The sequence below is a fragment of the Dasypus novemcinctus genome, chromosome 20 (assembly GCF_030445035.2).
Source record: "Dasypus novemcinctus isolate mDasNov1 chromosome 20, mDasNov1.1.hap2, whole genome shotgun sequence".
Taxonomy (NCBI): domain Eukaryota; kingdom Metazoa; phylum Chordata; class Mammalia; order Cingulata; family Dasypodidae; genus Dasypus; species Dasypus novemcinctus.
Genome location: NC_080692.1, coordinates 31,469,767 through 31,613,945, shown reverse-complemented (window position 1 = coordinate 31,613,945; position 144,179 = coordinate 31,469,767). Strand labels below are relative to the sequence as shown.

The window sequence follows — 144,179 nt, the reverse complement described above, 5'->3', positions numbered from 1 at the left end:
TAGGTTAATAATTTTTTTAAAGTGTTTTAATACCTTCTTTTCCTATCAGATCTCTCCTGATTTTACCTGGTACTACCTGATCTTACCTGATCTCATCTCATCTGTCTTCTGAAAAACAGTATTTTTAATGCACGCACAAGTGAAATATTGCAAAAAAAAATTTTATCCAATCCTTTTTAGTTACTATTTAACTCTCACATCTTTATTTACTTTGTATGTATACCTGCATTCAGCAAATTTAGGCTTATGGGATAAATACAGTCCACATGTGCAAGTCTGGTTTGTAAATACAGTTTTTATTAGAACAGTCACACCCATTCATACAATTGTCTGTATTTGCTTTCACACAACAAAGGTAGAACTGAAAATTGCAACAGAGCCCCTGTGGCCTCCTTGGCAAGTCTAAAAATAATATTTATCATCTGGTCCTTTCTAGTATACCTTTATGGATTCCTCTTCTACATTATTGTTGCTGAGAGTTTTGTGATGGTTTCTCTACAATCATTGAGGATTCAGGTATTATATATCTAATTGCATAAAGCAAAATAGCAAAATAAATACCAATAACACCATCTTTCAAATTAAAATTGCAAGTATTACCAATTAAGAAGCATTTACCTATGTGTTTCTACTATTTTTAACCCCATTGACTCCCTTGCCTCCCACACAGAGGTAACCATCATCCTGAATATCGGACATATACCTCTCCCCCCCCACCGCTTTTATTCTAGGTAGTTTTATCACATATGAATGCATGCCAAGTAATATAAAGCCATAGCCCACAGAACAAGTCTCTGATAAAGTGGTCCTTTAGGAAGCTTCTTGACTTTAATGTCCAAACTTCATAGAATGTATGTAACTCTTACTACAGCATTGTATTCTCAAACTTAAAAACCCATTTTGTAATATATCAAAAATCTCCCAACGAAGAAAAGCCCAGGACCAGATAGCTTCACAAGTGAATTCTACCAGTCATTCCAAGAATAATACCAATGCTCAAATGCTTCAAAAAAAAATTGAACATGAAAGAACACCACCTAACTCTTACTATGAGGCCAGTATCATCCTAATACCAAAGCCAGGTAAAGATACTACAAGAAAAGAAAATAACAGACCAATTTCTTTTAATCTAGAATGTTAAAGTCCTTACAGATTGATTCCAACAGCATATTAAAATAATTATACCCCATGATTGACTGGGTTTTATCCCAAGTATGCAAGGTTGTAACTTAACATATTAACCAAAAAAAAAAAAAAAGGAAATAAGCCACACGATCACCTCTTTTGATGCAGAAAAGGCATTTGAAAAAATCCAGCATCCTTTCTTGATAAAAACACTTAAAAAAATAAAAATAGAAGGAAGCTTCCTCAACATGATATAGGGCTAATATGAAAATCCCACAGCTGACATCTTACTCAATGTGAAAGGCTGAAATCTTTCCCCTAAGTTCTGGAACAAGACAAGGATGCCCACTGTCACCATCGTTATTCAACATTGTACTGGAAGTTCTAGCCAGAGCAGTTAGTTAGGCAAGAAAAAGAAAGAAAAGGCATCTAAGTTAGAAAGGAAAGAATAAAACTTTTACTATTTGCAGATAACATGATTCTTTATATAGAAAGTCCAGAAAAATCAACAACAGAGCTACTACAGTTAAATGAATTCAGTAAAGTGGTGGGGTACAAGATCAACATGGAAAAATTAATAGTGTTTCTATACACTAGTAATGAGCACAACCTATTCATATAAGAGAAAATATTGGGAAGGCCATTAATGGGTTAATATCTAGAATATATAAAGAAATCCTACAATTCAACAATAAAAAGACAACCCAATTAAAAAATGGGCAAGCAACTTGAATATACAAGTCTGCAAAGGAGATTTACAAATGGCTAAATCTAGCAATCTTGCTACTAAATATATAGCAGAAGAACTGAAAGCAGGGACTTGAGCAGATATTTGTACACAATGTTCATAGCAGCATTATTCACCATTGGCAAAAGATGGAAGCAACCTAAGTATCCATCAACTGAAGAATGGATAAACAAAATGTAGGATATACATACAACAGAATATTGTTCAGACGTAATAAGGAGTGAAAACTTGATGCATGCGACAACATGGATGAACCTTGAGGACATCATGTTGAGTGAAATAAACCATACACAAAAGGACAAATATTGTATGATCTCACCAATATGGAATAATTATAATAAGCAAACTTACTGAGTTAGAATGTAAAATATAGGTTACCAGGGGATATATTAGCGCTACAGAATGGGGAATTGATATTTAATTTGTACAGAATTTCTATTTAGATTGATATAAAAGTTTGATGGAAATGGATGGAGGTGATGGTAGCACATTATTGTGAATATAATTAATAACACTGAATTATACAGGTGAATGTGGTTAAAAGTGAAACTTTAGGTTGTATATGTTACTAGAAAAAAATTAAAAGATAAAACAGAGGGCAGTATACCACAGTGAACCCTATTTTGTAGCTGATGAACTATAGTTACCAGAACAAGTATAAGAATGTTCTTTCAAGAATTATAACAAATGTATGATGCCAATACAAGGACTTATTAATCGGTGGCATATAGAAAATACATCTAATGTAAACTATGGATGATAATTGATAGTATTATTTTAATAACTTTCCATCATTAACAAAGGTAAGTATTGTTAAAAAACTAGTGAAATTACAAAAAAGTGCTATCAATGGTAACAAATGTTCCACACCAAAGCAAGGTGTCAACGGCAGGGTGGTGTATGTGAATTCTTTATTTATTTTATGTTTGATTGGTCTATACCCACAACTTCTCTAATAAAAATTTTTAAAAATATATTGATTATTGGACTGAGGGATGATGGATAGATGTGATAACACAAGCATAATAAAATGTTAATGGTAAAATATAAGTGGTATAACTACTGTGTTTGCTGTAACATTATTTCAACCTTTCTAGCATTTTGTAGTTTTTACACTGTAATGATAGCAGTAGGGAGTGTGGGGTGTAGGTGTGGGGAAAGCAGGTCCTGATTAGCCACATTTTGAAGAGTCCACACGGGCCAGAGGCACAGACAGTGCCTTGCAGTCTGTGGGGAGCTTTGCAGCCAAGGACCCATGACTCCAGAACCAGCCACACATATTCGCACATGTACAGTCCTAGCCCTGGTGCCGCAAATGCTGAAGCACGTACTGCCTGGAAAAAAGGAGGATATTGCTGTCAGCATCTCAGGAAGAAAAACAACTATCTATTACAAAAACAGAATGTCTATCTATTTTTCTTTAGAGTCTATAGAAAATAATGATTCTGAGCTTTAGAGAAATTGAAATATTCAGAATGACCTTCTCTACACCCACAAGTGTAAACCTGCCATCCAAACTACCCTTTATTGTCAAATTTACATACTGCAATTGTGAGATACTTTTTTTAAAACATCCTTGTGAAGATACATACTAGGACGAAATGCTAAACTACCGGAAATTGCTACTGGTTTGCTTACATATGTAGAAGGACCATCTGGAAAGAAATATTTAGAGAAGAAAAATGCAGTAAACAGTATAGTGGAGAGAAAAGAATTAATGTTTGGTAAATAGAGTAATTCTGTCATAATCAAGCAGTTTCTGAGGGAGTAAAATGAATACACTGGTAAAGCATGATTTATCACTCTGTTTCATTTTATATTAAGCCTTATGCAATGAAGAAAGAAGAATATTCACTTTATCAGTATGTGTAGAAGCCACAGGAATCTACTTAGAAGAGGAGAAAGAGAAGGAGAAAAACTCAGTTTGTCCTCACTGATGTTTTAATTATTCTAAAACAATGATTAATTGTTCATTTCTATATCATTGTAACAGAACAATTTAAAGAAATGCAACTTTGACCGTTGAGATCTTAAAGCTAACTTATTTTATACCACACTCTGACTTGCTCCTGTATCTTTAATTAGTTGACTCAGAATTCTGATGATGTTGTAGAGTAAGTTCAACTTCTAGATTGTAATGGAGCAGAAAATCACTTTCCAAAACTTATAGAAGAGTTTTATTTCTTATCTGATCATGGTAATCTTTTCTTCTGTTCATAATAGCTCAGTGTTTAATTGCTTAACAATATTCTTTGGTGATTTTGTAGACTAAAAAAGCAATCTCTATATTAAAAAATAAAAAATAAAAGAAGCAGTGACAATAGTGTAGTCAGCCCCTTTAATATCAAACACCATCTGGCCTTATCTCATTATCTAATTCAGAAACCATTTATTATAATGTCTCCTAATAGTCATAGGCATAAATATATCCTCCTAGATATTGTCACAATGCTATTTTATCAAAACTCATCTAAATCAAACTGTATTTTTCTCAACTGAAGTACAGCATATTAAAAAGCATGACATTGCAATACATTTTAGAGGATTCTGTTTTTATTAAGCCAAAGATGTAAATTTACTGCCTTTTCCATAGAACAGGAAAAAGATGGTTGGCATTGCTTTCAAGGTATAAGGTGAGACAGGAAGAATTTTCATCTCTTTTATGATTTTGTAAGAAAAATAAGGTGTTTCTTACAGATATAAGTTTCTTTACTTTTACAGTCATCACACCTATATAGGCTTCTCTTGATTTGTAAGATAAACAGATTTGCTGTGTTTGATTTCTAGGAAGAGAAAAGCTACAAGAGAAAAAATGTCATAGTCATTGTCATGAAATTCTATTATGTGCAAATCCCAAAGAGAGGAAATATATCATTCATGTTATATATTTTTAAAAATATAATCTGTATGTATTATAATAATTATAAGATGATAAATATAATACAGTGTAATATAAAATATAATTTCTATCACAATATAAAATGTTTATTTTAAAAGTTATTGATATATTTTTAAAAGTTATTGACAGATTAGAGAAACTTAAATGTTAACTAAAATTAGAACTAAGGATAAAAGTACCTAAAAGGGAAGAAAGCATGCCAATTATCATTGGTTTTAGAGGTAGACAGAAAAATTAAAAATAAAATAGTTTTTAAAAACCCTATGAGCCACAGACTGAAGTAAATTCTTCTGGTAGGAAAATGTATTTTCAGGCTCCATAGGTTTTAGACTCACAGTGGCTCAAAAGCATGAAGAATTTAAGGATATATTAATGAATTGGAAGTCAAACTGGTATAGGACCATGTGGTTCACGGCAAAGTAAGTGGGCTTCCAGTTATGGTTTGGAAAAGAAATTCTCAGGAGAGGGACAATGAAGTAATTGAACTGTGTTTTCTGCTTCTGGAATCTATAATGCTGAATGTGGAATTGGATTTATGTTACTGTCTCTTGTTTCAAGTTCCCAAATGTCCTTGAAATTATTCCCAGCAATATTTTTGTTCCTTTGGGTAAATGCAATAATTATATTAAGGGCAGAGAAAGGTGCATTGTGGAGGACAATACTTACATATCAGAGAACATAGTCAAATCATTTTCCCATAGCCATTGCTTATTGATTCTGTTATGATAGATTTCAATTCAAATGAAAGATTTTAAAGAGAAGAAATGCTGATGGAAAACAAACACATACAAATATAACTTGCCCATATTACCTTTCCTTCTACTGAATGAAAGTGTTACTGGATTTTATTTAGGTTCTAGGCTATGCTGCACGCCAGGTGACATAGGCCAGTAATTTATTCAGGTAGGGAGGGATGAGAAATGGGAGAAAATAACAGATCAGGTGTCCCAGGTAGAGAGGAAGGGGGTGAAAAGTGATAAGGAGGGATTATTTACAGGCTACAGTTCCCATTATAGATTATAAATGCCCAAGTTTAGTGAGTGGCTATGTGGCAAAGGAAAAATGGTGAGAGCAGTGTGCAGAGGGCAGGAACGGGTCCAGAGGCAAGAGAGCGAGAGCAAGTGAAAAAGCGTTCATTCAGGCCACGCACAGCTTTTTGAAGTGTTAATTATTCTTCCCCTTTGCTAATGGCAGAGGAGGGGTTCTAGGTGTTTACTGTTTTGATTGATTACCCCACCCATCAACCCGTTATGAGAGCCCAATGATAAAGTTCTTGGGGAATATCCAGAAATTCTCCTGGCTTCCAGAGGAAGTCTTTGTTCTGGATGGCAGGATCTTGGGGGTGGATGTCTTTTAGCAGCCATCTTGGGGATTATTGATGTCCAAGTGGACTCTCTATCAGGTTCCAGATGCATCTATTGATTCCCTATCTTACTAGCTGGCTTCATTCCCCCCTCAGAGAGTTTATACCTTTAAGGGAGATGATCATTCTTCTGTAGCTATTTCTTGTTGGTTAGGGGGAGTAGACCGTACTTGACAAGGTATAAACCCTCCTTCTATTTTATCTCAGTTGCAGGAAGGTAGATCTGGCATCCTAGGTGCTGTTGGATGAAGTTCCCATATGGCTTACAAGATGCAGATTCTGAAAGAGAAAAATTTATTTAGAATTTTGAGACTATATAGTCCCACTAAGAGGACACTACACTACTGAAAATGAAAAGGTCAGGAGCTTGCAAAGGCTGCATTTTCCCAAAGTTGATGGGAAAGAATATTCTTCCTTCAGCAGAATAGGAAGAGGCATTGCCCTTTTTAGTTAAGCTACAGGAGATGAAAACAGACACAGTTTCTTTAAGGGAAGTCTTGTTTGCCTTACCTCTAGTAATAGGCATTTGGACTAGAGTTAGAAGGAAAGCTGACTTTGACATAGATACTACTTAGCTTTTCTTTTGAAATGGTATTTTGAGCAGTCTAATGACTGGCATCCATACATTCTGTCAGGTGCTTCTGGTGAACTGGCACTTTTTTGGGCAGCTGGCTTCAGCTGGGATGAGAGCACCAAGTTGGAAATTCCTTTAATGACTGTAGGAGTAATCAGAACTACAGAGTAAAGTTTCTTACATTTTGGCTCTAATTGAGAATGACACTTGTTTTCTTGCCTCATTTCTTTGTAGGTCCTAGGTAAGGAAATGTTGTATGGACCATCTCAAAGGGGCTAAGCTGAAGAGGTCCAGACACCCCATTTGCACTTTCCCTCTGGTGGGAAAATGCTTAGCCCCCGCAGGTTGGCATGTGGATTTGCCAGTCCTCCCCAGGGTATGAGTAGGACAGCTTCTGGAATAAGGGCTAGGAAGGATACCTGCGTTAAGCACATTTATTAACTATTTAGAAAAATACATTTACCAAGACTTTTAACATGTTTAATATCTTTCTGCATATGATCTAATAGAAATATCACTATAATCAGACATATATCTAGAATAGGATATAGGTACAGTACTTAATAATGGTTAATATACTACCCAATGCATAAGTTTTTCTTTGAGTTGCAATTAATAGATTTAAGTTTGAGGCTTGCAATACCTTATGTGTTATCTCTCCATGGGAGCAAGCTATAGTACCAATTGTGTTCAAGTTCTACTCACAGTACTCTGGTGATCATTGCTCTACTTGGTATGTTTTTCACAGAAGCTGCAGCACCACTGACCCTAGAGAGAAGCTAGGAAAGTAGGTTCCAGTATTCCACCAACTTGGTGCATAGCACCCTTCAGCACTATGAAACAGTGCCAGTCTGGAGGCAATAGCCACTGTACATTTGGCTATATTGAGCCATAATTGACTGCTTCAGGAATTTGAAACTCCAACATAGTTTCCATTGACTTCAGCAGCACAGCCAGAGGTATAGTAGATACTTTCATTGTTTTAGGGTTTAGTGACCAACCTAGCCAATAACTGATATGGAGAGGCAACCTGCAGTGTATTGAAGGCTTGGTTTGACTGTACAAGACAGTTTGACAATGCTGAAGTTTATCTCTTAATGTTTATACATTTTTAAAAACACTTTAAATGCAATGTGTAATGTATCAAATGAACTTAACTTCTAGTACTTTGCTTTTTACTTTTACACTTTTACCATGAAGACATTAATTACACAGGTATTTTACTTTAGCAGTAGAGGAAAAACTACTTCCATTTTTAAAAAAATCAAAACTGAAGATTTCCAATGAAATCAAGGTAACATTTCATTATTACCACTTGAATATGCACATTGAGGTGACTTCCAGACAGGTTTCACTGCTATGAAGTTACTTTTTGCCATTAATATCAATTTAGGTTTTTCATTAATAATGAATTCTTAGAATTAGCCATTTAAACGCCTCAGTTTAAAAGATGCTTTTACATACTCTTTATAATTGACTACAACTATATAGAATGGTTAATTTAACTTAGATTACAAAAATGAACCAATGGAATTTATGCATTTAAAAGAAGGTAGATTTACAGTTTTTAAACTTAATTTCATTAGATATGAACTGTTGGAAACTGAGGCACAGTGGCCTCACAAGGAGAGATGTGCTGTCTCCATGACTACGCTTGCAACCTAAGGAATGTGGTAATTAAGAGTTCCCAGCAAATGGGATGAAGCTGTTAAAGGCTGAAAGAAAAGATGAGCACATACATTTTGTAGTGAATAGAACACTTAGACTTTGTACCCTGAGATAAGATTTTTTTAAAATTTCTTACACTATGGGTAATGCTGATAGTTAATACATGTTGCTGCTTGATAACACATAGGCTATGTGTCAATGCTTATTGGCACATAGGCTATGTATGCCTGCTGCTTGTCATGTACACTGGGGTATATAGAGAGCCCCTTGTAAACAATTAAGTTGTCTGAGGAGTCATTACTCGCAGACCCCCTTATCCCAGCTCTCTCATTCTTTCTTTTTCTTTCCTTCACTTTCTTTCATTCCTGATGCCCTTCAGGTCCAAATATCCAACAATGAACTTAGAATTTTCATTTGTTAATTTCATATTATCATCCTGATGTATAAAGGTACACACTGAGTGAATAGGCAGACATGAATAGTGTGACACAGAAACACAACTTAGTTACTTAAAACTTTCATTCTTTTACAAAACAAGCTTAATTGTAAAACAACATTTGAAAATCTCCCTGAAGGCTTTTCTTTTTTTTTTAGTTTGCACTATGACCCCACAGTTTTGCATGATAATTTCATTCCTTAATTATTGACTTACAACCAAAATGTCCCCAATACTTCCATACAATTTTCCTTTGCTTCTGAACTTTATTTTCATTTTGACTTTAGCAGACCTTGGGTGAGAAAGACTAATTCTATGTATATTTACTGAGGCTATTGAGGCCTCAGGGAAACTTGTTTCTCTTATGAATTGCCACTTTTAGGAACCTCAACAGTCAAGGCAGAAAGTTTCCTTCATTTCCCAGTCCTCAGAGATAACAGAACTCCAGTGGCTGCTGGACTGGAAGAGTGGACGTTCAACCCCAAGGGTCAAGAATTCCACCAGGGAGCAATTTAGTCCACACTTGGAAACATGGGAGAAAGCAGGGTCACTAGTACCAGTAGGACAGGACACAGGAATGTTTCAAGTTTGTTTTCCCCTGAGCCATAGGGACAGAAGTTGTCATGAAATAACCATAAGCAAAAGCAAGAGGTGAGGCTAGGCTTGAAGTGATCATAAATGAAGGTAAGGTCAGTTTAGAATTTATGTTTACAATAGTAGGTTTAGGCTAAATCTACCAAAATATATTTTCAGTATATATTATCTTCCTGCTGTTTTAAAATATAAAGGTGTCTATAAATAATCTTAACTCTTAGCTACAATTTTTACTATGTTTTTACCTTAAGGTGAATTGGGTGCCATTATTAAGCAAGCCACAAGAATTTTATCAGTAACAACTTTGCAAAGTTTCTCTGCTTTTCCAGCAATTAAGTAAACTCCACTTGTGATTTATACATTAAATCCACTAGCAAGACAGTATTGACCTTTAAAGACTCATTTTTAAGTTACCTTTCACTGTTATCCAATTTATAACAGTTGAACTCCAAATCTGATTTCCTAGGCACAAGCAAACTGACAAAGTTTCCATTTTCCAAAAATGGGGAAGGAGGAGACAATTGGCCACCAATTTCAGCTACTGATTTGTGGATTTGGCTGGCTAGAGTATAACCCTAAGACCAGCTAAAATTTTAACTTGTCCAGGTCAAAAAGAGGCTGATAGCTGCCATTTTTTTTAAAGATTTATTTTTATTTATATCTCTTGCCTTCCCCCCCTCCCATTGTTTGCTCTCTTGTGTCCATTCGTTGTGTGTTTTTCCGTGTCTGCTTGTATTCTCAATGGCACTAGGAATCTATACCTCTTTTTGTTGTGCCATCTTGCAGCATGAGTGCTCCGTGTGTGCAGCACCACTCATGGGTGGGCTGCGATTTTCACAAAGGGTGGCTCTCCTTAAGGGGCTCACTGCTTGCATGTGGGGCTGCCCTATGTGGGGGATACCCCTGTGGCATGGCATTCCTTGTGTTCAGCAGCACTGCATGTGGGCCAGCTTACCACACAGACCAGGAGGTCCTGGGTTTGAACCCTGGACTTCCTATATGGTAGGCAGACACTCTACCAGTTGAGCCACATCTGGGTAGCTGCCATTTTGACTCTACCCCCAGCATAAGGAGATACCTGACTGATCGAAAATCACAGTGACGGTAGGGACTGATTTCTTTCATCCAGATTAGCCTGCAGCCCCAGCCTAGGTGTTAGTCCCACCTCTGGCAGGGAGGAAGCTGGCATGTCCTGCACCAGCCTATCCAGGTAACTGCAGGTACATTTGGCAGGCACAGACTGAATAATCAGAAGTCTATCAGGGCAACTCTGGTCATCTTGGACCTGCACTGCAGAGATTGCTGCCCATACCTGCAGCTCCATCCCTGCCCCAGGCAGAGGAGAAAGGGGCCTGAAGCTTCATCAGTCTCTCTGGGCAACTATAGTCTCTGTCTGCACAACTTGGATTATTTTACACAGCTGTGACTCTGTCCAACACCTGGCAAAGGAGAAACTTGGGAGAAGCTTCATTGGTCTTTGGGGTAATGACAGCAGCTTGAGCCTCCACAACTTATACCACCAACTACATCCTTGGTTCCTACTGTGCAACCAGCAAGGGAGAAATAGCAGGAAGCCCTAAACTAAAGAGAAAAACTGTACCCAGAATAAATACTCTAGTAAGCCAGATGCCAAGACACCAACAAAAAATTACAACTCACACCAAGAAACAGGAAGATATGGTCCACTTAAAGGAACAAGATAAGCCTCCAGATGACATAAAGGAGTTGAAACAACTAATTATAGATGTTCAAAAAACCTCCTTAATAAATTCAATGAGATGGCTAAAGAGATTAAAGATATTAAGAAGACATTGGATGAGCACAAAGAAAAATGTGAAAGCATACATAGAAAAATAGCACATCTTATGGGAATGAAAGGCATAATAAATGAAATTTAATAAAACATTGGAATCATATAATAGCAGATTTGAAGAGGCAGGAGAAAGAATTGGTGAACTTGAAGAAATGGCCTCTGAAAGTGAACATACAAAAGAATAGATGAAGAAAAGAATGGAAAAAAATTGAACAAGGTTTCAGGAATCTAAATGATAGCAAAAGACATGCAAACATATGTGTCATGGGTGTCCCAGAAGGAAAAGAGAACAGAAAAGGGGCAGAAGGAATATCTGAAAAAATAATGGTAGAAAATTTCCCAACCCTATTGAAGGACATAGATATCCATGTCCAAGAAAAACAACATACTCTTATCTGAAAAAATCTGAATAGACCAACTCCTAGACACATACTAATCAGAATGTCAAATACCAAAGACAAAGAGAGAATTATTAGAGCAGCAAGAGAAAAGCAATGCATAACATACAAAGGATACCCAATAAGATTAAGTGCTGTTTTCTTACCAGAAATCATGAATGCAAGAGAGTGGTATGATATATTTCAGATACTACAAGAGAAAAACTTCCAGCCAAGAATATTATATCCAACAAGACTGTCTTTCAAAAATGATGGCAAGTTTAATATATTCACAGATAAACAGAAACTAAAAGCAAGAGACCAGATTTTCAGGAAATATTAAAGGGTGTTCTAGAGCCTGAAAAGAAAAGACAGATGAGAGAGGCCTGGAAGAGAGTTTAGAAATGAAGATATCAACAAAAGTAACTGAAAGTGTCAAAAGAGTGGTGAAAATAAAATATGACAGATAAAACCCACATACTAAGGAATAAACTTAATCAACAATGTGAAACACTTGTATTCAGAAAACTGCAACTCAGTGTTAAAAGAAATCAAAAAAGGCCTAAATAACTGGAAGAACATTCCATGCTCATGGATTGGAATACTAAATATCATTAAGATGTCAATTCTACTCAAATTAATATATAGATTCAATGCAATCCCAATAAAAATTCACCAGCATTTTTTCAAATTGAAAACATGATTGTCAAATTTATTTGGCAGGGTAAGTGAATAGCCAGAAATATCTTAAAAAGGAAAAGTGAACTCTCCTCTCTAGACTTTAAATTATATTATCTAGCGATAGTGGTAAAAACAGCATGGTACTGGCATAAAGACAGAGACATAGACCAGTGGAACCAAACTGATGGTTCAGAAACAGACCCTCACATACATGGTCAAGTGAATTTTGACTAACCTGTCAAACACATACAGCTCAGGCAGAACAGTCCATTCAACAAATGGTCCTGAAAGAACTGGGTATCCATAGCCAAAAGAAGGAAAGGAACCCCCTATCTCACACCTTCTCCAAAAACTAACTCAAAATGGATAAAAAAACTAAAAATAAAAGCAATAACCATAAAGCTTTTAGAAGAAATTGTAGGAAAATAGCTTCAAGACCAGGTGGTAGGTGGTGGATTCTTAAAGGAGATAAGAGGAGTACCGAGATAGACTACTGATGTTTAATGTATGTAGCAGTTTTAATTAGCTTTACAGTAAAAGCATGGAAATGTGTAGAGTGGATGGTAACACATAGTAATAGCTAGATTATAAATGGGGATGTGGCTGAAAATGATAGTCTAAGTATGTAAATGCCACTTGACAGAATGCTAGAGAATAATCTAGAAACTGAAGCATAATAAACCAAGAGGTGGATGAGAATTGTGGTTGATGGTAAGATGCAAGAGTGTCCTTTGTTAGCTAGAGCAAATTTACATCTCTACTGCAGGGTGGTGGGAATGTGGGGAAGCATGGGAAAGGTACAACTGGAGTGACTTATGGACTGTGGTTAGCAGTAATAATCTAATATTCTTTCATCTATGCCAAAGATGTACTGTGTTGATAATGGGCAATATGAAAAATGTGTGCCAAATGTACATTATGGACATGGTAACAATCAGATGATATTATATTATTTGTAACAAATGTTTCACCACAGTATGATGTGTTGATAGACGAATATTGTTTGGGAATTTTGCACATGTGCATGATTTTTTTATAAATTTACAAGATGTCATAAAAATATATTTAAAAAATAATAATAGGGTGGGTTGGGGGGAAATACACCAAATAGAATATAAGGGCTATAATTAGTAGTAAGATTTTGATAATATTCTTTCATAATTTGTAACAAACATCTCACGACAATGCAAGGTGTTGGTAGAAGGTTGATGAGTGGGACCACTGTATGATGTTATGCATGTTTGCTTTCTAAGTTCACAATTTTACTATACATTTATTGTTTATGTATGTTCATACATAAATAATACAAAGATAATAATAATAACGGGGGGTTGGTGGAAAATACTTTGGTTAATAGTAATATTTTGACCATGCTCTTTAATCATTAGTTAAAAAGGTTTAACAACAATGCATGGTATTAGTGGTAGGGTGAGGTGCGAGAGTCCTGTATGATGTTAATATTTGTTTGCTCTGTAAGTTCACAACTATTACTGCATACTTATTGTTTATATATGTTTATGTATGAGTGATATACTTCAATAAATTAAAAAATACATATATATATATAAAGTTAATTAGGTGATTGTTCATGAAATAGGAATGAGAGGAGACTGAAATGGAGGGTCAAGATACTAGGACAGGATGACTAGATCTGTGGTGCCATCATTGAAAAAAACATATTGAGGGAAACCCTTTGCAGATTAAAGTGATTGATGTGTTTTCAAAAATGTTTGTTTTGCGATTACTTTGAAAGATTCATGCAAGCAATTCAATATACAAATCTGAAGCCCAATCAACCTTTAGAGAAAATTGCAGTCATAAATATGGATAAGATCATGTAGAAAGAGACTGAAACATTACAAATGGAGAAAGTCAAGGGCAGAGCCATGAGGAACCTCATACTTTATAAACAGGAGACAATGATAGGCAAAAATACTAAGAACAAAGAGCTGACTCAACAAGAGGAAAACTAAGAGTGTGCTGTGAGGACGCTAAGGGATCAGAGTGCTTCAAAGAGAAGTTTCAAAAACATTGAATGTTGCCACGTGGTAGACAGACCATCAAATTTATTGATCAACTCAGAATACTATTGAGAAGGAAAGAGGGAATTACAATTACACTTGAAAACAGTTGTAAATCTGGCTGTCTTGAGAAAATTAGGACCATCCTGGGAAAATGGGCACATAGTTCACCACCTGACTGAATTTCTTTTCAAAATTCTCACTAAATCTAGCATTATATGATTCTCTGGTTGTTTCAATTAAAGTTTTTTCAATGGATTATAATGACAAAAGACATTTTGGAGGGGGTTTGGGTATAATTGGCAGGTGAGAAAAATACATAGAAGGTGCCTTAGTTTGCTAGGGCTGCTATAAACAAAGTACCACAGACTAGCTGACTTAAGCATCAGAAATTTTTTGTCTCATGGAACTAGAGGATACAAGTCCAAAATCAAGGTGTTGGCAGGACCATGCTTCTTCCATGCCTCTCCCTGGCTTCTAATGGATACCAGCAATCCATGATGTTTTCCAGCTTGAGGCATAACTCAATCTCTGCCTCCGTCTCTCCCCAACCCCATCTCACTGTATCCAAATTTTCTCAATTTATAAGGATACCAGCTATACTGGATTAAGGGCCCACTCTAATCTAGTTTGGTCTCATACTAGTTAACAACATCCTGAATGATCCTTTTTACAAAATCCTCACATTAAAAGAGCTGGAGCAGTTAATGTCTGCTGCTAAGGTTTTCACTACAGATGCAAGAATAAAAGGTCCCTGTACTTTCCATCTGGTTGTGGCAGCCAAGGTTTAATGGGGGAGAACAGGAAATTCTAAAAACATGGGGAAAGGAAACAATTTTTGCAACTCAGAAATAAATTTGTAAACAGCAAATAGCCTTTTTACTCCATGCAAAAAAAAAAAAAAAAATTAGCCTGTTTTTGTCTATTGTGACACCATCTAAACCCCCTATTAGGATAAGAGTAAAAAAAATTCTCCTTTGGCAAAGTTATTTTTAAGAAATAAGTTATTTTATCTAAAATATATATTTAAAAGGTACCTACCCTTTTTGTGGGAATATTCTCACAGACAAATCTTTGTAACCTAGTAGCTATACTAATTCAATGTAGTCACCAACATACTATGTTGGTGTAAATATGACACATAAGAACATTATTGAGAAATTTCTATGATTTTGATAGAAAATAGGATAGCCTGTTCTGAAATATTCCAGGGCCAAATCCTCCCCACCATGGTCTCTAGTGTATATATAATCAAGTGTACCAACTTGATCATTCAGCCATATATTAAAGACCTATCTAAAGTTCTTGAGAAAGCATCCCTACCTTACATGCAAAGGAACCTTGATGTGAGATCAGATTGTTCAGCCAATAAGTCAAGAACCCTGGTTTGGGGTGTCCATCTCCACCAAAGGCAATGTGTTTTCATTTTGTTTACTTCATCTCTTTGTGTGCATACATCTAAAGAGTTGATTTCACTCATTCACCAAAATCACTAAACTGTATGTCTTTCTCAGAGAATTAACATAAGGAAATTCTTCCACAGTCCAAGAAGAGAGAAGTGATAGTCCTAGATAATTCTTGGTGAGAAATCTATCCATTTTTTAGCTTATTCTTGGGCCAAACTAAACCATCAGAAAGCTCTCTAGCTGTGCCCATAATTTCTCTCTCATACACCACAGCCTTATTTGAACAGGAGATTAGTGTTAGTCTTGCAGGCCTTTGTTTCTGGGATGGAACAAGTTTATAAAACATGTACTAGAATATGCTGCAAAGAGTTTCCTGGACTTCTAACTTGCAACAATCCCTTCCAGGAGGTATTCTGGATTTTGAAAAACCATGGTCGGTGAGAGTTAAATCCTTCATGGTAGGTGGGTTTTCTTCCCAGCAAAGCCATGTCCAGGCAGGCACACTAGGCCTGCGGCACAGAGCACACTGCAGAGTTTTCCATCGGCTCCTTCCCCTGTGCACAGGCAACTGAACTAGCTTTGCTTCATGTACCACTCTCACCACCCATCCACAGGGACACGTCCTGATCCACTTAAATCTGCCTGCCATGAAAGGTATCTGTCTTTCCCAAAGATGAAGAATTTTCAAGTTCATTCACTTTGCCAGGAACTCTCCTCTCCAGGTTCCACTTTCTTTTCTTCCCAAATGTTTCCAATAACTTAAGTTGGATTTTAAATTTGGATGCAGGTGGAGGGCAAGTGCACACAATGGGAAACCAGGCCATAATGCATGGGAAAAGACAGTTTGTGACTCACAGGTCCCAGAGAAGGGGGCGCTAGTGGGGGCGGATGGGAAGCTCAGCTGGCTCAGGGGGCAAAACCAGCAGGTGGGAAGCAGCAAGCAGATGCAGAGTGACCCAGAACCAGCGGCTGGGGGGTTAGTAGATTGCCCACAGGAGTCCAGGATTGGTTAGTTGAAAGCAAACGCTTGTGAAAAATGAAGGGACTGGGGTTCGAGGGTGGTGGGGATGGTGAGCTTATCTTTTGGGACCAGTGTGGGTTTGGGGTGAGGTGTGGGGTAGTGGCCGCAGGTACGGGTTAGGGCTCTGAGGGAGTTTATGTCCCAGGTCTGGAGAGCAGTTTGTTAATTAGGCCCGAGGTCGGTGTTGAGGCAAGTGTCTTGGAGTGAGATGGGTGAAGAGGAGCACTCTAAAGATTTTGAAAGTTGTAACACCTAGAATGGTTGTTCATCTCTTTCCCTTGTTCAAGGCAACTGATGATTCTACACAGTTGCGAATCATCGTTCAGATCTTAGTCAGGAACACGGAGATAGTGAAACTAACTTCTTACGAGAAATATGACATCTTTGCAATGACAGCAATGACAGTAAGATTATCCACTGCAGTAAGCTACAGTGCAGTCATTTGATGTGATTATTAGGAAACTTTTTGCTTCTTCTGAGAAACTAATATGTTTTCTCTACAAAATTAAGGAAAACCCTGAAATTGGCCAGGTTTTTCCTTTCTCCATTTGCTAAAGAAAGATGCTAAGCAGGTGTATGTGGCTCAGCCATAGCGCACAAAGCTAATGACCTCTGCTCTTTATTTCTCACTGATCCATACCTTATGTTCTAATTTATATTTTCCCCAGTCAAGATGGATTTTTTAAAAAATCACATTTGTCTATTATATTGTATACTTTTTCCTCCAGATTTATGGGACCTTAAAGATCTCTAATTTAACATTATCATCCCCTTAAATAAGGCTCTGGTAAGGATAGTCAACAAATGAAACCTGACCACCAACCATATGAGAATCTCTCAATGACTCTTTGCCTATGATCAGAAAACATACTCATTATGACCTAAGACTTTCTGGTGTGGATCTTCTCTAGTTTCACAGACCCAAGATATCTTATACTCCCCTAATAAACTATTCATTCTAAAAGTATTTAGTGATCTGACTTGGAAACCCCTTTGTACCATTTAGCCTCAACTCATGATTGAAGAATAATCAAAGGAGTGTTGTATATGCAAATTAGAAGTGCTGAGTATTTAAAAAATGTGTTATATAGGTCAAGTAGGAAAGTTTGGGATAATGTGATAAGGGATCAGATGCTCCCAATTTGCTCTTTGTCCAGGTGTAAGTTCCCAATGGAAGAGTAGGATTTTCCACAGAAACAGTATATTTACTGAAAGGGTTCCAGATGATTTTGGTATGTGAAAATATTTACAGTAAAAACAGCCCAGGGGAGCTTTGTCTTTTGCTCACCTTCTCTTAAACTCCAAAGGGATCCCAACATTTGTCCTCAGAGAAAACATGCAGATGCTTCAGCAGAGTTGAGAACCATAGAGCTGGAGTCGTGGCAGCTCCTGTGTGCTCAGGTGAAACCACACAGGAGCTCATTGGGTCAAGGAACTATTTCCATCCACTTGACTCCCTCTACAAGGCAGCATTCAGAATAAATTACCTTTCCTGTATGACCAGAACTGCCACAACCCTCAGATGCCTTCTCACGTACGTGTGATGTAAGTGCAAAGAATATACCTTATTATTTATTTTTTGTAGAAAATCAAGTAGATTGGAACAATTAAACAATTCCCACCCCCAAGTTTGTATAAGGTTGTTTCTCAATGCATAAAAGCAACTTGATTTTCTCAGAACTTTCTGCACTGGCTTCAAGCCCTATCTTTAACTTTCTAGTAAGAGTTTTGAAGTAATGACTAAGATCGCAAGTTTTGCATCTAAGAAGCCAGGAAATTAATTCTATTTTGTTATGTATTACCTTTGTAAACTTGATGCAGCTCAACTCTATCTCACAATAGCTTGTTACAGATACCTCAACTATACGATGTATTACATGGCATTACTATTGATCTTTTTTTATTAGACTTGCCACTGGACTAAGTTCCTAAATGAGAGATACCATATATTGTCATTCTTTTACCTCTTCCCAGGAAGGAATGGAAAAATTTCATATAACTTCCACCGTCAGACTACAGTGATGATTTTGCACAGATATCTCTTTAGAGATTTCTCCTTATACACTGATACTCATGCAGAAAATTACAAAAGGAGGAGTAGTACATGATCAATTAGGGTCAAGGGCAAATTAATGTACATCCTTAGGAAATTACAAAAGCAGTCCCCTTACTGGTAATATGGCAAATAAGGCAAAATGTATTATGTCCAAAAATATCCCCAAATTCTCAACTAGACACAAAAGAGAGAGATGATTACTTTTTAAAAGTAAATATATGGTCCTTAAGAGTCAGAAAATATGGAAAGAGAGAAAATAGGAAATAAGGCACATAATGAGAACATGCTCAGACTCCCCTTTCACTTTGGTTTTAGAGGAAGTTGTGAGGATTAACCATCTGTCGAAATTGATATTTTGACTCAGTGAGGACAGGCAGATAGGCAGGTATGTACATGTACAACAATGTTAAGAGTAAATGACCAACAGTAATACATGCAAGCTTGTTTACATAGTAAATTCAGACAGAGAGCTACTAGATTACTGGGATAGTTGAGGTAAAAAGAAATCTGATTTTCAAATAACTATGCTTATTTTCTTTCTCCATGCTTATCTATCTGGAATGAGAATAACTTTCATGGGATGACTAATTCTTCCAATTGCTAGCTGGGTGAAATTGAGCACATTAATTAGAAGCCTCAGTGTCCTTGTCTATAAAATGTAGACCATAGTTTGATCTATCTCACTGCATTAGGGCAAAGATTATGTGAACTAATGAATGCAAATGTCTAACACAAAGCCCAGCCTATAATAAACACCAATGAATATTAACTTTTGGTAGACTTTATATTTAAGTTAAATCAATAATAGATTGTCACACCATTGAAGGAGCATGGGTTCCTTCAATGAAACTTTAACAATAATCGAGATCCTTTTTCATGAGTATTTTTCTTCCTCATATTTATTTCTGGCTTCTAGAGCATGAAACTTCATCAACTGACTGAGAGGGAGTAGATGAGTGTATTGGTTGCAAATGGTGGTTTGTGAGTTCTTGAACCTGACAGGTTGTTACTGATCTCCAGTTTCCTGTCCTGAAATTCCTCTCTATTCTCTCTTCAGGCATTTGCTTGTCCCCTTTACCTTTTTTTTTTTTTAATGCTCAAGTTTCAGGAGCAGAAACATAGAACATGGAGTTTGGGATGGAAAAATTTCCTCCTAAACCCCCTTGCTAGAGAGTTCAGAATCACTTCACTGATCCTTAATAAAATATCCTGAGCCTTTGACCAACCAGAAATAACTAATTTGTCACTCTCATTTGGCTAATTTCCAAATGAGAAACCTGCAGCCCACCAACAGCTCACCACAGAAAAACTGTTTCCAACCACACAGAGGCAGACAGCTGCAGCAGCAGGTCAGCTCTTTAAAGCTCTTGCAGGAAAAATTAACACCTTACTTGAGTCCCACATGCATGCAGTAATTTATTAATTAGTTGTGTGTTTATTAATTGTTGAAATCACTGTATTTTGAAATCCAGTTCTATTTGTTCTTTTCTACTCTGGTTCATAAAACTTCTTCCAATGAGAACCCCTAAGAAAGTTCACAATCTACAATGTTACACCTTTATTTGCACACTTCTTCTTCTAGATAGCTGTCCCATTTTGCAAAATAGTTACTAGACAGTGTCACACGGTGACAAGAAAACAACAATATCAAGATCTTTCATATTGCTCCATATTTTCATTTGTGTGTGAGTTAACTGTTCATTATAAGCCAGATGCTGAAGTCAATAACTGCTTCGGATTTTTCTGTGTAGGAAACCAGAGCCTGTATTCTTGTTACTGTCCAAACCCTAAGTTGGTACAAGTAGAAAGCAGCTTTTTGTAACACGAGTTGGTTAATATTTCTGAATGATTGTTAGTCACTATAAAATAAAAATATAAAAAAAATTATTCTATTCTTGAAAAAGAAAATCAGCGTGGCACTGACAATCCATTACAAATATTACAAATCACCTTAGAGGACAAGTCAAAATGGAGAGTTGGACAAGAAATTGAAATCTCCACGTATCTCCCATTTTCTCATTGCTCCCACTTAACTAGAAGCTGCAAGATGGCCACCCTTCTTCTTGGTGAAAAATTGAGCGAAAGCAGTAATAGGCCAGGTCAACTCTTGGGTAGTATCTCCTACTCTACCAAAAAATGACAATAACTCAGCTACTTAGATTGTGATGGCAGGCTTTCAAGAACCAGATGAACAACTTCCAGTTATGAGTAGGTTTTTAGGAAATACACAATGAAATATTTAAGGGTGAAGAGAACATCATGACCGCAATGGGCTTTAAATAGTACAGGAAGAAAACAACTGTGTGTGTGTGTGTGTGTATTTAGGAGGTGGGGAGAGACAGAGAAAGTAAAGCAAATATTATATTTGAGGAATAAGAGTTAAGAGTGTCCACTAATTCTTTGTACTATTCTTGCAACTTTTCCTGTAACTTTGTAAGTCAGAAATTGTTTTTGTTTTATTTTGTAAGTAAAAACTTCCTCCGGTACTGATCTTACTTATTAAATAACTGGTCAAGTATTTCTCCTGTAATATATTCAAAATGACGAAGCTGTCATTTTACATGGCTCCCTGCTATACTCAGAACAAAAGCCTTTCTCCCTCTATTAGCCACTGGACACCTCACAATTGATGTTTCACACACCGAGTAGCCATGAAATAGGATGTTGAGCAATAAAGAAGCAGAAGAAGGAGACTTGATGTATGTAGAAATGTTCATCATCCCAGAACACCTCGATGGCCCACCTCTGGTAATTTTGTTCTAAGGATTACTGCAGTGAAGCCAAGCAAGGGAATTTAGCATTGGGCAAATTGTTTTGAGAAAGACAAGAATGTAGCAAAGGGATTCAATGGATAGTGGAGTAAGTAGAACGAGGTACTATTTATTGTGCATTTGCTAAGTGCCCAGTGCCATTCCAAGCACGTTTGTTTCACTATCACTGCCTCCATAACCACTACCAGGCAGGCACTCTGATTATCCCTATTCGTCAGATGAAACATCTAAGCCACAGAGAGCATACTCACACATCTTGCCCCAAGTTTTACTGCTAGAAATGGAGGAGCTGGGATCTGAATGTAGGCAGCCTGGCTTTGGAACCTATGTGCATACATTCTTTCTAATCCAACTAAAGGCTGGGACCTTTGGTTCTTAAACATTCCTCTCAGACTCTGCAATTACTACATTAGAGATTTGAATCGGGTGTCTAATTGCACACACATATTTTATTTAACATGACAGAGCCCCAGGGATGGATAGATGATTCATAAGAAACACATAGAGTGAGCTGCATACAAAACTATGTAGTTGGAAAATCCTAGCAATTTTAACCTCAAATGGGCAGGTTTGTTTCATTTTTACCAGCTGTATTTCAACTCAGCACTCTGTCTATTGAACTGATGTTGCATACCAGATTATTTTGGACAGGATATTTTTTATTCTGTGATTTATGTTCCATATATACACATCATTAGGTCAGTAAATATATTTTTCTTAATATATTTTCTTACCTCTTAGTAATCATATCTGTCAAATTTCTTTCTTATGGACATTCAAATGAAATTATCCACTTAGGATAAATTCTAAGAGTGTGAACTCTTTCGAATTGTTTCAAAATTTATTTATAGATTAAAGGGTTCCTTTTTAAGAGGTCCTGCTATTTATTTAAAAATATTTATGTGCCAACCAGCATAGTGTCCGACACCTGGAAGCACATAATCAATATCTGCGAAGTGATAAAGTGATGAAATGAATGTAAAGTAGACATGGTCTCTGGCCTCATGGAGACTGCATTCCTTCTAATAAAAGGAATGGCAACATCTCAGTAAGAAGGCAAATAACAATCCAAGTTCCAATTAGTGCTATAATTGAAGCAGATACGAGTTTGAGATTCAAAGCATTCATAGAGGAGATGTACAATCCCTACTTGGGTGATCAGATTGTAATATTTCAGAGACCCCTGAGAGAATGAGCTGGCTATACCGAGCTAAGGTAGACGCATTTCAATAGAATATATCAACATATACACAGACCTGAGACAGGGAAGAGGTTAATATAGTTCAAGAAATAAGGCCAGTGTGGCTCAAGAGTAATTAGGAAGAGGATGATGTCTTGATGGATTAAGTCAGAGAGATAAAGAGATTATTGTTTGTGTGTAAATAAATATATATATACATGTATATATAAAATATATATACATAATCTCTTAAGGTTTGAACATTGTAAACAATATTACTTAGTATATTTTTGTGGCTGTAGAGGTTTCTTTGTTTGGGGTTGTTGTTTCATTTTGTTTTCCTTTTTTTTCCATTATGAGGCAACACCAGAATGCATTTCTAGTCCTTTTTTTTTAATACCCATATCTGTAAACTCGATCTTCTAAATAAACAAGGACTCTAGTGCATTTGAGAAAAAATGCTCAGAAAAGTGTGCTTTCTCTGCCTCATCTCTTCTACCCACCTTAGTGTAAGTAAATTCTTTATTAATTTGTCAGAGTTTATAGATGGGCAACAGGGGCATCGTGAGCTAAATCAGTTCTGAGGATGGAGACATTTAAAGAAATTAAAAATTGATACCTACGGTTTGGATTTCAGTGACAGTCTATAAACAAATCTTCAAGTATGATGTTGTGCCAATTCTCCATTTATAGAGGCAAAGACTGAAATAAAATATTCCTGGGAATGATTGGGGCGATGAATGCACAAATATGTGATTACACCGAATACCATTCATTGTACTCTTTAGATGGATTTATGCTTTATTAATATGTAACAATAAAATTGATTCATTAAAAAGTAATAAATAAAGCACTTTGTGAAACCCCCTCCCCCTTTAAAAATCTATTTGGTCTACTCCCTACTCCCTCTACCCCTCCACATTTTCCTACCTCTTCACTAGCTCAAGCCAAACAAATGAGGGGACAAATTATTTCCTTTTAAATTTATCTATTTCCATCAATAATTGCTTTCTTGGGTCTGCATCTTTCAGTTACTTTATTAAACAGAAGAATTTTCATGTGTCTGAAAGAAGAGTATTTTATTATCTAGATGCAGAAAAAGATTGAAGAGTGTTCGGAAAACGTTTCAAAATGTGTCATTCATTCCCCAGCTGGGCAAAGAGTTTTTAAAAAAATTGTCAACAGTAAATGAACTAGACGAGCTCTTATATTTCTGTCCAGCACTGGAACTCTGTGTCTTTGTTTACAGAAAGCGACTGCCTCTTTTATTAGTGGCAACTTGGGTGTAAAGAGAAAATAGAAGACAGATATTTGCGGCGACAATTAAGGCTGCAGGTTGTTAAATGGCTCTTGCCCGCCACCTGGTGGCCATAAGTGTGATGAACATAATTGTTCCGGAAACCTGGACTCCCTAAGTGGCAGAATGGAGTAAATTCTGGAGATTACCCTTAGCGCAGGTTTCAGCCAGTTAGTGCAAACTGCACAGCGGGCAAAGGCCCAAGCAACAGTGTTCCTGAAAAACCCTAAGGAATATTCCAGGCTCCATCTAAAGAGAAGCTATAAAAATTATTTCCCCAATGTAACATAGTTATATTCCATTTTACTTAAACCTATAATTATCAATGTACTTATTAAGTATATTTTTCAGGAACTTAAGCCTACAGATTGTTCCTATGCCAAAGATAAGCCCTGAAACCCAAAAGTACCAAGTTCTTCAAGAATGACAGCCAGTTTCATTGCTCTACCCCAATCATAAGGAGGCCCTTTTCAGCATGAACCATTCTTTGTCCAAAAATATCCCGCAAATTGAAGAAAATGTGCAAAACAAAAAGGAAGGATCTGTAACCAAGGGTTAAGAATTATCAAATTATTTTGATTACTGGCTCATTATATCGATGCCTTGTTACTTTCTCGTATATTGTAAAACAGCAAAAAGCAAATACCTGACATGACTGAAACTTGCTGAACTAGAACCCTGGTGCCTTGATTTCTGATAATGATTGTAAAACTATGTGACCTTGTGACCCACGCCTGTTTTGTAACCACCCTACCCCCCCAATCCCACCCCACCCCGGGTGCTGTTTTACAGCTTAAAAGTCTTAAGCCCCTTAATGTTTATTAACTAAGGAAATTGAGCCAGACCTACCCCAATTACTCTTTAGCACAAACCAGCTAAACCTGGATACTACAAGACTATCGGAATTATGCAGATTTTAGCCCATGAGATCGTCTGTTGTCCTTGCTATGTACTAGCAATAAAACTCTCTTTCTCAATGTCTTTCCCAATGTCTCAGGAATTGGTCATTATGACATGTACTAGGAAAAGAACCTGCTTTTGTTTATTACCCCCAGCCCCACACAGTGTGATGCTGGAGTGGGGCCCTGGCACCAGCATTTTTGCTTTTTTCAGCTCACCACTGATACCAATGTACAGCCAGAATCAGAAACCTCAACACAGTTTAACCCAGTTCAGTACGATGGGTGATGATTTTAATAGAATATAGCTATAAAGACTCATCTTACTTTGTTCAAGAATAAACAAAATCCCCATCATTACAGCAGGCTAATGCAGATCATAACAAACCAATATTATCCAAGTTTAAAAAATACATATTAGATGATTTAAAGAAACCCAAAGGATTATTTTTTAAAATTTTCTGGGGACAGGCCCTGATAAATCTGTTCTACAAAAGCTATATCCCAATTGAGAGGCACATGGACCTCACTCCTGTTTAAGCCTTGCTATGTTCTATTGTAGAACTTATTTTTATACTAGTATTTCCATGATTCTTTCGCAAGTAAAGCAGCTTCCCTACTGGTTCTCAAGATTCCATCTGTTTCCATAAAACCTTGTTTAAAATGCAGTTTTCTCTATCCCCAGAAATTCATATTTAGTCAGTCTGAGGTGGAAAGCCAAAACCTCCCTTTTTAAACAAACAATCCAGGTGAATCTGATGCAGGTGGTTTAATACATCTCACTTTGGGAAACACTGCTTAGTCATATGCTGCTTGAAAATTCACTGCGGGTTGTAGCGATGTAGTGGGTAAGGGATGTTCTATTAATAATATTTATTTTCTGCTCTAGTGGCTTTTGAAGCAGCAGCAGCACATGGGAACCTGTTAGAAATGCAAATTCTCAGCCCTCACACCACACCAAAGAATCTGGGATTCTGGGTATGCAGTAAGTATTTTAACCAATCCCCCCAGGTGATTCTGGTACACTGTTTAAATTTGAGAACTACTAGTCCCTTTGATGGTTTTTCTCGGGTTTTGATGTAGTTTCTCTTGATTTTTAGAATTTTGCCTACACACTCCTAACCCATGGATTAAGAAGGAACCACTTCTCACTCCTAGAGGCTCAGGGAAGGAAAAGAGCAGGGAATTTGAAAGTACAGCATCTGGGTAGAATTCCCAGCTCTGCCACTCACTAGGAATTAGGAATAAAATCATGTGGGACTATTTTTACCCTCTGCCTCTTTGCTCGTTTAAAATGAGACATCATCCAGCACCTGGAGCCTAGAACTCTGCTTAAAGTTTTGCTATTATCTCCCCTGATCACTACCATACACCTGCAGTTGGCATGACTTCTGGTTTACAGTTGAGAAGACAGAAGACTCAGAAAGCTGAAGATGCTTGCCTAACCCTGGTCTATTGTTGGACGCAAACCCTTTGACTGTTTCCTTATCTGCGAAATGTGGACAATAGCTCTGCCAGTTTGCTGTGCAGACTCAATAAGGCCAAGGAATTTAAAAGGTAAATATTACATTTGTGTTTATTATCTTAGTGGTGTGGTGGATTGGGTAGAATCAACACACACAAACCTGCAGCTAAGGGAAAGCGGCCAGTCAGAGAAAAGGAGGCTCCTTTCCATAGATTTGATAACTCAAGTGTTCCTGCTGCCTGACTTAGAAGACTTCCTGGTGAGCTGCGGTGGGACGCGAGCCACTTTGCTGGTCCAAGGAAAAAGGTGGAGGCTCTGCCAGAGAAGCACGAAAAGACACTCTATTGCCTGGGATGGGCTTGAACAGCCAGGATTTTAAAAGGCTGCTGGGAATCCTGACCTCTTTTCAAGAGCTTTGGAAAAAAAAAAAAAGAGGCTCTGCGCTCAGCTGAATTCCCTGCTGTCATCCAGAGCAGCCCACACAGAGGTTTCACATCCTTTGGAGCAGTTCCCCTCTGTGTGATATCTGTGCTCATCAGGATAGTGATCTTATCACTGGGGGTGTGGGGGGGTGGGGGGGGTGTGGGGGTGAGGGAAGCTGGCAGCTGTGGCTCATCTGATAAAGCCAGACAGCGCCTTCTGCCTTCTAGAAGGAGCTGCAGGTCAACGCAAATTTCTGCCTGTACTATTGTAAATCCTGCTCTTTTGTCTTGTCTTTTTCCTCCTCTTGTATATTCCCCGATTTAATTCAATTCTCCTGCCAAATAAATGATTACATTTCTATTTTTATCAAGATGGGTTAAAAATTGTTGTGTATGTTTCAAGTAAAAGGCATGTGAGTAAACCCTGAAGATAGAGCTATACACTGTTAGTATTTGGACCGTTCCTGTTTGTCTATTTCAGAGACAAGTTCTGAAGAATAATAAACAGGGCAGGCATTTATATCTTAAAAAGAAATTCAGGATGTGAGTAAATGTCATGTGTGGGTGATACTCTTTTTATATAAACTAGTTAAATGGATGAATTTTCACACTACATTTACATATTATTTACTATATTAAGATATAAGTACAGGGCATACTCAATACATTAAATATTAATATATTTTTCTGAAATGTTGGAGCTAAACATTACTGTCCACAAAAATAAGGGAGTGATTCTGTTGAAAAAAATAAAAAGAAAACTTGCATCTGGACTATGAGATTACTTATGGCTCTAAAATTCTTTGTCCATGAAACAATTACTAGACCAAATTTATATTAATGGTTGATTGAGAGATTAAAAATTAAAAATTAAAAAATTAAAAAGCCAAATGAAGAGAAATAGGACCATATTAGAAATTGAACGTAGTTTCTGAGAATTCTTCCTAAAGACAAGTCTTGAGTGAATAATGTTGAAACAGTCTCCTAACAAATGACCCAAATGCCTGCAACTCAGAAAAATAACTGCAGCTTCTCTTCACTTGGCTTAAGTCAAATTTAAATGTATTGAGCCTGTGACATATGCTGAACATTGTGCTGGGCTACAAATAAGGGCCACATAGTAAATGAATCCAATGCAGAACCTCACTTCATAAATTAGACTCCAGCAGGGGAGATCCTAAAGAAGTGGCAGTGTGTGTGTTTTAATTCTGTATTCTGTGAAGGAAGAAACAAACCTACTAATGTCCATGACATAGAGAATGAAGACCAAGAGTTTCAGAGGATTCTGCAAGGAAGGGACATTAAAACTGAACCCCGAAGAATGAATTAAGAAAGAAGTAGCCATATATAGAGAGAAACACATATTGTAGGTAAATATTTGGAAGGTCCTGAGGTTATAAAAACTCGGTGAGTTAGAGGAACTGAGCACCACTGTGGCTAAAGCCTAGAATGAAGGACACAGTGACACTACATGAAACTGGATGGGAAAGCAACGAAGAAGTCATTTGCCAATTTATACCCTGTTCTAGTTGACTTCGGTAGAGTGGATGTAGCTCAGTGGTTGAGTGGTTGATTTGCATGTACGAGGTTCTGGGTTCAATGCCCAGGACCTCCTAAAACAAACAAATAGAAAAACCACATCCACTTGCAGAGTGTTGGTGGCAGCTACAAGAAACAATGGCTGGGAGCCCTGTAGGGACTAAGAAGATCCAAGGAATCCTTAGACCTAATTGACTTAGAAGGCTTTTTTTTTTTTTTAGAGAATTTTGAGATTTGTATTTCATATGCCCAATTCATTTTAGTTTTTATGCTGCACTGTAGTTCTAGATTCAACAAAAATGTAGTAAGCACCAGGCACAGGGTAATAAAGATGATTTCATAATTCAGAACTTAATGAATGCAAGACGATGGAGGAGAAAGACATTAAAGGACAAGGCACAGAATATTAGTGAAACCATGGGCAGGCCAGAACCAGTTTGTTGGGATGTCCTCCGTTCCAGGAACATTTTCTTCTAAGCTTGTTTAACCGCAGGGCCTATAACCTGAGCGTGCCCAGAAAACACTGACCTTTAGATGGTCTTTGAAACATCTGGAACAGGTCACCTCCCCTGGAATCAAGATTACAAGGACAGGGGCACATTGGAAGCAGATCAAACCTGAGAGATCCTTCAATAAGGAAGACCCAGCGTGCAACCCACTCTGCTACAAAGGGACAACTCTGTGATAACCAATTGGAGTATGCCAAGACAAATCTCCCCACTTCCGTCCCCACCTCTTATAATACTAGAAAAACCCAGTGAAGCTTAAATAGCGAGGCATTGTACTGAACCTTTGTAACTGAGGATTGAGAATTATATGGATGCCTTTATGGTATCAAAACCAAAAAATGTTACTATCTAAAATTGCTGAAACTGGCTGGATTTAGCCTAGACCAGCTATTACAATAGCCATTTTAAACCAGTCTCATCCCTGTTTATGGTTACACAAAACTTAGCTTCTTCTTTGAGTGTAACTCCTCCACCCTCCTGTCTGATGTCCATGGGAACACCTTGTGACTGACCTGTCCTCTGTGCTCTATCACAGAATCTTGGTCTACCTTGTGACTGACTGGCCTCTACTCTGCACTTTCCTATCTCAGAATCTCGATCCCAGATGATGATTATAACCTTGTAACTCACCCTGGTTTGGTACCCCCCACACTATGTTCAACCCCTTAATGTTTATTAATGAAGGAACCTGCGTCCAGCTCCATCCTAATTATCCATTAGCACCCTGATGGTATAAAATATTATTTCTGCAGTTCAGGGAGGCTGATTTGAGATTGTACATCTCTGGTCTCCCACCAGTGAATAAACCCTCTTTTCCCTCCTGGCCATGTTCAGTGTGTCAGTCTATTCTGGCGTGCTGAGTGAATGAACCCAACCGAGGACCACCCTGCCCCCTCTTTACTCCCATTCCCATAAAATCTCCCTCACCATTCAGATTGGAGAGACAGATTTGAGCCTTGTCTCCTGTCTCCATGCTGGTCGGCCTTGCACTAAAGCTCTTTCTTTACTCATAATCCCAATGTCATAGCATTGGCCTCTGTGTGTGTCAGGCAGGGAGCCCTTGCTTGGTAACCTTAGTATTAAAGGTAACATTAGGATTAAAATAAATAGGACTAATACACACTAATGGAATTAGTTACAAAATGAAGGGGCACATCACCCTATGTAATCCTGAGAAGCAGATAGCAGACATTATTCCCTCTAATTTACAAATGAGGGAAATTGCAATTCATAGAGCTTAAGCCACCAACATACTTATACACAGCTGCAAGTAGAGTAGGAAAAGCTGGTTTTTATTTTGGAGGCCAAGTGCCTAGCTAAAAACAAACTATCACTGTGTGAGAAGAGAATATGATACTGAAGAATGACCACCCTTCTTTGCTTCACCTCTCAGGACAAAACTCTTAAGATAATACACACTTTTGAAATTCTTTCAAACTATTAAGATTCTTTGTGCCATCTTACATATTTCATTACTTTTGCAGGTCCGTGTAGATGAATGGGAATATGTATATACACACATTTTTTTTTTCCTTCCTGGTGCAATAAGGGAGAAATCAACACTCATGCCCTTCCATTTTCCTACAGCATTCTTTAGAGAACTTGTCATTGTAAATATTTTCTCTGCCCCACTGAGATGTCTTTTTAAAAGTTAAATAAGACTTTATCAAACTTTAAAACCCAGGAATGTCCTTCTGATGAGCTTGGGAACCATCTTTTTGAAATACACACATCAAGGAAGTGCACACCTATTTCTCCCCATTTCCTTGGGAGTTAAAATTAGGTGCCCAGTTCCAAGTTGTAACTATCCTCCTGTCATAAAGAGATAAATTGTATTATTCCATTAGATAGAGGCAATTAGCGAACAAAACAAAGACCACGCCAACTTCCAGGAGAATTTAAGATGCACTGTGGGTGACAAATGGTGCAGTCTAGTCCTCTTCCTTGAAGACTACTTATCTTGCGAACATGTATGTAATGATTTGTATCTGCTTGGCTATATGAAAGGGTGAGAGTTTTCTTTCTTTGCAATCTCTTGAGCAAACTTCTTGTGATGCAAAACATTCTGCTTTAATGCTTATTCAATAATAAAAATGTTTTCTTGCTTGTTTACCCTTGTGGAGAAGTCGCCCAGACTGGGAAAAGAGTTTGGTTTTCATTATATTTCTCCAACATAGGACTTTTTAAAAAGTATATATCCAGTTGTCATTTGACAAAGGACTTCTACAAATGTAGAGAATAAATATACCAATAATCATCTCTCCAAAACAGGTTGAAAATTATTAAAACTGGAAGCATTCTACAAGTCATTTGACCAGTCTTGAATTCCTTATAAGCAAAGAAAGGATCATAATAGAGATTTAAAGCATCAATTTTACCTCTAGTTATCTTACATTGATTATGACTTTTTATACCAATGTAGGGGGAAAAGAGCAGTGCAATTAGCCTTATAACTCATGAAAATAACTTAGTTTCTTTTATTATGCTAATAACAAATGACCATGGAGATTTAAGAACAGTAATGCTGTTTTATTTCCATGAAACTACATATAGCATACATTTATTTATAATTGCATTATGATTCCACATTTTAAACCCATTTTATTGTGTTTTCCCATATACTTTAATAATATGAATCATTTTATTTATGAGATAGTGCCAGAAGAGTCTATATTAAGTTGAAGAGCTCAGGAGAAATGCCATCAGTTAGAAGTAAATTTCATTTCTCAGAATAGGCACTCATATACTTAATTACTCATCCTTACATTTAACAATCATTAGCTCCTCGGCACTTGCTGGCTACTAAAACAAATGAGGTATGTTCCCAGCCCTCAAAGAACCTAAAATACAATTTGGGATGAAAGGTACATTAAAAACAAAATACAAAAAGTAAAACAAGAAAGAGCATATTAAAATATGAATGTTTCAACAGAAATACAGTGATATAGGATACAATGGGTATACAAATTATGTTGCTAAATTCTTATGCATGTGGAAGTAGATGGATCATATAGGAGATCCATTATCCTCTGCATCCTTAGTAACAAAAATTTTAATCAGGCCCGTGGCCACCCAGAATAAAGGCTAGGTTTTCAAACTTCACTTGCAGCTGGATGTGGCCACATTACTAAATTCTGGCCCAGAAAAACTGGTTACTTCATGGAATCTTCCTTAAGAGAGGGCTGATCCGCACCCTTTGCCCTCTTCTCCTTGACCTCTTCATCTGCTTCAGGGAGCAGAGACGTTGCCTTTTGCAGAGGATGAGGACGGCACCCAGCTGTGGGGAGCGAGGGCAGGAGCAACCCGCCCTGATCAGGAGGCAGAGCCGTCACACCAAGGCTGGACTTTTACCTGAGAATGTCAGGAACTGCCCTGTGGAAGCCACTGCTCTTTTGTGGTATTTTTTGTTTGTTAGTTTGTTTTGTCCTCACTTGCAGGCTAAGCCAGTCTTCACACAGGAAGTGCTCCTGGAGAGAGCTCACTAGGCGGTTGGCTGGTGAAGGGAATTCCAGGCCAGAGAGCACTGTGAGCAGGGACTCTGGGTTAAAATAACCTGGCGGATTTGGTCAACATCAAAGAGCAGCAACCCTAAACCACAAACAGTGACAGGACAGGGAACCATCACAAACCCAAACCGAAATACTGTGCAGCTTCCGTCTTTTCTCCCATTCAAACTATATAGGCCTTCCTTTGCTTTGACATGGTGAGATTTGCAATTAGACCTGGACTTGAATCTATTTATCTACATTATTAGCTATCCAATCTTGGAAAAAATTTTCTCCCTTTTACAGCAGTTAAACTGCATTGCCATATTCACCATACAGTGTATTTTTTAAAGAGTCAGTGAGAACGTTTAAATATCTAGCACAGGGATTTATACATGATAATTGACCAATAGAGTCTTGTTCTCTTTCCCCTTTACTTTTCATTCTTGCTCCCTAGGGGGTAATGAAGAAGTATGGGTCTCTGAGGGATTTGCCATTTAGGGATTATAAAGTTGATTAGAAGAAGGCAAAAAGAAAGGACTCATAAATTGTCATCCCCTAACTAGCTCATGCCCGAGCACAGAGCAGAACCCTGAGGAGCAGCTCCCGGCTGCAGGACACTGGAACCACAGGTGCCTGTTTGGAAGTTGGCCATTTACATATCAAGCTGCTCTGGGAGGCACACAAACAAAGGAATGAGAGTTGGTTCTATCTGTTAATGCTGCACAGTATGATGAATATTTATCTAGACATTAGATCATTAGCCAAAAAATGTCAAGGTTGATTCCAGCCCGATAGGCCGGTTTTACCTGCTGTTGTGCAAAAGGACATCTACAGTATCATCTTTGTGGAAACAGTAGCTACGGCCATCAAGAGTTTAACAGGAGACAGGTCTCACTGCTGAGTGTCAGGTCCATGCCTGAGCTCTGCTTTGAGGCATCACTTCAGCACCTTCCACTCCATTTTCCCTGACTCATACCATACACAGCATTTGCTATTACCAATGAATAAAAAAATGAAAACAGCTGAGAACAGGATTCCTGACAGATAGCCTAAGTTACTTAATATTTTAGTTTTAAATGAAAGTTATTTTTCGTATGTGATATTGCTGTTTAATGGTTTGCAAAGGATTTTCATATTCACAACAACCTGTGATGTAATGATTATTTTTTAATAGGAAGGGAACTCAGGATTTGTACAGAAAGTGCTTCCCTTTACACAGGATGTGTTCTACTATAGAACTATTGTGACTCTAGCAATGGAGGAAATTATATCATTGATGTGGAGACAGGAGTTGCTGAAGGCAGGGAGAGGGAAGAAGAGGTGTGATGTGGGGGCATTTTCAGGACTTGGAGTTGTCCTGAATGATATTGCAGGAACAGATGCAGGACATTATATATCTTGCCATAACCGACTGAATGCACTGGGGGACAGTGTAAACTACGATGTAAACTATAATCCATGTGGTGCAGCAGGGCTCCAAAATGTATTCACCAAATACAATGAATGTGCCACAATGATGAAAGAGGTTGCTGATGTGGGAGGAGTGGGGTGGGGGTGGGGTGTGGGGTATATGGGAACCTCTTATTTTTTAATGTAACATTTTTTGTGATCTATGTATCTTTAAAAAAAAGACAATTAAAAAGAAAAATTTGCTATAAAATAAATAAAATGGAAAAAAAAAAGTGTGGCCCAGGTCACAGAGCTGGTTAAGTGGCACTATGGGATTTGAGCTTGATTTCCTGCTGTTTTAATTTGCTAGGCTAGGACGAAAGCCATATACCAGAAGTGGGTTGGTTTTAAAAGCGGGAATTTATTAACTTACAAGCTTCCATTTCTGAGGCCGTGAAAATGTCCGAATCAAGACATCAACAAGGTGATACCTTCTTCCTGAAGACTGGCTGCCGGCACCCCAGGACTCCTGTCATGTGGCGAGACCCATGGCAGTGTGCTGGTCTCTCCCTTCTCTTCCGGGTTTCCTTGCTTCCAGCTTCTTGCTTCAGTGGCTTTTTTTCTTTGTCTGAATTTCATTCTTATAAAGGACTACACTAAGAGGATTGAGATCCACACTGAATGAGGTGGGTCATACCCTAAGATCCGACTCACCGAAAGATCCTACTTACAATGAATCCACACTCACAGGGATAGACTAACTTCAAGAACATACTTTTCCGGGGTACGAAGAGCTTCAAACCATCACACCTGCCTTCAGATTTTCTCTTTCTAAGTTCCTTGGTGTTCCTAAAGTTCCTCTATGACTTCCTTTATTTTTGTGCTTATCTGGATAACTTAGTATTCAGCCTAAAATATCTCGTCCTTGAGCTGAAAGCTTTAGTCCTCAGCAGAAGCTATTATTCTTTCAATTTTGTTTGAGCACCAACTATGTGTCAAGCACAGTTCTGGCCGGTTTGCATAAATCAAAACAAAGTTTCTGCCTTTCTGGCACTTACAATTTAGTGAGAGATGACAGACAATAAATGTAATAAGAAAATCAATCAGGCGGTTAACACTAAGCAAAAAGGGCAGAGTAGAGCAGGGCAAGGATGGCTGAGAAGACTGGGAGGGGTGGAAGTTGAATTAAAGAGGGTACCCAGAGCAGACTTCCTGGAGATGACACGTCAGAGAAGACTTGAAGGAAGTGAGGAGTTAGCCAGTGTTAGCACACAGGCTGTGGCTGAGCATTCCTTTGTCTTTGAATACCACGTGCATCTTGTTTACCTCAAGCAATAAGCAAGCTACACGCTTTGAGTGAATGATGTGAAGTATCTCGGGTCTCCTAGTAGTCTAAAAGTTGAAAATGTTTCAACCCCCACCTAAGGGCTTAGGATCACTTTACACAAGTTTTATGTGCTCAGCGACTCTAATCAGAAGTCTGAAGACTAGGGACTGAAACACACTGCTATGCTGAAAACACAGCTGCCAAAATAGCCGGTCCACACTGCTGAGCGCACACCAGAAGGGCTTAAGCCTTTTGCTAGTCACTGTTGAAATACACACACAACTGCACAATGGCATGTTGAAATGTGGCGTTTGACTTTTTCCAAGGGTGGCCATTTCCTGTTATTTCAAATTTTGAAAATAATCTAGCCCGTATAAATTTATAAGGTGTCAGGCAATGTGCCCCTAGCTTTTAAGAATGAAAGAAAAAAAAAGGGGGGGGGAATAGGGCATGGCTCTATGACACAACAGGGTGGTTAAGCCGCCACCATGGCGGCGGACTTGGCCCAGCGGTTAGGGCGTCCGTCTACCACATGGGAGGTCCGCGGTTCAAACCCCGGGCCTCCTTGACCCGTGTGGAGCTGGCCCATGCGCAGTGCTGATGCGCGCAAGGAGTGCCGTGCCACACAGGGGTGTCCCCGAGTGCACTCCATAAGGAGAGCGCACATAAGGAGAGCGCGAAATAAAGTGCAGCCTGCCCAGGATTGACACTGCACACACAGAAAGCTGACACAACAAGATGACTCAACAAAAAGAAACACAGATTCCCGTGCTGTTGACAACAACAGAAGTGGACAAAGAAACAAGATGCAGCAAATAGAGAACAGACAACCGGGGTGGGGGGCTGGGGGGCTGGGGGGCTGGGGGGCTGGGGGACTGGGGGGAGGGGAGAGACATAAATAAATCTTTTTAAAAAAAAGCTGACACCATCACAGTTCTCACAGCTTGTGGCACAGGGACTCCAACATTTTTACCCTTTATTGTTTTGAAGAATGCGTCCAAATGGATTAACAAAACAAGCCTTGAAGGCCTGTTACCCACAGGATAGGAGGCCACAGACTGCCACCCACTGGCTGAATTGTGAACTGCAATATCCAGATAAACCCAGGGGTGGTGGGGTGGGGAGGCGGGCAGGCAGGGCCTAGAAGGAAATACTGGAGCACTCAGGGCTGCGCTGAGGTGGCAGCCCTGGCCCAGGGCCACTCAGGAACAAAATGACCAGTTACTGGAAATGCTTAAAGGTTTCATGAAAATTAAAACAAAAAACAACAAACAAAAAAAACCACGAGTTTGTTCAACTTTGTCAGTATTAATAAAAATAAGAAAAAAAGGAAAAGAAAGCAAACAGAAGTAGTTGGTTACTAGTTTTGTGGAGAGTGAAAACTGGATGAAATGAATTTGTCAACTGGTTGGTTTTCCAGGAAGGACAGACTTCTCGGGCTTACACTGGATTTGGCACTGGATGCCTGGGCAAGCAGACACGCAGGGCCCCCAAGCCCGCACAGCCCCTTGCCACGCCCTGCCTACTGTACTGGATGGTTAATAACACAGCGTGTCAAATTTCTACGTTTAGTGAGTTTAACATTTCCCAGGGGAGTGGCAATAACCAATAACCTGGTGACGAAAGGGCACCAGCCCCCTCCTGGGACACGACTGATATCAGGCTCTATCTGAACAGTGACCGCTGGGGGTGAGCAAGGCAGTGGCTCTATGGTAGTAACTACCATATACTAGTTAACTGTCATTTCTGATTTGTTCTTTTGCAATCTTAAAACTGATTTCGCAATACAACATTTTTCTTTTTAGAAGTGTACATGCTTTGAAGGAAGAAATGCTATTCAGCACTGGGGAAGGGAATAAAGCAGAAGAGCCTTCTGTTCCACTGGGATTCTTTTTCTCATTTCTGTTCAGAGTAAGAAACATAATGGGGCATGCAGATCTGGATGGCTCAGCCACTGCCTATCTCTCGATGAGGCAACCTTCAAATTTTAGGCTAAATATATGGAGAGTGATCATTTTTTGCCCAAGTCTAGGTCTATGTTCACCCCATGCATAGACAGAAATATTTAAAATCTCTCTAGGACTCACTCAGGTCTGATGTTGATGCCATACTCGCCTCCAAGGGAAAGAATGAGCTGATGTGACACACTCCAGCTCATGCCCCAGAAAGAAGCATCGATGACACACTCCAGCTCATGCCCCAGAAAGAAGCATCGATGTCAGTCTTTCATGGGAAATGGGACCTTGAACACTTGAACATTCCCTACACTCTTTTTAGTTCAAGACATTCCTCAAATGGCCTGAGGGTGCTAAGTCTAAAAGCTTGAGTTCAGGAAAGAGCACTGTATCCGAATCAAAGCACTGGAATGTCTACCTGGACTTTCTTCTGAATTTAGCTGTCACCGAAACTTTGTGGATCTGTAAAACCAGAGGGCTGAGCTATAACTATGTAACGTCCCATCCACAGCTAACACTTTTCCCACCAGGAAAGCCCAAAAATAAAGGACTAAGATAAGCAAAGGCCTCATGGAGGAGTGCCAGTGCCTGTAAATACGTCCCTTTGGGTTTAGCAATGCTGTCTCTTGCCCTGCACGGATGGTTTCAGATGTGTATATTGGGCTGGGATCTGCCATGGTTTGTTTTCTTTTAAATACTCTCATTCCTAAATCCTTGAAACCTAAGACCATTGGTTTCAAGTTCTTAACATTTCACTATTAGCTTCCATTTGACTTTCTTATCAGGGACCAGCACCCTGACATCTGTCAGTAGACAGGTGTCTGTTTTTTTAATGCTTTGATGTCAGCATCAGACTTCCTTGGAGTTGTCCATAGTTTTCTGCATCTGGTGCTTGTGGGGTGTTTTTTCTTTGCCCTTAATTCTGACTTAGCTTTTCCAATCGGTACACGAGGCATGGTGGTTGGCAGAATCCTGCTAAGGTGCATGATCACCTACTTCCCCTTTGGTGACTCTAATATATTCCATAAAACTCGACAGAGGTCGATACCACTTGGGGATATAGCTGCAAGGGATCTAAGAGTTAGAGATGGGTTTTAAGGTTCTCTAAGAAAGGCGTTTCAGCCAATCTATTATTTCATGTAAATAGCACCCCCACCGTCCACCCACGTACTAGTTCTTGACTGAATGACTTTCGTATGGTCAGAAGGCACCAAGCTTGTTCTGACCCCAGGAGCCTTCCCAGGAGCCATCTGTTGCTTTGGGAGACACTGGCCTCATACTGACCAAGACGTCGAAGAGAGGACAGGTATATGTGAGACAGCAAAACCAGGTAGGTGCAACTTCCATACGAAGCAGAATCACACAAGGAGCTTGTTAAAAATACAGATGCCTACGCCGCAGCTGTGAGTCAGCTCCATCTGGGACGAGGCCTGGGTGCCTGCATTCTCAATAAGCAGCCCCTTCCCCTTTCTCCACCCCAGCTATTCTGATGCAGACATTCTTCCAACTTCAGCTTTGAGAAGCACATGAAGCAGTGACAAGAGCATTTACCTGTGGAGGAAAAAAATCACACATACATACACACACATAGGTCTGACCATATGGGAGTGTTCTTTGCTCACAGCCACCCCCACTCAAAGTCCTCTCGCCTCAGAGAGTCCACACGCCATCTATTTTTAACACACACTAAATAAAGGCAACATTTCTGAACCCGTGGTGGATTTTTCCGTTATGCAATTATTTTATTTCATTGGCCTGACAGCATACACTTCATTAGACAAGAACCTGCAGCTGACAGAACTGACACGCCAATTTCCCCCACAGGAAAGACTCTTCCATTAGCCGAGATGAATTGAAATGTCATGTCGGAGTGCAATTCCTGCTCCCCCTTCCCACCCACATGATAACCCTTAAAGTGAAAATAATTAGAATCAGTAGAACCCCATGAATTACTAAAGCCATCCCCCTAAACTTTTCAAACTAGCAGCTTCAGTAAATGAAACCCCAAGGTGGGAGGCAGCTGGCCACCACTTGGCATACATGTGCATGTGACACTGGAGGGACAGTGGATAGTGAGCAGTGAGGGGGCAAGCATTCGGGATGACTAGGAGGTGTAGTCAATTTATCTTACCTCATACCTGCCCCATAACATATCTCTGTCCCTACACATGGAGAGGAGTTTGGGAAATGTTAGACGAGTGGTTTCAGACTGCGATTGGAAATGGCTCAGGCTCGTTAAAGTCCAAGGTGGATGTGGGATAAGAGGAACCAGAGAGAGAGCAGGTTAGACAGAGATGCTCCATCAATTCCAGTTTTATGCTAACAAAACTGTCTTTGTACACATAACCACCTCATGTCTGCTTTCTGTTTTCCAAAGGTTAAGAGAGCTCCATTTAAATTTCTGTGCCTGGTGTCTACTGCAGTCATCGGGAGATCCTGTGATTCGTGTCTGAGATTATGACTGAGATGAGAGTGAGGTGTGGAGATTTGAGAACAACCAGCAGTCACTGTGCTTTAATTAGTGGATTTCTCATTTGGTCCCCAAGCATGGTCCCCAAGCAGTAGTCCTACAACATTCCGCTTTCTCTATCTATCATGTGCAAAGGTCAAAATAGACTCTCTGCTCAAAGAGAAGTAAGATCAGAAAGTTGCTGCAGGACCTCAGTTGTCTCTGGCCCCAACATGCCTACCTCTAGAGGCTTCTATGAAATTGCACACAAATTAACACCCAGTGATGCTGAGAAATTATGTCATTCCAATCACTCTATCAAAGCCAAACCAGGGGAGCAGGTATAGCTCAGTGGTTTGAACACCTGCTTCCCATGTAAGAGGTCCCGGGTTCAATCTCCTAAAAAAAGAAAAATCCAAACTAACAGCTCTGTCCCAACATGCTTTCTCCCTGGGCCAAGGAAGCAGCAAAAAATAACAATTGAGCATGTGAAAATGTGATGAAGATGTGTGCAGTGGTTGCAGTGCTGTGTTTCCAGATGTCTTCCCCTTCTTTCTCCTCCGTGGTGGGAGCCCCCTTCCTCTCCCACGAACCCCTCCCCCTAGCCCCCGAGTCCAGGTCCTCCCATCTGCTGGGCTGCCACCACTCACTTCCCATAGACACTCTCATCACTGTAGGCCACATACAGAAAATAGTCTTCCTCATGGTTGTCCTAGGGGAAGAGATAAGGTAACAGTTTAGAGAACACATTCCCATTTATTATCTCTAGGATTCTGGGTCTCACACAACCTTGTGAATAGGTCTAAACGGTATCTCTAGCCCCAATTAAAAAGAGGAACAAGAAGCATTTGGAGCTAAAGCTTGAGCTGACTTTACAAACAAAAAACCTTCAGAGAGCTTAATACACATAGGTACCAGGGATGTGAAGGTGACTGGGACACAGTTCTTTTCACTAAGAGGCTCATTGTAGCAAGGAGAACAAAGACACAACAAAACATATAATGGATCATACACTATAAGCAAAGAGATGCTACCGGGGAACATACCCTATGGAATAAAAGCGAGCTCAGAGGTTATTAGAAGTTGATATAATTCACTAACGGGGCACAACGAGAAGGCAACAGCTTGTGTGAAACCCCGTAAGTAACTGCTAATTTCAGGCTAAACTTACAGCATGATAAAGTTCTTTGCTATAGCTTTATATTAGATTCTAACAGTTTACCAATTAAACCAAATAAAATCACGTAAATTCTTCTCCCCAACTAAGTTTATCTGTTAAAACAGACTTTGCCTTAAATTTAAATTTCATTTCATCTGATCCACTAGTGCCCAGATAATGGGGAATCTGCTTCTGAGCCTCAGTTCCGTCCTTAGAAGAAAAGGTTCGCTTGTTTGAGTTTGTAGTTGTTTTAAGCCAAAACTTCAGAGTGTATGAAGGGGACTAAATTTTGAGCTGACTCTTTAGAGGTTGAAGAGGTAGCTTCAGAAATAGAAGGAGCTAACTTTAATATATAGTTTTTCCTCAGTCTAAAGGGAATTACAGTAATGAATTGGGATATCAATGCATATGATATGCATATAATGTATAAGTGACTACATTATATGTTACCAACAAGAATGACTGGAACTGTAATGGGACGAGGCTTTGGGTTTTTTTTTAATCAGGAACCATTTCCTGCTGTCTTAAAGACAATCCAACCTTAAAACACTGCAGTAAGGCAGGACTGAGAAGAAAATTCAGAAGGGCTGAACCTAGCAGGGTGCTCAATTCCCTAGAGGACAACTGGTATCTAATCTCCCAGAGCCTTACACTGCCATGTGTAAGAGGATCCTGATAAATAACACCTCCTGCCCCACTTCCCAGGTGTGTTATCAGCACACACCCAAACAAAAGCTAGAGGACAGCCAAGCAGGCAGTTCTGTGGTGCCTGAGCCCCTTACCTCATACAGCTGGCCCATGGTAGCACTAGTGGGAGGGATAGTGTTGTTGACAAAGAAGAATAAGGCATCCTCGGGTCGCAGGTGGATCCTCTTCCGGATTAAGAAGTAGAACTGGCCAACTGGATGAAGGAAGGAAACAGGTTTTAGGAAAGTAATGTAAGAGGAGAAGACAAGGGATTAGTAGAAGGGTCAGTCCCAGAAAAAATATTCTACCTTACCTATTCCCTTTGGGAATAAAAGTACCAGCCTATATATCATCTAAGCAGAGTCAAAAACTGTCCCAGAATTTTAGAAATAAAATTGAAACTGGCCTGCACATCCCCCGACTTGCCTTCGTGGCGTTTACTCCATTCTTTCTATCACTCCATTTCAGACTAACGTTAGCAATAAACACTCAAGACCTAACGACTACACTTTGAGGGGAAACCATGAGGTCCAGGCCAAAACATCCCCACTGCTGCTGAAATCTGACTCAAAATTATCACCTCCATTCCCTATTACAAAGTGTAGTGATGGAAAGAGGTCCACTGGGCACCAGTCATCTTAATGTGGGACAGTTACCCCAGTGTCAGAGAAATGAGCAGGGTTCATGCTTTACCGTTTCCTAAGAATACTGAAAAACGTGCAGAAATCTGATAGATAGTCAAGACTATTAACTCTGTAGCAAGTTATCTACAAAGTCTCCTGGAAGCTGTGGGCATTCCAGAAAGGAACATGCTCTTTATAATTCCAAAGAACTCCAACCTGAAATTGTGTGCAATTTCATAGAAGCCTCTAGAGGTAGGCATGTTGGGGCCAGAGACAACTGAGGTCCTGTAGCAACTTTCTGATCTTACTTCTCTTTGTCAGACAAGGAATTCATCTAAGACTCTCTAAAATGTGATCATCCCAAGGATCTAGTCTGGTTTTCCTTTAGGAAAAATCGGACTTCAGAGTAACAAAGCTGAATTTTAAATGTGGTTTAAAAAATGGAAGCCTGGTATTAAGTGTTCAAGGAGCATGGTGGTTACAACTTACACTCCAGTGTTCAGAAAATGGATTGAAAGGTAGATGGACAGAGAAATCAATAAGACTGATGGCTAGATAGATGGAATGATACAGCAAATACGGCACAATGTTAAAATAAATTAAAAAAGAAAATAAAAAGGGTGTTAGATTTTCCTTTTGACTTTGCCGTAGCTAAAACAGGACACTGCATGGGAAAAGCTTTAGGGAAGTGGTGATGGAAGAAGAACTGCCATTCATTTTTGCATCGGCTCTCTGGAACATCCCACTCACTTTCTTCACCTCTGTACTTTCCTCTCAATCTCACAATCTCAGGCAGGGAATAACGACTGGGAATGCTGCACCCCGGGAGCAAGGGTCGGGGAAGGGGGAGAGCATTACCGGTGAGGTCAGAGGGCACTAGGTACTTCCTCTTGTCCAGATCAGGCACCCTGGCTTTGGGAGCCTTCTCCACGATCACCTGCGAGGAGACGAGAGGGGGAGTGAGAACGGCCGAACCCAGCCCCGTGGTTCTCCTCGCGCCTCCCATGGTTGCCCCAGCTGAGGTGAATCTGCCACAGAAGTCAAGGCCTGACACGACCTTCGCATTTCCCATCCCCCTACTCCTTATTAAACGTGCCAGAAAATGGGCTTCCCTTCGTGAGGTCGTAGTTTCCTTTCTGGAGTAAGAAGAGGATGGAGAAGGCTGTGATGAAAAGTAAAGCGACCCTTGATATTAAGTAATTACAAGTTACCAGTAAGGTATACTCGAGGACAGATACCTTCAGGTATTCGTTAGACTGTCAGGAAGACTGGGTGTTCTCAGCTGGTCCTGATAACCCACTAGTTTTTTTTTGTTTTTGTTTTTTTCCTTCTTCTTAGAAATGCTGTTTATTAAAGGTATGGAAAATGTGGTTTAAATGTTTGTCAAAATTTTTGAGAATGAGTTCTGAAGAGGTATTTTCAAGATACTACTCTCTTAAGTGAGAAAAAATAAGAATTAAAAGTTCATTATAGGGAAATGGATTTGGCCCAGTGGTTAGGGCATCTACCACATGGGAGGTCCGCGGTTCAAACCCCGGGCCTCCTTGACCCGTGTGGAGCTGGCCCATGCGCAGTGCTGATGCGCGCAAGGAGTGCCGCGCCACACAGGGGTGTCCCCTGCGTAGGGGAGCCCCACGCTCAAGGAGTGCGCCCTGTAAGGAGAGCCACCCAGCGCGACAGGAAGTGCAGCCTGTCCAGGAATGGCGCCGCCCACACTTCCAGTGCTGCTGACGACAACAGAAGCGGACAAAGAAACAAGACACAACAAATAGACACAGAGAACAGACAACGGGGGGGGGGGGGAATTTAATAAATAAATAAATTTTTTAAAAAAAGTTCATTATAGTATAATGACATTATATTTTAGAATGCCAGTGCAACAATTAGTATATCAATGTTGAGTCCCTGTTAGGCTTTTAACGGATTTTCTGTGTGTACATTAAATATTCCTGTAGCATCTCAGGTTTTATAAGGATCATGTATTTCTGTAATAAAAAGAGGAAAAAATGAAGGCATATAAAAATTTAAAAGACTTCTACACAAATTCATAAAATAGGAAAATATCTATTGTAACATCATAATTTTAGAATTCTAGCTTAGAAAATATGACCATTCTCAATAAAAGATATGGGGAGTATAGAAAAGTTCAAGTGAAAAAGCAGAAAAAAACACACTAGTACTCTATTAGCTCTGTGATCTTTCACAGGCCACAACCTCTCTGGGCTTTGGTATGCTAATGAGCAAAAGGAAGATGATGACTGCCCAACACATCTTTTACAAAAAAGTCATGGGACTGATACCATGTGAACTTCAGTAATCCTTGAAACTTTATGACAACATGCTTTGGAAATTATTTTTTAAATTATATAAACACAAGGATTAACCTGGAGAGAGAAGTTTGAAACTTTTAAATTAAAAGGGACAGATTAAAACAATGAAAATTTTATTTTATGTTCACAGAGGAAAATAATTCTACCCGGGAATATCAGAGGGACCCAATCACATTTTATTTAAAAATAAAAACTGGGGTAGAGAGATGTGAGGGCAAAATTAAAAAGAAAAAGAGCAGAGTAAATCAAATCAAAGGGGAGCTGAAGTTGCCTAGTGATGTCTCCCCAAAACTATAGCGGCTTGGCAGCTCCCATCAACAAGAAAAGATGGAAACTACAAAGGAAGGGAGTGGGAAAAGAGAGGAGCCTGCCAAGAAAGGGCAGGAGACCAGTGAGGCCCCAATTTAGAGGAGAGAGGGTAGGTTCCCAGGAATCACAACCCTATTTTTCACTTTCAGTGGACCCTTGGACAAGGCGCTTTGCCTCACTGGCCTCAGTTTCCTCATCTGTGAAATGTGGCTAATACTCCAGAAAGCTGTTTACAGAGATCAAAGAAAACAGACATTCTGCTCACTCTTAGCAGTTTCCTGCTGTCACAGGTTGGCAATACATTGTAGCTACTAATAGAATTTCAAGATCCCATGAGCTCCTTCCTCCCCAAGGCACAAACATACCTGTTCTAGACGGTAGCTGTAAAGACAGTGAGGGGGGCTGAACCCAGAATATGTGAGCAGCTAGACTATTCTGTTACCACCATTGGCCCAGCTGGAAGGGGCTTTAGAAATCCTTTACTGAAGCCCTATTTTCCATAAATGTGGACACTTTAGCACAGTGAGATTAAGGGTACTGCCCAAGGGCAGAGAGCATTCTGGTAGTCAGAACTAGTATCCAAATCTCAGAACTGAGAGAGCATGTCCTTAGCTGCTCCCTGCGGCACAGCTGCAGGAATGAGGGTCAACGAGGGTCGTCAGCTGAGCACCTAGCAAGCAGTTTGGAGGGTTGGCTCTGGTTAAAACATAACTGCAAGAGCCATGGGATCTGAGAGAGGGCCAAAGTGGCTTCTGAATTATCAAGTGAAAGATTTTACACTAAACTACAAACAGGACGAGAATGGGGGGGCTGGGGAGGTCAGTTGAAATATGCTGGGTGAAAGCAGGTAAATGATTCAAATGGGCAAGGCTTGGTTTTGAGGAAATACATGGGAATTTTAACCAGCTTTAGGAAAAGGGACATTTCAGTGTATGTGATTTACGTAAAAGTATTGGTACAGAGCCTCGTCTTTAGAGAGTCCTGAATAAATGGCACTGTACTGGCTTACTGTTCTGACACCATACCATGCTGTGGGTTCGATGGGGGCACCGATAGTTTATTTTTCCTATTTCCAGTATTCTAACAGTGTGAGGCACACAGTGTGCCCTCAAGTCTGGCAAAGATAACTGCCTTAGAAAATGAGAAACAATACGGAAGAGCGATTAGGGGCTTCCAGAGCTCCGGAGTCTGAGAGCAGGGGTTGGAATCCAGATTCTGAGGCCAACCAGCAAAGTGCAACCTTCAGGAGGCTACTGAACTCTCTGTGCTTCAGATTCTTCATCTGGAGAACGGGAATTAAAACAGCGAGGATTAACTGACTAATAGAGCACTTAGACTAGTGCCCGGGGAAGAAGCAGGCTACTAATAAAGATTAGCTGTCATTTGAAGAAATTCCTATTAAAGAATGAGACTAGAATTACGGGAAAGCTTTCAAACTTTTTTCCAAGGTCTGGACACCGGGAAAGCCATTTGAGAAGGATCTTTTACTAAGGAGTAAGACTCGCGCCCAATTCCTGGGAATGGAAAGCCTTAAAGTCTCTTCCTTTGCGCAAAGGATTAGAGAGGGCTTCTACTGTCGGGCTAGCTCAGGCCAAGATTACCCGTGGTAGGTGGAAGACGAAGGTGGGTGAGGGCTGTAGGAGGCCCAAGGAGCACCTGCAGGTCAAGAATGGCCATCGGATGACGCAAGTCCTTTCCTTATGCATTACATGTCCTACTTGTCCTAATGTCCCTGCCTGAAGGCACAAAGTGCAACCGTAAGGTCGCTGGGCCTCGTCTCCAAAACCCAAAGGCTGTCGCGGTTCGCTCTCTCACTGGCCTCCCTCCTCCGTGCTAGCTGCGCAGCCTACATGGCAGAAAAACCGGGCATGTGCGCGGGGGAGGGAGAGCGCCCGGATGCTGAGGGGCGTTTTAATTTCTCTTCCGCTCCTCAGTGCTTCCTGCTCTCACTGCCTGTAACTCCACAGGCCAGCTTCAGAACAGGGAGAAGGAGGCCTCCGTTCTGCCTGGCTGCGTCCAGGTACAATTTGATCAGAACAGGCTGGTGGGGTAAAGGCTGGCCCTCCCCACACGTGCCCCTGCAGCCAAGAATGATGAGGCAAGCGGGCTGTTGCGCAGAGGAGGTGACCTTGTGCAGCCCGCCGGGCCTGGCAGGCGCTGCGCCCTCCCCCCCTCCGCCCCCTTTCCTAATATTGACAGAACCCGAGAAAGCACCCACTGGCTTCCCATCCTTCCTTCCCAAGCCCAATAACACCAGGGCCAACGCCACGTTGATTAAAAAACCACCTAGGGCAAAGGGGGGTGGGCGCAAACCCCTAACTATGTCTGCGCTCACAAAGGCAGTGCACCCAGGGCCCAGCCTAGGCACTCTCGCCGGAAGGGCCAGATTTCGTGCCCATCTCACCCCCACGCCGGAATACTGCTGAGTCACTCGAGACGTAGGCTCCGCTCTAAAGATGCCATCAGCCTTACAGATGGGGTCGGGTCCTGGGGACAGGCTTATGCAAGGCCCGCAGTCGCAACGCGCCCTGCTCCCCTCGAAGGGCGCTCGGGATCAAGTCACTAACGGGGACCTCCCCTCTCCCTTCCGTCGGTCACGGCGGCCACCGCGCCCCCGGCGTGCCCCCTCCCCGTCCCTTTCCACTCACAGGGACCCTGTCCGGATATTTCTTTCGGATCTTTTCGCCTTCTTTTTTCCGATACTCAAAGGGATGGTCCTCCTTGTACTGGAACTTCATGGTGGCCCGCAGGGTTTCCGAGACGCCCGGCCGGGGCCTGCCTCCCTCGCTGGTGATAGGGGCTCGCGCCGACCGCTTCCCTCCGCCGACTTTGAGGATGAATCAGGGTCGCCTCCGGAGCGCCTGCTCCTGCCCCAACGCTACTCGGCGGAGCGATCGGGAAGGACCTAAGGCCTTCTCGCCCGGAGCTAGGGGACCACCTGGCAACGAGATCCCCGCGGCTTTCCCCGGGAGCTCTGGACACAAAAACATCGCGGCGGCGCGGGGGCACTGTGAAGTCACCAGGCCCCGCCCCGGCCCCGCCCCCGGCGCGCTCGACTGCGCGGTGCGGGGGTGCGCGCTGTGTCACCTGTTTCAGTGCGTTTTCTTTCTATCCAAACTTTTCCGTAACTGGATTCCATTGCATGCTTCATTACCGTTTCCTTATTATTTTATTGGGAGTATCACATTACCGGTGGTTTTAGAACGAAAAGTGTGTTCTAAAGATGTCCTCTTCCCTCTCCCTCGCTGTTTCTTGGTAGGGGCTCAAAACAAATACAAAGGGCTAAAATGCAACCTTTTCAAGCTGGCTGGGATCTGGGTTTTGGAGAAAAAGAGGTGGAGGACCTGGGATCCCGTGGACCTGTGCGGACATGTCCCGGGCCTGCCTTTTGCCTTTAGCACCTGTCCACAGCCCCAGGCACAGGGCTGGCTTCCTCCCACCAGGACCTCTCCTCCCGCGTACGCGCGTCACTTTTGCTTGGATCCATGCCACTGTTTGCTCCTAGAGCAGCAACGTAAACAGAGAGTGACTCAGGCATCTGAGGAGATGCGTAAGATGAAGGGTATGGAGTGTAATCTGGATCTAGAGAAGAGCTGATGCCAGCCTATTAGGGCTGAATGCAAGTTCGGATTCAGAAATGACGCGCTTTCTCCACGACCAGAAGTTGGGCCTGTCTTCCAGAGGAGACAATTTCAGGCAAATTAAGTGATTTACTCAGTGGCTCTCGAACCTTTTTTATTTATTTATTTTTGCCTCTGCAAAAATTCATTTGAAGGTAAATAGTAGGTCAGTTGTGCTTCGCGAGGAAAGGATGCAACAGGAGGAAGGACAGTGGGAGATTCTGGGTGGTGAGGCAGACGCGAGTGGCGCACCCCTCTGGCGCGCCTCCCTCCACTAAGAATCAAAGGACTAATGTTTTCCAGCTTCCAAAAAGGCAGTAATTCCTGGGACGCCTTGGGGGAGGGCGGCGGAAGTTCTATAAGATTAAAAAGTAGGAAAGTCTGCTTTTTCCTAAGAGTCCAGTCAATGCTTAAAGTGTTGTTGTTTTTAACAACACCAGACCTTACAGTCTATTTTCTTTTGTCAGAGTCTCAATGTCTGATTTTTTAAAAAAATCAAACCTACAAAATAAATGAAACTAAGTTTCATTATTGAAACAAAGAAAATTAATTGCAGAATCCCACCTCTTTACTTTTCTCCATGGTCTCTTTCAGTCCCTTTTACAAAGAAAAATCCATAAATGTTTTACCACATTCAATGCTGATAATTTTCAGTTCTTGTCTTCAAATTGAAAATAGTTTAATCAATTTCTGGTCACTCATCTTAATTTTGACCCAAATATAGCTAGATTTTTCAAAGAAAAACGACATCTAAGTAGTGGAGAAAGCTAATTATGGTGGAGATAGAACTTAAAGTGTTTTTTAAAAAAATTAAATCCATGGAAACAAATCTAGTCAAAATGCTGTTTTTAACCTTTATTTTAACAATAATTATAGTGGCAATTTACATATGAAAAAAATGAATAAATTTCCACTAATCGTATCTCTAAATGCTAAATCTTTGTCTTAGAAGACCTGTGTTGACAATTTCCAAAATTTGATCTCTACTTTTACTCTCAGTATGACATTTAAAAATATTGTACAGGAGGTAATTTTAAATCTATAACACATTAAGTCAAATAAAAATATTTCAACATTCCTTTTTTATCAGACAAAAATAATTTATTAAAAATCTCACATTCTCCCAAATATGCTCTTCAATTTTTTCTTATCTCCTAATTTTTTATGCTTTCCAGAGTTAGAATTTTCTAAACGTTTATTTTATGTTTTCAAATACGTAAAAAATTCAAATATTATGGTGAATACTCATATGCCCACCCACCACCTTGATTTTTTCTTTTTTCCTTTTTTTGGTCAGAAGCATTTGAAAGTAAACTAAAAAGAGCATGGCACTATCATCAAAATGCTTAGTGTATTCCTCTTAAGAATGAGAACGTGCTTTTCCATAATCATGATATTGCTATCACACCAGTATTATTTTCTTAGGGTTGCCTTAACAAAATACTACAAACTGGGTGGCTTAAACAATAGAAATGTATCCTGTCACAGTTCTGGAGGCTGGAAGTGCTAAATCGTCAGGTTCTGTGGAGTGCTCCTCTGAAAATTCAAGGGGAGGATCCTTCCTTGCTACTTCTTCCTGTCTTCCCAGCAATCCTTGGTTTGGAGACAAATCACACCAAAGTCTACTTTGTTCATCATGTGTATTCCCTCATATGTCTGTCTGTGTCTCTGTGCCCAAATTAAACTTTCTTGCTAATTTTATCTGTGAAGATCCTATTTCCAAAGAGATAGAAATGGAGGGAAGTGGGGAGTAGTAAATTAGATGTCCGACCTTCAAGTACTAGGAGTCTCAGAGAGAACAGAGAAAACAGGGAAAAGGAAGGCAGGCTTTATTTAAAGCTCTCTATGCCTTCAAAATTCTAAGGGAAATTAATTCCAGCTTAGAATTCCATACAAAGACAAACCATTATTTAAGTGTGAGAGTAGCATAATACATTCTTAAACATGAAAACTCTCCTAAAATTTACTTCTCATGTATATGGTTTCAGGAAGCACCCCCAAAATGATAGAGTAAACCAAAAAGGAGAAAGACAGAAGATAAAAATGGGATTTAACATAAAAGAGAGGGGTGGGTATAATCTGCAAGATAATAAAAATGGTTACCACTGTGGAGACCCAGGCCCCCCCAAAGTCCTCAGCATATAGCTGCCTGCGTGACCTATAATAAGTTAAAGGTTAACAACTGTAGCAGTTTGATATAGTTATGAATTCCAAAAATAGATACTGGATTATGTTTGTAAACCATACCTGGGTGTGATTAAATTATGATTAAGGCCTTGATTGGGCCTTGTCAGTAGGGTTTTGAGTCCCCGCCTCTTGGTGGGTGGGGACTCACAGATAAAAGACATGGCAAAGGACAGAGTAGGAGATTTTGATGTTGGAGTTTTAATTTGGAGTTTGATGCTAGAGTCTTGAGCTGGAGCCCCAGGAAGTAAGCAAACAGAAGAACGAGAAGCAAGCCCTGGGAAGAGAAGACCTGAGCCAGGAGAAGAACACAGAGGAATAGAGACAGCGCCTTAGACATGGCAGAAACCCCAGGGAGAGAGACAGAGCCATTTACCTGATAGTCTACAGGTGACCTTGTGGAGAAAACAGAGGACCTGAGCCCAGAGAGAAATGAACCCTTGAAGAGAGGAACCCAGGAAGCCTGACCCCTGGCAGATGTCAGCAGCCATCTTGCTCCAAAACATGGAAATAGACTTTGGTGAGGGAAGTAACTTACGCTTTATGGCCTGGTATCTGTAACCTCCTATCCCAAATAAATACCCTTTATAAAAGCCAACAAACTTCTAGTATTTTGCATCAGCACCCCTTTAGCTGACTAATACAACAAGTAACCCCAGTGGGAAGAGAATGTGTAGATGATATCATAAACTCCACAAAGCAGTAAACATCTTTGGTAAATGTCCTTCCTAGGAGCATAATGAAAGCATCACCAGACCCCATGTGCACCATCACAGGACCCTAGCAGGAACTCTGTTCTCATGCCCTATGGAAAGTCTTTGTTCTGAATCCCCTTATATCACCCCTCCTTTCCCTGTCTCTTTGCAGAGGACTATCTTCATTCTCTGAACCACAGCAATCAGAGAACCTCTCCTGTCTGTAAGTCCCAACAAAGCTTATGCCTGACTAAATACCAGGTGTGTTGTTCAGTCTCATGGCCCCACCAACTCATGCCCTTCAGGAGTTGGGTTGTAACAATTGGCAAACCAGCCAGGAGACCAGAGGACCACTGGCAGTAGTGGGCATGAGCTCCAGGAAGGGAGAATCCACAGGGAGAATCCCAAGTTGGCCTATAATATTCATGTGGGGCAGGGTGGCTGCCCTCCTGGATGAGTGGGGACCACTGAGAGAATCTGGGGTCACTTAAAACTCAGTCAGGTATGTTGGCTACACTACAGCAGGTAGCAGAGCAGCTGCACTTAAATAAGGACAAGGGAGACTATCAGATGGCAGTGGCTATAGCATGGTGCCGTTAGGGGCTTTGCAGGTGGCCACCGAGGCAGAACAAGTGGCAAGAGCCTCTGTGTGTTACTTAGAAGCAAAATTAAAGTTAGAAAGGAATATATGCCTAGCATGGGCAGAGATGAAAGATTCATTAACCAATTGCCGGTGCAGAGTTGATGATTAGTTATATTGCAAAACTGTGTAAACTGGAAAAGTTTAATGGGATGTTATTTTGACAGTGTTTTAAGTTTTGTTCACATTTTATTTTGATCAGAATTTTTATCAAGGTGTTAAAAAGAATTTTAATTTTGAATCAATAGCTTACTCCTGAAACTCAAGTCTAAGTGTACTTCCGAAGAGAAATTCATAATATATAAGTGTTAAATGTCTGTCTGTCTAAACTCAGTGCTTAACTGCATTTATACTACTCAAGTATTCCTAATTGGTTGCTAGTTACTAGTGAAAGTGTTTCCAAGAATGAGTTTGCATATTACAGACAACACTGATTCCAGAGGAGATCTTAAAAGCAATAAAAATCAGAGATGTGATATGATGGAGAGGCTGGACACAGCCATAATAAAAGAGTAAGAATTATGAATCAAATTAGTGGCTTTTATGTTTCTGTTGGTGAGTCTTAAGTCTTTTTGTGTTTGACTGTTTGTTCATTGTATATTTTCATACCTCCAGATGGAAATATAAATTAACAAATGAAAATTCTTGGAAAAGCTCTTTCAAATTGCTAAATATTAAATGGATGCTTTTATAGGTAAAAGAGTTCTCTGAAAGCCAAAATTGAAGGAGTCAAACAGATAAAAAGTCACATAAAATCTGAACGAAGAAAAGTTGTATAAACTATAATCCATGTTGTGTAACAATGCTCCAAATGTACTCATGAAATGCAATGAATGTTCCACACTAATGAAAGATGTTGTCTATGTGGGAGGAGTGAGGGGTGTAGGGAGTGGGGTATATGGGAACCTCTTCTATTTTTAATGTAACATTTTTTGTGATCCATGTATCTTTTAAAAAAAGATAATAAATTTTTAAAAAATTTTAAAAAAGAAAAGATCCTGAGTTCTCCCATATGTTTCTACAGCTTATCATTTCCCCTAGGGTTTTTTCCTAACCTGAGCTGAATTCCAGTAACTCATTAAAACCAGTTGGGGAAACTAAGGGAATGGGCCAAGTGTGGAAAGTTAGGGGAGTTGTGAGTTTAGGCTAGAATTCTGTCTACTAGGCCTGGAAATTAAAATGATAGGGACAGGGGTGATATTACAGAATAAAACTTGTTTAGTATAGTCTGTCCTGTAATTCCCCAATTAAATCTTAAGAGCTTTTGTGATGATACTAATAAACTAAAGGCCAAATTTTAGTATGTAAAGAAAAAGTCCTTGATAGCTATGAAAAGATATTTTCTGAATTATGATTAAAACAAATTAAGCAATTAATATACATATGCCAGAACTTGGAAGTCAGTATGCTTTTAAGATTATTCACAGTTTTAAATTTTATTTAAAAAATAGAGGTTTTAGCCACTTGTGGTAGAAGGAAAAAAAAGAACATTTCTTGCATAAATTATAATAGTTCCAATTTTATTTAGCTTGCATATAATCTCCCTAGGTTTAAAGGATATGAATAAAATAAATTAGCATTATATATATTAAATCTTTAAGATGATGAAAATTGTAAATTTTTGGCTAATGAAATTATTACAAACCGCTTTTTAAAAAATTGTTTTTGCTAAATTGAAATGATTAGTTTTTTTCTTCTTCCAGGACAGAATGAGAGATATGAGACTTAGATGTATATAGAAAGTTTTGTGGAAGTGAATTCATAGTCAGTGCTGACTAAAATTTGAAAAGTTTGTTTTAGGGAATGTGTTTTGTCCCAAGATAAGATGTCTGATATTCATAAAATCAGGGTGGAAATATATAAGACAAGGCTTGAATGAATATCGATAATTGTAGAAGGTATTGTAGAAGATAGCATTAAGTAGAGAGTGTGTTTTGAAAAGGTGAAATTTGTCTTGAGATGAAGTAACTGTAGTCTTTGTAAATATGGATAGTTATGGGAAGGTTGTAAAAGCATTTTCTAAACTGGAATATTTAAATGGCTAATTCAAGGAAACCATTATTAAATAGAAACCTGAATTGATGTTGATAATGAAAAGTAACTTCATAACAAGGAAACCTGTCAAAGCCACTTCAATCTGCATATTAAAGTGGTGGTAGGGGGAAGATAATCTGATTCCATTGGGAATCTTAGGTTTTCATAAAATAATGGATAAAGCAGTTTTTTCCCCTGTACTTCTAAAGTAAAATACCTGTTAATTAATGTAATCATGGTAAAGGTGTAGAAGTGAAAAGTAAAGTACTAAAATAGTTAAGTCCATTTATTATGTTATAACTGCCTTAGAAGTATTTTGAAATTTTATAAAAATTAAAAGATAGACTTCAGTATTATCAAACTCTCTTGTGCATTCAAACCTGGTCTCCAGTACCCTGCGTGGTGCCTCTCCATTTCAGTTACTGGCTAGATTGGTCACTAAGGCCCCTAAAAGAATAAAGGATATACCATATCTCTTGACATGACTCCTGAAGTGGATGGAAAGTGCATTGCTGTTTCAGACCCCTGTGGCAGCCAGTGGTAGCTTGATATGGGCAAATTTACAATGCACAGTTCCTCCAAACTGACTCTGTTTCATAGTGCTAAAGGTGCTGAGCACCAGGCTGGTGAAACACTAAAGCTTCCCTCCAGAGGCCAATGGTGCTGCAGTATGCTGGCTGTGTGAAGAATATACCAAGTGGAGCAATAATTACCAGAGCAATGTGAGCAGAACCTAAACAGACACAACTGATATTATGGTCTGCTCCCATGGAGAGAAGATATATATGGGATTGCAAACCTGGAGCTTAGAATAACTTGTGCATTATAATAATATCTCCTCTATTCTAGATCATATGCAGAAATATATTGAACATGTTAAAAGTCTTTGTAAACTTAACTAATTTTCTAAATAATTAATGAATGTACCTATAAGAGAAAAGAATGTTTTTCTTAAGTATTGTCTTTATTTTGCTTGCCATATGGTTATCTTATTGTTGCCTATATTGTCTTTGTGAGTTTATGTCCAGGGCAGTTCTTCTCTTCATACATCACCTAGCTATCCTAGGCATAACCACTGCTGTGGGAATTGGGGTGGCAGTTTATACCAAACCCAACAGGTCTACCACAATCTTTTCTTAGAATTAACTGTATCTTCAAAATTCTAAGTAAGTTTATTTCTTCCAGAATCAATGCCTTCCAGAACAAGGTATTAGTCATATGGGGATTTCATCCAGTTCCAGCCACGGTGCCACACTCACCTTTCATCAACCTCAATAGCATAGCAAGAGAGTTTCACACCCTGTCAGGCAGGGACCTCTGTCCCTAACAAGCAGGAATCAGCTACAGAAGAATGACCATCTCCCTTCAGCTCCCCCTTAAGAATAAGGGTGTAAACTCTCTGATGGGGCATTGAGGCAGGTTCGTATCAGAAACAAGGAAGGTGGCTGGTCAGAATAACTCCCATAATCCTCACATAATAATATGAGGTAGATATACTCATTTTATCATCACTTTTCAGATGAAGAAATTGAGACACATAGTGATTAAATGACTATATCAATGTTGAAAAGGGAATAAAGGGCAGAACCATTATTTTAACCAATAAATCCCAGCTTCAGACTCTTCATCATTAGTACTCTCTTTCCTGCTTCCCATAATACTGATGTAATCAAAATTATGATATACCCATATTTAGAAGTTGGAGGAGGGGTATAAGAAATGTGCAGATGTGTGATGTTACCAAAAGCAAGGTAATGGCAATAAAAAAGCCTGAATTTTCATCTTTTGTAATGGAAAGATCAATCAATTATGCCCCAAACAAGTGAAAATTAAAATTGAAAACAGAAACATATGCATGGTATTTGGAGAAATATAGGTTAAAAAAAATCAGCTTAAAAGTAGGAAATAAGAAATGTATGTATGGTGAGGAAGTGCTTTTTAAAATTCACAAGCTTTATAGGGCTACTTGATTTTTAATCCATGTGAAAGTATGCATTTGATTTAAAAGAATAAGAATGTAATTGAGAAGTAAAATTTTCAGTTTTTCAGTTTGGTGTTTGAAGTGAGGAAGTTGATTTATAATCCACCCTAGTCACTCAGCTCTGGACAAGTTATATTGCTTCCCTGCAAATCAGTCACCCAAGCTGGAAAGAAAAAAAAAAAAAAAAAAAAGGAAACACAGTTCAGAGAATTAAATTAAGTAATGTAGCAGACACATAATAGCCATCAAATGGTTGTGATTACTTGCCAGTTATTTGATTCTTGGTGCCCTTTTGTCTTCTTTGAGTTGCATTTGAATTGTTCTACTTTGATATTTACCGAGTTTGAATTTACAGTCCTTTGGAAGAGGGGAAGAATGGTTCTCAACTTTACTACCCATAGTAATTAGTACTCATATCTTAGGGGAGAATAGGTTCTAAAGTCTAGTCTAAGAGGGTAGTATGAGAATGTGTATAGGCAAATTTGATATACCAATTGGTACTCAAGAAAGAACTTGATACTTAGAGCATTGATATCATTTGTCAAACAGGGACAGCAAGAACCGAAAGGGCAACATAATCAATTGAAAGGTGTACCAGGAAGCTGGAATATAGAGAAGAGGCTTTAAATTTATTCTGCCTTATTTCGTAACACTGACTATAACTAAGCTTTTATCATAAAATTTAGAGAACTTTTGTCAAAGGGGATGGTTCAGTAACCATAATGGTTTCCCAGTCTTCTGTCTCTTGCTCCTTTTATTCATCTTCTAGTGATATCCAAGAAATCTTACAAGATAAATCATTTCTTCTTTTCTCCCTTGACAAACTTGCAATGCCTTTCATTGAATGTAGGAAAAAGTCCAAACTGCTTAAGCTCATATATAATGTCTTTCATAAAAATATGCCAACCTATATTTCTGTGTTCATTCCTAGTATAGCTCTCTTGGAATTTTTACCATTCTCCATGATGCATTCTCATTTCTTCCATCTTTTTTTATAACTAGAATGTCCTTTCATTGTATCTTTGGCTTATAAAAATCTATCATTCTTCAGGATTCCATTCAAACATTACCACTTTCATGACACCCTTTCCAAAACATTAAATTTATGAGGAATTTTGAGGTGGGAAATAATGCAGTTCTGGGTTAACCAAGGTGAAGGTGCTAACAGAAGAACTGTGGCCAACATTACTCAGAAAGTGCTGGTCAAATATTTTCCGCAGCTGAAACCTCAGTGTATCTTGGACAATCCATAAATCACAAATTGTTTTCCAGTCAACCTGCTCAAGGGCAGATTGCCCATCCTGGCCTTTCATTACCTTTCAGCCAATCTGCTTACCTAAGGAAAAGAAAGCTAGCCAACTTGTTCCCAGGTTTTGCAATATTTCTCCTTCTGCCTCTTAATTTCCTAAAAATAAATTCCACTTTTGCTTTATTTCCAAACTCTCATGTACAAGTAAACCCTTAGCATGTTAACTAATCTGACAGTCTAATAAGGATCTTACAGCCACACCTAGAGAGCCATGTCAATAAAATCTTATGCTGCAGTTCCTGACCTAGACCTGGGCCAGAAACAGACACTCTTTGCTGTTCTATTTGCCTTGGAAACACAGATGGAACTATTCATTCCAGGTCATTCAGTATTCTCTGAGATTCCAAAAGAGATTCTGCATTGTCCTTGTCCCAACTAACATATGCTCATCTTTCAGGTCTCCACCACAGGTTAGGAGCTTCATGTTGGCAAGTGTCATTGCCTTCTGCCATTGCACATAGCACAGAACACTGGTCCATCCTCCCTTTAGATACTGACACCTTCAGATATTGGCATACACTAGACACAGCCCTGATTATTTCCAGGAGTTTCAGTTTTGGCAAATATGATCAATGGAGAATGTGTAAAAACACAATAAAATGACCCCAGGAAAGCCAGGAATCTGTTAAGAATGGGGAATGCACCTCCACTGCCAGGCTGCAGGGGAGCTGTCATATTTGTGTCCTCTAGGGCTAAGACAGGTGCCAGGGAATAATTTTCTCCACTGTTTAAAATTAGTAGAAAGACCTAGAGAACACTTGGGTAAAAATCATATTACCTAACCACTTCCATTTGCACACAGTTTAGATTTCTGCGGAAAGAAGAAAGAATTTATGTTCATTTCATCATCACCCCAATTTCCAGGCTCTTAGAGTTTTTAACTAGGAGTTTTGCAATATGCCTCTCACTAGAATTTATACCTATCTTCTTTGTATTTCAGCTAAGACTTCAAACTTTCATTGGAGCAATGCTTCTAAAATATTGATTACATGATGAAATTCTGTTGATAAAACATTAAGTAGCTCCTCATTATCTTCAAGTTCAGTGTCCCATTTGCTTAGTATAAGGCTTAACTTATGTGCCTCTTTCTTTCCTACACTCCGTGTTCCAGGTTCCCATATACAATTCATACAACACTATTGAAACTGAAAAATGCATTTATATCTCAATGATTATACTCACATTATCTCTTCTTTCTAGGTGAAATTTCCTCTCTGAAATCCATGCTCTCAGAAACTGCCATAGACTCTGCATAATATTCCCTTGGCACTTTGTACATTTGTGTTCTAAAATACAATTACAAACAAATATATGCTAAAGGGAATATGCTAGCAGAAAGTGAGTGATTAAAGAAGGAGGTAAAAGGAGGAGAACAAGAATGAGTACTAGGTTTTATCATTTATGCAAGCCAGTATATAAATTTTAAATCAATGGCTTCCAAATTTATATCCTCCATTCCAGACCCGAGAGTCCCAGAGAGGCATATAGCTAATAGTTCCTGTGCCATATCCAGTGTATGTTTACAAATATTGCAAATTTTGAAGGTGCAATGTAAAACTTCTTTTTCTCTTCTCTTTTACAATTTGAAGGTTTCCTTATTCACTCCCACGGGAAACTTTCACTTCTCTCATTGACACATGCGAAGTTTTTTGCTTCTTAGTACAGTAGGCTTTGTTGTAGATTAACTTGATGTATAGTTCATCATCAAATGCTTTTTCTCCACTTTCAGAAATCACTGTTTTGAATTCCCCCCTATGTTATCTTCTTGCAGTCTTCTCTGTCTTAATTAATGATGCCCTTTCACATCGCTGGCTCATGTCAGTGATCTGAGAGATATGCTTGACTCTTTTTCCTTGCTACCTTTCCCTCACCAATCCATCAGCAAGTCCTGGTGATTCTACTAATATTCATCTCAAATCCCTATATTTATCTCTATTTCCACCTCTATTGTCAGCACCCTAGTTCTATCCACAATCGTCTCTTACCTCCTAGTCTTCACTAGCCTGCCACCTGGTCTTCAGGCTTTCATTACTTCTCTAGTCCATTTTTTCATGTAACATCAAGAGGCATCATCTTAAAATTCAAGTTATATCAAGTTATTCACTATTTAAAATCCTTGATGGCTTGCCAACCATATGAACCATATTCTAGATTCCTTATCCCCAAAGTTTCCTGAAGCCCTCTCATTTGATCACTATGATCAGTTAGTCTAGGCTTTTTTCCAGTCTCTCAGATTTACCAAACCTTTTTCCATCTTTCAAAATGCATTTTTCTCTCTCACTCTTTCCCAAGGGTTCCACACCCTTCCTGTAGTTCCCTGTCTTAAACTTTGTTTCTCTCTTGTACTTTCTTTTTGATAAGATTTATTATTTTTTTTACAGTAGTTTTAGGTTTACAGAAAGCTTGTGCAGAAAATACAGAGTGCCCATATACTACCCCCATCCTACCCACATACAATTTCCCCTTTTTTAATATCTTGCATTGGTATTATTTGTTTCAATTGGTGAGCCAATATTGACACATTTTAAAAAATTTTCTTGAAGTATATCATTTTATATATGAACATACATAAACAATAAGGGTACAGTAAAAGTTGTGAGCTTACAAAACAAACATGCATATCATCATACAGGGCTCCCACACATCACCAGCACCTTGCATTGTTGTGAAAAATTTGTTATGAACTATGAAAGAGCATTGTCAAAATATTACTGTTGCCCATATCTTAGATGTGGTGTATCACCCCTGCAAACCACCCAATTATTCACACCATGTATTAGTATTATACAGTTGTTATAGTTCATGAGTGCTACATTATTATTAACTAAAGTCTATAGTTTATGTTAGAGTTCACTGGTTTTGTTGTAAAAGTTCTATGGGTTTTGATAAATGGGTAATGTCATGTATCCACCATTACAGTATCATACAGAGTAATATCACTGCCCTAAAAAGGTCCTGTGTTCTGCCTATTCTTCTCTCCACCCCCTCTTATTTGCATCTGTTAATCTTTTTACCATCTCTATTTTTTAAATCTTTTTACAGAATGTCATTTAATTGGAATCATATCGTTTTTAGCCTTCCCAGACTTTCTTCTGTCACTTAGAAATATGCATATTTAGCTCCTCCCGGTATTTTTTGTTGCTTGATAGCCCACTTGTTTTCCTAACAGTAATATTCCATTGTAGGGATGCACCACTGTTCATCCATTTGTCTATTGAGGGTTGCTTTGGTTGCTTCCAATTTTGGGCAATTATGAATAAAGCTGCTATAAGCATTCATGTGTGGGTTTTTCTTTTCTTTTCTTTTTTTAAATGGACATCAATTTTCAGTTCATTTGAATAAATACCTCAGAGTGTGATTGTTGGATTGCATGGCAGGCCTATATTTAACTTGTAAGAAACTGCCAAACTGTCTTCCAAAGTGGTTGCACCATTTTGCATTCCCACCAGCAATGAACGAGTGTTTCTCTTATTGCACATCCTCACCAGCATTTGATGTTATCAGTGTTTTGGCATTTAGCCATTCTTATAGGAATGCAATGATATATCATTGTTATTTTAATTTGCAATTCCCTACAGAAATATACATTGACCATGTTTTCATATATTTATCTGCCATCTTTGTATCTTTTTTGGTGACGTGTCTGTACAGAAATTTTGGTTATTTTTTTATTTGAGTTGTTTGTTTTTTTATTCTTGAGTTTTAGGAGTTCTTTGTATATTTTGGACATCATGAGTCCTTTATCAGATATTTGTTTTGCAAATATTTTCTCCAGGCTGTGACTTGTCTTTTCATTCTCTTAATAGTGTCTTTTGCAGAACACAAGTTTTTAATTTCAATAAAATAAAACATCAGTTTTCTTTTATGGGACTGTGGTTTTGGTGGTGTAATTAAAATATCACCAAACCCAAGGTCTCCTTGATTTTCTTTGTTATTATCTTTTAGAAATTTTATAGTTTTGTGTTTTATATTTATGTCTGATCCATTTTGAGTTAATAACTGAAAATTGTAAGGTCTCTATTCTATTTAAATTTTTCTCCTTTTCTTTTTTCTTTCTTTCTTTCTTTTCTTTCTTTTTTCTTTTTTGGCATGTGGATGTCCAGTTGTTCTAGCACCATTTATTAAAAAGACTCTCCTTTCTCCTTGGATTGCCTTTGCTCCTTTGTCAAATTTCAGTTTACTATATTTGTGTGAGTCTATTTCTGGGCTCTCTATTCTGTTCCATTGATCTATTTCCCTGTTCTTTCAGCATTACTACAATTTCTTGATCACTGTAGTTTGTAATAAGTCTTGAAGTCAGTTCTACAACTTTGATTCTGAGTATTATGTTGTCTATTCTAGTCCTTTTGCATTTCCATATAAACTTTAGAATCAGTTTGTTGATATCTATGAAATAGCTCAATGGGCTTTTGATTGGGATTGTGTTGGATCTATAGATCAACTTGGGAAGAACTGACATTGTAATAATACTGAATCTTCCTTCCCATTATATGGACTATCCTTTTTCTTAATTAGATTTTCTTTGATTTCTTTCATCCAGATTTTGTAGTACTGCTCATGTAGATCTTGTATATATTTTGCTAGAATTATACCAAATACTTCTTTTTTTGGGGGTGCAAATGTAAATCACGTTCTTTTTTTAATTTCAAATTCCAGTTGTTCATCACTGGTATATAGAAAAGTTATTGACCTTGGTATGTTTACCTTGTATCCCTTAACTTTGTAATAACTACTTCTTAGTTCCAGGAGAGCTTTTGCTGATTCTTTGGAATTTTCTACATATATTATAATAATACCATCTGTGAACAGACAGTTTTATTTCTTCCTTCCCTCTATGTGTGTGTGTGTGTGTATATATATATTTATTCTTCTCTTGTCTTTTTGCATTAGCTAGGACTTCCAGTACAATGTTGAATAGGAGTGGTGAGACATTTTGCATGTTTAACATTTGCTATCATTTTATTTTTACTTTTTCCTTAGTCTTGTTTTCCCTATTTTCAATGTTAGCTCTATGAAGATAGAAAGTCAGAGACCCTGTTTATTCAGATACTTTTGTCCAAGCTATCCCTGCACTATTCTTGGTGCATAATTTCTTAAAGAATATTTGCTGAACAAAGAAACTGTTGACATTCCAGGGTCCACAGGATGGAGGAAAAGAGTATGGATTAGAGTGGACTTACTGATATTCTATTCATGAACTATTGTGATTAGTAATTGAAGAAAATGTAGCATTGATTTGGAGAAAGTGGCCACGGTGGCTGCTGAGGGTAGGGAGTGGGAGGAGGAGATGTGATGTGGGGGCATTTTCGGGACTTGGAGTTGTCCTGGGTGGTGCTGCAGGGACGGTCTTCCCATGGCCCACTGGGTGGACTGGGGGAGAATGTGGGTTATTATGTGGCCCATTGACTATGTGATGCAGCAGTGCTCAGAGATGTGTTCACCAGGCACAGCGAGTGTCCCATGATGATGGAGGAGGTTGTTGTGGGAGGAGTGGGGTGAGGGGGATGGGGAGTATATGGGGACCTCATATTTTTTGGATGTAACATTAAAAAAAAAGAAAATGTTCAATCAATGTAGTGCAAAGCACAATTAGAAGTATTATTATTGAGAAAGAAGAGTGATATCTATTTCAATGAGTCAGCAAAGGCGGAGGAAAGATAGGTACTTCTCTCTAGAGGTTTGTAGCTTTGAGGCAGGATGTAGAATGTTTTGATTTACTCTCTAAACTAAACAGCCAAGTCCCTTGCTTAGAATTAATGAATTAGATGATGGAATGTGGCATTTGAAGAGAGATCTTGAAATTTAAATAACAGCTAGCAGAAATGGAAAAATCATGAGAGGAATCTAGAAAGAATGCTAAATAGTTCAGCTGTTGTTCGAGTCCATGAACTCATAGTGACTTCAACCAGTAGAGCTGAGATTTTTCTCTAGCACTGCTAAGAAATGCAGGTGTTAGGAAGAAATTAGTTAGCTTCATGGAAGCAGTGTTTAAAGTCTGAAGGACAGATGAGAGGAAAGTGAAAAGGGATTTTAAAAACTGTTGATAGTAATGGCAAAATTAATTGAGATTATTAATGGATATCTTAGATTGAATAGGGAAAGAACCAAAGCCAGGTTGATACCTATAGTTCGTGACAGATGGGAAAGTTAAGAAGGGGAAGATTTGATGAGGCTGAGGAGTGGTACTAACATTATACACTTGAAGCAGATCATGGCAAGACACACTGAACACTGGAGACAGGAGAGAGTAACTTAAAAAGGATAAAAGTGATTCCATATTTTAAATAAGGTAGGAAATGGGTGGAGATCTCTTTAGAACAAACCTTAATGTGCAGGATTTATTCTAAGTCCTTTCTATGCTCTCAAACATTTTAACTTCTTCAAGACTGTAGAGTCTTGATGGATGAAGGATCCTAGAATATTTTAATGGAATGTATGATAAAGTGATTCATGTGTCAATGGTACAACAGGTTCTGTTAACAATTCATGCTTTTCAACAATTTCCAGAGGCAATTTGATAAATTTATCCTGTGACTCAGGATAAATTCAGATCACCAGCAGGTTATAATATTTTCTCCTCTCATCTGAGTGAAACAAGTATATATTTATTAATAATTGCGTGCAACACTAATCATTCATTTCTTGGGTTGGTCTTGCCTCACTAGATATTGGAATTAATTGCCTAATGCACAAAATGTTTTCTCAACTATCCCTTACCTCTACACAGAATGTATTAAAAGGAATGGCATATCTTTGGTTGTTAAACTCAATCAACAAATATTTATTGATGAAATAATGCTACTTCAGGTGTGACTTGGGAATAACGTAGCAAGCTGGTAAAGGGATGGGTCAGTATGTAATTTTTCTGAGAATCATAGCAAGCAGGTGAAAACTAGATGTCAATAGTAAGCATAATAACAAGTACATGTACATAATACCTTACAAATCATGTCACCTATGGTTAGCTTATTTGATCCTCACAAGAATCTTTTTAATTATCCCTTATTTTACAGATAAGAAAACTGAGTTTTAAAGATTTTAATAACTTATCTAAGGTCCCTGGAGAGTAGCTTTTCCCCAAATGTATCTTTCAATTTTCCAGCAAAAGTACTTTGGGGCAACAGTATTTTATGTGGACAGCTTAGTAGTGCAGAGCAGGATGGTGTCAGAACGAGCCAGTTCAGTTAGTGCCCCAAAAACTGGAGAGTTGTGCAGAAGTCCAAAGGGGAGAATATATTTTCCACAGTGGGTCCACTAGGTGGCAGTGAGAGCCACCGCTAGAGACGAGAGCATATTGTACTGTAGACATCTTGTGGCTTCAAGTGGTCAAGCAGGAAGGAGGAAAGACGCAAAGCCTTGTTATTCTTTTGAGTTGTTATATCATTAAGGTAGAAAAGGGTGTGCAAATGTGTGTTTGTGTTTGTAGGGCAGAAGAACTGAAAAACTAATGGAACTCTTACTGTACTCTGTGCAGTTTTTCCTACTGCTTGTGGGTAGAACCAGAGTGAAAGACCTTGATATTTGGTACTACTATATGGCCATAGTGGCCATCCCACTGGTGGATTCTGGATGTCTAGTTGGGTATTATATGATGTCTAAGATGCTCATTCTCATTCACTATAAAATTAGGTATTCTCTCAGAAAGAAGGATGCATGAGTTTGGCGCATTGATGTTGCTGATTGGGCTGACACTGTTATCTTTATCCTCCAGTGTACCGCAATCTGATAGCTGGCAGAGAAAAGCAACTTGCAGAGTTATATGGGTGTAGGAATGTTACATGCACTCAGTAATTGAAGGTATTTAAGACATCTTTGATGCTTTCCTGGTGAGTTAAAATCAGTATGGCTGATAGTTAACTGCCAATTTTGTCATTGCATTAAGAATGAACATTACTAATCAAAGCATTCCATAGAAAAAATACAGGCAGTTGAGAATGAAGAGTTAATACCCATCTTTTCAATGGAATGAGGTTTAGATGCTATCCTAAACCTTCTGAAAGTTAGGAAAGAACATGTAGCATATGCCTGTGGATCTCTTCAGAATCTGGGGACACTCCCACCCCCATTATATATAACCAACATTCCCATCAATTTGAAGCGTGCTCTATTCGAGAAGACTCCTTCTCCATTGGAGGCATCTGCTTTTCTTCTGGCACCGGAGGTAGATCAGGTGCTTTCTGCCCACATCTTGCTACAGTGAAGCGACTCATGTGAAGAGCTTCTTCATACCCTGGGAGCGTGTCCAGAGGGGAGGGCAACTGGCCCAGGGAGCTGTGGGAGTGAGCAACTGCCAGGATCCTTCGAGCTGCAGGGCCGAACACTGACTGCAGTGCTAAAGAAGAAAGACAGAACAGTGTCAAAATGACATCCTTGGAAATCAGAGCTGTACATTGCACTTAATGTCCCTTTGTTTTTAATACCTGCCCAAACTCATTTTCACTCTCTACTACAGATTTTATGAAAATTCTTTGGAGCATGTTTAGAAACCAACATTACTCTCGGCTAAAAGACATGTCTTCTATGGTATCCTCAAATACTCTAAATTTTCCCCCCTACTGCTGTATACCCTTAGAACTCTTTTCATCAACCCAAAGATATTGCAGTCTCCCTAGGAATATTTATCTGTGCTTTTATCTTTTTTCTAAGATAACAGTGAGAAGAGAGAGATAGGAAAGACGAATTACAAAGAGTTATATTAATCTTTCTTCTACAGAAGAATCAAAGGGTTTGGCAACTGGTATTCTGCCTGGAATTTACTCCCCAAATTTTAGGAAAGAATAATAAAGAACAGAAAGAGAAAAGGAATGTGTCTTTTGATCAGGAGGATGTTTGGGCTAAGATTTAATGTATCGATACTTGAAAAATAAAATACTTAAAGCATATACCACTAATTTCTCTAAAGATATAAAACTGTATAGAATATGCTATAGGTATAAAATAGAATACCTTTAGAATACACTATAGGTTTAAAGAATAAAATAGGGCATGTTTGTTTTCCCAAAATCCAGGACATCTTAGATTTTAAAATTATTTTAATAAAACAACTTGCAAACTGAGTAATTCATGTATGGAGTTCACGATCCCAAGCTGTGACCAGTACTTAAAAAAAGTCATAATAGGTTATAAAGATCATGAGATTACAATGATTCAAAAATGGTAGAAATTTGAGGTCTCAAGTTATAAGATTAATTTTTATAGGTTTATTTAAATAAGAATCATTATTATAGAGCTCACTCTAGGGTAAATGAGCCATGATCTGGTTTTTACATGTAAAACACTTTAATAATATTATGTTGCCCCTCCTAGGCCTCTATTGCCATGTAAACCTTTCACTACACTTTAATTCCACACAAGAACCCCTGCCCTAAATCCCTGCTGATGAGTTGCATTTTGTCTACATTTCACATCTTCTCTTCGCTCTGTCATCATTATTGAGACAGATGATCGAGAGGAGAACATGGCATGGGTGAGAGCTAAGAGCAGTGTGCAATTCAGCTTCTGGAAACAAAAAACTACCCTGAGTTCTAGAATTGTTATTAAGCACTATTGCTAAGCCTCTGTACCCTCCTAATCCTCCCCATGTTGTGAAGTCCATGCACTCACAAGTGATTGTGCTCTGGAGGGTGCTGTCATGATCAAAAGCGATGACCGTCACTTCGTAGGGAGGTGGGCCCCCATCTTCCCCATTTCGCCGGCGACTCAGGCAGCAGCAGCGGAAACACGCCGAAGTCAGGCCACACAGGAGCAGCAGCCCTCCGACTGCCACCAGCAGCCTGCGGTGAGCCCAGGGAGCAAGTGAGAGCTCTGATTTGACTCGTTTCCCAACAGTGACACAATCTGTCTTTAATGTGTGCATTCTGATTCTTGCTTGAATATTTTAAAGAAAGATCGTAGATTCTACTCCCACTTCACATACATCCCTCTCTATGCATTAGAACAACTGATAAGAGATTCGAAGGTGATCTGGAGGGGCTGTTTTTTCCGTCACTCAAGTAATCTGTCTCCTGTAAAGAAATTTCTAGAACAGTCCCTGAGGGAAGGAAAGAATAATCTTTTGATGTTGGCCAAGAAGATGATACTGAAATAGGAAATCCTGCCATATTGTCACATAGGTTACTTATGAGGAAAAGAAAGTTTATGATATGCTAGGTTAGTAGGCTGTCCTAGTATTTTTCTTCATGCTGACAATGTGTTTAAAACTTTTTTATAAAATGAGTGTCCTGAGAAAAAGAAAGTCCCTGGGGATTATAGTTGAAACTTACCATATATACCAGAGGTGTACCCAGTCTGTAGTCAGGCAACTAGGAAGAAAGATTAAAGTTTTTTACAATAAAGACACAATTCCAAAATCAGGTGCATGGGTTATAATATAATATGATATCTTGTTACAATAAAAGCATACACTCTTCATCATAGTTTGTATTATTTAAACTTCACTATAATAAGCTGAATATTTTATGAAATGGGATGTCTTAAATAGTGTTTTTATACAATAAACAGTGTTTCATAAGTCATTTTTTGAATTATTGTAAAACAAACAGAAGTCACGATTTTAAGCATAATGTTAATAGAAAAATTTAACTGTGATGATCATAAAAAGCTATGATGACAATTATGACTTGTAATGCAAGTCTGGAAAGAGTGGGTTTAAAATGGCTATGAAAACTAGTACTGCATATATTTGAAGGAAAAAATTGTAAAGAAAATTTCAGTTATAATCATGAAAGCTATACAATTAAGTTTGTAATTTATGTTTTGCAAGCTATTGCAAATTCCCACCATAGAAAGGGCCCTAAATGCACATCCAGGATTAAAACTGATATGCATACCCACTGAGACCAAGCTAGAAGGGGTGGGTAGGGGGTGGAAACCAACCTCACCACAATTAAAACTAGTTAAATATTCTAAATTAATTATGTCAATGATATATTACAAATTTTCTCTGTAGGGATGAAAAAATAGAGATGGTGTGAGAAAAGGAGTGCATGATTAGAGCAGGGTTTGGATGGGGAAGAGAAAGGAACTATTTATGTATCTTTGAAGATAAAGTAAATTTTGTCATTCAATGACACTTTCTGATACATAGAGCTAATGAAAAAATATTTCTATTTCCTCTCTTTGGTCACATGTGTATAGAAAACATAATTTGTTTTTTCACTGAAGGATGTCACCTCTAGGTGTTCTCACGATCCTCATTAGTTCAAGGCCTCTTCAAGTTCTACAAAATTAGAATTCTGATTCTGGAGAGAACTCTTTCTACGGTGATAGGTATCTAAGACCTTAGAGAGCATGTGTTAAGTAACCAAGGTCCAATGTGCATGTGACAGGTAGCTAAGACCATCTCCATTTCCCCTCGATGTAACTGACTTGTCTATTGGGAAACCCTTCCTATGGCTAAATAAGTCTTTCCCTTCGGCCTGAACAAGTCTTTTATTCAAACTCTCCCTGCTCTTTTTATAGTTCACCACCAAGTGGAATGAATCTCTTGCAATTTCTCTTTATGACCTCCGTGTCTGCATACAGTTTAGAATACAGGATAACTACAAGATAAAGCAATAGCTAAATCAAGTGTGAAATAAATATTCACATGCTCTGAAAACTATATAATGCTTTTTGGACTTGAAGTGGTAAAGCTACTTTGGAAGTCACCCATACATGTCCATAGTAGATGTAGAGGTTGAAGCCACTCTGTGTTTTGATGAGTCACAGAGGAGCATGGGTAAGAAAGTCTTTTGCAAGTCTCTGTGACTCTATAAATTGTGACTAATTCTGTCGCTTGGATGGGAAGATTGGTTTTGAGTAATGCTGCTGTCAGCAATATTATTTTGAGTAGCTAGGATAATACAAATAGATGTCTTTGTTTTGGGTAGCCCGTCTGTGATAGTAGGTTGATGCCCACTTAAGTAGAAATATCTAAAGGGAAGCCCAGCTATCTAGTGACATCTTGACCTTATTTTGAATATTGATGTTTTCGTCTGCCTTTCCCTCTTCCTGGCTGGGATTCTCACATACTTACTGTTCAGGATTAACACAGTTTTCCTCACATCTTGCCCCAGGAAGCTATAAAAAGGGAAACAGTTTCAGACAGGGAAATATTCTTATCTGCTGTGCTCAGCAGCCTATCAGTCATCTTTCCTGGCTGGGTTTGTTAGATCAGTTGGTGAGAGCAGGGTAGAATTGAGGACAGGGTCATCGAGTCAGTCCATGTTTCGCACTGTTAGTTTCCATCTCTCATGTTTGCTGACTACAATACTTGAGTGAGAGAACATGGGGGAGAAAATATCTAATCTGTGTGTTTTTGGTGGTGAGTAAGCATCATCACTTTTGTGAATGAGGGGCAGCCATCAATATCAGTTTGTTTGTCCTAGACCTTTCCTGATCTGTCCCTCAGGGTATTGTTTTGAGCCTCTGAATTCCTGCCCAGTTCCAAATTGTATTCTCTCCCACTGCCCTTTTCATTCCCTCTGTACCACATCATTATTTTATCATACAGAGAAGAAAGGGAAATGGAATAACAAAACAATGTATGTATCAAAATACCTACTGCTTACAGTCAGACTGCTAAGAGTTTTAAATATTTTATACCATTTAATCATAATAGCCCCATAGGTGGGTATAAGGTATATTTAGATGGATGTATTCAGCCATAGTTTTTAAAGGTAAAGGGGTTTAAGTCACTTCACCAACTGCACACTCTTATAAATGTAGCCCAAATTCAAACCTAAACTTTATCATAAATTCGTATGCATGCATCAATATGAATCCATAACACATTCTGCTTATTCATCTCCTCATTTACCTCATACACCCTCCCCTCCCCGGCCCGCCATTTCCCCCAGATTTATCTGAGAAACAAACAAACAAAAGCCTTCTTCACAATTGAACTCACCTGGATGAAGAACCCCAGGACTGAGGCAGTCCCGGCGTGGGCTCGGACTCCCATTGGGCTGAGCTCCTGTGTCTCCAGGATCATATGCTAAGCTTCCTTTGCCTCCTTTCCATATGCTGTACCATGTCTGACTTCTTGACCTAGAGGACTTAAGGAGAGAAACTTTTCTCAGCAATAAATCAAATTTTCCTTCTCTTTTTTTTTTTTCCGTCCCTGTCTTCTTTACTCCTTTAACTTTTATTTTCTATCATCTTTTGCTCCCCTTTCCTCTAGGTTTCCTTCTCTATTTCTATTTAATTTTTTATGGTCTCTTCCACATTTGCTTCTCTTCTCCTTCTGTCCTTCCCTTCCATTATTACTTCTTTCTATATGACTTTGGTTTTCTTTTCCCCACTGCCCCCAAAAAGAAGACAATCATGTAGGACACATCTGTCCCTGAAATAAGGGTTTTTCTAGGCAGCAATGAGGAACTTGACTTTGAGGAAGGTCAAACGCAGATCGCTGGCAACCAAATATGTTCTCTTCTCCATCAGAAAACGAGTAGTGTTCTTGGTCCTTCATCACAGCTTGCTAGGGTGACTGTTGGAGGTGGAAAGCCCCCCTGCCAGTCCCCATTCTCAGCCCCCTGTGTGCTTAGCTCCCTCTCATGCTCTATGTAATCGACGCCCTCCCCTCGGCTATGTTGATAATCAACTCTGGTTCTGGGCCATTTCTTCCCAGCCTTTGAGGGAGGACTGGAAGGTTGCCAAATGAACTAGAAAGCCATTCCATTTTTAGAGAAAGCAGGATTGCAGTTTGGAATTTCCAGGTGCTATTGACGACATTCTCCTCCACCCTGAGTTCAATTTCCATTGAAACAGACAAGTCAGAGTGGCATATATGTTTCTTTTTGTTTTAAAACTGGATTCCAAGATCTACTATAGTCTTCCTTTCCTTCCTTTCTCCTCCCACCCACCTCTCTCTTTATCTCCTTCTTTCCTCTTTTGTAAAGTGGCATTGTTATTGAGAAATACATTCTTGTCACTCAAGAAAATGAAGAGTAAGGTGGGAGTAAAAATAAGTACACATGGGAGGAGTACCAAATATTTGGAAAGAAACATAACATGTAGAAACAAATGAGTGGTAGATAAATGATATAGACATAAGCAGGTAATCTGTTACATAATACAAAGTATTTAATAAGAAAATTTTAGGGACTGATCATAAAATGGATATCAGTTACTACGGTACTCTGCAGAGAGGCTAGTTTGAGCTTGTCAAAAATGATAGTTTATAGGGATACATCTATCTCATAGGAGTTGAACAAAATCGTCTTTCAGATCCTTTTGCACTCTGAAAGTCTAATAATACCAAGCGTTTGTTAAGGGGAAATGGGTGGGATGGAGCCCACTCTGAGTCCCTATGCAGCACACAAATATGAGAAAGGAGAATATCAACTTAAATTTTTTTCTCAGTGAAGAAAATCAAATAGTGGGAGAGTAACCTGTTATGATACTTGTGATTGGCAATCTGTCAGTTTCACAGTTAGGTTAGCACTTTTACTCTTTTCAGAAAAATAAGGGAATTAAGGTTAGGCACAGCAGAGAGCTTGTTACGGTGGATGGTATTTATAGGGCAAGGAAGAGCAGAAATAAATTGTTACCGAATTTCTCCAGCCCTTACATTCCCCATTCATGACAGGAGCAAGAAATACATGCTTGACCTATCCTTGATGTTTTGAAGAGAAAATACTATCAGAGGCAGAAAGCCCTTTGAATAGAATGTTTCTCTTCAGAGCTTGACGTACACGGGAAGCATCCTTCTCATCTTTCTTTTTCTTTCTCTTCTTAGTAGAATAGTAGAGCATCAGGACTCTGAGTCTAGCTTGGTTGCCTGGGTTTAAATACCTCCTTTGTCACTCTGTGATCTTGGGCAAGTTATTATATCTGTCTGTTGGCTCAGTTTCCGTTCCATCTTAGATATAAAATGGGGTGATAATATTTACCCCATAGGCCTATGAAGATTAAAAAAGTTAATATGTGTAAAAGGTGCATACTTTCCCTGACATTATAACAAGTATGTTACAAGTGTTAGATAAGAGTCTCATGATTTCCACTCAGTTTTACCAAGGGCCTTCACTTCCATATGCTCCATAAGAGAGGTCCCCTCATGTCCCTTAAGCCTCTCACATGTTGCTTTTACACCAATTCCCCTCCCCACCTCTTTTTTTTTTTTACAGTTTCCCAATATTTCAAATCTTGAATATTTTTCCAATGCTAGCCTGAATTTCTCTTCTCTCAGTCATGTCAGCCCCTTACTGGCATGAACAGGTTTGCCAATTAGCAGGACTTATTTTTTTTCCTCATTGCATTTTCCTATCATGTGATCATCATCATTTTTTGCCCTCCAGCTTCTTAATAGGTTTGAACAAAATAGAATTTGTTAATGACCTCCTTGTTATTTCTCTTTCTTAGAATTATTATTGCCACATTATACTCCCACCTCTCCCCACCCCATCCCCCACTGGATTATTCTCTGGGTAAATGAAAGCTAGGGAAATATAACTTCTTATTTTCCTAATGAAAGTGATTGTGCCCTGTGGCAATTTGCACTCTGAGCTCAGTCCCTATCAAAGTTTCCTTGTAAGAAATGAAGAGATAGGAAAGACTTCACGTGGGAAGACTGAGGAGGGTACATAATGAAGAGATGGTAGAAAGGGACAGGTAGCTGTGCTAGTGGGGAATGGTCTCATTACAATCCTACACAATCTTGTTGCAATTCCATTAGGCTTGTGAATCATTAGCTTGAATCCAGGTTGTTAAGGGCTTGGAGTGGAACCAATGGAAGGTGCATGTACAGAAGCCTGTTTGCCTGTAGCTTCAGGGAATTGTTAAACAACAACTATAACAAGTGGGGCTACAGAATTGCTTATTTCTGTTCCTTTGATTACCTTCTTTTTGACCTTGTCTAGGTCAGGTGATTCACATCTGATTTTCTTCTTTTTTGCAACTCAGTGAAATAGAGACCAGGATACTATTACTCTGAAGCATCAAGCTCCTGCTACAAAGAGCTGAACTAATGACATGAGCCACAACCATGGCTTCAAAAATTGACAACACTAGCAAAAGAAACCAGATCAATCTTGCAATTGCTGCGAGCGCCACAAGGAAATTTGTCTTATAAGCTGTCGGAGTCGTGGACCCAAAGGGTATCGGGTATGAAAGACAAAGAGAGGTTGGGATCAGGGGATCTGAGAGCATTGAAGCCTCAAGCTCATCAGAAAACTTTATTGATTACAAGGGGCTCTTTATATACCCCAGTGTACGTGCCTACAAGCAGGACCACTGTAGCCTACATGTCACTATGCACAAATACTAGCCTACATGCCATTAAGGAGCAACACGTATTAACTATCAGCATTACCTATAGTCTAAGGAATTTTAAAATATCTTATCTCAAGGTACAAAGTCTAAGTGTTCTATTCATTACAAAAAGTATGTGCTCATCTTTTCTTTTAGCCTTTAACAACTTCAACCCATTTACCTGGAACTCCCAATCACTGCATTCCTTAGGTTGTAAGCGTAGTCATGGAGACAGCACTAGCATGGAGTACATCTCTCCTTGAGAGGCCACTGTGCCTCAGTTTCTAACAATAAGCCAAGATTACAGTGCAGGTATTGAGTGCACTGCAGAGGCATTGAAAGTACAGAAAGATTTGATTTAAGGAATTTTTATAAGACAAGAGGATTAAGTTTAATCACAGGGTTATTAGTTTTATACACCACATAGCAGTTATGTGTGTGGCCCTATAAAGCAACACACATTTATTATCCTACGTTTTTTTGTGGATCAGGTGTCCGGGAATAGCTTAGTTGTGTCCCCTACTTAGGGGTCTGAAAAGGCTGCAATCGAAGTATCTGCTGAGCTGCATTACCATCTGATGGCTCAACTGGGGATGTTGTTGGCAGACCCATCTCTTTGTGGCTATAGAATTCATGATGGCTTGCTTCCTCAAAGCCAGCAAAAGATAGAGAAGGGGGGAGAGGGAGGGTAGGGGAAGGAGGGAGGGATAGAGAGAGATATATTCTGGCAAGATGGGTGCTACACCGTTAGGTAATCACATTTATGTGATCACATACATTTCATCACCTTTGTCATATTCCAATGGTTAGAAGCAAGTCACAGATCCTATGCACATGCAAGAGAAGGACATTACACAAAGCTGCAATTACTAGGAGGCAGGTATGATGGAAGTCACCCAAGGATTGTAGAAACCACCTCTGTGAATCTTTGAAAAGAGGAAAGGAACCCATTTGCTTCTGTTAAGCCTGACTAGAGAAAGGCAAACACTCCCAATGCTGAGGAGCTGGTCACACAGAAGACTGTCATTTTCTAGCTTCCAAACTCTCCATTCTGTGGATTCTAAATATGAACTTCTGTTTTGAAGAAAAGTTGAGAAGAGATTTGAGGGTCATCCTGGTGTGAGCAATCCTGTCTTATACTTTTCTTTTTAAGTCTTTTCTGAAGTGAATACTCTCCATCATGATGATCCCCAAAGTCTCTCATTGAATCCTTTAGAGAGAGACCCATTGCTGCATTAAAAATTTCCCTTAGAAGATGTCACTTATGACTTTTGTTAACTGGTATCATTGAAAGAATATTGGACCAAATTCTTGTCTGGCATCAGATAGGAAAAACGCTCAGCAAACCCCTTAAACTTTTTGCACTTTGGTGCCACTTTCTCAAAATAAAAGAACTGAGATAGTTTCCTTAAATTTCTTTGTATTTTTATAATCCAATGTAGACTTCATAGCTGAGAAACTCAAGTATCATTGACCATCTACCGCTCGTCGAGTATTGCACTCTTCTTTTGGTAGGCCAAGGGTTATAGGAAAGCATTAGCTTTTCTTTTTAGAAGGATGTCTAACCTTATTTTTAACTGGTTTGTAATCTAGCTGGGGAGATGGAATAACATAAATGCAATGTTAGCATATATATATATGTAGAAAGGAAGAAAAATTATGATGGCAATTGTGGGTGTAGGTGTTAAGTAGAGAGGAATTTTTTAAGGAAGCGAATGGGGGATAAGTAGGAGTCACCATCACATCCTGAACTGATTAGTGAGCTTCCTGGGAATGTTGGCCCAAAAGACAATGGATAATCACGCTGTCCTGGATCTCTTGGGTGAAGTGTCGAGGTGAGTGTCAGAAATCTGAGGAATCTGTCTCAATGGTAGGCTTTCTCTAAAGAATGTAGTTCTGTCTGCTGCTGTCTGTATATTTGGGTGTTTTAACTATATAGTCACATATCCTTCTGAGACACTTCTTCCCAGAACAAACTGAAATGGATACTAGGATGTGACACACTCATATGAATTACATTTCATTAAAATTACTTAAACATCTCATTTTTTAAAATCATTTTTTAAATTAGAAAAGTCATAGGTTTACAGAAAAATCATGCAGAAAATGCAGAGCTCCCATGTACCCCCTCATACATATCTCATCTTAATCCACTGGCATCTGAACTAGCTGGTTTATTGTGGGGGATGATGGGGTATCCTCTTTATTGTTGTGATATTATTTCAGTATTTATTAATTCATTGTTAAAATGATCTCCTGAGATCCTATTTATGTGAAGGTCACTTTGTAGAAATGTTTCCAATCAATTCTTGCTTCCAGGCACCCACAGTTGGGGAGTAGGTGTGGCTTGGGTGGCTGAAGTAACACTTATTTGTTACAAACCGATCTGACTAGGCTATATTTGGTCAAGGCTTTCTTTCCTTTTTTTTTGAGGTGCTCTGGCCAGGGATGGAACCCGAGATTTCATATGTGAGAAGCCATTGCTCAACCACTGAAGCACATCGGCTCCTTGTTTGTTTAAGTTTTTTGCTTTTAGAAGGCACCCGGGACTGAACTCAGGACCTCCCACGTAGGAAGCCTGCCGTTTAACCACTTGAGTTACATTCCCTCCCCATGCTTTTTTCGTTTTGTTTTGTTTTAAACTGTGTGATTAGAGTAAAAATTGAAATAACAAAAAGACTATTTCCAGTTTGATCTTATATACCACAGAAAAAGTGAAAACAGAAAACATAGGGAGGTAGAGGGAAATGAAATCCTAATTAAGTTGTCAATATTGGTGAGTTGTTCCTAATAGTTTCCTAGCTAGTTTAGTTATTTTAATTTTTCAGTCTCCCCTCTTCCCGGGTTTAGTTTTCCCTGGAGTAGTTTAAAACAAATCCCAGACTTCATATCATTTTACCTATAGGTACTCCAGAAGGTATAGCTAACAGATAAGGATTAAAAGCAAGGCAAAACGTATACCTGCAAAGAGGCATTTCTTTTCCAGATGAGAGAGTGTGAAGGTGATGAAGGGAAAAAAGGTGAGGATTCTATCAGTGAATACATATGGCCTTCTAGGGAACCTCTAGAAGTGACTTTGTGATTCCAGACAATCATGGGTTAGACTGAAATCTGTGCTTTTCCGGGACATTTAACTGTGTTGAATATTTCTACTGCTAATAGTAGTAACTATCATTTATTGAGTTCTTCTTATGTTGAAGGTGTTGTGCTTATCGTTTTACAGCCAACATCTCTTTTGAATCACCATAGGGGCATTATCAAGTGAGCTTTATTCTCAATTTATAGATAAGAACATAGCTTCAGAGTGTTCACTAATCTCCCAATATAATTAGACTATGGGAATAACAAAGGAAAGAGTTGAAACTACCTCTTTGTCTCCAAAATGTTCTCTGCTATTATATTTTACTGCTGCTGGATGAAATAGTACCACCAACTAAATTCTAAATTATCAATACCTTATGGCTGGAGATAGGAGTCATAGATGATTCACCTCCAAATTTCCCAAATCCTTAGGCGATTATTACAGTTAAAATATGTGATTTAGAAAGGCATCATATTGAGGCAATGTCTTCTACAGAAAAACCAACACTGGCATTATGTAATCAAAGGATCGGATCAGCTGGCAAACTCTTCCATCTATTTGAGTGAGTATGGTTTACTCTCTTTGAATTTAAGTTTCCTTTTCCAAAGACTGGGCTTTAGAAAGCATGTCTCTCATCTCATGCTTATAGTAAATAGCTTTCCCTTTCATAAGGTGCTTAGTGAAATATCCTGAAACACTACCAGAATCACTACTTTCCTCACCTGCAACAGACATTATAAGGAAGAATTTGCGTCAGCCAACTTCCCAATATGAAGCAAAGCCTCTCCTTCCTCCTACCAATGATTGAGTCATTCCTCTAGATAAGAGTAACTATTTAAATACTCTAGCCGAAGCTCACACACTTTAAGTTTGTTGAAGTTCTTGAAGGCTTCACTCTCTCCTTCTTGGCATGAATTTGGAAACGACTTGTGATGATCTCAAGATCAACACCATGAAGGACCAGCCTGATCAGAAGCTAAATGGAGAACAATCTAAAGGTACTAGGGTAGATAAATGTGTTCAGGGACAGAGTCCCATTGTTAGCTCAAACAGGTAAATTTATTTAAGAATGGGATTAAAAGATTGGAAGACCCAAGAATGGGAATATGTTATAGAATTAATGACCCTTACTTAAAAAAAGAGTAGAATATAAAGATGATGATGGTGATGATGATGATGATGATGAATGGATTAACTTGATAAGAATGATAATGCTGTAGATGATGATGATAACTAATTTTTATTGAGAATTTAGTAGAGGCTACATTCTATGTTACTCATTTTACAACCATTATCTCTCTAAATCTTTACAATAACACTCTGAAATTTGTGCTATTATTATCTCCTTTTTATAAAGGGAAGGCTGAGGAAAAAGTGAACTAATTTAATTAACCTTTGTCATGCAGCTAGTAAAGGATAGAGGTAGTATTGAACCACAAACTCCCATTCATCCAGAATCCAATCCAATAAAGGCTCAGGAAACCCTAAATCCACCCAGTGTATTTAATGGTATTTTTTATAATAGTGTCTTTGAGGCATTTTAAAACCCTGAAATATCTGAATTGTTCAAAGCAGAGTAAGTGATATTCAGAATGGTTTAGCAAAAATTATATTTTATTGTGTACCAGTTCCTTGAAAAATTGTAATTTCTGTTTTATGTATATAATTTACACTGCTTAAGTATAAATTAATCTATAATCCCAATTCCACAGGCAATTTGAATAAATTGCCTTTTATTTTATATCCATTCTCAGAGAAAGGAGCATAAGGAGAGGAAGACAGTCACATTTATTAGGAATTTGTAATAGGAATTCCAGATTATGTCTCCATAAATAAGACAGAAATCTCTCTCCATAGAGAAAATAAATGTGAGCATCAAATGATTTAACATTTGAGCTGATGAACTAACTTGATATGAAACAGTGCTAGCATTTATAGGATGACCAGTTAACACTAGTCATTTGGTTATTCATTCATTCATGCATGTAGTAAATACTGAGTGCCTGATTTTACTTAATTTATGAGATTAACTCTTCTTTCAGAATCCTGGTTAAATCAATCACTTACTGCAAACATTAGTTGGTGGGGGTGGGGTGGGGTTGGTTTTATGGTCTGTGTCTACCAAGGAGACAGAACAAAAAGCAGCCTTAAGAAATAGGAACACTGGCCTTCCCTGTGCAGGATGGGTCCTGTAATTTTCTTCTCAAGATCTAGGATTTTCTTAACTCAGGAGTGGTGGGCATACTTGATCTCTTATATTTAGGATGAATACCGACCAGACAGAAATGTTGGTTGAAATATTTATATGGTAACATTTGCCACTGATAGGAATTATAATAATTATAACAATTACGTAATCATTAGCAAAAAACACAACTATAGTTCTATTTCTCTACCAACTCAAGGAGTTCAATAACTATTCATTGCTTCAGTTGAATCATATTCTTCCCCTTCAAAATTTGTATTTAGTATGTTCACTTGTAGACTCTGATACACTGTTTTTGATACAGGAGAACTGAATAAATATATTTGACTACTGACTAGTACTTCGATGCTTATAAATTCACACTGGAAATTTTGTGATGGAATGCTGTAAATCACATAGCCACTATGTTCCAATCATATAGTCAATGAAAACAGGGTCAAAGTCTTGGGTTTGGGTATTAGCATCTATGTGCTCTTAGGAAAGGCATGAACCATTTGGTTTTGTTCTTTACATAAGATAGCAAAATTAATGCCTTATTTGCTTTTCTCACAAGATAAGGAGGCCAAATACATTGGAAGGGATGTTTTTCTGCTGAACCAGAAGAACTTTCTAAGCAGTGGAATTAGATATTCGTATACCTGTTACATGATTTATTTGTTTTTATAACAACACTGACTTTATGTTTTGTAACAGGGCCACAGTCGGTATGACTATAGGACAAGTGAATATTGAGGCTTCATTCATATATTTGTATGGTCAGGAATCCCAGTTCTAAGATGCTGTTTTTGTAAATAAAACATGAGTAGCACAAAATACTGAATTCTTCAAGGCAATCTCAGGTAACTGGCTAAAGCTTACTTGCCTGACATCTGACATTAGTTTTTGGCCTGTTACTTATAAAACACAGTGTGTGTATGCGAGTGTTTCTGCATGTGGCATGTGCTAAACAGGTTAGACTCTGCAGTGTGGATGAAGTTGACCCAACCGAGCTGGATTGAGCATTTTTCAGAAGAATAATTGTGGGGAAAGCAAAGCACAAGTTTTAGAATCAGGTATTTAGAGTCAGGTATCTGGTATTGAATCCTGGTTCTTAAGTTTAGCAGATGTGTGACTCTGGGCAAATTCTTTGTCCACATTCCCCTGTAAATGTGGATAATGAATTATTTGCAGAGTCATTGGGAGGACTAGAGGTAAGGAATGCAAAGCATCTATTACAGGCAGGATCCAAAGGTTTGTTTGGTAAACAGATGAAATCCTTGATTCCATCCTTTGCTGTCTTTCTGACTCTGTCCTCTATCCCTCTAGGTCCTCGTATTCTTTCTCGGTTCTGGCGCCCTGCTGCTGCGATTCTAGCGATCATTTGCCTGGCATTACTGATCACTGTTTTATTGATGGCAGTGCAATGTAAGTGCTGACATAGAGAATTGCCTGGAAAGAAACAAGAGAATTTATAAACATAGTTGATAAGTTGGCTTCATAATAACTACAAAACAGCCTTGATTGAGATACATTTCATGGAAAATATTTTTAGATTGAGTGGGAAGATGAATGGGTACATTGTGCTCATCTCTCAAATGGATAGAGTATTGCAATGAAGATTGCAAATGGCAGTTTTTTTAAATTGCTTTTATTCACTTCAGGATAGAGACTATTTAAATCCTAGTAATGCAAAAAAAAAAAAAAAATAGCTTGAAGTTGCTAATTCACAAGACCACTGAGAGACCCAATAGTAAAGGAAACTTCATTTAGTTCAGTTTGAGTTTTGATAGAGATGATTAACACTACAATGGAATAAAGAAGCCCAAACACAAAATTAAATAATATAACACTAAATGCAAAATGTATTTCAACTTTATAACAAGGCCATTTGAGAAAGGGGGGAATAAATAAAAAGGAAAGGAGAGATACAAACAAGGATTAGAGTGGCCAAGAAGGAAAGAAAATAGTGTCAACCATCCTTCTCAAATGTCTGAATATTTGGATTGTAGATATAAGTTATTTCAGCTGCCCATGACCAGGTTATTAAGGATTTTGAAGTGCCATTTAGATTCTCAATTGGTGTTCAAGGTCACAAAACCCTTTTTTCTTTAATATGCAAACACATAAGATCTTTCCTAATGATTGGGAGAAGTGACTTCATCTCAGTAGTGGTATTTAAAATAGGTTTGGATCAGTTTACATCAGGGTCACATCTAATCTTCAACCCAGGAGACTGCTCTGTACTTCACCATCAAGATTCTAGAACTGAGATATTAGATCCTTAATATTTGTTGCCTGCCTGATGTCACAATCTTTATTTCATCTCCACCCTTCCTAAAATATGCTGTGGCAAAAAAGTGTGAGACTCTTGCGCCACAGCCACTTACAATATTTCTGTGGGTGGATGTCTCAAAAAAGGGGGAAAGTGTCACAGTTCTTAAATAAAATTAGGAAGTCTGGGAGGGTAGACAGAATGGGAGGAGAGATAAAAGAGGAATTAAGAAATGAAGAGAGAATACAAATTAATGACAATTCGTACTAATAAACATTGAGTCTGGTTGGCATTTATTTAAGTTAATCTATATTTTATTTATACCCTTGATATACAACTTTATATTGTGATTACTTTTAACTCATGTGTGTAACTCTCAACAAAACGTAAAATCCTAGAATTTAAAAAAAAAATCACAAGTGCCTGTCAATTCCTGACGTTAAAAGTTTTATGGTAATATTGAAAATCTTTCAAAATTCTCATTTCTGAGTAAGTTTGAGTCAGTTTTCAAACAGCTGATCTGTTGTCAAAATAGATTCTTTGTTTCTCTTCTTTGATTTTCTCTAATTTTGCTGTGGGGGTGATTTTTATTGCGGATTGGGATGGAGTGTTAATTTGGCTCTGGTTTAGTATCCCAGGTGTCTGCTCTCCTACGACAACAGCGAGCCAATCTCACTCACCAGGAACATAGACTGGAGGGCCAGATCTTAGCTCAGCGGCAGGTGGAAGAAGCTTCCCAGGAGTCACAGAAGGAGCTCAAGCAAATGATAGAACTCCTTGCCCAGAAGTTAGAGGTGAACTCCGAGAAGCTAATGGAGCTTCATCACCTGAACCTGAATCTCCAAGAAGCTCTGAAGAGAGCAGCAAACTTTACAGGTACAGGAGGAAGGTAGTAGAAATGTCAAGTGTTCAAAGACACAAAATTGGCATATTGATATCCATACCAGTATTCATTCAACACGTTCCACACTAGAAGCACTCAACCTCTGCCTTCGCCCCTCCACCCTTCCCTCCTCCAAACCCTTAAGTTACGTGTTTCAATTAAGCACACGTTTTGGTGGATTTCATTAGAGTTTTTTCCTTACTAGATTTTTTCTTTTTCAAATTCTAGTTTTAAGATTTTCTGGAATTATCCATGCACCTCACCCTTGGTCACAAGCCCCTATCTCTCTCTGTAACAATATATCTTAAACCTTGTATTTTATTTTCTTAAGGATTCTCCTTTGTCTGGGGGACTCTACCCCTACTGTAATCGTTTGCTTTATTTTATGACACTATATCCTAAAGTGTTATCCTACATCAATATAAATCGAGTCAATGGAAGTTGGCTGGCTTGAAAGGGTGAGGCCCATACTTCGGTCCAGGAAGTCAGTTTATATGAGAAGAACTAAGTTGCTCTCAGATGTGCAAGTGGATCCAGAATCTAAGAGGTAGAATCTATAAGAAGGAGATGATAATATGAACTCTGATATTATTGCAAACTCTATCGATGTTGTCTGGTCTTATCTACAGTGTGCATGCTTTTAGCCCTAGGCAGGGTTAGTGGGTATGAGACAGAGCTACAACCTGATGATTCACTTTCAGAGGAATGTTGCTTCCTCGGAGGTACACGGGTAAATGCCCTGCTCTCAGCATTAGTCACTGCCATCAAGAAGCAGAGGTTTCTCCAGCTTTTTGCTTGTATGGTTCACTTAATCTCAATCATTTAATCTCTTTGAATAAAGACAATATGTCATAGATCCCCATGCCTTCATTTCTCATTTTATAGATGAAAATTTGTGACCCAGATAAGTCAAATAATGATATTAACTCTAAGTGGTTAATAGAGTTTATAAATCCCTTCCCTATTCATAGAGTCATTAAATTTGTAAAATAACCAGAACTTTTTAGACAAACTGATATTAGCAACTGCCCAACATATATTTAACCCCTTTAAGGAGGGATCTAGCAAGGATCTAAAAGAATACTCCATTTTGAAGAAGATTTAGAGGAAGGAGATTTATATTCCCAAGGCCAAGAGTGTTTATATAAGCAGACACAGCTACATACCAAACAGTAGTTTATTTCACATTGTAAACAATTTTGACCTTATCAGTTGTATAGGATGAAATCTATGTCATGGCCATTCAGAGCTATCTCCCAGAAATGTCAGATGTAGACAACTCGTCAAGAATCATAAACAATGTATGTGTTGCTGACACATGTACCAGGTAACCTGTTCCATTCCTTGACAGTATCAGATAAATGCCAAACAGCAGAGAAAACAAATAAAGTGCTGTTTTTCACCTAGCATTTTTGAGAAGTGTCACATACACACACAAACATGAACAAAACAGAACAAAAAAAGCCCCACAACCCAATAATAATAAATACCATATGACCAATATATGCCAATTTTCTCAGGTTGGAGCCAAATTTTGTCTTTCTTACTAGTAGGGCTGAGTCCTTGAAGTATAGGCAAGGAGGAAGAGACTGAGAAGTTACTATGTGCGGTTTGCTTGAGGTCATCCAGCAACCTTCAGATGCAGGGTGTTCGTGGTAACACATTGTATATTCAGCACAAGAATTAGAGATTGTTCTCAACCTTTAGTGTGCGTATGTATCTTCCAAGTAACTTGTTAAAATGGAAGATGCCAGATGCCAGTCAAAACTGTCTGGGGAGCACAGAGCAATCCCTTTTTAACACTTTCCTTAAATGTCTTTAACTCAGCACTCAGAGAGGTAGCGTGGCATAGTGACTAAACATAGACTCTAGAGTTAGACTACCGGGCTTCAAATGCCCATTTTTCAGTTTGTCAAATGAAAAATAAAAATTAGTGAAATTTATCTCATTGGGTTGTTATGAGAATTAGATAAACAAATAAACGTAAAATACTTAGAATAGTTCCTGGCTCGTGGTAAGTGTTTAAAAATATATATTAAAAATTAATGCTGATGATCTGAATACCACGTTTTGAGATGTTTCTTTCTTGCTTTGTCTTATCTTGGAAAACCTGCCTGGACTGTTCCTTTTGTACAAGAAAACCTGTATATTTTTCTCATTTACATAACATCATGGACCTCTTCAGATTAAGTAGAAATTTGCACTCAGTGTTTTCAAGCAAGTCTCTTTTTATCATACTCTTTCTTCTTTTATGATTCAGTGCCCTCCTACTTTCTCCCCTCTGATAAAACCTACCCTTATAAAAGTATCTAATGGTTTTATGCTACAATGAATTGCAATTAAAATGTGGCCTAAAGGATTTTCATGTTTTCATCTTTTAGTCACAGTGTAGACTAAAGTGCTTTGCTTCTTATGAAAGATATTTCAAGTGTTACTAAGGTGGAAAAAATGAGATTTCAAGTGTTTCTAACACATGGAAGAAATGATGGTGTTAGTGATGCCAGTGACGATGAGGATGATTAGGAGGTTGTTTAAAACATCTGTGAATATATAGGCACTGGCAAATTTCGTCCATTGCCTAAGCCCTGAATTGGATTTTTTGGATGTCCTGGAAATTGTGCTAGTGAAAATTTCTCACTATTTTTCTGAATTCTTATTGAAACCAAGATCATTACTTTGTGTTAATATACTGTTCTCCCTAGAACAATGGTGTCCAACATAAGTAATAATACATTTTGTTTGAACCACACTGAAAAAAGATAAGAAAACAGGTGAAATGAAAATTAAATAATGCTATATATTCATAATATGATTTCAATTCCATAATCAGTACAAATTATCAGGGGATATTTTATGTCCTTTTTTATTTTGAATTGTAGTCTTTGTTTCATATTAAGTTTTTAAAATATATTTTTTATTAGAAAAGTTGTGAGCTTACAAAACAATCAAGCATAATGCCTAGAATTCCCATACATCACCCCTCCACCAGCCCCTTATGTTGTTGTGAAACGTTTATTACAGATTGTAAAAGAATATGATCAGACTATTACCACTAACTATAGTCCATAGCATACACTTATATTTTTTCCACACACCCCCTCTTATTAACACCATGTATTATTATTGTACATTTGTTACAGTCCATGAGAGAACACTCTCATATTTGTACTGTTAACCACAGTCCATCTTCCACCACATGGTTCACTGTGTTGTACAGTCCCATGCATTGTACAAGCTATCCAAAATGTGCACTCAGTGGCTCTCACTTTCATCACAGGGTTGTGCAGTCATCACCCCAGTATACCTTGAACTTTTTTCTTAGTCCAAAAGAAAAAATCCCATACTCCCTATTATTGACCCTGAGCACTATTATAGGTCCTTCTTTGACATTGATGCAAGAATGTTACAATATTGCTGTTAGCTAGAGTCATAAGTTACATTAATTTGTATTTTTCCTATGCATCACCATATTCTTACTTATAAGAGAGATGTACTTTTGTTCTAGTTCATGAAAGAATATTCTTGTATTTGTGCTTTTTTTTAAAAAATTTATTTTATTTATTCTCCCTTCCCCTGCTCCCCCCCCCCCCCCCCCATTGTTGGAGCTCACTGTCTGCTCTCTGGGCCTGTTCATTGTGTACTCTCTGTGTCTGCTCGACTTCTTTTTTAGGAGGCACTGGGAACTGAACCCAGGACCTCCCATGTGAGAGAAAGGCACTCAATTGTTTGAGCCTTCCTCAACCTCTGCTTTTGTTGTGTGCCTCATTTTGTTTCCTCTTTTGTGTCCTCTTGTGGCATCATTTTGTTGCATCAGCTCGCTCCGCTAGCCCATTGAGCCAGTTTGCTGTCTTGCTTGTCTTCTCTAGGAGGCACCAGGAACCAAACTCGGGACTTCCCATGGGATAGGTGGGTGCCCAAATGTTTGGGTCGCATCTGCTTCCCTTGTATTTGTACTATTAACCACAACTCTCATCCACCACCAGGTTCACTGTGTTATTCAGTCCCTAGATTATTCTCTAGCTTCCTTTCAACTGACATTCAATTTACATCCCTAGACTACCCCTTTCAGCCACAATCCCATTTATAAACCAGCCATATTAGCTCTATGCACCATAATGTGTTACCATCAACTGTGTATGCATTTCCACACTTAAAGTTAAGCTAAATGAAAATTCTATATAGCAATTGTACCACTTCTCAGCCTCCATCCTATCTCCTAGTAACCTATAGTTTAGGTTTTAACTCCATGTATGTTTTATAGTAAGCTTTTAGCACATCTCAATTCAGATGAACCACATTTAAAGTGCTCAAGAGGCACATATGGCTAATGGCAACTGTCCTAGACAATCCACACCTAGAAGCAGAAGGCTCAGTATTTAAGTTTAAAGTCCATTATTCAAAGACCTTGACATTTAAAAATATACAAGCATAACATTTTAATACTATAATGGCTATTAAATGTACATTTGCTCAAATCTTACTTCCATTAGTAGAAACATAACTTAAAAAAAATAGATCAGATTCTAAAATTACATCCCTGCTAAGTCCTGCTTTTCAACAGGGCAAGAGAAAATAATAAATGAGAAGTAAATTTTGTTTACTAAAATAAGAATGCTTTATTTGCTTCTCTTCAAAATATGCAGAAATAAGGATTCTGAGGCTATTTGGGTGTTTGAAGAGGCTGGGTATAATTCTAATAAAGAAGAGATGGTAAGCATGTGAAAGGACTGAGAGAAGAATTGATTTTAGAATTGCAGATTTTTTACTCAGATATAACTCACTTTTAGATATGCTACATTTCCTAGGTCCTTGTCCCCAAGACTGGATCTGGCATGAAGAAAACTGTTACCTGTTCGCCTCTGGCCCATTCAACTGGGAAAAGAGTCAAGAGGACTGCTTATCTTTGGATGCTCAGTTGCTGAAAATCAATAACTCAGCTGATCTTGTGAGTTTTCATGGATCTGAGTTGGGCTGGAGTTTTGGTTTTTAAGGAAATAAATCTGGTTTAGGTCCTTGGTTGAAGAGCAACTGTTTCAGAGTGAGGATATACTTGTGTTCCAGGCTAGCCTTTCCATTCATTGTGTGCATGACCTTGAATGGACAGGTTATGTAGAATCTTTGAGCCTCAGTAAACATTACTGTAAAACCAACTAGGGATGTCAAAGATACCTTTTGGTTCTTTGGTTTTGTGAATCTAAGGCTAACCAACATTTAGAATCTACAACTGGCACTTTGGCTCTCCCATAAATTCAGACACATTACTCCCCACAGGAATTCATCCGGCAAGCCACTGCGCATTCCAGTTTCCCATTCTGGATGGGGTTATCTTTGAGGAAGTCCAGCCACACATGGCTCTGGGAGGACAATTCTTCCTGGAACCCCAGATTGTAAGTTTCCTATTCTTTACTGAACCTACTAGTGAAGCTACTGCCACATTCCACACAGTGTCCTTTCCTTACCAGAGAACTTCGGGAAGTCTATTTCTTCACCTCTCTTATGCTGGGACTTGCCCATTTCCCTGTTCAGATCTCTTGAATTTTCCTCCCCATATGTTTTACCTATCTGAAGCTTTAAGACAAGATTAAGTCTGGGACACAAAGTAGCAGTAAGTCTAATTTTTTCCTTCCCACTTGCAGGTTTAAACTCCAGGGAGCTGTTTCCCAATTGTACCCATCAGGCACCTGCGCATATATACAAAGAGGCTCTGCTTTTGCTGAGAATTGCATTTTAGTTGCATTCGGTATATGTCAGAAGAAGGCGAATCTTTTGAGACCACTGTGAATTTGAAGACTCTGGAGGAAGAGAAGGAGAAGGTCTTCAAATTCCATCTGGGATTTAAGCTATTTCTGGTCACTCAGGTGCAATCCACTAGACTCCTGGGAACGAGTGCCTGTTATTAGCTGGCTTCAGAACTCTTTAGCAGAGTGAGGTTCCAGCTGCCCGACACCTGTGTATCCCCTTGTGTTTTTTCACCTAGTATTTCCCAAGCCTCCCTGCCAGGCTTCAATTCCTTTTCCCTTTTCTGTTTGAAAATTTCACTCAGTCCTATCTACCTCAATCCTACCTTCTCCTGACCCTTCTAAGATTTCATAGAAGATGGGAGCTTGGACGTTTTGCTCAACTATAGGCAGAGTGCAAAAATGGGGAGACATGCATGGGAAATAGAGTGCATGAAGAAATAGAAAAGGTGAAAGCCCACACTGAATTCAATACATTCATATTCTCTAATTTAAAAGCCACTTCTTGTTGGTCTTTCTAATTGTGGTGCAACTCCTAGCTGCCACACACACACACATACACACACAAACACACACACACTGCATATTTGGGTGGCAACTGGGGAGTCCTAGGAAGTTGTTGGATGGTCTTCTCTGTGAACTAGTCCATAACCCATCAATTTATTATTTCCTTTTTTTTCCCCTCTGCTAAAGAACAGCCTGACATTGTGTGTGAATATGTGTGTATATATGTGTGTGTGTGTGTGTGGAGTTTTAATTTGCATTTCAAAAATGACAAATGCTCCTGAGCATATTTTCATGTGTTTGTTTACCGTCTATATATCATCTTTGACAAAGTAGCTGCTTTTAATTTTTAATTGGGTTATTTGTTTTCTTATTGTTGAGTTTGGAGTTTCTTATATATTCTAGATAAAGTTCTGTATCATAAATTTCTTGAAAAAAGTTATATCAGTCTGTGGCCTTTTTCCATTTTCCCTGATGGTATCCCCAGAAAAGCAAAGGTTTTAAATTTCAATTATGTCCATTTTTAAATTTCTAGTGTCATTTCTAAGAAGTCTTTGCCTAACCCACAGTCATGAAAGTTTTTTCCTATGTTTTCTTTCCAGCTATTACACTGAGGCCTATAATTATTTCGCAATAATCTTTATATATGGCTTTCAGTGTGGACTGAGGTTTGCTTTTTTCATCGTATCCAATTGTTTTAGTGTCATTTGCACCTTTGTCAACAATCAGTTTTCTCTATATGTGTGGGTTTATTTCTGGACTCTATTCTGTTCTGTCCCCTGCTCCCACCCTGCCTTTCGCTTCCTTATACTTTGCCCGCCTGTTCCTCGTAACCTCCCTGTATTATGGCCCTTCTCAGCAGCAGTTTGTGCTGCTGCCTCCCTCTGCCCCTCCTCCCAGCCACTGTTATCTTCCCCCTCCCAGCTGATCGCTGTTCTCCCCGCCTCATTTCAACCGCCCTCATCCCAGATCCGCCCCGGCACAACCTGGGAAACAACCCCCCTCTGCCATCAATGGCTTACGTCATAAACCGCAGGTCCGCCCTTGCCTCTGCAGCCAATCCTCAGCTGCCCTGCGGACATGCCCCTCCCACAACCTCCCCGCCTCCATGAGACTATAAAACCCTATGTACTTCCCGAATAAAATCAGACCTGCGCATAGACCTCGTCTCCGTGGTTTTTCCTCCATCGAACCGCGCGTCCCCCAAGCCTTGAGCCGCCCGCTGCCGCCCCGGTCCAGCCGTGGCGTAGGCCCGATCCCCGGCAGCGACTCGCCTGCAGCAACCTGCCTGCAGTGCCGCAGCGGAGGCCAACACTGTTCCATTGATATGTTTGACTGTTTTTATACTACTACTACACTATTTTGAATATTGTAGATTTAAAAATGTATATGTCTTGTTGTCAGTAGTGGTAGCCTTTGACTTTATTCTTATTGATCAAGTTGCTTGGGTATTCTATATCTTTACATTTATGCAATAGTTTTAGAATCAGCTTGTCAATTTCTATTAAAAATCCATGTTGCATCATTCATTGTGATTGCATTGAATCTATAGAACAATTTGGGAAAAACTGACATCTTAAAAATGCTCATTTATCTGATCCATGAACAAGATATATTTCTCTGTTCACTTAATTATTCTCAGCAGTATTTTGTAGTTTTCAGTGTACATGGCATTTCACATTTTTGTTAGGCTATCATTGACTTTTTCTTAGTTTTGATGCTACTGTAAATAGTATTATCTCTTTTTAATTTCAGTTTCCAAATGTTTATTGCTAGTATAGAGAATTGCAATTGACTTTTTTTTTATATTGACCTTATGTCTTGCAACAATGTTAAACCCATTTATTCCACTAAAGCTGTGTAGATAATCCATGTCATCTACTAATATGGACAGTTTTAAATCTTCCTTTCCAGTTTATTGCCATTATTTATTTTCCAGGTCTGGTTTCACAAGTACTGAGAGTGTTCATCAAGAATAAATGTTGGGTTTTGCCCAACACTTTTTCTACATTTACTGAGGTGATCATATCATTTTTCCCTTTTTAAGTTCCTTAACATGTGAGTTACATTGATTAATTATAGAAGTTTAAACCAACCTAGCATTCCTGTGGGCAATTATCATTTTAATATTTCAGTGGGTTATATATTTTTAATTTTATTTAGAATTTTTATCTGTGTTAATGAAGGCTATTAATATGTAGTTTTCTTTTAATGACTGTCGGATTTTTTTCATCAGGATACTATTAAACTACTAAAATGAGTTGGAAAATGTTTTCCTCTCTTATTATTTTGGAAGATTTTGCATAGCCATGGTAATATTTGTTTCTTAAATGTTTGGTACAATTTGCCATTGAAGTCATCTGGGGATAGGTTTACTTTGTGAGGAGGTTTTAATTGCAGAATTCAGTTTGTTTAGTAAATAAAATGCTACTCAAATGATTCGTCCTTGTATGAGTTTGGTTGTCCATATTTTTCAAGGAATTCAGCCATTTCATTTGGGTAGTAAGTTGTTTGATTTATTGGCATAAAGTTGTTCTTTATATTTTCTGCTTTTTAAAAAATATCTGTACAATCTATGGGATAATGATTCTCCTTCCTGATATTGATAATTTGTGTCTTTTCTCTTTTTTTTTCCTATTTACTTTGGAAGGTCAGTTTCCTTGATCTTCTCAAAGAGGCAGCTTCTGGTTTCATCTATTATTATCTATTTCATTACTTTCTGCTTTTATCACTATTGTTTCCTTTTTTCTGTTTTAATATTCTCTTCTTAAGGTGGAAGATAACTTACTTGATTAGAGAATTTTTTCTTTATGAACATAGCCATACAGTGCTATGAATTTTCCCCAAGTACTGCTTTAGTAACATCCAACAAATTCCTATATGTTTTCTTTCATATTCACTCAGTTCAAAATACAGTTTCCCTTTAAATTTCTTCTTAATAATGGTTTATTTATAAATATTTGTTTAATTTACATATATTTAGAAAGTTTATGCATATTCAGTTTATTCGATGCTCTGGTTTACCTTTCTTTGTTCTCTTCACTCCTCTATTTACATGGGAGCTGCTTTTATGCTACTATGGTCAGAATATATGATTGGCTCTTTCCGTGGCATATCTATCATATTATATATACTGATTGGCTGGTGCATGTGTCAGTTGGAACCAAGCCCACCCCCAGAAGCTGAGTGCAATTATGCTGTGTCATTGTGTTCTGGATATAGCAAAGAAGCATCCAGGATGCTTAGGTCATTTAACTATTGGGCTCTAGCTGCCCCTACACATTTCAAGAACTTTTCTTTTCACACTTAGTAGTTTTCATCTCTAGAAGTGCACTTTACAAAATCTTCCATATTTCTACTTAGCTTTTTGAATATATAAACATGTTTTGTCTCTATTAAGTGTTTTTTCTCAGTAGTAAAATAAATATTTAATAAGAATATATATCCCATATCAAGATATCAGTAGAACTTAGTGTTTAAAAATAAACTTTTGGGGAGGAGATGTAGCACAATGGTTTGAGCCCCTGTTTCCCATGTACGAAGTCCCAGGTTCGATCCCCGGTACCTCCTAAAAAAACAAAACAAAAACAAAAAAGTGCTTGCTTCAGCTTATACTTATACTAAAATTGGAATGATACAGAGAAGATTAGCATGGCCCCTGAGCAAGGATGACATGCAAATTCATGAAGCATTCCATATTTTCGTGAAAAAAAGAGAAAGCATGCCCACACTGCAAGCTAGTGCCGTACGAGTGCCTGCATGGTGAGCCAGTGTCCTACGCAAGTGAGTCATGCAGCAAGATGATGACACATTGAAGTGTAGCAGAAACCAGGAACTGAGGTAGTGAAGTTAACAGGGAACCTCTCTCCACATCAGAGGTCTCCAGGATTGAATCCCGGTGAATCCTAGAGGAGAGAAAATGAAAAGAGAAGACAACACAGATAGCACAAACAGCAGGGTGGGAGGAGGGGAAGGGGAAAAATAAATAGGGGGAAAATAAACAAATCTTAAAACAAAAACAAAGAAATAAAAAAACTTTTGTCACATTGTTTTTCTTTTGGTTCAAGAGAACTCAATTTAAGTTGCTTAAAGTATCTAAGATGACTTAGAATAGTGATTAGGTGTGCTTTGGAAATAGAAAATTTAAATTTAGAATAAGACCAGTTAACATTAAGATTTGAAAGAGAAATTTACTATGTTCCAAATAAAAAGTTTAAGTAAATAAAGCTGTAGTTGGGACTTCTCAATATGGCTGTTTATGAATAATATGAAAAGTAAAAGTCAAGGAAGTACCATGATTATGTGGTCCATGTTGTGAAAGTAATGGTATGTAAAAAAGTGAAAATACAGTATATATGAACACTATTAACAATGTGTGTGTATATGTAAAACTTCACTTGTTTTAAAAATTGCATTTTAGGATAAACTTAAGGAAAAACATACAATTATGAAAATATATTCTTAAGCTAACATCATATGACTTATTTTAAAATGTTTCATTCAACATTCCTTCTAAAAATCAACAACAAAAAAACACAATACAACAAAAAGGGAGCAGCATTCTTTTCTCATGCAAATTCCCTTGGATAAACATATGGATTACTGAAGAAGAAACAATGTATTCAAAAAGTGTTATTTATTTATTTATTTATTTTTAAGGATTTTTTTTTTTCTTTAATTTCTCTCCCCTTTCCTCCCCCTCCCGAATTGTCTGCTCTCTTGTGTCCATTTGCAGTGTGTTCTTCTGTGTTTGCTTGCATTCTTGTCAGTGACACTGGGAATCTGTGTCTCTTTCTGTTGTGTCATCTTGCTGCGTCAGCTCTCCGTGTGTGCCACTCCTGGGCAGGCTGCGCTTTTTTCGTGAGGGGCGGCTCTTCTTGCGGGGGTGCACTCCTTGCGCGTGGGGCTCCCCTACACTGGGACACCCCTGCGTGGCACGGCACTCCTTGAGCGCATCAGTACTATGCATGGGCCAGCTCACCACACAGGTCAGGAGACCCTAGGTTTGAACACTGAGCCTACCATATGGTAGGAGGACACTCTATCAGTTGAGCCAAATCAAGAAGTGTTTTTAATCCATGGTCAGATTCCAAGAAGCAAAGGAAAAATGAAATAGGCTAATAAATGGGAATTATGCAGAATAAACAAGCATATGTTGGATATGATCCAAGGGATTATCATTCAGATCTCAAATTATTTTTAATTGTGAATATTAAATATAATTCAGTCAGAATAACCTTCCTTCCATAATAAATTTACAGCCTGTAATTATTTCCCCTATATTCAACAAATATCAGAAAACTTCTGCAATATCTTATATAAAAATGCTTGTATCCTGGTAACATAGGTCTTTGAAGAAAATATCATTTTGATACTACCTAGCGACAACTCATTAAAGTACATTTTAGGTATTAATGTTTATGTCTTCCAGTGTTAACCTCCGTGTCAATTGTGAGTCAGGTTTCACTGATTATTCTCCTCATTATGAAATGTACTTTTCTGACTATCAGTCTTTGATTGGATGCCCGCTGTTACTCTTACTTTGGTTGATGCAAAATATTTGTGTATTCCTATAAACACTTCTAAGCTTTAGTTTTGTCTCTGTGTCTGGTGTCTGGCATTCCATCCACTTCAAGGCTGCTGACAGAGCTACTTCTTTAGCCAAGCTAGCAGTGCTTGTCAGGCATTGTCGATTCACCCTTAATGTTTTTGTTTCCAATCTTTACAGACATTGGTGTATATCTTTTTTTTCCTATTGAATTTTAAAAAATTTTTTTGTTTTTTCTTTCTTTTTTGGCATATTTCTCTAAACCTTAAATGTAGTGGCAATTACCCTGTTCAAGTCTGTCCTTGGTAAATCTTTATTAGTTTGCATATACTGCTATTGCTCCCAACCACATAAATCCTCCTGTCCTTGTTATAATTTAAATCGGGGATTTAACTATAGTTCTTGGCTTACAGTCTGCTTTCCTACACACTAAAACACAGGTTTATACATTTGTAACTGGTTATAAAAGAACATGTGCTGGGGACTACATGTGTCCGGCAAAGTGTAAAATATTTACTTTCTTTTCCTTTACAAAAAAAGTCTACTGACCCTGATGTAAATAATTAACTGTTTCAATAGACATTTCTTTAAAGAGAAATAGGCTCAAGGAGTTGGACGATCTGATATCAGATCCCATTCTGCCACTGAGTATCTCTATTATTTAAGAGAAATTACCCAACCTTTCCATGCCTTGATTCCCTTAGGTGAAATGACAGAATAACAGATATTTGATAGTTTATCAAATATCAAATATAAAAAAAAAGTACTTCACCTGGTACTTAAAATTTGGTTAAGAGTTCAATAAATATTAACTTTCAATAATCCTAGCTTGTTTTTCTATCTTTATAATGTCCTAGAAGTGTCTCTGTTTTAGAGAGTAAGTTTGCAAGCTCTTCCAGCATATTGATCAAATAACCCAAAGACTTTCTTAACTTATGATCAATTGTGACGGCAACCATGTCTTAAAATTCCTTCTGTGTTGAAATAGTGTGCTAAGGAACATATCCTGGCCTGCTCCTGATGGTCTTATCTATAAAATGTGAAGCATTCAGCATTTTTTCAATTTCTTTTTAACCTAAGAACCTTCTAAACAGATTAAATCATGTTTGCAAAACCTGCTGAGAATTCTTTTACCATTGAAAATAGTCTGGTGTGGAACATACCCTGACCTGGACTTTATTTCCCTAACCATAAAAAATGACCATTTCAGCCCTTCTTCAGCTTGTTCTGTGTAAAGATTCTTTGAAGTTTACCAGGTGTTTGCCAGGCTATTGAGTCAGTGTGGTAATCGATGGTGTATGAGTGAATATTACTTAAAATATTCGATTGCCTTAGAATGTTTCATACCTTAGGCTGGTTCTGGTTTGGTAATCGACCATCTATTATTCAAGTTTCTAAAGCTAAGCAAGCAAAATGAGAAAATATATAATATCCACTTTTCATATATTCAAATTTCCAAATATTCTACCTGCACCTGCATTCACTGCCCAAATCCTCTCTTTCTCTGCCCTGCAGTCACCTTATCCCATGGTAGGCAGGGTATTAACCTGCAACGGAAACCATGAACCAGAAAAGTGATGGCGAAATCAGAAAATTTCTTGGGAGCAAATGAAATAGAAAAGAGTAAGGAGTTCTAAGCATCTACACTGTTGGAACCCCGGAGTCTAAGCAAGAGTGTTACCCATCTAACTTGTATCTGGACTACAAGAAAGTTAGAGGGCTCTAAAATTCATTAAATTGGCCTTGGTTAGGAACCTTTTTAAACTTTACAGCCCATGACCAGCAAAGGGTCATGTTCTTCCACTCATCCTCAGTTCTTTAACTAACCCTAAGTGCATGTCTGACAATAATTTATAATTCAACTCTCAGAGAATAAATGATTCAAAAGGAACATAAATAATTGAGGTAAAAAACGTTGTATAAGACTGACAGCAGGAATCCACCTCAATAAATTTATAAAAACATCAACTTATTTGCTATGCTAAGATGTTTTCTGAGATATGCTCATATGGCACTGAGTTTTTACTCATTTGCAAAAAAACCCACCAACCCAATAAATGTTCAAAAAAGAAATATTTCAATGACAAACTTTTTAAAAAGTTTTTTTATGTCCATCTTATTAAGCATGTGTGTTATAATTTGGAAATAATATAGAATGCCCAATTATATAACTAAAAAGGCTGATTACATAATTTAGCAACTTAGATACCCAAATAACAGTCTTGGGTATTTTTTTCTCCAAAGTTAGACATCAGAATTTTTTTCTAATGATTTTTTTTGGTCCATTCATTCATTCATCTAGCAACCATCTAGTAAATGCAACTTAGCAACTTAGATACCCAAATAACAGTCTTGGGTATTTTTTTCTCCAAAGTTAGACATCAGAATTTTTTTCTAATGATTTTTTTTGGTCCATTCATTCATTCATCTAGCAACCATCTAGTAAATGCTTTCTATCTTTATTGCTAGCTGAGTTGGCAGTAATGATGATATAGAGAAGCTGTTCTCATGATGCTTGCTGTGTATCGTGGAGGAAGAAAAATAAAAATAAACACTTAAAATAGCTATATACATATTTTTCCCCCATTCATTTAACACAGTACGAGCACTAGACTAAGTGCTTGGAATTGGTAATGAAAAGACAAAGATCCCTGCTTTCCTGGAACTTAAATTTTTGTGACAGAAATGAAAATTAAAATAAACATAGATGGTGATAAGATTGTTTTAAGTACTAATATTATGAAGGAAGCTAACAAATGCTCATATTAGAGAATAACTCCTAACAAGCGCCATTACTTAGGAATGAAGAAAAAAAATGCCTTCAAGATGGGTGAGAAGTCACATTTTTACTCTCAGTCAGGTGCAGCCTGTAGAAGTTCTTCAACCTGACTCCCGGGTGTACTAAATAGATCAACTTCCTCAAATTTTCTCAAACTTGTGTTGAAATTCCTTTTAAAAAGCAGCAGATGGCAGCAGCATCTCATTCACTGGTTTTACACAGAAGCAGTGCCTGGTGTGGGAGATCACTCACATAATCTGGGAAGCCTGAAAGATATAAAATTTTGGAGTCTTCTTAAGAAAAATAATACAAATGTATAAACATAAAATCGTTAGGGCCCCACTCAGTGCCCTGGAAGGGACTTGTACAAGTGAGGGGCGCTGTCAAGAAAATATTGACATACAGGAAGCAAATTCAGCTTTGAATATGTGGAGTTTGAAGTGCCTATAAGTGACTCAAGATTCACTTTCTGGGTAGACAGAGGAAAAGTCAGACTTACAAGCATTTGGAGTCAACTTCATGAACTACAGCTCCTGAAATTCCATTAGCTCCATAAAACCTTGCAAGATAATGAAGGAGCTCTCTGCTTGATATTAGCCTTGTGTTAAGGAAAAACAAAACAAAAACAAAGAAATCATTAGTTTTGGTGTCAGAGACACTTGGGTGACTGCACCACGTTGTCATTTTGTCTTGTAACCTCAGAAAATGAATTAAACTTTCAGAGACTCAGTATATGTATGTGTATATTTATGCTTTTGTACTGTTTTTCTTAAGAAGACTCCAAAATTATATATGTATCAGACCTCAGACCTCCCAAATTATGTGAGCTTCCAGACCTCCCGAATCTGGGACTGTTCTATAGTAACTGTGTAACACCTCGGTTTTGACACCTGTCTTGCTGTATTACATTATTTGTTAATGTGTTCTTCACAGAAAGACAACCTTCTCGAAGACCCACACCCTATTCATATTTGTATATTTTAAGGAAGACTTACTGAACTTCGTCTGCTGAACCCCTTCTCCACGTGAATTGCGAGGGCCAAGGTCAAATCCGTAGGAAATGGAAAGCATTGTCTTTTCTCTGATGAACTGAAACCGTCGTCTAATTTTGTTTGCATGGAAATATCTTCCAGTTATCACAAAGCCTCAAAAGTCCATCAGGTAAGGAAATAACAAATGTTGGTATTTGGTCAAAATGCCAGGTTCTGATTTCCAGATTAAGAAACTTTTCTCCCTTCTCCATTCCTCGTGACCCCAGAGACTGTCCGATTTTTGCTTCACCGTAAAGCAGCCATGCATCTTCAGCCTTTTCTCTTTCTACTTTCCGGGGGTCATTAATACAGTAAACGAATATTGATGGAGTACCTATAATTGTTTCAGAAACTGTGGTAGTGCAGACAACTGTTTACTCCATATTTTCCTTCCTTGCTTTTGTGGGCTTCCTACTTTCAAAGGTTTTTTTTCTATTCACTAAGAAACCTTCATTCTGGCTGCCATCTCAGCACACCATCAGTCGTTAATCTGAGTCAACTACCCACATTTTAAAAAGCCCCAATTTTTTTCACCCACTATGTAATCATTAAATAATTGAAGTCCTATCGGTGGGGACCTTAGATGAATAAGACACTCTCACTCATTTTTTCATTTAACACATATTTATTTTATTTTATTTAAATAAATAAATTTTATTGGTGCATATTAATAAAGCACACAGTTCATCCAAAGTGTACAATCTGATATTTGGAATAATCATATAGTTGTACATTCATCACTTCAATAAATACTAGAGCATTTTCATTATTTCAATAATAATAATAAACAAAAAACCAGACATACAAACAAAATTCTTCACCTCTCAATCTCTTTCCCCTGCTATTTCTGACCATTCTTGCAGTTATTCACTTATTTATTCAACAGTTTTATTGAGATATATTCACATACCGTGTCATCTATCCAAAGTGTGTAATCAATAGCTTATAGTATAATCACTATGTTGTGCATTCATCACCACAAAAAAATGAGAACAATTTCAAAAGAAAAACTCTACACACTTTAGCATGCCTTGTCCAGCCCTACATAATCACTAATCTAATTTCATCTTTATAAACTGACTTATATTTACATTTTATATAATATAAATGTAATTATACAATATGTTACACAATATATTTAGTTCGTAGTAGTGCAATCATACAGTATTTGTCCTTTTCTATCTGGCTTGCTTCTCTCAACATAATGTCCTCCAGGTTCATCCTTGATGTCATAAGCTTTATGATTTCATTTCTTCTTACAGTTGCATAATATTCCATCATGTATATATACCACAGTTTGTTTATCCATTCATTGATTGATGGACACCTTGGTTGTTTCCAACTTTTGGCAATCGTGAATAATGCCTTTGTGAACATTGCTGTGCAGATGTTCCTGTCACTGCTCTCAGTTCCCCTGGGTAACACCCAGTAATGGTATTGCCAGGTCATTTTGCAAATCTATATTCAACTTCTTTAGGAACTGCCAGACAGTCCTCCACAGTGGCTGTACCATTCTACATTCCCACCAACAGTGAATAAGTGTTCCTAACTCTTCACATCCTCTCCAACACTTGTAATAATCTTTCTTTTTAAAAGTGGCCATTCTGATGTTGTGAAATGATGTCTCATTGTAGTTTTGATTTGCATTTCCTTAATCATTAGTGATGCTGGACACTTTTTCATGTGTTTTTTTGCCATTTGTATTTCTTCTTTGGAAAATTGTCTATTCAGGTCGTTTGCTTATTTTTTAGTTGGGTCATTTGTCTTTTTATTGTTGAGTTGTAGCATCTCTTTTTATATCAAAGATATTAAAACCTTATTGTATATGTGATTTCCAAATATTTTCTCCTTTTGAGTTGGCTGCCTTCTCACCTTTTTGACAACATCCTGGGAAGTATAAAAATATTTAATTTTGAAGAGGTCCCATTTATCTATTTTTTATTTTGTTGCATGTGCTTTGGGTATAAGGTCGAAGAAACCATCACCTACCATAAGATCTTTAAGATGTTCCCCTACATTTTCTTCTAGTAGTTTTATGGTCCTAACTTTTATATTTAGGTCTTTGATCCATTTTGAGTTGATTGTTGCATAAGGAGTGAGGTAGAGATACTCTTTCATTCTTTTGGTTATAGATATCCAGTTCACCCAGCACCATTTGTTGAAGAGACTGTTTTGTCCCATTAACATGGACTTGATAGGTTTGTCACGAACTTGTTTGCCATAGAAGTGTGGGTTTATTTCTGGGTTATCAATTCTATTCCACTGATTGATGTGACTACTTTATGCCAGCACCATTCGGTTCTGACCACAGTAGCTTTGAAATGTTTAAACGTCAGGCAGTGAAATTCCTCCCATGTCACTCTTCTTCTTTGGAATGCTTTTGGCTATTCAAGTGAATTTTCATTTCCAATTAATTTTGTAATTGTCTTTTCTATTTCTGTAAAGTAGGCTGTTGAAATTTTAATTGGTATTGCATAGACTCTATAAATCAAATTGGGTAGGATCAACATCTTCATGATATTTAGTCTTCCTGTGAACAATGAATTCTTTCCATTTATTTAAATCTTCATTGATTTCTTTTAGCATTGTTTTATAGTTTCCTACATATAGGCCCTGTATTCATTTGCAAAGTTGATTCCTAGGTATTTCAGTCTTTTTGTTGCTATTGTGAGTGGAATTTTCCTGCTGACTTCTTCCTCAGATTGTTCAATACTAGTGTACAAAAATATTACTTATTTTCACATGTTGATCTTGTATCCTGCCATTTTGCTGAAGTCATTTATTAGCCCAAGTAGCTTTGTTGTGGAAATTTCAGAATTTTCTAAATATAGGATCATGTCATCTGCAAATAGTGAGCGTTTTACTTCCTCTTATCCTATTCATATGTCTTCAATTTATTTTCTTGCCTTATTGCTCTAGTTAGAACTTCTAATACAATGTTGAATAACAATGGTGACAGTGAGCATCCTTGTCTTGTTTCTGATTTTAGAGGGAAAGCTTTCAACCTTTCCCCATTGAGAATTATATTCGCTGTGTGTTTCTCATATATGCATTTATCATATTGAGGAATTTTCCTTCTATTCTGATTTTTGAAGAGTCTTTTATCAAAAAAGGATGCTAGATTTTGTTGAATGTTTTTTCAGCATTGATTGAGATGATCATGTGGTTTTTTTTCCTTCAATTTGTTAATGTGATGTATCACATTGATTGATTTTATGTTGCATACCAGGAATAAATCTCAATTGGTCATGATATATAAGTCTTTTGATATGCTACTGGATTCAATTTGCAAATATTTTGTTGAGAATTTTTTATCTATGTTCATTAGAGAGCTTGTTCTGTAATTTTCTTTCTTACAGTGTCTTTGTCTGTTTTGGTATTAGGGTAATGTTGGCTTCATAAAATGTGTTTCATAATTTTCCCTTCTTTTCAAATTTTTGGAAGAGTTTAAACAAAATTGTTATTAATTCTTTCAAAATCCTTAGTAGAATTCACCTGTGAAACCCTTTTGACCTAGACTTTTCTTTGTTGAGAAATTTTTGATGATGGATTCAATCCCTTTCAATGTGATTTGTTGGTTAAGTTTTTGTATTTCTGGTAGCATCAGTGTAGGCTGTTGTGCATTTCTAGGAATTTGTCCATTTCATCTATTAATAGCTTGTCCAATTGTTGGCACACAGACATATACAGAACATTGCACCTCAGGTCAGCAGATTATATATTCTTCTCATGTGCTCATGGATCTTTCTCCAGGATTGACCACATGTTGGGCCACAATAAATTCAAGAAGATTGAAATTATACAAAGCACCTTCTCTGATCATAATGGAATGAAGCTAGAAAACTATGATATGTGGTAGAGGGGGAAATTTCGAGTAATAGAAGAAATTTTAACATACAGGTGGAGAAAGTGGCCACAGTAGTTGCTGAGGACAGGGAGAGGGTAGAAGACATGTGATGTGGAGGCATTTTTGGGATTTTGAGTTGTCCTAAATGATACTGAAGCATCAGATGCTGGACTTTATATATCCTGCCATAACCTGCTGAAAGTACTGAGGGAGAGTGTGAATTACAAGGTAAACTATTATCTATGTAGTGCAGCAGTGCCCCAAAGTGTGTTCACCGAGTGCAACGAGTGCCACAATGATGAGGGAGGTTGTTGGTGTGGGAGGAGTTGGCTGGGGGGTATACAGCAACCTCATATTTTTTAATGTAGCTTTTTTTGTGTGATGTATATATCTTCAAAAAAACACAATTTACAAAAATGATGTGGGGGTGGGGAGTGGGTTATAAAGGAACCTCATGGTTTTTAAAAAATGTTTTTTAATGTAACATTCCTTGTGATCTATTAACTTTACTTAAAAAAATAAAATAAAATAAAAAAAGAACACACTCTTAAATAATTAGTGGGTCAATTTCTCAAAACTAATGAAAATGAGAATACAGTATGTCAAAACTATTGAGATACAATGAAGGCAGTGCTGAGAGGGAAATTTGCAGTCCTAAATGTCTATATTAAAAAAAGAAAAAGAGCTAAAAGCAAAGACCTAATTGAACAACTGGGGAAACTAGAAAAAGGACAACAAATCAATCCCAAAGCAAGTAGAAAGAAATAAATTAACAAAGATTAGAGCAGAAATAAATGAAATTGAGAACAGAAAAAAAATAGAGAAAATCAACAAAAACCAAAAGCTGATTCTTTGAGAAAAAAAAATTGATAAACCACTAGCTAGACTAACAAAGAAAAAAAGAGAGAAAATGCAAATAAATACAATCAGAAATGAAAGGGGTGATGTTACAACTGACTCCATAGAAATAAAAAGGGTCATAAGAGGATATTATGAGAAACTGTATGCCAATAAACTAGACAGCAGATGAAATGGATAAATTCCTAGAAATGCACAAACAACCTACACTGATGCTACAAGAACTACAAGAACTGAACAAACCAATCACAATAAACAAACTGAATCAATCATCAAAAATCTCCCAACAAAGAAAAGTACATGATCAGATGGCGTCACAGGTGAATTCTACTTGACAGTTTGGAAAGAATTAACACCAATCCTGTTTAAACTCTTCTGAAAATTGAAGAGGAGAGAAAAATACCCAACATATTTTATGATGCTAACATCACCCTAATACCAAAGTCAGATAAAGATACTACAAGAAATTAAATTACCCAACAATCTCTCTAATGAATATAGATGCAAAAAATTTTAACAAAATTCTTGCAAATCAAATCCAAAAACAATCCGAAGTGGGACCTATTCCAGGTATGCAAGTGTGGTTCCATATAAGAAAATAATTAACACAATAAACCACATTAACAAATTAAAGGGGGGAAAAAAACCATTTAATCATCTAGATTCGTGAAGAAAAGGCATTTGACAAAATCCAGCATTCTTTCTTGATAACAACACTTCAAAAGATAGGTATAGAAGGAAATTTCCTCAACATAATAAAGGGCATAAGTGAAAATCCCACAGCCAACATTGTAATCAATGGGGAGATGTTGAAAGCTTTCTTTCTAAGTTCAGGAATAAGACAAGGATGCCTATTGTCACCTCTATTTTTCAACATTGTGTTAAAAGTTCTAGCTAGAGCAATTAGACAAGAAAAAGAAATTCTTTAAAATTGCAGATGATATGTTCCTATATTTAGAAAATCCAAAAACATATACAACAAAACAACTTGAGCTAATGAATGAGTCCAGCAAAGTGGCAGGATATAAGATCAACATTGAAAAATCAGTAGCATTTCTTTTTCTTTTTTCTTTTTTTCAGTTAGGCCAGTAGTTTATTAAGAAAATGAGAGAATAGAACTGGGAGAAAATAACAGATTATGAGTCTGAGGTATACTTGCAAGCTCGTCCAGGCTGCAAAAGAAAGGGCATAACAGGCAAAAAGGGGCTGATTTCTATGATTTCCAGACTACAAATCCCTGTTACAGATTACAAGTCCCCAGTAGTACTTGCATGTGGGTCCAGGCAAGGCAGGAAAAGGTCAGAACAGGGCATGAACAGGGCTGGTTTGGCGTCCATGATTGCTTTTTAAACCATTAATTATTCTACCCCTTTGCTAATTTTGGGGGAGGAATCCCAACTGTTTGTTTGGTTACCCCACCTATCATTTCCCTTGGGGTCCCAATGGCAAGACCCCTTGAGAATTTCCAGGGTTTTCCTTGATTCTGGAGGAAATCCCATTCTGACTGGGGAATTCTCTTGAGATTCTTCCAGCAACCATCCTGTAAGGTCTTTCTAATGGGTTGGGTGGGTAGGTTTCCCACAGCCATATGTTTTCATGACCACAGTTTTTTTTGCCAGGTTGCAGATTTGTCTCTTATTCCCTAATCTAACCTACCTCAACTCCCACCTCCAAGGGTTTACACCTTTATTCTTAAAGGGGTGCTGAAATATGATGGTCATTTTTCTGTAATTACTTCCTGCTGATTAGGAGCAGTATATCCTACCTGACAAGGTATAAAACTCTCTTGCTATTCTATCACATTTGATAGAAGACAAATCTGGCATGTGGGTAAAACTGGATGAAATCCTAGTATGCCTAACAAGGCATTGATTCTGGAAGATATAAACTTAATTAGAATTTTGAGTATATATGGTCTTACCAAAAGGATATACACTAGATAAAAGCAAGCTGAAGAGGAAATCAAGAAAAATATTCCATTTACAATAGCAACAAAAAGACTCAAAACAGAGAGGAATTAATTTAACCAGCAATGTAAAGGATCTGTATTCAGAAAACTACAACACACTACTAAAAGCAATCAAAGAAGATCTAAACAAATGGAAGGACATTCCATATTCATGAACTTTAAGACTGAACATCATGAAGATGTCGATTACTTCTACCCAAATCGATTTATAGATTCAATTCAATACTAATCAAAATTTCAACAACCTACTTTATAGAAAAGGAAAGGCAATCACCAGATTTATTTGGAAGGGAAGAGGATCTCAAATAGCCAAACATCCTAAAAAAGAAGAGCAAAGTCTGAGGACTCATCATGTTGCATCATAAAGCTACAGTGTCAAAACAGCATGGTATTGGGATAAAGATAGACACATTGATAATGGATCTGAACTGAGAGTTCAGAAATAGGTCCTCAACTCTATGTTGGATAAATCTACCAAATCAACTTTCTGAGACAGAAAAGTCTTTTTTTTTTTTTTTTTGAGGTACTGGGATTGACCTAGGACCTCATATATGTGAAGCAGTAGCTCAACCACTGAGCCACACACTCCCCAAAAGAGTCTCTTCAATAAATGGTGCTGGGAGAAGTGGATGTCCATAATCTAAAGAATGAAAGATGACCCCTATCTCACTCCCTATATAAGAATCAACTCAAAATGGATCAAAAACCTAAACATAAAAGTCATGACTATAAAACTTAGGGAAGATAATGTCAGGAAACATCTACAAGACCTTCTAATAGCTGGGGATCTCTTAACTCTTATACGCAAAGCATGAACAACAAAAGAAAATATAGATAAATGGAACCTCCTCAAAATTAAACACATCTACACCTCAGAGGACTTTGTGAAGTGAGCAAAAGACAGCCTTCTCAATGAGAGAAAATATTTGGAAATCACACACCAACCAAATGTCTAATATCCATGCTATATAAAGAGATCCTACAACTCAACAATAAAAAGACAAATGACCCCTTTAAATATGGGCAAAAGACCTAAACAGACATTTTTATAAAGAAGAAATATAAATGGTGAGTAAACACATGAAATAATGCTCACCATCACTGGCTGTTAGGGGAATGCAAATCAAAGCTACAATGAGATACCATTTCACACTTACTAAAATGGTCACTGTTAACAAAACAGAAAGCTACAAGTGTTGGAGAAAATGTGGAGAGATAGGAACACTTACTGCTTATGGGAATGTAGTATCATATAGCTACTGTGGAAGTCTGTTGGCAGTTCCTAAGGAAGTTAGAAATAGATCTACCACGTGACCCAGCAATGCCACTACTCGGTGTGTACCCAGAAGACAGTGACACAAACAGACATCTGTACACCAATGTTCACAGTGATATTACTCACAATTGCCAAAAGATGGAAACAACCAGCGTGTCCATTAAGTCACAAATGAAGAAACTCTGATATCCATACACCATGGAATGTTATTCAGCCATAAGAAAAAATGAAGTCACATATAACAGCGCAGATGAAACTGGAGCCCATTACATTGAGTCAAGCAACTCACGAACAAAGGGGAAAATATTGCTTGACTTGGCTATTATGAACTAAATATGATGAACAAATTCATGGAGTTAATAGCGAGGATATAAGTCACCAGAAAAAAATAATTTGGTTAGAAAGTTAAAAGCTAAGGTTTGATCTATGCAGAATTGGTAAGAAGTTGTTTGGAAATGTTTGGAAATGAATAAAAATGGTGAAAGCACATCACAGGATTTGTAATTAGTAGCACTAACAAGATTATTATAGTGGTTTGTTCTTTGCTCTTTTGGGTTTTTTTGGGGGGGTAATGAAAATGCTCTAATATTGATTGAAGTGATCAATGCACAACTCAGTGATTATATCAAAAGCCATTGATTGGACACTTTAGATAAATTGTATGGTTTATGAACAAAAAAAGTAAAAGGGTGAGTTTGGGGAAAAATACACCAAATGTAAGATACGGTCTATAGTTAGTAGTAACAATTTGAAGATGCTCTTTCATAATTTGTAACAAATGTTTCACAACAGTGCAAGGTGTTTGTGGTGGGGTGCTATACGGGAGCCCTGTATGATGCTATGCATGTTTGTAAGTTCCCAACTTTTACTGTATACACTTAATTGTTTATGGGTGTTCATGTATGAATGATATACTTCAATAAACTGTGTTTTATTTTTTTAGGGGGTACCAGGGATTGAATCTATGACCTCGTACATGTGACGCATACACTCACCACTGAGTTACACCTCCTCCGCAATAAGTTGCTGGTTTTTTAAAAAGATTTATTTATTTATTTATTCCCCCCCCTCCCCCAGTTGTCTGCTCTCTGTTTCCATTTGCTGTGTGTTCTTCTGTGTTCGCTTCTATTCTTGTCAGCAGCACCGGGAATCTGTGCCTCTTTTTGTTGTATCATCTTGCTGTGTCAGCTCTCTGTGTGTGCAGGGCCACTCCTGGCCAGGCTGCACTTCCTTTCGGGCTGGGCGGCTCTCCTTACGGGCGCACTCCTTGCGCGTGGGGCTCCCCTACGCGGGGGACACCCCTGCGTGGCACGGCACTCCTTGCTCGCATCAGCACTGCACATGGGTCAGCTTGTTTTTAAAACGAAAAAAAAGTAGTCTGCTTTTCTTTGTTATAACCATGTACCAGCAATTCTAAATAATGTCAATGATAAAATACTCCCTGAAATAACTTTCATGCCTGAATTTCTAAACAGTAAGTGTAGTTACTCTTGAGTTATATAACTGATATGATATATGACATAATGTAATACATGATATAATAATAATTTGCTTCAAATTAGCACAGTTATGTTACTTATCCTTTAGTAAGTATTAGTATTCTATATGGAAGTTAATTAACAGAAACACCTAGTTACAAAGAAATGTATAGATTCAGCTACAGGTGGTTTGTTTTTTTGTTTTGTTTTGTTTTGTTTTTGCTTTTAATCCAGTTCCCTTTTTTTAACCTTTCAAAGTTGTTAAAGCTTCACCAGAAGGCATCTGCTGGGAACATCGTCATCCCACACTTCTCATGTAAATCCAAGCCTTAAACTCCTTGTGGAGTAAAAAGGCTACTTGCTATTTTTAAGTTCATTTATTTCTGAGTTGTAAAGATTATTTCCCCTTACCCATTTTTAGGAATTCCTGTATTCCTGCATTCAGTCTTGGTTACCACAGCGAGGACTTCTTTTTCTTGCCACTACAGTGGGAACCTTAGCAGCAGGTATTAGCTGCTCCAGGTCTTTCAGAGATGCATTATATGTGTTCTTTTGGAATCAGTTGTAATGGATTGGAATTGCTCAGGTTCACACCGAGAACCTCTTAATTCCATTTGCATCATTTGTAACTATCCCTTATGGAACTACATATTTCTGTGTTCAGACAGTAGATTTGAAATAAACAATGATAGCAGGGTGAGGTGAGGTTATAAAGACAAAGAAACAAAACGAGCTACTTCACTTGTCATTCTATGGGATTCCTTGGAATTTTTATTTGTATCATAAAAAGTTTTTCAACTTGTAGAGATACGTGAAACACTATAGAATTAGTACTAAAGAAACAAAAACATTGCATTATCACAATGGAATATCTGTGAAATTGGCTTCTTATAAATCAATACCATATGTATACTTATGTACCCTTTTCCCTATATATATATCTGTTACATTAGTAAAAAAACTTTTCAAAATTAGAATTAATAGGAAGTGTTCTTGGTCAATCATAAGCACATGTGTCGGTCTATATTGTCTACTCAACACGAATTTTGAAAAAATTAATTTTGATGAAATCACCGACAAATTGAAGATAAGCATCTACAACAGAAAGGGTAATGTTATTGTTTATTACTATGATGTACCAATGGTAGAAATTATTTCTCCCTTTCCAAAAATGCATTAATATGATTCAAAAGATTTTATCTATGTAATTAAAAGTATTTTGTGCTATAACATATATTTTGATATTGCTATTGGCATATACTCATTTATTTTTGCTGTCATGATTTTACACACAATGTTGAATATGAAGACTTCACTATCTACATTGTTTTCTGACCATTATTATTTATTCCATTTTGTGATTATTATTGAAAATTATTTTGCTCTATAGAGGCACAAAAAAGAAATGAGATGCTGCTGATGTTAAATATAGTAAGAATTCCAGGACCAGTGAGAAAGGAGAGTTCCAAGCAGCTAAGAACAAGAAAATGCCCCACAAGCGCCATCTCTTCCTGCAGAGCATGGGAAGGTTCAGCACAAGGACTGTCTGGGTGAGGTGTACATTCTCCCACAAAGTAAATGGAAGAAAAGGGGCTCAAGGCAGGAGGGATCTTTGAGAGTATGTATAGAATAAGAAAAATGTACCAAACTGAAATCACTGGAATTGTCAGATGGCAGGAACGTATACAGAGTCAGAAAGAGAAGGTGGAGTGAGATTAGATGGCGAACAGCACATCTATGAGGGTTTATTGATTTTTAAATTTATTTTTAAATTTTAGTCCCAGACAAAAGATGATGTAAGTTTCTTTACTCTTAAATATTCTTCTTTTAAATATTTATTGAACATTTTTTTGGTCCCTTAGCCAAAAGGGGTCAATTTTATCAGAGTAATAAAATAGAAAATAGATAAAATAGAAAAAGGTAGTCATAGAGAACAAAAGTCATTTCATACACAAAGACTCTTCCATTGAGATCAGAATTGACAATATGAAGTCATCTCCCCCAGTTACTTCCTGGGAGTTGCACCATTCCTCATGCAAGAGTAGGCTGACTCTTCTTCCTTGAGCCATTTTAATTACTCTGTGAAAAATTCTATGGTATTCCCTGCTTAATAAGGGCTTTATTAGAGACCTGGAAAGTTGAAAAATATTGAGATAAGTTCTGCACTACCACTATGCAACATATCTACAAAAAGTTAGTACCACTTTTGTGGCAGAGTAAGGAGGAACCAGCCACATATATACTCCCTGTAAACTCTCTTCCATTTTGATTTGGGTTAGTCAGATATCTTTGCAGTCTACTCTCTTCACAGTTTGGCAAATGGGTTGGGCACCACTCTAGTTTCCAGCAGTGATAAGTATTTTGATGCAGTCATTACCATGAAATCTGAAGAGAAAAAAGTCACACATTAAGCACAATAAACTCTCCATGGGATGTTAATTGCAACATAAATGAACAAAATGGTTTGATTCCTTGCTCCACTTTTTAACTAGTTTTTAAAACCTGAATTTCCTATGCCTCATTTTCTACAGTTGAAAATAGGAATAATAATATCTATGCACATGGGCTTGTTGAAAAATTGAGATTAAATGAGGAAATATGTGCAATGTGTGGTACATTGCACATAGTGATTGTTTAAGAAATAATAAATAGTTTAAATTTATTAGTTCCTGACAAACCCAACGGGATTTCATTTTTATGTATTGTTACAACAGTATATTTGCTTATGGCATCCTTCATATACCTACCTGTGAGTTTCCCTGGTTAAGCAATGAGCTTTAAGACAAGTATCATTTATTCTTTTATCCCCAACACCTACCAATTTAAAAGGTGAACATTCAAAAATGTTTACTGTGAGAATGAATGCCCAAATGAATGAATTGATAGTTATAATGACGCAATAGTGAACTGAAGGTACCAAAATTGTTTAATAGTTGACATGTACCGACTATTTAATGATATCAAATTCCACTGCGACAATCATGGGAACAGAATAAGATGTTAATCTATTCTTCTTTTATTTGGTCTGAAACAAAAGTTCTAGCTACTATCTGCCTTATAATTTTCTTAGAGTTAAAAGTCTCAGAAACAGGATCTCAAAACACAAAGGGGAAATTACCACAGCATAGTTTCCATTTCCTGCTTTTGGGTATCTTGTTGAACTACATACACTCAACTTGTTGAACCTCAGCCAATGGCTATGCCACATGATTCGACTCATAGATCCTCTCTTGTCCACAGACTGTAGTCTTAGAAGATCAGAAGGAGAGAGGAGAGAAATTTCACATGCTGTGTCTGTCCAAGGACTCAACAGAACAATGGAATACCATCCTGGTTTAGAAAATTTGGATGAAGATGGATATACACAATTAGATTTCAACTCTAGAGGCATCACCAGGAAACCTGTGATCTCAGAGAAAGGTAATTTTCTTTATGCCTTGAACACTCTTATTGTCATCATCTAAATTACTTAAGAGGAGAAAATTTTAGAGATTCATGATTTGTAGGGCTTTTATTAAGATATATTTAAAGGTCAGGGTTTCAAGTGACTGAAGGCAGTTTGGATGTGCACGAAGACTTCTTAGCAATGAGTGGCTAATTGTTACTTTTTAAATTAACTGTATGATGACAGAAATACTTCAGCAGTAAAGGAATGGTACTAAGTGAGATCATAGGCAAAGATGAAGGCGTTTCTATAAGAGTGACTTGTAGCTTGTTCATTAGAAAGGTACAGGTTGTAAAATGTGTATAATGTTGTAGATGAACAATATCAGGAGATAAGAAAAAAAGAATGAAAAGATAGAAAATAGGTGAGGGAAGGAACTGAAGGCAAAAGAACTTGTAATTTATGGCTAAAAGCCACAGGCAAGTCAGAAGTCATAGGTTTAGAATCCTCAGTTTGATATGATTATTGTCATGAGAAGATGATTTGGGTATCTACCTCTCCATCCATCTGTTCATCCATCCATCCATCCATCCATCCATCCATCCATCCATCCATCCATCCACCCACCCACTGACCCACCCTTCCATCCATCCATCCATCCTGGAGCCCACTCGATTAAATGCAATCCTCTCATACCTACTACTCCTTCTGACCCTATCCTTCTCTTTGTTCCCAGCCCAGGGGTTCCATCCTCCGGGTCTAACTAGCTGAGTCCCTAGGAATGGGCTGCCCCTCAACCAGAAGGGGGTGGAAGAACCCCAGGTAAAGACAGGCCTCCCACCAAAAACCTGCTCTAACAACAGGAAAAATAAAAACTATCTATCTATCTATCTATCTATCTATCTATCTATCTATCTATCTATCTATTTATCTATCTATCTATCATCTATCTATATTTAATAAAAAGGAGTTCTTGGGATACTGGTGAAAATACAGAAAATGATCCCTGTCCCAATTGCAGGTCATGGGTCTTAAACAAAGTCTATGGAGAAGGACATTAATAAAAATCTGTCACTTCATAGAAAGAGTGATTTGGTCCTCTCTATGAGCCTCCTGTTTGACTGTTCTTACCACACACTCTCAGTAAAAGGAAGAGATGTGTTCTTATGGTGGTGATGTTAATGCAAAATTGGTTCCCTGTTATCACCTAGAGAGAGTATTCACAGGCTTTAACATCAGAATTTTCTCTCTTCTGCTTTCTGCTTATTCACATTGCATCACTATTTCCCTCTCACCACTTGTGCAATTCTTTTCTTGGGCAACTGGTGGAGAAGAGAGGAAAACTGGGTGAGGGAAGAGGGAGGGAGGCCTGCGTGTTTATGCTTATGTGTGGACAACCCTGAAGTATCTAAAATGTGCGAGTAGTCCCTGAACTAGATGCTTTTACATCTGTTAGCTCATTTATTCCCCACAAAAATCCTTTGAGGTGAGTATCATTATTCAGTTTTACACAGAAAATTGACAAAATAGAGGGAGTATGCTACTCGAGATAATATACATAAAAAGGAATGCTCCATATTTTAATTTTGCTTCCCTTAGTTATCAGTGCCCTTTCCTCTCTGTTAAGCTGCATCCTCCAAGAATGAGTGGATTTTAGGCTTGAAAAGTATTAAGACCTCAAGACATCAAATGTGGAACTGAAATTTAGAGTGCATAGAGATCACAACACTCCTCAAATTCAAGTTCCCGGAAAATGCTCAGACTAATCCTCCTTGTGTGGGTTTTTTTGGCAGCAGCAATTAATGATGAAATATAGAATTAAAGAGTACTATGATGCCTCCTGTTTCTTTTTAATTTCTGCCCCGTCTGGTTCCTCAGGAATTTGTTCTTCCTCTCCTTGTTGGCGTGCCATTGCTGTGACCTTGGGAATCCTATGCCTGGTGATACTGGGGATAGTTGTGGTCCTGGGCACTTCGGGTGAGTGTCTGTGTGGATGCTTAACCACAACCAACATTTAATGAGTGTTTATTATGTGTCAGGTGCTCTTTTGAGGGCTTTACATGCATAAACCCATCTGATCCTCACAATCTTTTAATCTTTACCTTAATGCTATTGAAGTGGTGCTCGTAATTTCCATTTTACTTAGAAGTTAGAGATAGGGACATTATTTTACTTTTCCAGGGTCATAAGCTATTAAGTGTCAGAGCCATGGATAAAAAATTAGGCAGTGTATCTAAAACACTAATCTTTGTAACCATATTGATCTCTCATTTACCTTGAATTGTGGTTTCAAAGGTGTGGAATTCTAAGGGTAATTTAATATAAGGAAACCAGTGGAATTGAAGAAGAAATTACAACATGGTGCTATTTTCCTAATGACAGAAATTCACTAAAAGGACCACAAGATATTTTTATGAGTGTTGTTACTTAAGAAAATTGTTATACCTTATTTTAGCCCCAAATTGTCTAAATATACCAGGAAGTTCCTGTGGCACTTATGGAGAACTAAGTAGATATTTTGTGATGGGTGGATATTCCCTTATGTTAATATTTTACATCTCATGCTTTCTGCTGTTAATAAAGGACTACTGTGCCTTCCCAGAGTCTGCCCTAGATTCCTTAGTTAGTCAAATGTTTACTGAACACATTCTATATTATGGGCACTGGGTAGGTTTTCAAGGAGCTCTCACTTCTAAAAAGCAAAGAGCAGATAGGATTGCTGCTCTCTCACATCTATCATGGCTCCTGTCCACTCATTTCTTTTGCCTGCTGCTGGCCTCCATCATTACTGCCCTATGTTCCCCTCCTTTTCCTCCTCTCCTCTCTTCTTGCTTCATTTTTTCTCCTTTTTTCTCACTATACCTCCTTTAAGGACATTATTTAGCCTTTCCATCTATTGAATCTAATCTGTCATCTATTTATTTGTCAGTCATTAGTATCTGTCAGTCAATCAATCATCTATCTACTTATCTAACATGTTTTCCTCTTCACCACCTATTTATCATTAATCAGTTTTGTATCCCTTTATATCCCAGCAAAAATGTGGGTTTGGAAGTTTTAATTTTCAGAGTGGATTGATTTTTTTTTCTGTCACCGTTATTCTGATGGTATATGAAGTTACTTGGAGATCTAATTCAGAGAGCAACTCATTGGAAAAGGGCAACTTTACATCAAGAAATAAAGAGACGCATAGCCCAACCACACAAGAGAGCCTGTTTCCTACCAAGACTCCCACAGCCCCAGGTAAGAGCAGAGTTAAAGGATTAATGGAATCCTTGATTCCAGGAAGTTCATTTTTGGGGCAGAGGGTGGGTGAGGAGAGTTCACTTATATCCCATGACTGTACATCTGATTAAGGCATAGTTACCAGCATTATCACAATATTATGTGGCCCTGACATATACACAATTAAGTGGTATCATAAATACCCCATGAATGTGTTCAAATAGTTCTACCTAAATTAGATTTTTTTCCAAATCAGTAACTGATTAATAAGTAGTTTCATGCATACACTTATAGGAGATTTTATAATTTGATGCAAAGGAAATATGTGTCATTTTGGGAAAGTGACATCTTAATGCAGTATAGTTAGAAAGAATGAAAGGGAGGGAAAGAAGAAAGAATGGGAAATATTGCATAGAAATAAGAGGTTAAATTAAAAACAGTTAAAACACTGAAACCTAACAGCTATGTTCCTGAAAGCATGGGTTAAATTTTTCACAGAGAGTCATACAATTTTACTGATTTGCCTTACAATTTTCTATACACTGGACATTCATTTCTAATTACATCATAATTGATTGTGACAACAATTTAACTTTATTTGCATCTTAGGACCCACACCCCACACTATTTTTATCAAGTAGGTAATAATGTACAGTAGGGATACTCTGTTATAGAAATAACTGCCTCATACTTTTCTTATTTGAAAAGCAGTGTTCTAAAATGAATCTAATACATGTAAAATACATTAGGTAACATAAAAGTGCCTTCTTGCCTCAATGACCGATTTTGAGTGGATTTATCTGAGGGAGTAATATGCGAAGGGAATGCTGGACTGAATTTGAAGGAGTGGAAGAAAAGCAAGGGAAGAACAGGCTTGACTGTCTAACACTCTGTTTTTAGTTGCTCAATTCACATTTACTTTTTAAATTTTAAGTATTTGGGAGTGGTTGAATGTAGTATTCTTTATAAAATTGTATTCCTATAGTTTAAAGTAAAAAATGAAACACATTAATAGCAATTCAGTGATGGTTTATTAAGTGTCCTCAATATGAATGGTGCTTGCACTGAAAGAGTGAATTAGTATGATAGGAACCTCATGGCACTATCTTTTATTTCCAGGAATATTTTCCAGCCCTTGTGCCCCTAACTGGATCATGCGTGAGAAGAGCTGTTATCTATTTGGGACTTCAGAACAGTCCTGGAACAACAGTAAGACAAAGTGCTCTCAAGAGGGTTCTACTCTCCTGAAGATAGACAGCCCAAAAGAACTGGTAAATGTGACTTCAGTTATATTTATCCACAGTCTAAACTGAGCAAAAAAATAGAGAGAGAATATAGGCAATGATAATTTTTCCTAAGACAAAGTCATTTTTGGCATTTCCCATAATTATAATAATAGCATGCATTAAATATGCAAAGTGTGAAATACATGATTTTATTTTTAATTAATTAATTTTTAAAACAAGCACATTTTACCTTAAAACATCATTTTAAAACACAATCTATATTTGCATGCCTAGAATTATCAGGCAATTATTCATTTTGGTGGGTTCGAATTTCAATATTTAAAATGATGGAGGAAAACAGAAAATTTTTCTCCTTTATAATTATAAAGACAAATAGCAAGAATGACAATACACATTTATAAATCATTTATTCATTGCAAGTAACTTTGCTCATATAATTTGTAAGAGAAAAGGAACTATTCAACAGATGCAGAGCTAAGTATATGGTATTAGCTAAAATTACTACAGGAGTTTAAAGAGAGGTCCTTGTGGACATAAGAGATTTTACAGAATTAGGAAGGATGGATAGAACTTCAATGAGAACTGAAACAGGCTAATAGTCAGGAAGCATTCCACATAATAAATCTGAAGTAATTTATAACTTCTGCATCTACTCTCATCATCTTTATGTTTTGTTTGTTTGTTTCTGGCCTATCTTACTCAAAAGTTGTAGTTCATATCAAAGTGATTGAAAGCAGATATTTGGCAAAATAAAAGCACTGAGCTAGAATTTTGTTGGGCTCTTAGAGAAGTCTGCAATTGTCACTAAATAGTCCAAGATTTGTCAACAATTTAAATATCATCATTTAACCCAAGATGGCTTATTCACAGAACATGTTAAACTATTTTTAAATTGTCATCCAACTCAGAGAAAAATATCTTGACAAAGGTAGTAGAAATTTATATTTTCAATTTAAGGGGGAAATAATGGTTCGTCATCTATGAAAATTGCCTAGAGGGTCTGTTATCCTTGGATTTTGCCAGTAAGGTTGAATGGAAACAGTACAATATTGACATCCTGCATTTATTCTTTTTTGGAAAGTTCAACCATAATGAATTTGATGAACTGAAACATGCCTTTGAGATACTCAGTGATGTTAAAATTTAACACCTTTTAAGGCTGATCCCAGTTTACAATGTTTATGAGAGTTTCTCTCTCTCTCTGTCTCTCTCTCTCTGTTTCTCTCTCTCCTTTATGGTTTGTGTTTGCGTTTCCCTACAGGAATTCATAGAAAGACAAATGTCTTCCCAGCCTCATGCCTCATTTTGGATAGGGCTTTCTCGGGCTTCGGCCAAAGGACCATGGCTCTGGGAGGATGGCTCCTTGTTCTCTTCTAACTTGTAAGTATCTGGAAAGATACTTTTCTCAGAGCAGTGAAAGTCTGTCAAACAGTTAAGAACCTGGTTAGTTTGCCACAATATGAGACAGAAGAGGGGTTGAGAGAGAGAACCAGAGCAGTAGAAATGAGGTGGAGGAGGGCTTCACAGTCAAAAGAAGCTGAGGCCGTCTAGCGCTATCACACTAGAGGTGTTCCCTCAGTTGCATCACCAGCAGAGCATCTGGCCTCTGGTCGAAGTTATCTGGTTAAGAAGCAATCATTATTGCTCACTGTAGCGCTGTGGTTCACAGCGTGGACTTTGAAAACAGGCCTAAGCTTGAGAGAAGGATTGTCCCATTCAGGGGTCATGTGGCCCGGGGCAAGTCACTCTCTGCCCCCAACTTTCCTCCTTGATAAATGAGCTGAAAAGAATACCTCTTAGAAATGTGAGATAAAGGAGATAAAATAAAATCACTTAGCACAGTGCCTTGCACATAATAAGTGCTTGATACATGCTGTTGTCTTTCATTTTAAAAGCAACCGCATCTCACATGTTATAAAGCTCTTTTAAACCTATTTCAAATTTGCATGTGACACATTCTTCCTTATAGCATGTGTAAAGCAGCAGCTTCCTGCCAAATTGATAGGAAGACTAAAGGAGGGCTTGTCGAGTCCAGCCTGGCAGGCATGAGCATTTATTTAGGGGACTTATATGATGTCCTCTTCCTTGGCGGTGGGAGGAAAGAAGTATTTTCTGTGCTGTATTGCCTGTGCTTCCAGCAAAATGAGAGTTTTTTTTTTTTTTTGTTTGTTTGTTTTTAATGAACTGGGGCTATGTGAAGCTGAAGGGGAGCTGCCTTCTAAAGGAAGCAGTGACAAGATTTGACAATAATCTTCAAGAGGTGCATGACTTTTACAGGAAACAAGTCCTAAAGGAACAGGTGTTTTCAGCAGGGCAGAAGTTATACATTGGTGGGAAGGTTAATTAACTTAGGGGCGATTAGGCAGTTTGAGGAAAACATATATCACAGCAGCCTTCTGGACAAACAGTTTAAGCACTTTAATACAAGATCTCTTGATCAGTCAGGAGTTACAGGGGCTTGCAGTTTTATCAATTTAGAAATGCTGCTATAGTTTGGAGTGGGGGAAAGAAAGAGCTGGAAGGGTTGGAGGAGAAAATGCCAGGTCATGTGTGCTGCATAGCATGTTGCTGTCTTCCTACCTGCAATTATCTTTCATTTATATTTTTAACATTTAAAGAATATGAAGCTATATTCCTCTTTTAAATTCTTATTGTTGTGTGTGTTTGTGCACCCATGAGTGACTCAAGGTTTTCTTTTTTTTTTCATTAGTCTCACAAGGTGTTCTTCAATTTAATGTCTTTACAAAGAAACAGCTTTTTGACTTTGTTAATTCTCTTTCTGTTATTTCATTCACCAATTTAACTCTCTCTTTATTATTTCTTTCTATCCAGATTTTTTTCAGTTGAATTTGTTATTCTTTTTCTATGTTCTTGTTGTGGACATTTGGCTCATGAATTTCAGCCTTTTTTTTAACTCGGGTATGTAAGATTAACATTTTAATATATTTTCATTGCCTTCCACTTCAAAATACTTTCTATTTCCATTGTGACTTGTTGTTTGGCCCATGAATTGCTTAGAAATGTATTTCTCAGTGTACATACAAATGGGTGTTCTAGTTACCCATTTCTTTTAGTTTTCAGGCTTCATTCCATTGTTGTCAAGGGCATACTTTGTATGATTGCAATTCTTTTATTTTTGTCTGCTTTTTCCTCTTTTCCTGAGAGAATTGTATTAAAATCTTTCACTTTGTGGATTTTTCTATTTCTGCTTATAGTTCTGCAAATGTATTTTCTAAATGTTTTTTATAAATATTTTGAAACCATGTTATTAGGTCCATACAGATTTAGAATTGTCTTATCTTTCTGGTGTATGGCCCATTAAATGTTACTTTTTTCTCTTTCCTTTCCTTCTTTTGGACCTGATTTAGCCCTTTTTATTATTCCAAGTTTTCTTCTGTTTGAAGTTGACTTTTACTATTTTTCAAGTGGTTAGTCTTGAGATTGCAACATGTATTCATCACTCATCAATGTCTAATAGTAATTGGCAAGTTTGTCCTTTTCTAGGACAATATAAACCTCAGAACACTCTTTTTGTACTCTGTTTATACCCTCCCATGTTTTAATGTTATAAATGTTGTGTGTTTTAATTATCAGACACATATATTTTGCATTTTAATATCTCCGAAACTGGACTTTGAGTTCTCTCAAGGGTTAATATTTGTTTCTACCAGTCAACTAGGAGCAGGGCCAACCAGAGACTACTTGGAATTAAATTTTCCCCTGAAGAGTCTTTGGACTGCACAGCTGATATGAATTAAGTATCAGAAGTGCATGAATCCTGCCTGTGGTTCAAATTCTCAGGGGATACACATATTTTTTTCCTCTCACCTTCTACCTCCTGTCAAGACTGAATAATGAAGGTTTCATGTTATTTTCTGTTTGGCAAGTTTACTTTTCATTTACTCTTACACCAAAATAGCCCTTTGTTCTGCATGGTTCCCTATTAAATTTTTCAACTTGGGTGAATTTGTTTCACAGGATAAATAAGTTAAATAATAGTTTATCTTACAATTAATGGCATCTTGGCTTCAATAAAATATATGACTAGAAGAAATTAGATTTATGGCTTTTTGCAGTCAGTATTCATTCATCTAGATTTACCCAAGTATTCATTGTTCTTATGGTTTCTTATTCTATTATGCCTCTTCTCCCTTTCATTTGGGAATAATTGCCTTTTGTTTGAAGAATACTGGTTACTATTTCTAGTTTTTTTGAGATTCTCCAACCATTTTTATTTATTTATTTATTTAAAATATTTACTGTATACCCTTATTTTTTTCCCAAATTCTACTCAATTTATTCATTTTTAAAAATATATTACATTAAAAAAAATGAGGTCCCCATTCACCCCCACCACCCCCACCCCATCACTCCCCCCATAGTAACACTCTCCCCCATCATCATGACACATCCATTGCGTCTGTTGAGTACATCTCTGGGCATCGCTGCACCCCATGTCCTGTGGTCCACACCATAGCCCACACTCTCCCACATCCCATCCAGTGGGCCATGGGAGGACATACAACGTCCAGCAATTGTCCCTGGAGCACCACCCAGGACAACTCCAAGTCCCGAAAATGCCTCCACATCTCATCTCTTCCTCCCATTCCCCGCACCCAGCAGCCACCATGGCCACTTTTTCCACACCAATGCCACATTTTCTCGATTATTAATCACAATAGTTCATGAATAGGATATCATTAAGTCCACTCTAATCCTTACTGTGTTCCTCCTTCCTGTGGATCTTGGCTTGGTTGTGTCCATTCCACATCTATGTCAAGAGGGGGCTTAGATTCCACATGGATACTGGATGCAATCCTCCTGCTTTCAGTTGTAGACACTCTAGGCTCCATGGTGTGGTGGTTGACATTCTTCAACTCCATGTTAGCTGAGTGGGGTAAGTCCAATAAATCAGAGTGTAGGAGCTGAAGTCTACTGAGGCTCAGGGCCTGGCTATCATATTGTCAGTCCAGAGATTCAAATCCCCTAGATATATCTTAAACCCCAGCACCAACTACAATTCCAGTAAAGTAGCGTGAAAGGCTTGTGAAAAGAGATGCCATCACACAGTTCCATCACACAGAAACAACAGCTCCAAAGAAGGGCCAACTGACATGGCAGTGAACGTCATCTGCCATGACCATAGAACCTGTGGGTCTCTTTAGCTCTCAAAAGGACCAATACCTGGGGTTGTATCTACTTTATCTGTCTCTACTATTTCTTTTATATTGATTCTATTGGGCTTGAATTTCCTCCCTGTTTACCTAAAATGTTGTTGAGAAATGAGCTGTTTGAATGTAATATATCTTTTTAATGTCTTCCTTCAGTTTTGAAAATGTTCTCAGCCATAATTGTTTTAACTATTTCTTCTTCACTGTCTTTCTCCTCTTCTCCTTGGATTCCTACTGCACGCGTGATAGGCTCTTTCATAATATACTATGTGTCTCTTATGATCTTTTTCTTTTTCTTTTTTTTTTTTTTCACTCCTTGCTTTATACCAGATATGTACTCTCACATATTTTCCAGCTCACCATTTTTCCCCTCATCTGCGGCTTATCTGTTCTTAAAGTCGTCCATTAAGTTCTGAATTTGGAATAGTACATTTTTCAGTGCTATAATTTTACCTGGTTATTTTTCAAATATAACATGTCAGTGTACATAATTCCTCCTTGTCTTCCAAAATTGTTAATATTGTCTTTTAGCTTCTAGAACACACTAAGTATAGTTGTTTTAACATCTGTACTTGATAATTTCAATGTCTTGTACTCATACGTATCTTTCTATTATATACTTTTCTGCTGGTCTTCATTCCTGCTGATTGTTTTTTCTTCAGATGTCCTATTATAATATTTTTGATAATGTACTTGACATTGCACATAAAAATGACAAATTAATTTGAAATTTGTAGGTTGGCTTATCTTTTGCTTTTGGCAGGCATCAGTGATTGTGAGCATATAAATTGCTGAGCATGATTATATTTTGATTTTAATATCACTAAGCTATTTTACTTCCATTGGACCAAGGGTGATGAATTTATTAATAAACAATTTGCAAAATATTTCCTTCTTCTCTATAGCATTTGCTTTGTCTTGACTTTCATTTTACTATTACTATTTTAAACACTCCACTAGCAAACTCTCTTTTTTAGTTAAAATTCTTTTTAATTTTTAAAGAAGGTTTAGATCACATAAATGTTACATCAAAAATATAGGGGATTCCCATATACCCTCCCCCTGCCACACTTCCCACATTAACAGCATCTTTCATTACTATGGTATATTTGTTGCAATTGATGAATACATATTGAAGCATTCCTACTAACCATGGACTATAATTTACATTATATTTTCCACTTTGCCCTGAAGAATTTTGTAGGTTTTGACAAAATGTATAACGGCCTGTATCCATCACTGCAATGTCATGCAGGGCAATTCCAGTATCCAAAATATGACCCCATGTACACCTATTTTTCCTTCTCCCCTCAGAACCTCTGTTGGCCACTGGGTTTATATGAATGATACAATTTCTTCCATAGCTAGATTAACCATAAGTCTTCTTTAGTCCATTCTTGCATTGCACCCTTATGTTTGTTCATTCCTCCATCTTGAGGATTTGGGGACGATGATGCCTCCTCTGTTTCTGATTGAGAAGGGGCTTAGATCCCATGTGGCAGATGGATGGAACTGTCTTGCTTGAAGTTGTAGATACTTAGATAACTCTTTCTAAACTCACATGTTACTACTCCTTGGTTTGCTGGCTGGCAATAACCATCTATCTCTATCCATAGTCACAAAAACGTGACTGAAAAGGAAAATTGGGGGAAGAGATAGCCAGCCATAGTTTCATCTGAGGCCCAGCTCAAAAGCAGTTTCATGGAATTAGCCTAGGTATGTCAACAGCAGGATTTTCTCAAACCTTTGTTATGAGGATCAGGAAGAAGAGACAGCTCTCCAACATGACAAGTACCAGAGGAAACCCTTTGTACTAAAGCTCAAGGATGTCAGTACAGAGCAAGGTTCCACTTGCCCATGATATTTATCATTGCCATCAATCATTGTATTGTACTCTAATTCTGCCTTTATGATGTGTTACAATATATAGGGTAGTTTGCTCTTCCTTTAATTGGCTTTGACATGAGTGATTCTTGATTGAGTTTTGGAACCCATTTTAGCATTTAACTACTACAACTTCATCAAGTTATTAAATAAATATATATATCATTAGTTTCTTGCTTGATTTCATTAATAAACATTGAGATTAGAGGCTATAAAAAAAGTAAATGATCTTCTATTAAGAGTCAATAGCTTTTCTTCTTTGTCAGAGCTTTATTTACTTTATCCAACTAGGAGCATTTCTTGAAAAAATATTAGTCATTTTTCTGCTTTATTATTGGATACTATTCTGGTATCACTAGAGAACCAGTCCAATATAAATCCAAGGTCCCTTTTCAATAATATTGACAGTTCATAAATTCTTTTCTGAGGCCAATATCCTTACCACTTTTAGTACCAGGTAGAAACTATTACTTATATTTGTTCTAGTTACTTTGTTGTATTTTGTTTTAACAGGTTTCAGATCAGAAGCACAGATACCCAAGGAAGGTCATCTCACAATTGTGTGTGGATTCATGCATCAATCATTTACGATCAGCTCTGTAGTGTGCCATCATACAGTATTTGTGAGAAGAAGTTGTCAACATAATGGGGATGTAGGAGGGCCGTGAGATGTGTGAAGAAGAAGGGAAGGCAGAAAACTGAAAATTGTGATATTTGAAGTAGAAAAAAAGCTGAAAATATTATAGAGACCAACACATTTATCTTTGCTGAGAAACAGAATGGAGAGGCTGTGATTTCTGCACTTATCAGTACTACAGGTACATCAGTATTATGTTTGAGCTAACAGAGCCCTGGATGGGAATTCAGGATAGCTAAGTGGAATTTTCATATTACCATTGATTTGGTATTTTCCTAGGATAAGCTATAATGTCTCTGTATTTCAGGAGGATCTTAATTTCTGGTTCTACCAGAGTAGAATCCTATGTTTTCATCAATTGTTGTCCTCAAAAATTATTAGTGGAGTAAACACTGTGTGTTTGCATGGTTTGTTTATCAACTTCTAGAGTATGTCATATATAGGTAGTATGCAAAATGTATTTCTGAAAAGCTAACAAAGAAATGGGAAAATCTTCACACAGTAAGAGAAATTTTATTATTTTCTTCATCATTATCCAAAAGCAGCATCCTCATCTGATTTTTCACAATTAAATATCCCAGAAAGCAGGTCTGCCACATCTCTATTAGGACTCTATGTAATATGAAATTGTAGGATAACTGCCCTTCTGGGAGAGCATTCTTTTAAAATTGTATTAATAAAAATAAATGTAACCCGGTAACAAATAAGTAACCCATCTCACTGACATGTCACATTAACATTTTGGAATCTCAAACATTTCCGTTTTTTATTGTTTATGGTAGTGAAAACTCTTGCAATTTTTTTAGTTCCCTAGTCATTACTTTAAAAATATATTATTAGAATATAATTATGTTTCCTCATGAAAATATTTGTCTGTCTTTTTAAAAAAATTTCTTACTGGACATATTTATATTTCCATTGGGGAGTTTCATATTTTTGGGGAAGTATTTGTATCCCTCCCATCTTGATTAATATGTACCCATAAATTGTGTCAAGTTCTTTAGAGATTCTTATTAAAGAAAACTTTGACCACCACATTATATGCCTGTGTGTAGTTATCACCATCACAAATTGCCTTCTCCCTTAATGTGATGACAAATTTGGTACTGGGGATGAGGTAGGTGTTGTGGACACTTCTGTGTTGAAAAATATATTTGGGATCTTAAACATTTTTAAAAAATCAAAGAGAAGAAGACAAAGATTTTTGGTAAAGTTTATAAACTTTATATATATTAACTATATATATAAACTTCTGTTGTGACTGAAAAAAATGTGAAAAGGGCAGAGATAATCCAGACTAGGAGTAGGAGTATGCTTAACTGGTTTAAGTAGTTAAGGCAAGTGTGGAATTTATACTATGCCTGTGGGGGGAAAAGGCAGCCAGGTCTTAAGGCCGCCTCTTCCTAATTTTTTTTTAGTCTAAGTGACTGGGCAACTACGATGGTAAGCACCTGGGTGATATGTGTCCCTCATGTGGATTGCCACTCCTCAGTCTGAACCACCTTGCTATTGTAAAGTCTTGCCTTCTTTACCCTGTAGTTAGACTGGAAGGGCAAACAGAAGAAATCTGAGAAGTGCAACCCCTTCAATAATTGTTCAGGCAGAGAACGCCCAAATGGAAAATGCTTGCTACTTCCCCTCAGCCTGATGGATCGGATCTGGCATTCAGAGAACACGCTCTCGTTCTCGGGGAGGGGCTGGGTCCCTCCAGGCAGGAACTGGAGCCAGAGCCCTTCCAGCTACTTGAACATTGGCAATGCCTTGCAGAGCCTCGGTTCCTGGTCTGTCTCAGGGTATCCAGGGGGCTCGGGGTAATCCCAGCACCCTGCTGCCTCACCCCTGCAGGCATGTGGCTTCACGCCAAGGACAGCAGCACCAGGGACATGCTGGATGAGGAGGAGGACACCAGGATGAGCCTGCGTTCTCTAGCCTCTATTACAACTGGGCAGCCAGAGCCCCAGCCTGCAGGTACTCTGTCGAAGTCCAAAGAGACCAGAGCCTTGAACAAGGAAGGGAGGGCGGGCTGTCCTTCTAGGAATGATCGCTTTAGAGGGGAGCGGGGAAGGTTTTCATGATTTACAGTGCCTGCCTATCTGTGCACTCTCCACAACTTGTGTGCCACGTGTATTCAGATTTAAAATGTAAACTCGGTAGCTCCACAGACGTTTGCCTTTTTTGAGATTCCATTGCTGGTGTAGTGCCTTATGGTTGAGGGCATGTTGCTTTTTCCATGGAGGACGGATATAAAAAGGTGAAAGTGTACACTTAAAACAAAGTCTGCCCCTTCCCACCTTCCAGCCAAGACCAAATCCAGGCTTGTTTATATTTACCAATTCCAAAAGTGACTTTATTGCTCATTTTGAACATGGTTTTAGGAAATTTCCAAATAGATAACTTAACACTGATACTTCTGGAAGTTGCAAGATCTGGAAGTTGCAAGATCTTGGGAGATTCATGTCAGTTTTATGGGTGTTCAGTTTTATCATCTGTGAAATGAGGAAGGATTAAAGCAAGTGGTTTTTCAAGTCCCTTCAGCTCTGGAATTCTGTGATTCCATAATTTAAATAGTGGCCTTAGTTACAATTACAGCCTATTTCCATACCTTTTCTCTTATTGGCCCCCAGAATATTATCGAGCTGGTGGCAACAAATTATGAATATATTTAATTTTAGTTGTATTTAATTTCCATCTTACAATTTTTTTCCAATTATACACTCTATCGCATAATAATAAAAAATTCAGATTCGTAATAGACATAATTTGCACACATAAAGAAGGATTTTCTTTCCTGGGTACCTCAGTTAGTATAAGGTAGAAATGTGATGTGAATTCTGGTGAAAAAGCATCACACTATACTATACAGAAAGGATTAGGTTCTAATAAGAGGCATGCCACTTACCAACCGTGTGATACTGGGCTAGTTATTTAAATCTTCTGGGGCCTTAGTTTCCTTGTTTACAAAATATTAGTGAGAGCAAATATTTATATAGTGCTTACTTTGTGCCTAGAATTGTTTTGGGCACTTTATACATATTGATTTACATTGACTTTAATATACATAGAAGTAACAAAACCTCCCTGATAAGGAGTTATGAAGTTATGTAATGTACTTACCTCTTAAATGAAAGTTTCTTTTCACAATATTCCAATCCTCAAGAGTTCTAGTTTTCCCTTCAAAATTATTCTGTCAGTCAACATCTGAGAGATACTCATTCAGTGTCTGTATCTTAAAATGTTCTTCAGCTTTTCACCATATTTAGATTTCCTTCACTTCTGTTAATCTAGGCCCATACATTTTCACTGTTTTTCTCTTATTTTCTTTTATCCAGTAAAATTTATTTTTTCTTCATTTCCTCTACTAATCTTTTTCACTCGCTGTTTATTTTATGATCTTCCTCAGGAGACCGACTGACATGCTTTCTCTTGCTAAGCTACCCATTAAGCTGTTAGGGGACCCTTGGGATTTCCAGCTGCCTTGAAGTGAAGCCTAGGGACAAAAGCAAGGATGTCAGTTTCTGTAGCCACGGGCTATGTGCAGTAGGATGCGATATATTTTTCTTGAACAAATATTACCCAGAGTCAGCTCTTAGGGGTGTGGTTTTGAGTGGCTTGTGTATTCCTTCATTTTTTTCCTTCAACTAGAGTCAGGAACACTAACAAGAATTAGTGACTTGCACAAAAAGGGAACAGTGTATACTAATATAATCTACTGAGGTTGAGGTTATGTTAAGATAGAACCCTCTCATCTGGTAACTTCTTTCTAAGGTGGAAATTAAAATAGTAGCAGTGGTGGTTACAAAAAATGTCTTGAAAGTAAACATCTGGAAATAGTTACTTTACTATATGGATGGCTTCTTATTTCATCTTCTTTTGCTAATAAAACTATTTAGAGGAATGAAGTCTAATTATATGTTAGGTAAATAGAGCTGATATAACTTGGCTGCTAAAAATAACAGAGGTACAGATAAGATCTGGGAATTCTTCGGCAATGTGAAGAATTCAGAATCAACATAATGTGACACAATGATGACTGGAATATTTTAATTTTTACTTTAGAATTAATAAAAATAAATCATATATATCCATTTATTTATTTTCTAGATTTCAAAATGTTAATGTAATAATTATTCTCATGTTAAAAAATGCCAAACAATTCAGAAGATAAAAAGTTAAAATGAAAGACAACACCCTAAAACCTTTATTCATAAACTTGGGTTCATATTGTTATGCCAGGCACGTTGCAAAGTACTGAGGATATAATGCCAAACATGATATGATTCTGATTAAAAGGAAAGTTAAAATCAAATATAATTCTCGACTAAGCAACAAGTCTAAGGTGCTGTGATAGCAGCATGAGCCTGGCACCATGGACAGCTTGGTGGCTTCTCTCTGGTGGTTAAGAAAGGTGTTGTAGATGGAAAGCTAATAGAATTGAGTTGATTTTTCTCTCTTATTTTTTTTAAATGTTACATTCAAAAAATATAAGAAGTTCCCATATATCCTCCACCCCCTTTCCCCAATCCTCCCACATCAACAACCTCTTTCATCATTGTGACACATTCATTGCATTTGGTGAATACATTTTGGATACTGCTGCACCGCATGGATAAATGGTTTACATTGTAGTTTACACTCTCCCCCAGTCCACCCAGTGGGCCATGGCAGGACATACAATGTCCAGCATCTACCCCTGCAGTACCACCCAGGACAACTCCAGATCCTGAAAATGCCCCCACATCATACCTCTTCTTTCCTCTCCCTACCCTCAGCAGCTATAATGGCCACTTTCTCCACATCAATGCTACAATTTCTTCCATTACTAATCAAAATATTTCCATAGTAGAATATCAGTAAGTCCACTCTAATCCATATTCTATTCCTCCATCCTGTGGACCTTAGAATGGTTGTGTCCACTCAACATCTATATCAAGAGGGTGCTTAGATTCCACATGGATGATGAACGCAATTCTGCTTGCAGTTGTAGGCAATCTTGGCTCCCTGGTGTGGTGGTTGACCTTCTTCACCTCTGTTAGCTAGCCGGTGCTCCTCATAACATGGAAGCAAGAATTTAAGGATTGAGGGGCATGGGGGCAGTACAGCAAGAAAGAGGCATGGGGTTTGGGAAACTCTTTTCTTAAAGAAAATGGAGGCATGATTAATTTATACTTTTGAACTTTAAACCTGTAGTAGAGAGGAGAATAGCTTAAGGTGACTCTTACTGAGAGGTTTCACACCACGGAAGGGTTAAAACTCTTAAAATTTATTTTGGAGGCTTCTGGATGAAACTGCACGATAGGGGCAAATATTTATATGAGATTTATTAGGAGGATAGTCAAATGATTAGAAAATTTATCTCCGGAATCAGAGTACCTGGGTGGCACTTCTGGCTCCATCACTTACTATCTGTGCAAGTCTAAGCAAGGTAATTACTACTTGGTGCTTTGGTTTTCTTATCCAAATAAAGGTTAAAATTAGTCTTACTTTAAGTAATTTTTAGGAGATTAAGATGAAAAAAATTGTTAAAGGGACAGTGATCTAAAGGATCATATAAACATTTTTTGAAATTTATTCCTTGCAGGTAGTTTAGCCTCCATTTCTATTTGAATTCTGGTTCATAGGGAGGTGTCCAAAGTGAAGTGTTAAATGCACAGCCTAATTTGGCTCTAGCTTGAGACATGGTAGTGTGCAAATTCTTTAAATTCTCTGCATCTTTTGCAGCTTTTAAGACCTTTCAATTTCAGAGGCACACTGACAGATTCTATTTGGTAGCATCTGTTTCATTTGTTGTAGACCCTGGGTGTGGAAGAGGGCAAACCATTCCCTTGCTGGTGTCCGATGTAGTGTAACTGCTCCAGTATGGGAATGCTCTTAGGCACAAAGTTCCATATATGTACCAAAGAACTGCGTTCAAACCTGGACCCTGGTGCTGTAGCCTTTTACAGTCTGGTTACAGTAAGAGATACAGGAAAAGGGTGTGCTCCGCTGTAGATATCTTCCTTTTCCCAAGGGTGTTTAGAGCACTCCTGGGCCTGAACTCACCTCTTTGTGAAACACGCCTGAGGAGACTGCAGATGGTCTCTCTTCCAACAAACCAAAACCCTGATAAAGCCAAGCCAAACTGAAACACCTCCCAGGCTGCTTATTTTGTGAAAAATCTGTCTTCTCCTTGGGTAGGAGTGGTCATGACTTGGGTCACTTTGGAAAAAAACTCAGGAACAGTTAGGGGAAAAAAGTCACCTAGAGGGAAAAACTGCATCCAAGAAAAGAAGGGAAACTTTCAGCATTATAATCCTTCTCTTATGGATGTCTGCCATAGAAACAACTTGGAGTAATATTTCTCAGGTCTTTAGAGGAACCAAAGTGGGAGGAGGTAATCGTGAATATTGGGGGCAGGGTGGGAAGGGATAGAGAGAGAGAGAGAGAGAGGCTTAGCCAGGGTAGAAAGACTTCTAAATGTAAAATTTAGTTCAGGGAAAAATGACTCCTGGAAAAGGAATTTGAAAACACTTGATCCTTTAGCAGAAGGCTCATTACACTTGTTTATTTTTCTATACTAGAGACAACCACAGGAAGGACCATATATTGGTTCTTTTTAAAAATATAATTATTATTGAATAGTAGTCTAATCCCTCAAAGTCCAGGCCCTCACCTAACAGTAAGGATTTAAGTTTACTTATTTTGGTACTTTGGGCAGAAAATCAGCACCTCTTCTGAACATGCTAGAGAAAGATTTTTTTAGAGATATAATTTGTTTGAATTCCATGGTTCTTCTCTTTTACCTTATTATATTGAATTTTGGCCAGGAATATATTAATGATAAAAAGGGACAGGAGTCATTTTATTTTGTTTTGAGATATGTATTACTACTAATAGGCTTGAGGAGTGATAGATGCATATGACAGAGATATATATGATCAACAGTTCATTCACTCATTTAACATTTATTGGACTCCCATCATTTTAACTGAAGTTCTAGATGCTGCACTACAGTAATGATGAAAAAGGCAATAATCTTTTCTGGGAAGGAGCTTACTTTTATTGGGGGAAGACAGATCTAAACCAAAAGTAATAAGTAATTTTTATAATATATTTAACAGTAATAAAAGCTATGGGAGAAAAGTACAGCCACTGCAGCCAGTGGTTCACATAAGCACTTGTACCTCTAGAATCCAGAGTCATCCAGGTAGTTAAATTTTGGGGGCTAGAAAGAAGTTAAAAATACACTTAGGGTTTTGAAGTAGATGCTTATCCTAAGCTACATTATGCCTCTGATCTTGTTCTTTTAAGTTCTCTTGACTTAAGACACACTTAGGATCAATGCCATGAGACACAGTCTGTTTCCAGGAATATTTAGACCAAACTATAGGCTTAATTAAAGGATCAAGGGGAAAAACAAATCTCTCTAAGATTAGTTCCTGATACAGAATCTCACACAAGAAAGTATATAGAAACCAATATGGCTAAGAGATGTATTTGGCTGAGTCTGCCCTCTGCTGACAGAAATGTTGCTGAAAAGTTAACAGATTTTTAAAAATCAACCTGTATGTTGTTATTTTATAAAATCTTGAGTGTGTCTTTAAAACTTTCATAGTTTAGATAATATTAATCTTTCATAATTCCATTAGGCACTCCTTTACTCATTCAAATATTTATTCAGTCTAATGTGTATGGCAATATTTTCAGTCCTGGAGATACATTGATGTGCAAGACAGACAAGGTCACTGTTTTTGATGGAAAATACATTCATGGGGGAAAAGATAAACCAAAAAAAACAAGTCAAAGCAACCCCCCAAAAAACCTCAAAACCCCGAAACACAAGAAAGCAAAAAGAAAATGTCATCTAATAATCCTGTTTAAAAACACCTTAATGTCAGGGTGATGTGCTAGAAAGGACTCAAGTCTCTTTCAATGATGTGCCATTTAATCGGAAGCTGAGTTACAGAAGTAGCCTGCTAATAATGGATCTAAGAATCGACTGATGCAGAGACAGAGGCCGAATCAACAGTAATACTAAGACAGGAAGAAGCTTGTTGGAGCAAAGATGAAACAGAGGACCACGGTGAGGAGAGCCTTTGAGTCAGTGGGGAATGTTCAGAAAGGGATAATAGCTAGTCAAGGTTGGGATAAAAAAAGAGTGCTGTAGGATTTTATTCTCAGTGCAATAAAGCCATTGGAGGTTTTCTAACTGGGAAGGCCAGGACAAACTTCCCAGTTTTTAAAATGAGCAATTGGGGTGTTTGTGATAGAGGATTTCGATTGTATTTTAAATGCAATAGAAGGCATTGGGAGTTTTTATGAAGGAGATGGTTATGAAGAGATCATGAGAGATACATTTTATCATGTATTAATAGATCTCTCTGTGATTTTTAGTTATTTTCCCTACTAGATGATAAATCCCAGAGCACATTGATTATATTTTATATTTCAATCTTACATTTGCTCTTTATTCTCCATTTGGAAGTAATGTTGGATCAAAATCTCTGTAGTCTTACTGTATTGAGGAGAGGTAGAGAATTCGTGTCTTTTTACTCTGTTTTGGAAACTGATTTGGAACCTGACTTCAGGTCAACGAATTGAACTCACAGGTCACCCAGGGACAGACTTGGTTGATGGTTGTTTCCTTTGAATCACAATTCTAGAAGGTCCCTTTACCTCAATGGGGACCTCCTGTGTCAGAAGTGATACCTGACTCACAGTGGAATCTCTGCAAGCACCACCAGGCTACTCCGTGGGCATATGGGAGAAGAGAGGATGTAGCTTTTTTATTATTTAATTGTGCAAAGTTTGGGATAGCTTAAATATGTCTTTGAAAAATTGATGACCACGTTTCTTTATACTCTGTTTGGAGATCCATAAATCAAATGAATGAGACAAAATCCTTACGAAAAAGGGATTTCTTTTTCTCTCATCTATTTTTGGGTTTTCTGGTGGTCTAGCCTACTGAAGCCAGACTGCTCTTCTGCTCTCTTCATCATGCATAGAATGGGAAGGTATCCACATTTCCAAGTTTCCACATTCTATTTATCATTTTGAAATGTTAAAATAAGACGAAGTCTCTTGCTCTTCCAAGCACATACCACTCTCCACCCTAACCAGACACTCTGATGGCAAGGCTACCCAATAAGTGATAAAAATCACACTTCCATTTCTCCAACATGACTAATGATTTCACTGGCCACAGTTTTCATCCTTCCTCCTCTCCTCCCCTCCTTCCTCCCTTCCTTCCTCCCTCCCTTCCTTCCTTCCTTTCTTCCTTCCTTCCTTCCTTCCTTCCTTCCTCCCTTCCTTCCTTCCTTCCTTCCTTCCTTCCTTCCTTCCTTCCTTCCTCCCTTCCTTCCTTCCTTCCTCCCTCCCTTCCTTCCTCCCTTCCTTCTTCCTTCCTTCCTTCCTTCCTTTCTCCCTCTCCCTCTTTCCCTCCTTCTCTCCCTTCCCTCCCTCTGAATATGCGGTGTATATTTTGTTCTCTTTTGGGTCTCATACCATCAGAAAGATAATTAAAGTTTCTCTGAAACCAATGGTCTCTGGAATTACCCTCTAGCTCTTTAAAAAATAAATAAAAGGAAAAGCCCTGCGAATAAAACATATTTTGTTTAAATATAAAGTCTGCATGCAAGTAGATTGATGTTGCTTACCTCATATAAATTGTAATATATTTTATATTAGTTGCTAGTTCTCAGTTTTATTCTGCTGCTCTCTTACTTTCCACTTACCTGTTAATCTCTCCATCCACCCACCCATCCCCTCAGCAAGCATTCATGGGCGGCCTAATGTGCAGGCCACACAAAGCACACCAGGATTTCTTCCCTCACGAATCTCTTATTGATGTATGTGTGTGAGGAAGCAATAAATATATTTACAAACATTTACATTCCTTGTGTTCAGAGTACAGGCACAAAGAAGGAGAAGCAGAAACAGAAATGACTGAAGAGGGAGATAAGGGGAATTATCAGAACACTTTTGGATGGCACCTTAGCATAGAGTTAGGAAACTGAGTGCCCTCCCTGAAGGCGCTGGCCTTGGTCAGGTGACCATTCTATTTTTCTCAATGCTAAACTCCTATTTATGAATTCCTGTTCCTAAATAAAATGAAAAACTGTAAAATTTATCACAATTTATCATAAGCATAAATAGGTAAAAAGCGTTGATTGAAAGTACCCTGAATTCATTAGTAAATTTCTGCAGTTTTGTATGTCATGGACAAAACATTGAGAATAGACCATTTTCAGTCTATGCATTTATTTTTTGGACCCAAAATATGAATTTTTCTCTTAATTCTATTTTGCTTCTCTAGGGTTTGTTTCTGTTTTTTCGTCTATGGGGAAATGAATTTCTTCTTTTATTCCATTTTACCCCATTATACCATAAGCATCTTGTATTAGTCAGCCAAAGGGGTGCTGATGCAAAATACCAGAAATCTGTTGGCTTTTATAATGGGTATTTATTTGGGGTCTCTTGCCGCATGTTTGGAACAAGATGGATGCTGATGTCTGCAAGGTTCAGGACTCTTCTTTCCCTTAAGACTCCATTTTCCCAGCTTCTTCCAGTATCAGCTCTAGGCTGGGATCAGTCCGGGCTCTCTCCCAGGGCTCGTTCTTCTCTGGGCTCAGTTGCTCTGCTCTCTCCACAAGGCCAGCTGTAAACTGTCAAGCGAACAACTCCTCTCTTCCTGGGGCCTCTGCTGTGTCCAATGGAGCCATCTCTACTCATCTGTGTTCTTCTCCTGTGTGTTTACTTTCAGAGGTTCCAGCAGTCAAAAACTCCAACTAACTCCTCTGCCTTGTCCCACTCACCAAGGAGGTGGGGACTCGATGTCCTACCCACCACCAAGGAGGTGGGGGCTAAGTGTCCTACTGATGTGGCTCAATCAAAGCCTTAATCATAATTTAATTAAGAGTAAAACCTCTAAATCCAATACAGTCTAATGAACCCAGAAGAACAGGCCAATTTAAAAACATAATCCAGTACCTATTTTGGAATGCATAAATAATACCAAACTGCTACACTTCTTTCTTTAGGTAAAGAGCCAGCTCTAATTCTACTTCTTTAGTTACGTGGTATCTCTACCTCTTAAATAAGGCTTACATACTTTAGTCTTTCTCCCTTCAATCTAATTGTTCTCTTGCTTTCCCCTATAGACTTACTGAAAATTTCGCTCTCCGTCAATCCCTTTATAAGTCTGAAACTTTATTTTTACAAAGAGTAGTCATGGAATCACTTGTCCATTGTGCAAAGTACAAGTATTCAAGAAAACACTATATTCGGAAATTGGAGTAAGATAATAATCAATATATTGCACTAAAATTCTAGCGGCATGGCTTATTTTTATAGAAATTAGAGCAGATGGTAATAAAGAAGAAATAGTCAGCTTCCTGCTCAGCCTAGAAGCAGCTTTATCATCTTTTCGGTACAGAACTCCATGCAGGTATTTCCGGTCCATCCAAGTTGGCATAACGGCATTGATCACATCTGAGACTAGCATTTATCAAAAGCTTTCATGTGTACATCACTGTGCTGACAGAACCCTTTACACTTTACCTTATTAATTTCTTACAGCAACCCTCTTAGTTACACATTATTCCCATTCTTGTTCTTTGTTTTAGAAAGTCTAAAGCTCCTTTCACTAGTCATTATTTCTATATAGGCTCCTTCTTTTCCTTGTGGCAGAATTCTGGGGCAAGCTCTGTGGCAATATCTGAGAGAGTTCAAAAACCACTGTACTTCAGGGCAACTTGGGAGTCTCATGACATGACAAAGATGAGCTCCTAAATTACTCATTTATTAAATTTTTTGCATTATGAAATATTTCTAGTATTCAAAAAAATACGAACATCAATACAACATTCATCTGTGTATCGATTACTCAGATTTTAACATGTTAGCTTTTTGATACTAGTATATCTGTAATACAAAGAAATCAATATGGACGTAATTGAAGTTTCCACTCACCACATACATGTAGGACTCAATTATAATATTCCAACTCTCAAAAGTCCAAGGTCATGTACTCATGTAGGTTTTAAAACCATGACTCAGTACCTAATTCTTATATTTGACACTACAACATATGTGGTCTCTCACCCTCAACCTTAGAATTTATTTCTTTGACCTTAGTGTCTACCTCATTTTCTGATACATAGAGACTTATCATTATTAACTTCATGCTTGGCTCAGAATTTAAATTTTTTTTCTAAATTTATTATTTATTTCTATTTAGAGAGGGAAAATGGACCATACCATATTGGTCAATATTGCATTTTAAAAAATCCTTTACTATTCTATAAAGGGGTTTTAAGGAAAAAAAAATAGAGCCTTCACTTGTTTCTTAAATACAGTGAATACTGAGATTATGAATGTACAAAAGCTTTACATGAAATGGAATATCTTGTGTGCCATATTTCTAAGCAAGGAGCAAATAAGTTCTAATCATTCATTACTGGGCCACAAATTCCATGTAAGCAGGTGGTATCAGCTTTACCTTCTACTTTATACTCAGCACCAATTACAAATCTAGACATATAGTGGGTACTCAGTAAATATTTGTAGGTAACATTGCCTGGGCAATTAAATACTAAAAAGAAAGAGTATCAATTATTTCCTGGGTCATCACATACTCAATTTCAAGAAAAGAGAAACTCCAGACTCAGGTAGAGAAGAACTTATTAAATGTGGTTTCTTTCAAAGAACACAGGTGCAGCCCTTGCCCAGAAAAATGGAAGTGGCATGGGGACAAATGCTACCAGTTCTACAGAGAGAGCAAAAGTTGGCAGGATTGTGGCTATTTCTGCATTGCTGAGAACTCTACCATGCTACACACAAGAAGAGCTGGTAAGGTTCCAAGGCTCTGCCAATATTTGATGAATTCTCATTTGGAAAACCCTTACAAGAGCTGGATAAGAGACTCTAAGGTGACATGGATATTAATCTTCAGATCCCCCCACTTACTGATATTAAGGCCTAAATCTTATTCCCATCATTTCGAAGGATCCCCTGAAGCATCCTGAGAAAACCTCTTTCTTCATAAATACCCTTAGATATATGAGAATTAGCTCTTGAATCTCCCCATTTGTCAGGGATCACATGAAATACAGCTTAATTTCTTATCTTTTGGTTTATGTAAGAAGGAATGAAAATAATACCAAATCAGACGATGAAAAAGCACTTCATCCTCTTCTGTTATAAAAGTGACAGAGCCTTTAATTGAAATGTTACATAAATTGAATGATTACCATAATCTCCAAATATATATCCTGACTTCTAAAATTTTAAACAAAATAGATGGGTCAAGTTAAATATGAGAATGAAACTATAAACTGACAAATATCAAGAAAGTGAATGCATGTATATATCATACTGAATTTTCTAACTATTAAAATCATATTCATTATTGCTTTTGGATTTAATTCCACAAGCATTATGACCATTACTTATTTGTCATTGTATCCCTAAACTTAGGAGAGAGCCTGGCACAGCATAGGTCATCAATGAAGGATCATATAACTTAATTAATTGCCTATCTCACTATGAAAACTCTAAACACTCTTTTATTTACAGCTTAATTTCTATCTATTTCCTGGAATCTGTAATGAATGAACCTCTGCAATCTCTCATTTACTAAAATAATCTATTTCCTTCTTTCTTGATGGGTTAATTTAGCTATAAAAAGAGGCAATTTCTTTGCCTACAACAATATGCTCTGGCACAAGTCCTCTTCATTTTTCTTATATTCTCTGTTTCATCTGTTTCCATCACATATTCAGGACTCAGCTATATAAAATAACTTTACTATATACAGTGGTAAGAAATTTTATTGTGAAAGTCAAAGGGTTATTTTTTCTCATGCATGTCATATATTTGTACATATTTAAGTAATCACTTTCATATGATTTGTTTTCATGCTTTCAATTTGAAGAGGCTTCCATTCAATTGGAAACAATATTTTTAACTACAGTTCTTTGAACATGCTTACTTTATTAGCATTGTTTAGTTTCAGCTTCATATATAGTCCAAATAATGTCATTGAATTAATGTGTCTTTCATATTTGGAGGGACTGAGGACACAAAAATGAAAAAAAAACTAAGCGCATATCCTTAAAGAGCACACAGTATGGTGGGAAAAAAAGACACACAAAGGGATAATTATAATAAAGTTAGATAATTTTATGTTAAAGATCTTAGGTGGTTGGAGTGAGACTACATAGAAGGGAGTAACTTTTAAAATTTTTAATATGGATTTTAAAAAAGGAATCATCCTATATATGACTATATAAATACATACAAATATATAAATACACATACATATGAAATATTTCCACATTTCTCTTCCTCCCCTTCCTAGTCTGAAATATAAATCATAATCCAAAATCCTTCATTTTTCTCTTTTCTCATGTATAAAAGTTACCTCCCTATTCCTGCATTTTCTCTGCCATATTCTTCTATTTCAGAGAACCATTCCACACCTCCTTGTAAATCTGCTTCTTCATTTTAAAAAATCATTCTTAGTGTTTAATCCTGTGCCTTGAAAATAAGAGATCATGCAAAAAATATTGGTTTATGTGATACTTGATTTGAGAATATAAATATAAATTCCATGTTTAGTAAGACAAAATAAATTCCTTAATGTGGACACATTTCTAACTGACCTCAGCACAGATGCTTTTTTGCTGAAATGTGTGCAAGTGAACTTGACATTTCAGGCAGGTTCCATGTGTTTATTCTCACGAAAAGGAGCTGGCTAGGCCCCCACATCTTTTATAACTATGTCATAACATCTCTAAAGCTAAAGTTTTCTTGTGTGCCTTTGAAAGGAGTTTGCCATGCCTCAGAGCTACTCTATGAGTTTTTCTCCTCTTGCTGGACAGGGCTCTCGCAATGGTAGTAGCACGGGCTGGCTGTGGTTGCATGGGACCCCTTACTCCTGAACTGTAAGCCTTGGAACAATCTATGGGAAAGCAATTTAGTAGGGAGATTTGCCTGAATGATGGTAGAATTCAGCAGTTTGGTTCAGCCGTATTAAACATCTGCTTTGCCTGGATAATGTGCTTGTGGGAAAATGTTCAAAGACATATAAACCATGCTGTTTACTCTTGAGTGTCTTATAACCAGTGAGGGAGTCAGAAACACAAGGTTATTAAAATAGCTGGGATAATTCTCTGGCTATTTTCGGAACTGTGTATTTCAGAACGTGAAGTCAGTAAGAACATACTGAGGAGTGTGGGATTCCCCTTTAATGGGAGATTTATCATAAATAGGAAGAGAGTGAGACAGAATATGAAAGAGAGAGAGAGGGAAAGAGAGAGAGGGAGTTCTTTTATGGATGACTGAACTGAAGCCTAGGTTTTAATAGTGACTCACCTAGTATCATGCAACTTGTCAATACCAGAGATAATATATGACTTCAGATTTTTGGCTTTCTGTGCAGTCCAGTGGAAAACACATTTTATTAAAAGCAATGTCTGAGATAGATTTACTGACAATATAAACAGTAGTAAAATTACATTTAGTTTTATTTAGGAAGTTACCATTAGATAACAGTGTGATTGGTATCTTCTTAAATGAGTAAATGTAATTTCTATAACAAAATATTTTACAATTTAGAGCCGTGTTAAAACAAACACCCTTCTTTCCTCTGCACTACACAGCATTTGTTCCAGTAAACGGGAAATGTGTACTCTTATAATTCTTATTTTAAAAATAAGCAAATATAATCAGAGAAGGCAGATAATCATCCAAATGCCAGTAAAATCATATAATTTATAACTTGTCTCCTAGTTTTAGTTAGAAACCATCTATGCTTCTTTGGGTGACCTGCTGTTTCTAAGAAAGAGTATGGAAGTTGAGGGGTTGAAAAGTTTTGAGATTCTCTTTTTACAGTAAACTCCTTCTGGGTATCTATGCTATAATAGTATTAGCCTCAGAAGACTCCCCAAGTACGTTCTGGGTATTTAGTATTTCATTTCCTTTTTTAAGGTTTGAGATTGTGGTAGACTTCACCAGCCTCAGGAGCAGGGACTGTGTGACCATTCTCAACGGGAAGGCTTTCTCGAAGGACTGCAGAGAGCTGAGGTGGTGCGCGTGGAAAAGCGCTGTGGTGAGGGTGAGGCCAGAGTGGCTCAGTTAGCACCCTTCAGCCTAGGATGAGGAGAAGATCAAATCTACAGCTACCCACAAAAGAGTTGACCAAGCAATAAGAGGGTGGAACAAAAGATATTTGAGACTTTTGGAAATGGAAAGCAAATAGGAATGGCCGATCTCTCTGGCTAGGGTTGGTTGCCCAGGATCCTCTTCAGGATTCCCAATACCCTGAGATGGGGTTTGTGAATATTTATTTACCAATCCTGAAGAAGTTCTGTTTTGGTACCTCCAGACATACCCAGAAATCCGTAAAGTTGCAATACACCTTATGAGTTAGAGCCAACTCTCTATTATTCTTCTTTCTCAGCATCTAAATCATCTCCCTCTTTCATGTCTTCCTTAAGTTGTGGAGAAATGAGAAATTTCTTCTAGTAAAGGAAACAATGTGAAGTGACATCATTTGTTCCAAGAGTCAGGGAGTCAATGAGAAATCGGCAATTATTCCTCATTCTGTGCTACAAAATACACAACTAATTCTTTTTGTTTGTTTGTTTTGGTCCATAGTTTGCCCTTCACCTTCACTGATGAGACCTCATCTGCTATGTCTATGGCTTGCTTCCCAGCTGGGATACCTCTACTGGAATCTTAGCATCTGACAAACATATTACCCATGTCCATTTAAGTCTTCAAAAAGCTCTCCTTTATCTAGGAAGTTCCCCTGGGGAAATGAATATTCTCCATTTCGTTCCATATCAGAACAACTGCTTCCAATGCTTCCCTTGGAGAAACGAAGAGCAGAACAAACAAAAGGCAACCTGTTACGTGCACCTGTTAAAGTTTAGTTTCAGGTCCCTACTTTCTTCCATTTGATCCATGTTTATGCCTTTCAGGTACTGAACATTTAATAATAATAAATGCATATTATACAAGGTGTGTGCAGTTGGCGAATGGTTTGCTATTTGGTGGAAAACTCAGTGTGTGAATTGTCTTTAGAATGTGAAAGCAATTAGTGTTTTGCTTCTTTGTGCCTTCCTGATGGTTTGTGGGGACTTCACAGAAATATTGATTTCTTGGATTATTTAGGGGAAAATAAGAAGTTCTTTAACATGAAGACATACTGTCTTCAAGAGAATGGTTTAACACTGTCCTAAAAATGAAATTCTTTGAGTCAAGTGCAAAGCTTCAATTAGGGCTAAGGAAAAGAAAATTGACCTGCAAGAAGGAAAATTACTTCCTGTCAAGCTCAAGGATAGTGAGAGAGAGACTTTGACCTCTGAATTGCCATCTTCTTCACCAGATACTTCTTCCTCAGGAAGACAATATACATAATCATCAGGTGTCATTGCAAATGGTTCTACCAAAAGTATTGTGTTCGGTGGTTTATAGATAAATCAATTTTAGGAGTTTAGCACTAGAAAGGATTATCTATCATAAGCCTTTTATTTTTAAGTTGAAAATTGGGGAGCTTCAGGGTTACTTTCAGTAAACCACTTTCTCATGGTGAAATAACATAAGCTCAAATATGATAAGGAGAAAACTTTTGGGTTCATATTTGTAAGCCTGGATCATGTATCAGTATCTACTTGCAGAGTTCACTTGTGGTATCTTTCCTTTCAATTTTCTATTGATTAGCTCAGAAATTTCTTCAGTGTTGAACAGATCTTTTGCTGACTTGCTACACAGTGCAAAAAGAAATGCATTTGTGGTCAGAAAATGGGGGTTTTAAAACTCTAATTTTGATTTACCTACTGTGTAAGTCATTTGGCTTTGCTGAGCTTATTTCATTTCACATAACTTGGAAATATTTATAATTACTTCAAAGTGTTGGTACTGGCTGAAATGAGGTAAAATGTGAAATTATTTTCATAATTTATATTGCAATATACAATGTAAGGGATGTTAAGGTAGTGATTCATTTTTAAATGTAGGGGAGTACAAACATGCATAAACCACCTTCTTTTGAGACTTGTGCTCATGAGCAAACTGTGAAGTGGCACCTATTTTGGGGAACTGTGGATACTACCCAATATTTTGTATGAGTGTAGCTTTCTGTATACATGGCTAATATAATATTCATGTAACAAGAAATGAGGCTTAAACCTTTAATAAGAAATTAAGTATTATTTAAGTCTTACTGCATATGGAAAGGATATTTGGTTAATATGGAAAAATCAAATAGTTTGGGGAATAGATTGTATAATAGGAATATAGCACTCATTTAAGATTGACCACTGCCATGCTATGTAAGTGCAGGCTAGCTCAGGGATGGATGACAAAGTATCCCCTTTACATGCCAACTGTTTAAGAGTCAGCTGTCTGGAGAGTGACTGTCGAATGGCATTTTATCTATTCTATGTTCCATTTTGAGTTGTTTTTTGTGAAAGCTGTAAAGTCTAAGTTGAAAGGTATAGTGTCTGGCATTTGCACTCCTTGGCATTTACATAAAGGACTTGAAAAGTTACACCCACACAAAACTTGCACATGAATGCCTACAGCAGATTTTTTTTCCATAATTACCCCAAATTTGAAGCAAACAAGATGCCCTTCAATAAGTGAATGGATAAACAAACTGTGGCACGCCCATGAAAGAAGAATATTATCAGTGATAAAAAGAAGTGAGTTATCAAGTTCCAAAAAGACATGGTTGAAATTTAAATGCGCATTACTAAGTGAAAGAAGCCAGTCTGAAAAGGAGGTTCTGTATGATTCCAGCTTTGCAACACTGGGTAAAAGGCAGAACTATAGAGACAGTAAAAAGATCAGGATTGTCAGGGGGAAAGGGGAAGGGAAAACTTTTGAGTTCCAGGTGGCTAATTTTATAGCCCATGCAGTTGACTTCTGTACATGCTTTTTGACTTTTTACGGCAGGTTTCCCAATGGCCTCTTCCCAAACTAATGTTATAGCAAGATCATTTTGACCACAATTTCTTTTTAGATGGATCTTAAAACATACGTTTGACAGATAAAATATTTCCAACTACTGCAATTAGTGGGGAAAAGCTACTTGTCTTTGAGGTATTGGCAGACCATGTTTGTTGACTGGGTCTTCTGAATTGACTACCTGTAGAAGAAGTCATTGTTAATCACTCATATATATGGGGCTTTTATGATGTCATCATGGGTAACTAATGAGAGGTGTGTAACTTTCTGTTTTGTTTTGTTTAAATCTAGCACCTTTCTGTGGTGGTTTCATCATCCTCCTTCAACAAAAATGTTAATATATTATCAAGGAAAACAGATACAAAACACAGACACACAATGGTAGACTTTAAATTAGAGTCTCTTTCCTAACTCTTAATCCTAAAAATATGAAGATACCTGGTTCTTTTCACCCATCCCTGTGTTCCTATCTGGAAAGCTTTGTATGGCACTCAATCCTAGCCATTAAGTAATATAAAGGAAATCTACTTATTTTTATTAATTCAGTGTTCACTCACATTCACATTTTGGTATGAATTTGCTTGAAGATGATGATTAGACATGGGGCTAAGGAATTAGATTAGAAACCATGAAGCTACTCTTAAGTACCTTGATTTTGATTCAGTTAGTAGACTGTGGAATTATCATAGACTAGCTTGGAGGAATCCTAAGTTATAAAATAAAATAAACCTTTTGGATTCCCTCATTTCCCATTTCTCTTATAACATTTCATCAGAGACTTATAGGTCTGATGCAAAATAGTGATTGGAAAATATGTGAATGAGGAGTAAGATGTAATGAAGAAGTAAGCAGCAATGTTTAATCACTTGGTGGAACCTATCTTAGGAAAGAATGTAATTTTCTTCTAAAGACCTAGGAGTTTCATAACTCAGGAGTGGAGGGCGTACTTGTCTCCTATATTATAGGATGAATACTGTCCAGAGGGAAATATTGGTTGAAATATCAATGTCCTTTTTGCTTTTCTCACAAGATAAGGGTCCAAATACATTGAATGAGATATTTTTCTCTGACCCAGTAATATCTACGCTTTTCAAGTGGTGGTACACATTATTTACATATTCATATACTTGTGAATGACATGATTCATTTGTTTTTATAACAACAGTGACTTTATCTTTTGCAACAAGGCCAAAGTTGGTATGAATATAGGCCATGATGTAATATGAGCCAAGTGAATATTGAAGTTTTATTCTTATTTTTCTAAGGTCAATAATCCCAGTTCCAATATGTTGTTTTAGTAAATAAGAAATGAAAAGCACAAAATACTGAATTCTTTGAGGCTGTCTCAGTTAACTGGCTAAAGCTTACTTGCCTGACATCTGACAGTATTTATTGTATATTATTTACAAAACACAGTGTGTGTGTGTGTATGCATGTGTGTGTGTGCATGTGTTATATACTAAAGACATTAGACCCTGCACTGTGGATGAAGTTGACCCAACAAAGCTGGATTGAGCATTTTTAGAATAATGTAGGGAAAGCAGACAAAATGCAAGTTTTAGAATCAGATATTTAGAGTTGGATATCTGGTATCGAGTCCTGGTTCTTAAATTTAGCAGTTTTAGGACTTTGGGCAAATTACTTAAATTCTTTAATTGTTCACATTCCCTTTAAAGGTGGATAATGAATTATTTGCAGACCCATCGAGAGGGTTAGATGCAAGGAATGCAAAGCACCTATTACAGGCAGGACCCAAAGATTTGTTTGGTGAGAACATGAAGTCCTTGATCCCATCCTTTGCTGTCTTTCTGACTCTGTCCTCTGTCACTCCAGGTCCTTGTATTCTTTCTCAGTCCTGTCACCCTGCTGCTGCGATTCTAGGGATCATTTGCCTGGAATGACTGACCGCTGTTGTATTGATGGGACTTTGATGTAAGTGCTGACATGGGGAAGTGACTGGAAAGAAACCTGAGGGTTTACAAATGTAGTTGATAAGTTGGTTTCATAAAAACTACAAAATAGCCTTGATTGAGACACATTTCATGGAAAATATTTTTATTTTGAATGGGAAGATGAATGGATACATTATGCTCTTTGTATGAAGAATGAAGATTGTGAATGGCAGGGTTTTTTGGCTTTCATTCACTTCAGGATACAGATCATTTAAATCCTAGAGTAATGTGAAAAAATAGCTTGAGGTTGCTACTTCACAAGATTACAGAGAGACCCAAAAGAAAGGAAACTTGTTCAGATTGGGTTTTAATAGAGATGATTAAACACTATAAGAAATAAAGAACCCCAAACACAAGCTTAAAAAAGAAAACATTGAGAATAAAATGCACTTCAAATGTATAAAAAGGGGGGAATAGTAAAAGGGAAAGGAGAGATGCAAACAAGGACCAGAGTGACCAAGAAGGAAAGAAAATGGTATCCACCATCCCTCTCAACTGTCTGAATAATTTAGCTTGTAGATATGTTATTTCAGCAGCCCATGACCAGGTTATTAGGTATTTTGGAGCACCTTTTAGATTCTCAATTGGTGTTCAAGGTCACAAAACCCTTTTTTCTTTAATATGCAAACACTTAAGATCTTTCCTAATGGTTGGGAGAAGTGACTTCATCTCAGTAGTGGTATTTAAAATAGGTTTGGATCAATTTACATCAGGTTCACATCTAATCTTCAAGCCAGGAGACTGCTCTGTACTGCACCATCAAGCTTCTAGAACTGAGATATTAGATCCTTAGTATTTGTTGCCTGCCTGATGTCACAATCTTTATTTCATCTCCACCCTTCCTAAAATATGCTGTGGCAAAAAAGTGTGAGACTCTTGCGACACAGCCACTTACAATATTTCTGAGTGGGTTTCTCAAAAAAGGGGAAAGTGTCACAGTTCTTAAATAAAATTAGGAAGTCTGGGAGGGTAGACAGAATGGGAGGAGAGATAAAAGAGGAATT

The 144,179-nt window shown here is 37.8% G+C and overlaps 4 protein-coding genes and 1 non-coding gene across 6 annotated transcripts; 3 read left to right on the top strand and 2 right to left on the bottom strand.

The window, feature by feature from the left end:
* Window positions 1-38,740: 38,740 nt before the first annotated feature.
* On the bottom strand, window positions 38,741-47,613 carry GABARAPL1 (GABA type A receptor associated protein like 1). Its single transcript, XM_004451216.3, has 4 exons — window positions 47,229-47,613; window positions 42,800-42,878; window positions 41,414-41,532; window positions 38,741-40,184 (listed from the first exon to the last, which is right to left on the bottom strand). Exons 1-4 carry the CDS (start codon window positions 47,316-47,318, stop codon window positions 40,119-40,121), a joined length of 354 nt encoding a protein of 117 aa, XP_004451273.1. The 5' UTR covers window positions 47,319-47,613; the 3' UTR covers window positions 38,741-40,118.
* A 16,182-nt stretch (window positions 47,614-63,795) lies between these two features.
* Window positions 63,796-70,481, bottom strand: TMEM52B (transmembrane protein 52B). Its single transcript, XM_004451213.5, has 5 exons — window positions 69,933-70,481; window positions 69,060-69,103; window positions 67,306-67,344; window positions 66,647-66,816; window positions 63,796-65,375 (listed from the first exon to the last, which is right to left on the bottom strand). Exons 1-5 carry the CDS (start codon window positions 70,014-70,016, stop codon window positions 65,131-65,133), a joined length of 582 nt encoding a protein of 193 aa, XP_004451270.1. The 5' UTR covers window positions 70,017-70,481; the 3' UTR covers window positions 63,796-65,130.
* A 6,673-nt stretch (window positions 70,482-77,154) lies between these two features.
* Window positions 77,155-89,099, top strand: OLR1 (oxidized low density lipoprotein receptor 1). The gene is made up of 6 exons (XM_004451211.4): window positions 77,155-77,353; window positions 79,867-79,965; window positions 81,443-81,688; window positions 86,501-86,640; window positions 86,967-87,082; window positions 87,332-89,099. Exons 1-6 carry the CDS (start codon window positions 77,266-77,268, stop codon window positions 87,474-87,476), a joined length of 834 nt encoding a protein of 277 aa, XP_004451268.2. The 5' UTR covers window positions 77,155-77,265; the 3' UTR covers window positions 87,477-89,099.
* Window positions 89,100-91,534: 2,435 nt separating this feature from the next.
* On the top strand, window positions 91,535-91,640 carry LOC111762509 (U6 spliceosomal RNA). Its single transcript, XR_002795609.1, has one exon. It is a non-coding gene; the product is annotated as a U6 spliceosomal RNA (small nuclear RNA).
* Window positions 91,641-109,923: 18,283 nt separating this feature from the next.
* Window positions 109,924-123,307, top strand: LOC101416927 (C-type lectin domain family 7 member A-like). 2 transcript variants are annotated; one of them, XM_004451205.4, is made up of 6 exons: window positions 109,924-110,143; window positions 111,987-112,085; window positions 113,226-113,351; window positions 114,453-114,604; window positions 115,842-115,960; window positions 122,149-123,307. In XM_004451205.4, exons 1-6 carry the CDS (start codon window positions 109,930-109,932, stop codon window positions 122,279-122,281), a joined length of 843 nt encoding a protein of 280 aa, XP_004451262.3. In that variant the 5' UTR covers window positions 109,924-109,929; the 3' UTR covers window positions 122,282-123,307. The 2 variants fall into 2 exon arrangements, with proteins under 2 accessions (XP_004451262.3, XP_004451265.2); XM_004451208.4 differs by lacking the exon at window positions 115,842-115,960 and having other exon boundaries at window positions 109,952-110,143; window positions 122,149-122,336.
* The last annotated feature ends 20,872 nt before the right edge of the window (window positions 123,308-144,179 follow it).

Excerpts from the sequence above, each read along its gene's own strand:
- LOC101416927 (XM_004451205.4), top strand. The coding sequence starts at position 109,930 with ATGATTCGACTCATAGATCCTCTCTTGTCCACAGACTGTAGTCTTAGA. Across the intron at positions 114,605-115,841 it reads TAGACAGCCCAAAAGAACTG|GAATTCATAGAAAGACAAAT; the intron begins GTAAATGTGACT and ends GTTTCCCTACAG. Across the intron at positions 115,961-122,148 it reads TCCTTGTTCTCTTCTAACTT|GTTTCAGATCAGAAGCACAG; the intron begins GTAAGTATCTGG and ends TTGTTTTAACAG.
- TMEM52B (XM_004451213.5), bottom strand. The coding sequence starts at position 70,016 with ATGATCCTGGAGACACAGGAGCTCAGCCCAATGGGAGTCCGAGCCCAC. Across the intron at positions 67,345-69,059 it reads AACTGTGTTAATCCTGAACA|TTGCCTGACTACAGACTGGG; the intron begins GTAAGTATGTGA and ends CTTTCTTCCTAG. Across the intron at positions 65,376-66,646 it reads CCTCCAGAGCACAATCACTT|CACTGCAGTCAGTGTTCGGC; the intron begins GTGAGTGCATGG and ends TTTCTTCTTTAG.
- GABARAPL1 (XM_004451216.3), bottom strand. The coding sequence starts at position 47,318 with ATGAAGTTCCAGTACAAGGAGGACCATCCCTTTGAGTATCGGAAAAAA. Across the intron at positions 42,879-47,228 it reads AATATCCGGACAGGGTCCCT|GTGATCGTGGAGAAGGCTCC; the intron begins GTGAGTGGAAAG and ends GTCTCCTCGCAG. Across the intron at positions 40,185-41,413 it reads CCATGGGCCAGCTGTATGAG|GACAACCATGAGGAAGACTA; the intron begins GTAAGGGGCTCA and ends CTCTTCCCCTAG.
- OLR1 (XM_004451211.4), top strand. The coding sequence starts at position 77,266 with ATGAATTTGGAAACGACTTGTGATGATCTCAAGATCAACACCATGAAG. Across the intron at positions 77,354-79,866 it reads AAATGGAGAACAATCTAAAG|GTCCTCGTATTCTTTCTCGG; the intron begins GTACTAGGGTAG and ends CTATCCCTCTAG. Across the intron at positions 87,083-87,331 it reads TCTTCCTGGAACCCCAGATT|GTTTAAACTCCAGGGAGCTG; the intron begins GTAAGTTTCCTA and ends TCCCACTTGCAG.